This window comes from Marmota monax, unplaced genomic scaffold, assembly GCF_021218885.2.
Source record: "Marmota monax isolate L192 unplaced genomic scaffold, Marmota_monax_Labrador192_F-V1.1 WCK01_AAM20220418_F8-fsc00023, whole genome shotgun sequence".
NCBI classification, from domain to species: domain Eukaryota; kingdom Metazoa; phylum Chordata; class Mammalia; order Rodentia; family Sciuridae; genus Marmota; species Marmota monax.
In genome coordinates, this window is record NW_026692907.1 from 5343576 (window position 1) to 5481781 (window position 138206).

Here is a 138206-nt window from a genome sequence, read left to right on the forward strand (position 1 = left end):
GAGGAGTCAGTTAGAAGAGTTTCAGATGAAGGCAGGAGGGGGAAACATCACAGGGGAATAGGAGAGGATTTCAGTGACCATGTTGGGGGACAGTAGATGTAACTGAAGGTTAAGTAGGATCCCTGAATGCCACCAAGATCCTGGGTCAGGAGCAAAGTCACCAGAGAAATTTCAAGAAGGAGCTGCCTTGAGAAAGAAGATACCAGTTGCCTATATGTAAAATGGTCAGTCCACCAGGATGCCAGGGGCAGGGGAGGCAGACCAGCCTTGGGTGGGCAGCTTTCCCAGCCTAGGGTAGGAGAGCTCCTTGTGGTGGGGATTGTCCTGGGTACTCTAGGATGTTTAGCAGTACCCCTGGCCTTTACCAACCAGATGCCAGTAGAACAGCCCCAAGTTGTGACCATCATAAGCATCACTAGACATTGCTAAATCTCCCCCTGAGGGGCGATGTCACCCCCAGTTGAGAACACTGTGGTAGAGGAGGTCTGTGCCCCAGAATGACAGCTAAGGAAGGGAACTGAGTCCCACTCCCTGGGGGCTCTTGGGTCCTGTGTCAGGAATTTGGACCTTGAATGGGACAGGGATGTGGAACACTGGTGGAAAGAGTTGGGGTCCAGATGTACCATCCCATGCTGGTCCAAGGGTGTCCAAGTGTGATATCCGCCATGAGCCCCCAGTATCTCCAAAGCATACAAAACACCAGTTGTGGGTGACTTGTGGGAAAGGGACAAAGCAGTTTTCCAAATGGTTTTGAATAGGGAAGAAATGAGGCCAAGAGGACCCATGAGTCAGAGAGGTGGGAGGAGGAGACACACAGGGCAGGGGCTCAGGGTCAATATTGGCTTCTACCAAGCATTACCTAGACTTCTGAGGAAAGGGAAGCAGTGACCCTTGGTTGCCTTTCTAAAATCTTCACATGTAAATCAGACACACATTTCTTAGGCATACAAGTTAGGCATCACTTTCCCCCATCTTTAACAATTATGCAACAGGCTCATCCTGCTAATTACAGAATCTAGATCTCCCCAAGGATGTTGAGACAGCTGTACATCCTTGGGCAAGTTAATTAACTTCTCTGGGCCTCCATTTCTTCAACTGCAAACTGGAGTTTATGATTTTCATGCCATAGACTTGTTGTGAGGATTAAATAAATGAAATGCCTACCACATAGTAGATGTTTAATTGCTGTCTCTCCATCTGTCCATCTCTATTAATTTAGTTTAATTTATGTTTGGAAAAATAAGAGATCAGATGCAGGTATGGCATCATCAGTGAAGATGTGTGGCTATTATTGACATTATCATTCTAGAGGGGTCTCCTGGAGATATTTGTTTCAGAAAGGTAGATCTTAATTATTTGCATACAAAAAGTGGCAAGTCCACTGAATTACACATATTTCTCGGGCTCCAGGTGTTTAGCAATATATAGGAGAACCTCAGTGTAACTATGAGTATTTCCTACATTTTTTTTTCTGGTTGCTTATGTCTGAACTAATATACCAGTCTTGTTTCATTCTTGCAAAACAGATTGATCTGACATCAGAAGTTCCAAGAAACCTTCAGAAAGGCCAGGATTTCTGCAACTCCAGCTTGGGTTTTTTTCTGCTTCTATCTGAAAATAAAATCTCTTTGCTAATCTGATATTGGTTAAATATCAGCTTTCCTTAACCATGTGGATATTTTTTTTTCAAAAGGTTTAAAGGGCAGTGGCCTTTAGAGTCTGGGTCACTTTTAAAGTGTTTGGCTAATCAATAGCCTGGTTATTGGTTAATCCCATTTGAGTGGGAATTGAGGGAGTTCTGTTAGTTTTCCACATTGGATAGATGTCACAGGTCCTAGCCTGTAGACATCTTTGACTCCACCTTCCTGAACAGTTTTATTCCTTAGAGTTAATGTAAGCTGGTGGCTTCTGGATGAGATGTTTGCTACTGCTTTCCTCCTCTTGTATTTGGTGACTTGGCAGCTGGGGGTAACGACACAGGAGAAGGTGAACCAGTAAGTGGGCCTGATGTCTCTGCGAAATAGGGGTCACCAGCTGGGGAACAAGACACTTTGGAGTTTGCAACAGGCTGTGTTAGGCTGGAATGTGATCTTTTTTCCTGTTATTACTAATCCAGTGCAGAAGGATGGAGCAGGACAAAGGCCCTGCACTGTAAGTCAAATCAGCCCGTGCCTGAGTCATAGCTCTCATCCTCAGGAGCTGGGTAATCTAGAGCAAGCCACTTAATCTCTTTGATCCTCAGTCTCCCTATCTGTAAAATGAGAATAATAATGGCTCTTCTACTTGTGTTAAAGCAGTGATATAAATCCCTGCATTTAAAATGTACTCAGTATAGTAGGCACCTGATTAATGGTAGTTCTCTTAAGAAATGTCAGAGGGTGGGCTGGGGATGTGGCTCAACGCGCTCGCCTGGCATTCGCAGTGCGCTGGGTTCGATCCTCAGGACCACAAAAAAATAAAATAAAGATGTTGGGTCCACCAAAAACCGAAAGATAAGTATTAAAAAATTCTCTCTCTCTCTTTCTCTCTCTCTCTCTTTTAAAAAAAGAAAGAAATGTCAGATGGTTAACTTCTTTATCTATAAGAGAAGCATAAAAATACCTGCCTCAGTGTTGGGAAGGATAAAATTAGATAATGTATTCAATATTATTTTGGGGAATGTCAAGAGACAGTAGATTGCTCAGTTGTATCATTCTGAAAATGAGTTTACCTTTTGCTGGGGGTAACCGGCAGAGGTGATATTTCTATGTGCACATTAGCTGTTCTATTTCTTGGAGATTTCCAACCTGGCTTCGTGTTGTTTATATCTTAACATCAAATACTTTGCAGAGTGTATACCAGCCCTTTATTTCTTCTTTGGAATAGCTTTTAAGCAGTCCCTGACACCTAACCGTTGAAGATTTTAAATAGAGCTATTTTTATTCAAATTCTTATTAAATAATTCAATTTTGAATCATTATTGCTTTTAAATGTGAGAACAAGAGGGATTTCCTTTAAGTAACAGTTCAGAAAGGGGGAAAGCTTTTTTATAAGCAGTTAATTTGTAACTTGTATTTAAAGCAAATATAATTTTGAAAAAAAAATCAGAAAATTCATCTCTAATAATTAGAAGACAAAGGCAAGAGAACTGTGGAAAAGGAAATCTCTGCTGAGATACTCTTAATTATAAAAGCTTATCATTGTAATCCTTTTTGAAAATGAGCAAAGAGTCTTGATGTTTGATGAACTTATCAAACAAGACAGACCAGTGAAGAGGCAAATTTTAAGTCAAGGCAAAAGAGAACCAATTAAACACTTCACAAAGTGCTGAAGGAGGAAATCATGCAGTTTTTGTGTCTAATGCCAGTGTGTCTGATGTTGGTTTTGAAAATGGAAAACTTCCTGGTTATAGCTTTACTAGGCTCTGACTTGGGCACTGGGGACGTGTCATCTCAGCAAGTATTGAAACTTCTCAATTTCCTCAATTGTAAAATGGGACGAAAGTAAGAGCAAGAATTAAAAGCATGAGAAGTACTTAGAACAATGCCTCCTCTTTAGGAAGCTGTTTAGAAAGTTCTTGCCAGTGGTGCTGTGTGATTGTGATTGTTATTTGTTGGTATTTCTATTCTCTTGGCTGGCTGACAATAATCAGACAGAAGAAATTTATAATGTGCCAATTGGCATGGATGTTCCAGATAAGTTAGGGATTTCAAATCTATCTATTATTGATTATTTTTAGCAATAGTGCTCTCCCCCTACCGAATAAAATCTCACATGAATCCTAACATTGAAAAGAGGGCAAAGATATTTATATTTTTAATGGTGCACATTTTAATAAGCTCAGGCTTAGCGTTTGCTTACTATAATGTTTAAATAGAAATATAGTTTTGAGAACAATAATTTTTTGAATAAAAATAAATTCAAGGCCTCACACATGCTAGGCAAACATTCTATCATTGAACTACATCTCCAGACCTTTTTATTTTATTTAGTGCACTAAATTGCCCAGGCTGGTCTCATTCAATCCAGTCCTTGTAATCCTCCTGCCTCAGTCTTATGAGTAACTGTGATTACATACATGTGCTACTATATATGGTGAGAAAAAAAAAATTGAAAGCAATGGTGATGAAAGGAATTTGTAATCCTTAGCTGCAAAATCAATAGATGTCTACTATGTTTTTATGTGAATAATACCTTTTGGTAGGGTGTTGCTTCAAAATTTTGAAAGTTTGAAAATTTTAAAATTATTTTTTATTCTAATTTGTTACATATGACAGCATATTGAATTACAACTCATATTATACATATAGAGCACAATTTTTCATCTCTGGTTGTACACAAAGTAGAGTCACACCATTCATGTCTTCATACATGTACTTAGGGTAATGATGTCCATCTCATTCCACTGTCTTTCCTACTCCCCTGCCCCATCCCTTCCCCTTCCTCCCCTTTGCTCTATCTAGAGTTCATCTAATCCTTCCATGCTTCCCAACCAACCCCATTATGATCAGCATACTTATATCAGAGAAAACATTCAGCATTTGTTTTTTTGGGATTGGCTAACTTCACTTAGCATTATATTTTCCAACTCCACCCATTTACCTACAAATGCCATGATTTTATTTTCTTTTAATGCTGAATAGTATTCCATTGTGTATATATACACCACATTTTCTTTATCCATTCATCAACTGAAGGGCATTCAGATTGGTTCCACAGTTTAGCTATTGTGAATTGTGCTGCTATAAACATTGATGTGGCTGTGTCCCTATAGTATACTGTTTTTAAGTCCTTTGGGTATAGACCGAGGAGTGGGGTAGCTGGGTCAAAAGGTTAGTTCCATTCCCAGTTTTCCAAAGAATCTCCATAATGTTTTCCACATTGGCTGCACCAATTTGCAGTACCACCAGCAATATATGAGTGTGCCTTTTCCCTCACAACCTCGCCAACATTTATTGTTGTTTGTATACTTAATAGCTGTCATTCTGACTGGAGTGAGGTGAAATCTTACAGTAGTTTTGATTTGCATTTGTCTAATTGCTAGAGATGTTGAACATTTTTTTCATATATTTGTTGGTTGATTGTATATCATCTTCTGAGAAGTGTTTGTTTAGTTCCTTGGCCCATTTATTGATTGGGTTATTTGTTTTTTTTTTGTGTTAAGATTTTTAAGTTATTTATATATCCTAGAGATTAGTGCTCTATCTGATGTGCCTGTGGTAAAAATTTGCTCCCCAAACGTAGGCTCTCTATTCACCTCACTGATTGTTTCTTTTGCTGAGAAGCAGCTTTTTGATTTGAATCCACCCAAATTATTGATTCTTGATTTTAATTCTTGCACTATAAGAGCCTTATTAAGGAAGTTGGGACCTAATCCAATATGATGGAGATTTGGGCCTACTTTTTCTTCTAATAGGTGCGGTGTCTCTGTTTTAATTCCTAGGTCCTTGATCCACTTTGAGTTGAATTTTGTGCATGGTGAGAGATAGAGGTTTAATTTCATTTTGTTGCATATGGATTTCCAGTTTTCCCAGCACCATTTGTTGAAGAGGGTATCTTTTCTCCATTGTATGTTTTTGGCACCTTTGTCTAGTATGAGATAACTGTACTTATGTGGGTTTGTCTCCGTGTTCTCTATTCTGTACCACTGGTTTATAAGTGTATTTTGGTGCCAATACCATGCTGTTTTTGTTACTATTGTGCAATTCTTTTAATTTATTGAAATGTGTTTTGGGACTAAGAATGTGGTCTTAGTGATTATACCATATGCATTAAAAATGTGTTCTCTGGTTATTCAGTGTATGTGGTTCTAAATAAATTAAGTCAAATTGGTAATTAATGTTTCTCAAGTTTTCTTCTTCTATCACTTTCTGAGGGAGGGAGGGAGGTTGCAATATGGAATTATACTTGTGGATTTATTTATTTATTTTAGTTGTATTAGTTTTTGCCTCATATATTGAAACCTACATCTTGATAAATTAAAAGGATTTGCAAGTTTAAAAAACTTCTAAACAACACACACATTTAGGTTGTTATGTCTTTGTGATGACTTGCCCCTTTATCATTATGATTGGTTGTCATTATCTCTGGAAATTGCCCTGGTTCTTCAGTTTATTTTCTTATCAATTGTGTTTTCATGGCAAATCTTTGTCTAATATTTTGTTTCCACTTATATGACCATATTTAAAGTATGCTTTATATAGACATACAGAGATGAGACTTGCTTAATCTAGTCTAATAATCTCTGCTTTTTCAATTGACAGAAATTTGACCATTTACATTACATATAATTATTGACAGGCTTGAGTTTGAGGCTACTATCTTACTATTGGTTTTCTATTTGTCCATCTCTTTTCTGATTCTACTTTCTCTTTTTGGGTCAACTTATAGACTTAATATTTTTTCTAATTTCTAAATGGCTTAGTTAATTAATGGTTAACCATTAATCATTCTACTTTAATTTTTATTCTACTTTTGTTTTTACTCTGAGATTTATAACTTACATCTTTAACTGATCACAGCCTAAATTCAAGTAATACTATACTACTTCTAGTATTTTTTTCTACCTGAAAAAATTCTTTTGACATTGACTGTAGTGCACATCTTTTGGCAACAAATTCTTTGTTGTTCTGAAAAAGTCCTTATCTTGCCTGCATTTTGAAAGATATCCTTGCTTAGTATAAAAGTCTAAGTGAATAGTTTCCCTCCCATATCCACATTACTTTAAAGATGTCATTTCATTATCTTCGGTATTGCATAGTCTCAGAAGAATTCTGCTTTGTTCTTGTTTGTGTACTGTGGTTTTTCCTTCCTTTTTTCTTTTAAGATTTTTTTCTTTATCAATTTTTAGCAGTTTCCCTTACAATGTAACTTGATATGGTTCTGGGAGTTCATAGTTTGCATTAAACTTGGAATTTTTTTGCCTTATTAATTCAAATACGTTTTCTGGTCCATTTTTTCTCATGTCTCCATCTGACAGTCCAGTTGTGGGGATGAGATGCTTGATATGGATATGGTCCCACAGGTTACAGAGACTCTATTTTTCTTTGTTGTTGTTGGTAATCTTTTTTTCTCTCCTTGTTTCATTTTAGTTTCTATCACTGTGTCTTCAAGATTACTAATCTTTTTCCTGCAGTGTTTAATCTGTTGTTTAGCCTATCAAGTTTTCATTTTTGATGTTAAAATTTCTAGCTTCAAGCATTTCACTAGGTACTTTTTCAAATCTTGTACTTTCTCCCTCATCATGTTCAAAATTATCCTTAAGTGATCTAGGTTTGATTTTTAGCATTTTTAAAATTCTTGTTTGCTGAATTCATTATTTGTATTTCACAGATTTTTTTGCTATTAGGCAGGACTTAGCATGTAGCTCAATCCACTCATGTTACAGAGAAAGAAACTGAGCCTTGGAAGGAGAAGGAAAGATTTCAATAATATGACTATTTGGCTAGCACTTGAGGAATACTGGTCAACTTTATCATCATTATATCTTCTAAGATTGTTGTTCTTATTATTTTTCCAACTGAAGGTCAGAGAGGAAGAAAGCAATTTGATATGTCAGGCATGCATCTACCTACATGAAAGGCTACAGTCCCACCAACTAACCAATAAAAAAAAATTCAATGCTTCACAAATAATCACTCGTATTGATAAGAAAGATGCATACTGAATTTGGAGTTAAGATACCCAAAGATTTTTTCACAACATTTTCTACCCAACATTTCCACTGATGAAAACCAGAATTCTTTAGGGGATTAGAAGAAAAGTGAATGAGAACCCTAAACAGAAATCACAATAATCTAAGCATCACCTAAAGGTTTTTTGCTTTTTAAAAAATAGGTCATATAGGCAGTAGACCCTAAAGAAGTCTCAATTATGATCCTCTTTTTTATTTTAAGGCTTTTATGGGCATCAGAATGTGTTTTCCAAAGTGCCCTGGGTCAGGGCCATGTGGATGCTTTCAGTAGTTATCCATATGCCTGGAAATTACCATGCATCTAGGCAACAGGAATTTTTAATTAACATAAACAATTGGAGTACTGGCTCCCAGTCAAAAATCAGTGATGGAGATATGGAGACTTCTCTTCAGGGTGACTAATCCTTAGCTATACAGCAAGGGGCATTGGGTGTGGGCTGTGGAGTGTGGTCAACCTGAGATTAAGTTCTAACATCACCACTTAGTGGATACAGAACTTGGATAAGTTACTTAAACTCTGCAAGCTTCAACTTCTCTAGTTATAAATAGTGAGAAACATATTTCATAGAGTTCTTGTCAGGAGTTAGGAAAGTGCATGTGAGCACTTAGTATAGAGCCTATTACAGAGTATATCATCAGAATTTTTTTTTTGTTATTCTATTTCCCATTTGTCAGAAATTCTTCACAGTACATTTTGGAATGCTAGAAAAATGGATAGACTTTGGAGCCAAACAGCCTTGTTTGAATCCTGGCTTTGCCACTTACTACCCATAAAATTTAAGCAACACATTTAATCTCCTTATGAATTTGTTTTTACTCATCTACAGAATGGGTATAATAATGTCTATTTCACAGGGTGATTATAGAATTTTAATGAGATAATACATTAGTGATAAAATTTGGTTATTCATTTCCCACTGCATACCAGATGCTATGTTCAGGACTAGATATAATGGTGAGCAATATAGATATGATATCTGCCTTCCAGATCTATTAGTCTATGGGTAGGAATGAAGTATGTGAAGCTCTATGTACATGACACTTAGTAGGCAGGTCAAGGAAAGTTACCTGGAGGAAAGGTCAGGCAAGATAAATGAGGTACAATTAGAGTGGCCTGTGTAGAAAACATCCTTGTGCAAAATACTGCAGGAGAGCCTGCCATTGCCTGGAACTAAAAGTCTATATAGAATTTATATGTCTCTGGCTCACAGAGATACTTTTTGTCTTCACTCAATGAAAATGTTCATTTAATCATAAATATTCTAGGTGTGCGACGTAGTGAACTAAATAGGTAATATCCCTACACTCATGGAATTTAGCATAGTGATACAGTCAGTAAACATGTAAACAAATAAAAAAAATCATTTAAGATGGTGAAAAATACCATGAAGGAATCCAATGCACCCTTTGATAGAGAAAATAGAGTAAAGAGGCTGGTTAGGGGGTATCCTCTTGTGGAAGGGGCATTTACACTGAGATGTAAGGAAGGCAGAGAGAAGCTGAGCCGTGTGGCAGGAGGGGAGAGGGAGAGATCAGCATGTGCTCTGTCCCTGTGGTGGAAAGTGTCCGTGGTGCACACGAGCTGAAGGAAGAGACGGCATGAACACAAAGAATCATGCCACAAGAAGGTGGGCAGTGGGTGGACCCCAGAGTGCCTTGGGCCTCACCAGGGGGAGTCTGAATTTTAGTTTGTGTGTAGTAAAAAGTAAATCACCAAAAAATCTCTGGAGGGGCTGATCATGGAGGGATATCACCTGATTTCTCATTTAAAATAACCAGGTCATATCCTAGTTGCTGTGCAAAGAATAGGTTAAAATGAAATGGAAGGTCTTGACCCACAGAAAGCCACAGAATGATCTGGGTAAGAGCTAATGGTGCCTTAATAGAGCTTGCTGGCAGTGGAGACAGGCTTCTGGAATTTGAGACACACTTTGATAGCAAAATTGACAGAAATTTCCAAAGAATGGGATGAGAGGAAGCGAAAGGAAGACATTAAAATTAAAGACCACTGTTAAGTATCTGGCCTGAACACAGATACTTCATGGTGGTTCTACTAATGATGTTGGTGAAACTGAGAGAGGAGTTGGTTGAAGGAGAAAATGAAGAGTTGAGACCTGGAGACTTTTAAGTTTTTCATGCTGGAGAGGCAACTAGTAGAGATGTAAAATGGATGAAGACCTACTTTGAGAAGGCATTAGCACAGATGGTGTAGGAAACAAAGGAGTGGATCTTATCTCCTTCCAGGTGAGAAAAGAGAGAAGAAAGGCAAGAAAGACAATGCCCTAGGGAATTCTAGTTTTTAGGGAAATCAAAAAGAAATGGTCCCAAGGCAGAAAGAGAGCAAGGGAGATTGGTGCTGAAGAGGTCCAAGAAAGGGAAGTTTCCATGAAGAAAATAGTAGCTAACAAAGGGCAGATTAGATGAAGCTGGAAAACTCTCTACTGGGTTTAGCAACATGGAGGATGCCGAAGACTGAGCATTATCAAGGTCAAATTTAGAATACCTCCATTTCACAATGCAATTCCCATGTCAGTGAATGGACTTGGCTCAAGGTTACTAATTTGTGACAATGGCCTTTGAATATATGCACAACCACTTTATTAGGAAGACCCCCTGGCAATGATCAGGAGGCTTTCTGACCTTCCAGCTTGGGAGTGGTAGCTAATTAATATTTTGTTTTCTGAATTGCTGAGGTGGCCACATTATGGGGGTCAAGCATTTGACTTGCAGGTTGCATGATTTAGTCCTTTTCCCTAATATGACAACTTAGAGGAGAAGTGTCTCACTAGACCCCAGGGCACATTATTGATAAAGATGGAGAGGTTCTATAAGCATTTATGTATTTGAGAAGAATAGACAAGAACTAATATATGCTAGGCCTCTGCTAAGGCTTTATGATCTCATTCCATATCCCAAAGTCTCCCAAGTTATTAGCTCTGTTTCTTAACTATTAGAAAATTGAAGCTCAGTGAGTGGCAGAAAGTGGATTTGAGTGCATATTTGATAGACTATAAACCTCTTTCTGTTACATCCGTGTTTCTTCTACTGCGTTATGTGGCCTTACCCGATGTTGCATGAGAAAAGAAATAACCTGTGTTCAAAAAATTTGGGAAATTCTAGGTTAAGCAAAGTAAAATGAAGAACTTCTCAGGTCCTTTAATACAGTGTTAGGTATTTTAAATTTCCAGGAATAGGGTGTTGTGGGCAGCTTATCCAAATGAATTTGACCATGGAACTTTTCTTCACTTCCTCCTCTACCTGTGTGCATATTTCAAGAACTAGTTCTCCACAGAATACACATTGAGAAGTTTTGCGATAGCACTATATTGACTTGTGCTCTATCTACAGATGAAAAAACTAAGTCAGAATGTTAAAGTAACTTGTTTATGTAGCATAGCAAATTGGAAAAAAAATTAAAGGTTAATAGCAAATGCTTCCAAATCCTACTGCTCCACGTTAAATGTCTCACTAATTGAGTAGATTCTTGCTAGCTGGGAGATGCTTTAAAAATATTTGCCAATTTACTAGGCCACAGAATTATTAATGGCTCCTTAAGGGTATTAGTCCATTTTATGTTGCTGTAACAAAAAATACCTGGGGCTGGATACTTTATAAAGTAGAGATGTTTGTTTGACTCATAATTCTGGAGGTTCAAAAACATGGTTCTGGCAATTACTAGGCTCTGGTGAGGGTCACCTGGGTATACTATAGTATGGCAGATGGTATCATGGTGGGAGCATGTGGGAAAGAGAACATGTGGTGAGACAGGAAGCCTCAGGCTGTAGAGTAGCTAGGCTCACTCTTTCTATAGCAACCCATTCTTGGAGGAATAAACTCACTTCTACAAGCTCAACCACTCTCAGAGACTTGCTTTAATCTCTTCATGAAGGTGGTGTCTCCATATGTAATTACTTTCCACAGGCCCTACCTCTTGAAGATTCCACCACCTCAAAACCACCTCATTGGAGACCAAGCCTCTGACTCATGAACTGCACCAAGCCATTGCACGAAGTAATGAAAAGTGATACAATTCCTTTGGAAAGCCATTTGGCAATGTGTCATAGCTTTAAAAATCTGACATCTCAACCTCCAGGATTTATCTTCAGTAAATAATTTAGAATCCAATAAAATGGGGGGCTTAAAAATCTAATTGTTGAACCTTTGGGAATTGGAACAATGTAGAGCCATTGCTCTACGATTAAGTGGAAAAATCAGAATATAAAAGGCACTCAATATGCCTCAACTGTATTATAAAAATAAAGAGTGGGAGAAAATACAACAACTTGTTAATGGTGGTGGGATTTGAAGTAATTTTTTTCTTTTACAATCATTGTTGTTTTTCTTATTGTAAATGCATTCATGTCATAATCACCAAAAATATATATATTAAAAAACGAATTGGAATGACAAGAGGGACTCATTGGAATGATAAGGCTGAAAGTTAGAACCCTGTAGTGATTTAATGAGTGGTCCTGGTGCACCTTCTGTGCTCTGGCATTCAGTGATAGTATTACTGTGTGTGCCTCAGTCTAGACATCATGTCACAAAGCTTTTAAACCAACAGCAGCCCAGCTCTCTGCTCTGTCCAGGCTTTTGCTTTCAACCATTAATACTGTTTTCTCCCATGTTGATATCATAATGCAGTTTCCATGGGCTTACAATGACATTATCTTGACAATTCTGTAGTGAGATGCAGAATAATGCTGGAGTCCTTTTCTGTTCCCAAATCTTCACCCTATAACTTCTCAGAATTTTTTTCTCTCTCTCCATGTTTCTGCAATTCATTCTTTCATTACCAGGGCAACCTATTATAAAAATGATAGACCAAGGTTTGGGTAAACCAAACCTTGAGCTATTTGAATTTCTAGATTATTTAATTAGATTCTAACCAGGAGTCAGATTCAAATAAATCTCTCAACTCTGTCACTGCTTATTTCCCAGGAACTGGTTGTAGTTTTTTCTTCCTCTCCTTCTCTTCTTCTTTGTTTCTTTTTTCCCCACTTTCCAAAATATTTACTGAGCACCTTCTATGTACCTGCCGATGATGGATGGCAGGACTTCAGTAGAAAATACAGGTGGTACCTGCATCCATACATCTTAGAATTGGTAGAAGAGACAGGAATTATACCTAAATTGCGAGTGTGATAATTAATTTTTGAAAAGACATGCAGAAATTGACCAAATCATATGAAGGGAGGTAGCTAATAGTCTGGATATTGGGAAATGTTTCCCTAAGGAATTGAAATTTTTGATGAGTCCGAAAGAGACTTAGGAGTTAATCAGGTGAAGAAATAGATAGTTGAATTCACTCAGGATTGGGCTGTACAGGTAGGTGTAATGGAGGAAACACACCTAGTTAATATTTTAAAGTGACAAACCGTGGAATCCAAAATGAAACCAAAAGAAAAATAAAGATATAAAGTGTCTTAGTGACAGAAAGCATGGGTGTCAAGTTAATGGAGGCCCAGTGAGGTCCCAGGAAAGTGCAGAGAGAGTCCTTGAGTAGATTAAAAAAAGGAGGAGGAACAGCAGTGGAGGCCCAAGTAACTATTCACAGGTGATTCACAAATTAGTGATTTGGAGGAGAAGCTGTTTCAGAGAAGAGGAGGTCCAGAATATGATGATGGAAAGTTCTAGAGTGCAGAGAAGATCATAAGCAATAAGGAAAAGGAGGCACCAAGAGGGTGGAGTGCTCGTTAAAGGGATGGAGTCAAGAGATGACAGGAATCCAGGTGGAGAGGAAGTTTGTGAAGTTTCTGAAGTTGTTTTGAAGGGATGATAGGCCGATGTTACATTCTAACATCATTTGATGGATCAGAGTTTCTCTGAGCCTGTTCTGCAGAGCCCAGTGCAAATATAAACATGATGAAAAGTGCAAAGAATGTCTCAGTATTATTACGAGTTTTGATTCACAGACCCAGGTAGGTTCAAAACAATTTTCATAATAATGGTGGGACATTATTTGCCCTTTTCACTGTGTTTGTATCAGCATTGATGTGCAAAAGCAATGGTGGATAAAACCACTCTAGCTCTGGTAAAAAAAAAAAAAACAAAAAAACAAGGCAGAGGCACCATATCCATTGGGGGAAAAATTAAATTTTACTTAAGAAAGTCCTCTTTGAAGGAGTAAGAATTGTTCATTTTATGACTCCTCAGTCCTTGAGAAATGTTATCTAATATTCCATGGGAAAAATGGGAAGAATGCACAAATAATGCAGTGACGTATGAGGATTGTTTGAAGAAAAGCAATTTTGTTTATTTTTGGTATTTAACATGACTTGATTTCTCCTTTGATTAGATTTTCCTTTAGTGTAATCCCTCCCTCTGCTGATTTTCATCATTGTTTTTCATTTCCTCTTCTTGAAATATTTTGCTGAGGATGTTCTGTAGAGCAGGCTTTCTAGTTGTAAATTCTTTTAACTTTTGTTTATCATAGAAGGTTTCTATTTCATCATCAAATCTGAAGCTTAGTTTTGCTGGATATAAGATTCTTGGTTGGCACCCACTTTCTTTCCGAGCTTGGTATGTGTTGTTCCAAGATCTCTTGGCTCTGAGGGTCTAAGTTGAAAAAATCTGCTGAGATATGAATTGGTCTCCCCCTGTATGTGATATGATTCCTCTCTCTTGAAGCTTTTAAGATTCTATCCTCATTCTGTATGCTAGGCGTTTTCATTATAATGTGCCTTGGTGTAGATCTGTTGTAATTTTGTACATTTTGTGTCCTGTAAGCCTCTTATATTTAGTTTTCCAATTCATTCTTCATGCTTGGGAAATTTTCTGATATTAACTCATTGAAGAGATTGTGCATTCCTTTGGTTTGAAACTCTGTGCCTTCCTCTATCCCAATAGCTCTTATGTTTGGTCTTTTGATGCTGTCCCATAATTCTTGGATGTTCTGTTCACTGAATTGTGAGTCCAACAGCCACTTGTCTTAGTCTCTCTGGGCTTCTGTAACACATTGCTGGAGCCTGAGAGGCTTAAACAGAAAACATTTGTTTTTCACAAGAGAAGGGTGTGGGCAGATTCAGTACCTGGTGAGAGCCCACTTCCTGGTTCATAAATGTCCCGTCTCTTCACCATGTCCTCACGTGGCAGAAGGGGTGAAGGAGATCTTTAGGTTTTCTTCATTAGGGACACTCATCCCATTCACAAGGGATCCAATCTTTGAACTTAATCACTCACCTCGCAAAGCCCCCATTTCCAAATAACATCACAATCCTGATGGTGTTGTGTAGGCTTCCATGTATGCATTTTGGGGGGACACGTTTTGACTTGACATAGATAATTGCCACCAAATCATGGTTATTCAGGAAACGATTTTTTATATTTACACATATTTTCACGTGAACACAGGTAGCCTATCGCTTGAAAGTAAAAAGTAAAATTGTTGCCAACAACAAATAATTCTTCATGTGAAAAGGAACACAACTCAGTCAGCACTGTAAACTTGACAGGATCACTAGTGATATTAACAAGTTTTATTTTTCCTATTATATAGTAGAATGTGCAAATATTTATAAGGTATGCAAACTTGGTGAGTTACCATTTTCCAAATTTCCAATGCCTGATGTTAAAAATATTATGTATGGGCACAAGATCTGTTCACTATACTTAGACCAACAGATTTTATTATAAGAGAGCACAAAAGATTTTGTTGACAAGCTTTCAGATTCTGCATTGCGCCTAACATATAAGAAATTACCACTTGTCAAGTTTTGGTATAATAACAAAGGAGAATATCCACATATCCACAAATATCCATTTGAAAAAAAACCCTGTAAAACAGTCCTTCCTTTTCCAAATACATAACTGTGTTGGGCTGGATATTTTTCATAGACTTCAACCAAACAACACATAGCTATAGATCCAATAAAGGAGCCTCTTTGAAGAGACTTGCAAAAATGTAAAACAATGATACTCTTCTAATTATCATATATTTTAAAAATTACTTATGGTCACATGCAATGGGTTTTTATAGCTTCAAATACATTAACAACTATTTTAAAATACCTATTTTTATTTTGAATTCTGTGAATATCCATAGATCTAGCTCACTGAAATTTCTCTGGGGTCTTCAATAATCTGAGACCAAAATTGTGAGAACCAGGGTGAAGAGGAACATGATTTTCCTGCCGCTCCGTGGCTGTCTGCCTGTGGGTTTTAGCCCAGGGGTCATCTGCGGCATGAGTAGCAGCTCATGTGTAAGCAGCACGATTTGAAGCATTTTTTCCCTATGCTAGGGAGATAATTGTGCTATTGATCACAGCCGGGCTGCCCAGGTCCCAGGGGTGGTGGCAGTTCTGATGGTAAGGGATGACATTCCACCTTTGTCCAGCGGGCTGACCTTCAGCAGCAGCAACACTGTTGGGGAAGAGGCTCGGGCTTAGAGCCAGGCAAGCTAGGATTGCTCTCCCTGGCCCTGAGTGACCTGCGCAAGGTTTTTAATTTGTGAGGAGGCAGCATGGGGTAAGAGACAATCCCAGCCTTGGAGGCAAACCAGTTTTTAGCTTGTGGATATGTCAACCCAGGCAAGGTCCTCTCTCGCTTCTGATGACTGATTACCTTTTTGTCATCAAATGAAAAACCAACATGTTGAGGAGTGGGAAGTGGGTTTTGCCATTCAAACAACCAGTTCAAATTTTGCCAGTACCCCCTGGGCTATGACTGCTGGGGTTACTTAACTTTTAGGAACCTCAGATCTTATAATGAAATAGGGCTAATAATATTTATCTCTCAGGACAGTCACAGAGATGAAGTGACACAGTCCATGTAATGTCCCAGCATGTAATCTTAAAAGCAAAACCTTTAGTAAACATATGCATTTAAACATACTTTCAGTAACTATTAGGTAACATTATTTTTAATATAGTTTTATAGACGGGAGTGCTATAGCTCAGAGATGTTAAGTAACTTGTTCAAGTTTTCATAGCCAGTAAGTGGTTAAGATTCAAACTCGGTTCTCTGCCCCTGGATCCCATGTTCTAACCACTGAACTTTCTGCTATTTTGACTCTTCAAAAAATGTTAGTCTTCCTCGGTACTCATCTTGCTAAAGTGATAATAATTTGACCCACCTGTGATGGATATGGTATTAAAGAGACAATTTATACAAACCTTCCAGTACCACATCTGCATTATAGTGGCAGCACAATAAATGTTCATTTCCATGTTTTACTGGTAGGAAAATGGGCACACATTTTTCCTTTGCTTAAACTTTGCATCTTGGCATTGATATAGCGTCCTTCCTCACTCTAGGAGAGCAAGTCAGGCTGTGACCCCCAAAGCGGTTGCCTGCCAGCTGAGCAACTGGTCTGAGTGGACAGATTGCTTTCAATGCCAGGACAAAAAGGTAAGCCATCTATAACCATTCCGGGCCATTTCCTAGTTCATCTGTGCATTTGAAACTCAAATGGAGATAAGCAGTTGGGGATATGAGTCTGGTGTTCTGGGAAGAAACTGATCTTTGAAAGGAACAGGTATTTGGAAACCTCAGGCACCTAGATGGTGAAACTTGTTCCTGACTCTCCTGATTTTGTTTGTAAGGCATTACTGGGTGAAGCTGCAAAAGATGTATATATTATAACTTGTAGGTGAACAAATGTCCACTTGGAGCTGGGCACATTTATCTCCCATTGTCTCTCTGGGTCCTGGCCAATGTATTGCCCTTGAATGAAGTTTAGCTGGAGAGACTGATGATGGGTTAGTAAAATAAATTGCAACCTGCCCATGGGCAGCTGAGTAACAAGGGCAAGGGTACCCATGGGGACCAGAGATAAACAGGGAATATCATAGAGGGCATTCTTGAGGACTCTACTTTTATGGATTGAAAAGACTAATAGGCCCAAGGAACAGAAGTATGCCTATCTTGCCTGCCTAAATGATTTTGGTTGATCCAAAATGGTCCTCAAACCCAGTGGTATACAAAGGGAAGGGAGGCATTGAGTACCCTCTGTTCTGGCAGGAGGAGTATTAAAATTCTCACTTTGGGGTTGAGTGCAGTGGTGTATGCCTGTACTTGGGAGGCTGAGGCAGGAAGATCACAAATTTGAGGTCAGCTTCAGCAACTTAGCAGGACTCTGTCTCAAAATAAAACATAAAAAGAGCCAAAGGATCCTAAACCTCCCCTGTTTGAAGGATGTGGTCCCCCCAATTTTCACTCTGCCCTGACCACTTGTGTTATTTTTCTCAAGCCTGCTATAACCAATTGCCACAGACTTGCTGATTTAACAGAAATCAATTCTGTCCTGGTTCTGGAGGCCAGGAGTCTGGAATCCGGGCCTCAGCAGAGTTGTGCTACCTTTCAAAGCTCTGGAGACAATTTTGTGTCTCTTTCTCCACCAGCTTCTGGGGGCCATCAACATCCTTCAAATGGAGACTCCACTCTCTGCCTTTCTGGTCTCGATGTTGCCTCCTCCCTCTACCTTCCTCTTGTACAGACACTTTGATGATGTTTAGGGCTACCTGGATAACCCAAGGGAACCACATTTCCAAACCGTAAGATATCCTGCAAAGGCTTTTTCCAAACAAAACAACATTTAATGTGCTAGAAATAAGGACCTGGGGTCTTTATGGGGGCCATCACTCCACCTATTATGGATTCTACACTGCAGTTTTTCTCATGTGTCTCAGTTTAGATAGCAGACAGCATAAATGAATCACTTATAGTTTCAGTTCGAATTGAATTACTTCCTTAGTGACTCAAAGAGACATGTGTGTCTTTAAAGTAATCCTTGAGATAATTAAATTATGTTACTTATTGAAGTAAAAGACCACCTTAGTTTATTTTTATTAATGTTTCTTCCTCTCAAAATCACCCAAACGAAGATGTGCATTTCTGAAAAGAAACAGTATCTATTACCTTGTAAAGAAAATTATGTCTTAATGACACCAACCACAGGCAATAGCACACAGCAGTCCCTGAGGGGGTATTGGCACCAACCTTCCTGTAGCACCACATCTTCATTAGTTAAGAGCAACCTTAAAACCAGAGAACAGATGGAAATGAACCTGAAGGCTTACAGCCTCTTTCCAAGTGGGAACTACTGGAAGGATGACAAGGGCATTAATATTTGTCATTTATTCAATACTTTGTATGGACGAGGCACTGGACTAATATTTTGAGTAAATAAATTGTCTAGTTTGATACTCACAGCCAACTGGAGATGATAGACACCATCATCCGCTTTGTATAGATCATCCATGAAGAAAGTGGCAGAGCCTAGATTTAGACCTTGGTCAGTCTGACTCCAGAAACCCTGAGAGGTTGACCACACCACTCTACTGACTCCCAGACTATACTGGAAAGTCGTAAGTGACATTAGCAGTCATCTAATCCAGTTTCCTCTGGAGTGGCCCAACAGCTAGTTCCAGAATGATGATGATATTGAAAGCTGTTACTACTGAGTGTATACCAGGAACTAGGGAAAGTACTGTTTTTTTTTTTTTAACCTGTATTATCACTGACCTTGACAATACTCTCAGATGTGTGTCATTTTACAAATGAGAAAAATGAGGGTCAGAGACATTATGTAGTGGATCTGGTAGTGCCTGTAGAATCAGTGGCAGAACTAACTGGAACTTGAATATAGCTTAAAATGGAATTGTAATAACAATTAAACTCATGAAGCTGAGAAGATTAAATGAGATCATGGATGTCAAGTGCTTGGCCAATGGTAAGTGCTCAATCAATGGTAGATTCCTTCACCACTGTTGTCATGGTGGCTACTACATTGGTTAGAAATCTGATATACTTTTTAAAGAGACAGAGCTGGCTCTATGTTTGTGTGTGGATCAGTCCATTATTTGCACATTGATGGGCAAGAAAATGAGTAGAAAATGGAAACATCCTGATCATCTGAACTGATCATTAATTATAATCTCTTCTCACTATTATTAACCCAAAGGCAGAAAAGGCAGTGGGCAGATTTGATCTCCACCTTTCCCTACTTCCTCTGCCCCTTTGCCAACGAACAGTGAAATAGACTGGGGTGGGCATGCTATGGTTTAGTTGTGGTTTGAGTGTCTCCCAAGGCTTCATGTGTTGTATTGTGAAATATTAAGAGGGTGGAAACTTAATCCACCTGTGGTGTTGAGAGGTGGGACCCTTGGGAGGTGATTAGATTAGATAAGGTCATTTGACTGGAGCCCCCATGATTGAATTCTGGTGGCATTTTAAGAAGAAGAAACTAACCAGATGGGGATACACACACACACACACACACACACACTCCCTGACTCTCACCATGTGATGTTCTGCACCACCTGTGACTCTGCCGAGACAAAGGCCAGATGTGGCCCTGGACCTTGTATCTCTAGAATCATGAACCGGATTAAACCCCCTTTCTTCATAACACAATGCCACACAGACTCAGTAAGTTATCCGCAACAGAAAATGGACTAATACAGGCAAGAGGAGAGGTGAGCTGTACTCTCCACAACTCATCCACTGGAATCATCTAGAAAAGACTTCATGGATAATGATAGCAAGGTGGAAACTGCCTCTGCATGCTGAGCACCAGTGATAAACCAGGCACAGGGCTGGGTGCTTCCTCACACTGTGTCCCTGAGATCTCACAGTCCCTAAGGTGAGACGCCACAACTCTCATCTTACATACTAGAAAGCGGGAGCTCAGGAAAAGAAAGTGACTCGCTCATGGTCAGCTGGTAGGCAGATGTGGGATCTGAACCCAAGTCCATGGAATTCTGATGCCAGGGCTCTTTCAGCTGTAGGACACATGTGAAAGAATCATGAGTCATTGTCATCAGTGAGGTCATGGAAGTCGATCACCTCATCTTACAGGTTTGGAAACTGAGGCACAAAATACCAGGCACTGATACTTTAAACCAAAAGAAATAGAGTCAAGAATTCACAGTTCAGATCATTACTTTCTTAATTACATCTTAGCAGTCTTGATGGATGGGCCTATGGGCTGAGCCAAGGTCAGAGACAGAGAAAACAGAGGGCTGTAATTCCCTTACCTGACATGGTAGATACTCTCCATTCAGCATATTTTGTATTATTTTACATTTTATCTTCTCAACTAGACTCTAATCTTCTGGAAGCATATTTCTCTGAATATCCTAAGGTTCAGCTTTCTCCTTCTATACCACTACTTGACCCCAAGCACAGCATAAAAAGCATCACAAAACCCTAGAGCCCCAAGATTGTGGGCATTTTAATTCTTCCCATCCTTCCATCAACAAGTATTTGGACCTCTGCATTCCATGCTAGACTTAGGGACTCGGATGAAGTCTTCAGAGCTCTCTCGGTCTCTCTGGCTCTTGGAGGGGCTCTTTCTACTAGCCAAAGTGATCACGTGATGCCCATAATTCCCTTTCCCTCCAATAAAAAGAAGCCATTTTTTTTCAAGACACAAAATACCTGAAGCAAGCATTGCAAACAGGCAGCTGTGTGTCTCTGATGAGCCTGGCCTGGTTAATACTCATACATCCTGTGACTGAAGGGGTGAGATCATCTCCTCCTGAACCAATGAGATATATCCAGGGACAGCAGGGATGTATGAGCAGAATACTATGAAGGACAAGCAAAAATGTCTGCTAAATTTGTACCTGACCATAGGTCAAGTGCCAATCATAGGATGCCAAATAAGACATGGGCTTTCCTTCACTGCCTCCACCCACTTATGCAAATTGCTCCCAGACTGGTGGCAGAGACAGACCAATAAGCAGATGCTGCATTGCAACCTTATATGACAGCTGCCAGGAGGGAGGGAAGCATGTGGGCTTGCAGAATATATTGCTGAGTTCAAGAAGGCCTGCTAGGAGAGGTAAGCCAGGAATCCTGAAAGAGGACTGTTTATCAACTATTTGAAGAAGGGAACAGAGGTCCTTTGTAGCAAATAGGAGGACCTATGAAATATTCTTGTCCCAGTCTTGCATTCAATGCTCAGAGTACATGTCCAATATTCCAGCTGGTGATCGTGCCACCTCTGGTAGAGCATTACTATTGATGCACTTCATCCCTCAGAAGACAGCTTTGCAGACAGGTCTCATTCATTCGACAGTTCTGACTTATGTTGAGCTGAGCCTGCCTGCACAAATCTTGGTTGATTGATTGACAACAATGTGTTTGGTTCAAAATTTGATTTAGTACCGATATCGGAGCCTCTTGCAGCCCAACAAGTTTGGGGGAACCATATGCAGTGGTGATGTCTGGGATCAAGCCAGCTGTTACAATCCCACACCTTGTCTAAGACAAGAACAGTGTGGACAGGATTTCCAGTGCATGGAGACAGGTGAGTAGCTCTGGGATGGGGGGATAACAGCTGTGCCCGTCATATAAAATATGCAAAACACTTACCCAGGGAACTTGTTAAAATACAGGCTCCTAGCCCCTTCCCTAAAGGTTGTCATTTTGCTGATTTGGAATGGGGCCCAGGAATCTGCATTTTAGTCAAGCCAGCAGCCCAAGTAATTTTGATTCAAGTTTGTAGGAACACTAGTTGATTTCTTCAGAAAAGGTTCAATTCATTCATTCATCCACTCATTGAACAAGAATTTACAGGGTACATACTTTGTTCCATATTTTGTGAAATACCTGCTATTAATATAGACATGAGAAAAATCATTTACTTGAGTTTGAGGTGCTCCTATTCTGTTGGGGAGGGAGATCTCCAAGGAATCAATTGCCATTGTAATGGGTAAATGCACACAGTCATCTGGGACTCTCTAGCAGACAGTGTCCAAATCTGCTTTGGGGAATCAGGGAAGGCTTCAAAATGGTTTTGAGCTGAGACTTGGAAAACGAAATATAAGCTTTTAGGAGAAAGAAAATGCAAAGACACAGGGATTTAGGAAACCTTGATTGTTTTAGAACATTTGCATGTCAGAGCTTTGGAAAGTGAGACAGGTGATGGCCACTGAGGCACAAATAGTAACCAGAAGCCAGACTGTCGTGTTTGGAAGGGGAGGAATGGTTAGCCACTGCAGATACAGAGCAAGGGGATGATACGGCCAGATTGGCATTTTAGAGAGATTCCCCGGGGGGGTTGCAATGCAAAGGCTTAGTTGGAGAGGGAGGCACAGGCAGGCCAGAGCTGGGGGGCTGCAGGTGGGAGCTAGAGATGGGGGGAGAAGGGCAGAGGGGTACAGACAGAGGATGGAGCAGATGGGAGGGCTACTTCAGAGGTGGAAATGGCTTGGTGAATTCGAATGTGGGTCATAGGGAGGGGCTTTCAGGAGCATCTTCCCTCTCTCAGGTCGCTGCCTGAAACGCCACCTCGTGTGTAATGGAGACAGGGACTGCCTTGATGGCTCTGATGAGGACAACTGTGAAGATGTCAGGGCCACAGAAAATGACTGCAGCCAGTATGATCCGATTCCAGGCTCAGAGAGGGCAGCCCTGGGGTGAGTGCCTGCCTCCTGGCTGTTCAGGAGCAGGGAATGATTTCTCTCCCATCATGAGCGTTAGTTTGGGGGGGTTCCTCTGAAGTACAGCCTATGAGTGGTTCTCACTGTTCTCTGAGGTGCCCTGACTCTGTACATGACTATGCTGTTCCTTTGATTCTCCCAGAGGACCCTCCTTTCCTTCCACTCTCCCACTCTGCTCTCCCTCACCTCCTCCCAACACCAATTCCACTTCCAAGGCCCACTCAGGAAGTGACATCTTATGAAGCCTTCCCTAATGCAAGTGTCCTTTCCAAGAGCCCTGTTCATAATCTGCTTTGCACTGCAGTTGCGTGTGTAAACAGCTAATAGTGTGATATGATGCAAAGAAAACGGGTGAGACACAGAGGGGCTTGGACCCTCCACTTTGACATTGCTGGCTTCAACTCCCAAGTGACAGGACTTTATCTGTGGAGATTAAATCAGCCTTGATTCTAATTTCTCTCCATGCACCTTATGTTCAGGCTCAGTTTCTTGAACGTATCTTACTCCCTTTGAACCTTAATTTGGTTTCTTTTTTTTTTTCCTGAAATGTCCTCCCTATTCTCAACCTGGCCAATTCCTTACCTAGTGTCATAGACTAACTTATGCTCCACCTCCGCAATCCTGCGTGGAAACTTCAGCCTCCCAAGGGAGGGAGGGATTTGGAGCAGGGGTTTTAGGGAGGTGGTTAAGGTTATATGAGGCCATCAGGTGGGCCTCTGACCCAAGAAGACTGGTGTGCATATGCAAAACCAGAGCCAAGAAATGTGTGAGGACAGAGAAAGCTGTTGTCCCTAAACTAGGAAGTGGCCTTCACCAGAAGGCAAACAGGACACCTTGGTTCTGTACTTTCAGTCTCCAGAATTATGGGAAACTAAATTTCTGTTTTTTAAGCCACCCATCTGTGCTACTTTGTTAAGACAGACCAGTGGTACCAGTAAGCTTCACAGTGTGCCTGCTTGCCTAGGGTGGCTAAGTCTCCTCCGATTGCTCCAAAGTCTCCTCCGATTGCTCCTGTATATCCTGCTGTCCCACCACAAACCCAGAAGGGCTAGGGAGGTCTGTTGGGGTGTCTGTCTGCCCAGGCTGAGTGCTCTTTGTCATCTTTGCTTCCCCAGGTCCCAACTCAGGGCCTTCCTCATGGTGACATTTTGTATTGTCAGCACCTTGCCACTCTGTCTTTGCCCTGGGTCTTGTCCTCTAACTTGAATCTAAGCTCTGAGGGCAGAGGCTGCATGTGACTCATCTTTCACCTCCTCAGCCCTGTGTCAGAGCCTGTCTTCTAGAAGGCCCTCACTGAGTACTGGCTGCACTGAAACAAGTCACTATGACCAGCCAGATCCTTAGAGATAAGGAAATGGGAGGGGATGTAATGATTGTCACAAGTGACCCAGCCACGTTGCAGTCCATCTAAGGAGCGGTTTGAGTTCGGTGACAGGCAGCTGTCCCTTATCAGGGATTTCTTGCTGTAAGATATCAACTCACCTACTAGATGGTACTGAAGCCTGCAAGGGCTTATAACACATAAATATGAAAAGATGAGCAAATTCTGTCTTCTTTCAGATCAGTTATATTAGTTTCCTAGGGTGCCATACTAAATACCTCAGGCTGGGTGGCTTAAACCACAGAAATGGATTTTCTTATAGTTCTGGAGGCCAGAAGTCTGAGATCAAGATGTCAGCAGGGTTGATTTCTCCCAAGGCCTCTCTCCTGGACTCATTGATGGCCACTCCTCCTTTGTCTTCACCCAGTCTTATGGTCTGGGTCCTGATTTCATCTTCTTAAAAGGACACCACCTACACTGACTTAATTTTAACGTAATTATTTCTTTAAAGGCTCTGAACAGAGTTGAACATGAAATATCAAGGCACTTACTGAAAAATGTCCTCCAATCCTTTTTTTGGTAGTGGAGATTGAATCCATGCTTGGTCTACCAGTAAGCTACATCTCCAGTTTTTCTCTTAGTCTCACTAAGTTGCTTAGGGTCTCGCTAAATTGCTGAGGCTGGTCTTGAACTTGCGATTCTTTTGCCTCAGCCTCTTGAGTAGCTGGAATTACAGGCACGTGCCACCAAGCCAGCCTCATTCCCTCCTTATTGGCAAAAAGATCACTGACTATGACTCTTTTCTCCTGTGATAACAGGTAGGAACATTTCAAACACCTTTCCTAAATTCTTCTGTGCATCTCAAGATCTCAGCGACTTTCTTGGAATTTAAGCATTTCCTAGTTTCAGATTTTTAATTTACTGTTTAAATAAGCTTGAAGTAAAAACCTAGAGTCTTTATGCACCCTCCCCCTCACACCTGCACCTCACCCAATCACCCCCTGTCCCTTCGCAGCCTAGTGCTGAACTCTATTTAGTTTGGTGCAGGTTCTTCCAGAATAGATTTTAAAAAAATGCATTGGCACCATACACTGTTTGGAAAAAAGATCTATAGATCTATATGTGTTGTTCATTAAAGATGTAGGTAAACTTTACATAAATGTGATCACACTTTACATATTGTTATAACTTGCTGTGTTTCATCTAATAATACAGTTTGAAGGTCCCTCACCCATTATTTTCTGTCTCCCTTTCCTACGCAACATAGTGATTTAAAACAGGAGTCATCAAACTATGGCCTGAAGAGAAAATTCAGTCTGCTGTTTTTATAAATAAAGTTTTATTAGAACACAGCTTTCACTCTGCCATGGCAGAGTAAGGCAGCTGCAACACACACCTATGTCCTGCAAAGTCTAACATATTTACTGTCTGGCCCTATATAAATATACTTGCTACCTCTCCTTCTAGAACTACCAATTTTTTTGAATACTTCCTATTGAAAGAGATTCTTTTCCACTTCTCCTCTCATAAACAATGCCTCAATGAACATCCTTATACACATGCTTCTGTACATGTGTGATTATTTCTGCAGGGTAGGTTTCTGAAGGGCAGAATTGCTCTGACTATGCCTTTTCATTTTCACTGGGGCTTTTGCCACCAGCTTTTCCAAAGATATGTGGGTTTTCCTAATGCTTAGCCATTACAGTATAATCCTAGGGGTCACTGTTGCTGTGAATTTTTGTTTGGTTTGTTCAGAGGCTATATTTATAAGCTACAGGCAGAAATATGTTCAATCAGTAGTGAGATAGAAATTGCAGGGTGGAATAAAGGTAAGGAACTCAGATTTACTGTCAAAAACATCTTAGGAAAAAAAAATCCAGCTGTGACTACAGGCAAGTTTCTTAATTTCTTTGAGCTTCAATTTTTGCATTTGCAAAATTGTCATGAGGTTGAAAGTTAATGTATGCTAAATGTCTAGTTTAGTATGTATTCAATTCATCATAGCCATTATTACATCACTTCCACTAATAGAAGAAAGAAACAGGGAAAGGAAGAGAAAAAGGAAGTTAACATACATTGAATTTCTACCATATGTCAGGTGCTCTGTAATTATTCATTTATTCTTTGAGATAGGTTTTATTCACAGTTTATTCCTCGCTCCCTTCTGCCTTTGTTCCTTATTGAAGACGGCATAAGCAATCGTGATGAATGCAGAGGTAATTAATGCCATCAGAACAGAGAGGAGTTAACTGTGTCCAGAGCTTGCAAAAAGGTCATTTAGGGGAGGTGACATTGGGGTTGGATCTTGAAGGCTAAATAGGAGTTTGGGAGATGAAGACAGCAAAAAATTTTATTGTCTGTAACATGAGGGGCTTTGATTGTCTGGTCTTAGAACTCTTACCCAATTCAAAAAAAAAATTTTGTGTGTGTTAACAAAGTCACAATTGCAAGAAGTGGCAGAGCTGGGAATTACACAGGAGACTCCCTGGCTTTCGCACTGTGCACCATCGGATATCACATGCTACTTCAGAGACAATTACCTAAGGACTAGAGTCTCAGCCTTAGCACTATGCATTACATCCAATATTCCAAACCAACTTTTTTCAGCAGCAGGGCCTGTTTTTGAATAATGCTTATAATAAAAATAGCAATACTTATTCAGCACTTAATATATGCTAAGCACGGCTATGAGTGCCTTGCATGTTTTAACTCATATTTAACTCTATAAGGATATTAATAATTGCTTTTTACAAATGATTAATCTAAGGAACAGAGGGATTAAATGATTTGCCTGTGGTCACACAGCTAGATGTACTATGTTTTCTTAATAACTGTGTGCATTTCTAACTTACAATTAAGGGGTGCCTCCTTTATAAAGGAGCTGGTTCAGATGCTGAACAGAGTTGTCTGGATGCTTTGGTTAAAGGGAACCTTTGAGCCCAGGCCCAGCCCACTCAGCCTCCCAGTGATACCTAGCCTTCCTGTATATCCTTAAAGTACTTGGAGGAACCCTAGATCTCCACAGAACACAGTTGAGAAACAAGGTACTCAATTTACAGCTGCAACAGGTTCCAGAGGGTGATATGTTTTGTTAGCTTTGCCTTCCAAAATTCTTTTCCCAGTAGTTGTCTTTTCAATGCAGGTACAATATCCTGACTCAGAAAGAAGCTCAGAGTGTGTATGACGCCAGGTATTATGGTGGCCAGTGTGAGCTGGTATACAACGGGGAATGGAGAAAGCTGCAGTATGACCCCACCTGTGAGCGTCTCTATTATGGAGATGATGAGAAGTACTTTCGGAAACCGTACAACTTCCTGAAGTATCACTTTGAAGTAAGTCTGAACAGAGACCCTCAGGCCACTGTAAGGTAGGGCAGGGATAAAGAGGCTTGTTGGTGGAATTGCCTTGGTCTGGAAGCTTTTGTTTTCCGTAGAGTTTGTTGGTGGCTGAAGATTACCTCCAACACATGCTCAGTATGGAGGGTGCTGAGAGGCAAGGACAGGGCCCAGGAGAGGCCATAAATGTGGCCACCCATCCGTCCAGTCTTGGCTCTACTTCAAAGTTGACAAGCGAGATGTAGGCCCTTTTCTCTGGGCTGCCAGTCAGAAGACCTAGTTGCAAGTTAATGGCTGTGTTTGAGTATAGGTCCCTAAGACCTTGAGCAATAAACTCCTCCCTGGGCCCACTTTCCTCATCTGTAAAGCAGATGGTGGACATAGATGGACAGGGTCCTGAGCCTTATACTTCTGCTTTGCCAAGAGTAACTCACATTAATTATTTTCATGTGTTTTTTTTTGTATGTGATTTTGTTTGAAAAAAGAGCTCTTCTGTTCAAAAGTGCTTGCAACATGTCAATGATCCCTAAGACTATCCAACTCTAAAAACCTATGGTCTCTTGGTCCCTCAGAGTACAACGAAACTCATGACCAGCTCTGGAGCCTGCTCATGGTCATTCATTTTCTTACCCCTCATCTTTGGGTGAGATGCCCATACAACAAAACTTGCTGAATGCTTACAAGTGTCAAATCCCCTACTTTCACATAAATAACATAGTGGGATAGATATTATCATAGTTCCATTTTAGGTATAAAGAGAAAGATGTGAAAGAATGAAGTGTCCTGCACACAGCTGTGCTGCAGTAGGTGGCAGAGACCAGGTCTGTCTATGGAAACTCTAACAAGGGCTATTCATCATTGAGAAGATGGATATATACATATCATGTGTATGTACTCACATTCATTATATCCATAGAGACAGATGGCAGGATATCAGGGTTCTGCGCAATTATCTAGACACATCCTCCCCAACCCCAAGTTTTTCAAGAGAAAAGTATTGACAGAGATCTCACCAGGTTTGTGGGGTCTGTTTTGAAGAAGTCTGCTTCCCCAAGCACATGCCCACCTTTACATGAACCTTTATTCTTTACCAGGCCTATGGTTGAACTAAGATGGAAGACATAGACAATGCCAGTTTCCAATCTGGAGGAAGACCTAGGGTCTGTAGGTTAGGCAAGATGGACAAGGCCTTGCTGTGGTCACAAAGGATTCTCAAGTCCCAGTGGCTGGAAACTATAATGCCTTGGTGATACTTTCTGTCCATCCTCAGGTGGAGAGGAGACTCTGAGCATGGTAGATACCCAGGCACTCCCACCCATGGAGGCTCCACTTCAACAAATGCTCTCAGTTTTGCAGAACAAACTATACTCTGAAGGCTTCTATGGCTTAAGCAAGGTGTGAGACCTTGCCTCAGTTCAAGTCAGCAGAGCGGTGCAACCTGATCCTGTGCTTATAACAAAATTGGGGGCAGCACTATAGTTCACCGCTACCTACGAATATTATAATCAGCATGGCTTTCTTTGCCACTCTCCTCCAAGGACCATGCCCAAGATGGCTTTCTGTTTACCATTGCAGAGCCCTCCTCCAGGAGGGATGAGCCATCCACAAAGAAAGCCATGCTTAAAACACAATAGCATTTTATCAGAACCATCTTTGTGTGTGTGTGTGTATGTGTGTGTATGTGCATACACACAGTATCTAAGTAAATATTTCACTAAACACTAACATGGTTGTGTTTTCCATATTTTAGTGAGTATCCATTATGCCTAGGTTAGCCTTTTAAAAGAGTTATTTACAATAATCTGAAACTTTCAATATTTGACAAAGCAAAGAATGAAATATTAAGTATGAATTGAAAGATAGCTAAGATCGCTTTGTGTGCAAAAAGCTAATTTTTTTCTTTCAGGCCCTGGCAGATACTGGGATCTCCTCAGAGTTGTACGATGATGCCAATGACCTTTTTTCTAAAGTGAAAAATGACAGGTCTACGTCACATGGATTCAGCTTTGGCATCGGCGTGCCGAACACCCCTATAACAGTGGGTGTGGGTTTATCCGACTCAGAAGACTCTTCAGTCTTGAATAAGTTAAGCAAGTATAATGAGAAGGTATTAAAGCATAATGCCTGTGTCTCACAGTATTCCATAATCTACACTGAACACGTATTACCTTAATTGCATTAAAAAGTACAGTAGTAATTGAACCTTAATTTGCTTGTGTAATTGGAAATGTCTGATCAGTGGTAATCATGTTTGTTTTTCTTATTACACTTTTGCACACAGAATCATCACAAAGGGAATAAAATTGAACGATAGGACTAGAGCTCTTATCACTTCGCCCCCATCCTTTTTCATGGTTACCTGAAGCACGCAGGGAAATGCATAGAATGGTAATGTGATAAAGAGAAACAGCAAGAACTTCTAAATTTGACTTGGAAAAGCAAGCCTCACTTTATCCAAATAGATAAGAGAGCTGGCATGCTCAATAAATCTTTCATTTATCCATCAAACATTCACCACTAAGGACCTATTATCTGGAGGGGTCAAGCTGCTTCCTTTAGGAAAGGACATCCATCTAAGCTGAAATTCAAAGACTAGTACAAGTTGTCCAAAGGGAGGTACAAGTTGAAGAAGGACATTTAGATTAGTCAGCTTTCAATGAAATGCCTGAGATATAATTAACTTATAAAAGGAAAGGTTTATTTAGCTCACATTCTGGAGGTCCTGGTCCAAGATGGGGTGGACTCATGGCTTTGAGCCTCTGGTGGGGGTGCTGGATAGTAATGGTGGTTGGCACATAGTGAAGCAAACTACTCACATTATGAATTAGGAAGCGAAAAGGGAGAGAGGAAGGAATTCGAGTCCCATGATCCCCTTCAAGGTCACATCCCTCAATGAACTAAGGACTTTTCACTAGATTCCACTTCCTACAGGTCCCATCACTCCCCAACAGTGACCAATCCTTTAACACATGGATCTTTGGGGACACTTAATAGCCACATCAGAGCCATGTTTTAGGCCTGGGAATCAGCATATGCAAAGGCTCAGAGACAGAGAAAGCCTCACGAGAACTTGGATTCAAAGTGCTTCATCTGGCTGAAGCACAGGATGGGAAGGAATGTAGGGAGAGATGAGGATGGAGAGAGAATCAGGAGCCAGGGAACTATTTATTGAATTGATTAGAAGTTCACAATAAGCCTCAACAGCACTGATACCAGGACTGTGGATCTAGTTGGGATTCAGAAAGTTATCTTGGATGATGAAAATACACTCATAACAATTAACTTACTCAACAAACATAAACTGAGATATGGAGCATAAATTAGCTATTGATCCGAAGGGTAAAGGGTACTCTGAGGTCTGGCTATATAGCGTGTTAATATGGACTTTCTAAAAGCTAGCAGCCTTTTCAAATGTTCACTGTTGCTCTGAATCAAGGTTTGTAGTACCTGGAAGTGACGTCCAAATATGACCTTTTTCCTTGAAAACCAACCCACATCCTTCTGGTGCTATTTTTTATTAATTATATGAGGCTCCTGCTTTTCTTTATTGCTTAGTAGAACAAGAATACCATTAGACTGTACGCTCTCTGGTGGCAGGGGTTGACCTCATTCAAGGTTACATCCTCTGCATGGAGGGTAATGCATGCAACTATAGGCACAATAGGTATTTGTTTGATACATTAAAGGATATTTCACCACATTGGCAAAACCATTCTAAGAATAATTATCAATGGATACATGGAATTTTCCTATGAGACCCCCCACAGTTTAGTGCTTTGCTTAGAACTGGGGGAGGTGTGGATGTGACAATGGACTGAAGACAAGCTGGAGGTGGACAGCACATTGGAGAGGCCCCTGTAAGGACTAACCCAGGTGGGAGCTGATGAGAACTTGACCTGGGCAGGGGCAGAGGGATAAGAGATGAGGACTTGGAAGAAAAAGTCTGGCACACCCTGCTGTCCAATACATGCTTGTAAAATCTAATAGTAATTATATGTATTTATGTTCACATATTTTCCTTGGAAACTAAATACTAGCGTTTTGCATTATCTCATGGTAAATGCTCTCTGTTCGTTTGCCTCTTGAATGGTGGCTGCTGGCAGAAATACAGCTTCGTGAGAATCTTCACGAAGGTGCAGACTGCCCATTTTAAGATGAGGAGACAGAATATCATGCTGGATGAAGGAATGCTGCAGTCGTTAATGGAGCTTCCAGAGCAGTACAATTATGGCATGTACGCCAAGTTCATCAACGACTATGGCACCCACTACATCACATCTGGATCCATGGGTGGCACTTATGAATATATCCTGGTGCTCAACAAAGAAAAAATGGAATTGCTTGGTAAGTAAAGCAGAAACTGCATACACACCATGGCCAGTGCTTATGCCCGGGCGGGCTTTGCTGTTTTCTAAGCACCGACTCTGAAACCTGGATGATCTCATTGAGTGTTCTTGATAAATCTATCAGGTAACATAAGTCTTGTTATTCCCGGGAAAGTGAGATCCAGGAAGGTAGAATGACTAAACAGGATTTGAACTCATTCATCTAGACCTCCTAAATAATGTACTTCCCTTTACCTCCAAGTTACCTCTTTAAAAAAAAAATTGGAGATTTTTAAATTTACAGTGTGAAGACTTCCTTTATATATGGATTTTTAGTTACAGGAACTTCTATGCAGTGAGTCATTGACACTGTAAACCCAGTCACCCCGATTCCCTGTGGATCTCAACAGACCTTCAGCTCTTTCTCATCCATCTGTCTTCTCTGTCTCCACTCCTTCAGTGGTAGACGGGCTCTCATCTCTTACTTATAGCATCAGTTCCTGCGTGGTCTCTTGGGGCAGGCTCCTTGGTTCATTTTCAACAATCCTGCCATACAGATCTTTCTACTCATAGATTTATGGTACTACTTCCTTGCCTAATATCCTGAATGGCAAGAATAATGTCTGAGCACCTTGTGTGACATCAACAACCTTCACCATCTCACTCAACCTACTAGAACATTGCTTCTCCAGTGTGGGTCTCCAGCTAGCCACATAACATCACCTGGGAATCTGCTAGTTAGGTGGTTTCTCAGCCCCCATTCCAAACCTAACTAAATCAAACCAGAAACTCTGGAAGTGAGCTCAGGAATTTATTTTTACTAGCCTTCCAGATGATTCTGATGCTCATTACAGTTTGAGAACCACTAACCAACTCAATGAATGAATGAAGGTTAAGAGATCTATCAGAATTGCAAAGCCAAGTTCAAACTGCCATAGTTTCAAGACATTTCCTTGACTGTACCAGCCCAGGCTAGTCACTCCTTTTTTAAAAAAAAAAAACACACACACACATTCATATAAATTTCATACAGTTTATACTTTAAAAAACATTTTTCCAAATGTGATTTTTTTTCTTCCTCATCTAAATAGCAAGATCTGTGAAAGCAAGCCTTGTGTCTGGTGCTTTTCTCTCTCGCTAGTGCTCAATACAGGGCTACAAATACAGTAAGTGTGCAAAACAAGACAGGAATTCCTGGCTGGGTTATTCATTAATTCATCTATCTACCTATCTCTCTTTCAAAAAGCAATTCAACTCGTATGCACAAGGCCCTGGGTTCAATCCCCAGCACCACCAAATAAAAAAAAAAAAAAAAGGTAATTCAAGATACTCTGTTGAACATCCAATATTCCAGTGTTTGTTCTAGGGACAAAAAGGTCGTTTCTACCCTCAGTATTCAAACTGCAGGTTGCAATCCAATAGGAGGTCTCAAAATCAATGTATGGATCACACGCAAAATTTTGAATAACAAAAGATAGAATAGAAAATAACACAGTGGATTATAGGCACTGAAGTTAAATTATTGCTTCAGGAAACTTTTTCTAGTTAAATAGAGATAAGTATGCATGCATTGTATAATAATACAAAATAAACAGCTTACTATGGATCACTGTAAAAAAGAGAAAAACTGTATTCAAGTGAGTCCTTTTAGAATCATTAAAAAATTCGAGGGATGAGAAAGAATTAATGTTTGGTGAGCACTGCCTAGGTTCCAAGTACAACTACAGATATTCTCTTTTTACTTTTACAACAACACTTGGAGGTAGCTGTTACCCCAGTTTTAGCCATACAAGTGGGGAGGCTCCTCAGGGAAGCTAATTTAGTTTCCCATGGTGGTTTGGTATAGCCTTTCATTTGGGCTCCTGTCTTTAGGGTGGGATTACTAATTAATTGCCTTGGGTATGGAGTGGCCCCTCCTTCTTTAAAATCTGTGGGGGCAGAGATGGGCTTCCAACGTGGTTAATATTCAAAAGGAGCCCACCGACAAATTGTCCCAGGGATAATTACCTCAACTCTGTTTATAGAAAACCATATGTCGATAATAGCACAATTTGCTATTTGTGAAGAGCTGATTTTCTATAAATCTGGAAAGTTAGTGTTGCTTTTCTATAAATATGGAAATGTGCTAATCATCACCTCATCTGCTGGAGATCGCTAATAAATCAGAATGTCATTTACATATTAACCTACAAAAGAACAAAAACATCTACCTTCTCTCCCTTTGACAAATTGCACGGCCTACACCCTTTCTCTGGATTTGATGTTTGGTTAGTTTTTTCTCCGTCTCTCTCTCTCATACCCTCTTTCTCATTTCCTTTCTTTCCAGTCATCGGTCTCCCATTTCTCCCCCTTTTTTCCTCTGCCTTTCCTCTCTGTGACCATTTTTTTTCTCTTTCTCTATCTTTGATCTACATGACTTTAATTTATGTTCTATTAAGTGCTTGATCTAAGATACATCCTGGGTGGTACCTTCATGTCCTCAAATGGCTGAGCTTGGTATGGAACGATTGAAATGAAGCATACTGCTCTGCTCTGGGGGAATCTTTTGTCCTTGAGTTTGTCTCAGATCCTCTCTGGGTTTGTCCCAAAGGATGCCCAAGACTGTTTTTTTTTTTTTTCCTAATGTGTCCCTTAGATCAAAGGCTTCTCCCCCAAAGACGGCATGGGGCCATGCATCAAACAAATCAAGGGGAGTCGTGGATTTTGGGGAGGTGATGTTAGACTTCAATGAGTCCCAGAACTTTCTCATGAGCTACAAATGACAGCTTTCTACTTTCTGCAGGAATCTGTATGGTTTGGGGCTTGAACTTCTGGATTTGAGTGTTTTTTTGTTGTTTTTTTCCTCCTTCATGATCTTTCGAGCTTTCATTATTTGTCTTGGTATCAGGATGTGACAAAGACAGCCATGTATTCTCCATTCTGGCTTTTCTGGAATCTGGCCCAGTTGCAGAGCTGACAGTTCACCTTTGGCAGATGAAGGACTTCAGTGACACTGTTCTGTTTATTTTGTATGTTTCATGCCTCCTTTGCAAAGCCGTTCCCTCATCCTCTGATGCTCTTCCCTGTCTTGCTTACCTGACAAACTTCAGATCACCTTTCTGGACCTCATATGGACATCCTCATCTCTATGAAACCTGCCCTTACCTTCTTCCTCTGCCCCTTCTCCCATGGAAGGTTCACACACTCACTCACTCATTCAACCACATTCAGTGCCAGGTGAACAAGATCACTATGGTCCCTGTTTTTTGAAGCTCATCCTCCAGTGGAAGAAACTAATTTTCCTTCCTGCCTCTCATCATTGAGATCTGTCAACTTTAATTCTAAAGTGTACATGGACATCTGTCCTCCCCTCTCTATTAGTCCAAAGGAGCCATCTCTCTCATCCGGATATTGCAGGAATATCATGAGCTTTTCTTTTACTTATTTTCTTGCTTTTTTGGTCATTGCCATTGCATCTGTAGCACTGCCAACACCCCAAGCTTATTTTCACCTCAGTCTTTCTGAGGGCTGCACCTTTCTTGTAGTTGTCCTTTCCACCAAGGTGTGCTGAGCAGTATTCTTATGCAGATCTCAACTTGGTGCCAACTATTCAGAGAGGCCTTTCCTTACCACGTGACCATGACACACTGTTCCGTGGCCCTATCTTAATTCTCAGCATACCACTATTTATACACTCACTACTTTGCTCAGTTACTTATTTGTTTATTGCCAATCTCCTGTATGTGAAAATGTGCATCTCATGAGAGCAGAGATTTCATCTTTTTTGTGCTTTGATGAAAATTCATTTTCTAGCAAGGTGACTGGCACGTAGTGGGGCTAAATAACTCGTGTTGAGTGAACCCATCCATCAATATATACTTGCAAATTAGGATAACAGCCATGTATAAAATGTACAGGTTGTAGAAACAGAATAACTGCCCTGGTGGGAAGAGATAGTCAGCTTGGAATGGTCTGACAAAATGTCTTTGAAGAAGTGAAATCCAAGCCGAGGTGGGAGTCTAAGGATGAAGAGGAGACACCAAAGACAAGGGGAAGGTGTCTGGGCAGAGTAGACAGCCTGTGAAAGAGGAAGGAGTGTGGGATGATGGAGAATGAAAGAGGCCACCTGTGGCTAAGGGAGGAACAGCAGGAACTGAGGGTGGAAGAAACCTAGAGTGGCTCCAAGGGTCTTGCTGGCCATGGTAAGAAGAATGGAGCACATCTGCAGTGATGTGGGTGACCCCAGGGCAGTGCTATGGGCTAATCCATGTGTCAGCTAGTTATTCCACTGCTGGGCAGAACACAGACTAGAGGAGGTTGCAGTAGACACAGGAAGAATACTGAGAAGGTTCTTACTGATGTCCAGGTGAGGGATCCAGAATGAAGATGGGAGAACATAACAGAGCTGGGACACATTTGAAAGCAGAATTGAGAGAATCTGCACATGGACTGGGTATGGATTGGGGGAAATATAAATTGCTCTTTTCTGGAAATAATATTTCTACCACACACATGAGGTACACACACATGCACACACACACACACACACACACACACACACTGTGGTAAGAAGGCTTGCTGTCTTGCTGTCTTGTCTGGGGACACCATCCTCTGGTAGAGATGCCTGCAGGAACTGGAAATATGGGGATTCTTTTTTTTTTTTTTTTGTACTGGGGATTGAAACTCAGAGGCACTCAACCACTGAGCCAAATCCCCAGCCCTATTTTGTATTTTATTCAGAGACAGGGTCTTACTGAGTTGCTTAGCGCCTCATGATTGCTGAGGCTGGCTTTGAACTCACGATTCTCCTGCCTCAGTCTCCTGAACCGCTGGGATTACAGGTGTGCACCACCACGCCTGGTGACATATGGGGATTCTTGAATGAAGAGAGGACTGTGGCACCCCTAGGCAGTCACAGCACAGCCTTCTCACCCCAAACCCTGCATGTTCCTCTTCTGAATATGTTCTCTACCAGAGGCATCACCGACTTCCTGATAGATAGGTGCAAAAATATTTATGTGCCAGGCTCTACACTAAATGCCTTTTCTCTAGTCTTCCATCTTAATATTTTCAATGATCCTGGGAGAGAGGAGACGTGTCCTCATTTTTACAGGCGAAAGGTCATATCACTAGTCAATGGAAAATACTCAAGATACTCTAAGTTAAAGTCACCTTTCCCCACCTTGCATCGCAGCTGGCCTTAGATCTCACAGCGTGGGAATAACGTCGGCCTCCTCCCTTCCTCTTCCCACCTATCTCATTAGTCACCCTTTCAGTGTCCACCACCTGTCCCTTCCTCTCCTCTCCATTCTCTCTTCTACCACTGACAATGCTGCCCTGTTTTCTGTGTAGCTTCCCTCTCGCCAAGGGGCATGCAAAATGAGGAAAGCATCAATGGTGAGATGGATCTTGAATTCACGTCTTCTAGACTAAGTGGTCCACCTTGGACCTACTTTTTCTCTCTTTTTTGCTCATGTAGATAGGGCTTGGCACATTTGTTTCATCTCAGGTGCTCTTAGTCTCCCCAAAATGCAAAACGAACTAGAATGGTTCCTATTGATTAATTTAAGGAAATCTGACAGGATTCCTCTCCCAGGTCTGCTGTAATGAAAACCCTGCAGGGAATGGAAAATTCAACTGAGAGACTTCAAGACTCCAAAGGCTGTGATTCTATGATTTGTGGCCATATGCAAGGGTTTTGCAAAGACCTTACAGAAAACGGCTTGTGTGCATGCTCTGCTGTGAAGGAAACAATGGTGTGCTGGGGCCCCATCGTAGGCAGCAGGCAGTATGGGAGTGGAAGGGATTCTTTTCTCAGAGGTATGTTTTTCATCCAAGTTCTGCCATTTTTGAAGCCGATACCTCACATCTCTGTGTCAGTTTTCCCATCACTAATGTAGGGACAATTGTAACTACTGCAAAAGGTTATCATGAGAATTAACCAAGACAATGGTTACAAAAAGCACTGCTAAGTAAAACATGGTCCAAACCGTAGTTACTATGATGGATTACAATTTTTGATAGACTCAGTAGATATCAGAAGCAACTGACCACAGTTTGTGGAATTAAGAAACTAAACTTACCAGCCTTCAGAACCATGAGTGATGTGGTCTAAACTGACCTAAACTGTAGAGCCAGACACTTCTGGTTTTACCACTTAGTCACTGATTAATATTCTTAATCTCTATGAATTTCAGCTTCCTAAAGACCAAATAAGAATAATAACCAGGGTTTGAGAATAATTGCATGTTACATGCTAAGAATTTAATAGATATTTTTTCTTTAATGTAGGATATTAATATAGCATAGTGATTAAAAGCATGGGTACTGTCACTCACTGTGTGACACCAGGTAGATTATTTAATATTTTATATCTCAGCTTCCTCACTTGTGAGCTGGACATGTTTTCATTTATCTCATAGAGTAGTCATGAGGAATAAGTGGACTTATCCACAGAGAATATTCAGCGCACTGCCTGCACTCTAATGCGAGCTCGATAAATTTTACTTGCTGAAGTAGTTGCTAAATCAGATTGCCTGTTTCAAGTCCTGCTCCCACCATTGATCAGTCATGTGACCCACAGGCAAATTCATTAGCATTTCTGTGGCTCAGTTACCTTTCTGCTAAACGCAACAATACATGTTTCATACAGTTGTCATGAATATGAAAAGAAATGATCTATGTGAACATATGGCCCAGTGCCTGACATAGAGTAAAAGTCTGAAAATGTGACCTGTTATTACTGTAATATGTTGATATTTGTCTTAGTCCATTTTCTGTTGTAATAACAGAATACCTGAGACTTGGTAACTTATAAAAAACAGATTTATTTTGACTCAAGTTTCTGAAAGCTGGTAAGTCTAAGAACATGGCATGGTATCTTCTTAGCTTCTGGTGGGGGCCTCGTGCTGCATCATAACTTGGCAGAAAAGCAGAGAGGCAGTGGGTGAATTCAGAGTTGATGAAGCACTTTATAACATCCAGTCTAGCAAGAATGAACTCATTCCTATGAGAAAGGCACGAATCCTTCTTAATGACCTGTTCACTTCTTAAGAGAACTTCCTACCTCTCCCACTGTGATATTAGGAATTAAATTTTTGGGGGGTGGGAACCGGGAATTGAACTCAGGTGCACTCAACCACTGAGCCACACCTGCAACCCTATTTTGTATTTTATTTACAGACAGGGTCTCACTGAGTCGCTTAGCACCTCACTTTTGCTAAGGCTGGCTTTGAACTCACAATCCTCCTGCTTCAGTCTCCCAAGCCGCTGGGATTACAGGTATGCACCACCATTCCCAGCAGGAATTCAATTTTAATATGAGTTTTGGAGGGGACAAACCACATGCGATTCATGTCAGTGATATCTTCACCTATTAATATATGCTATTATTCCAACTTTCCAAGGGTTAATTGTGGAATATTAATTGTTCTCCCACCTGTAAATGGTAAATAAGGGGAAGATCTATCTCATTGGGTTCTGAAATGGGTCAGCCCTGAAATATGTTCAAACGGTAGGGACATCATTACCAGTATATCCTGCCCGCGGTGGTGGCCGATACTTTTGGCTTAGCAATCACGCCTCCTCCTCCACCTGCCCATTGTTTTGATCAAGATCATTCATTTCTGTCTTCAGAGCTTCATCCAGTTTTGGAGAGACCACACTTCCCATTTATCAAGGTCACATTGAATTCTCATCACTATCTTTCAAAGTGTTAACAATGCTGCCCAAATCAGTGCCTGCTCTCCATCATCCCTGACCCTGATAGATTCCAGATAACAGTGACCCTGGAAGACCCTTCCAGCAAGAGTGTAGATATCCAACCATCATTGATCATCCCCTGCCCGGCAGAGTGCTTGGGCCAGCTGGCCACCACTAACGCACAACAGAGAAAAAGCCACAGGGACAGAAGTGAACAACACCTCGCTGAAGTGAACGTCAATGATAGCTCTATCTCCTTTTCCTCTCTCTCCCCTCCTTCATCATTCATTTCTTTAGCCTTTCATTCAACAAACACATATTAAGCACACTTAGCATGGAGAGCACTGTCTAGATACCAATGTGATAAACACATGGTTCCTCTCACTGGGGGTTCTGAGATGGTAACAGGTTTCCCTTTGTTATAATCATCTGATTATAGTCAGGCATACTTGGCTTTGCGGACAGTCAAATTGGTTACCACCGCAGTTGAACTATCAATCGTTTTCTCATTCGATGTACTTAGAATCAACTGAAGTATTTGGTTTTAATAAAATGTATTTACATATAATAATTCCTAATATTTGTAAAGCAAATACACATTCACATCTGGCATTCAAATGGACCTTCATAATAGTTTTATGAGGAATGGTATTGTTTTTGCCCCAATTTTGTAGAGAGAAGGCAGAGAACTAAAGAGCTGAAGAGTCCAGGTGCTATCATGCATGCCCGTAATCCTAGCTACTGGGAGCCCGATGCATAAGGATTGCAAGTTTGAGGCCATCCTCAGTAACTCAGTGAGACCTGGTCTTAAAATAAAAAATAAAAAGGGGTCCCTGGGGAGATAGCTCAATGGTGGAGCTCCCAGGTTCAATGCCAGTACTAAAACAAAAATAATAAAACAACAATAACAGCTGACATGGTGGCGCACACATGTCATCCCAGCTGCTTGGGAGGCTGAGGCAGAAGGATCGCGAGTTCAAAGCCAGCCCTAGCGAAAATGAGGCACCAAGCAACTCAGTGAGACCCTGTCTCTAAATAAAATACAAAATAGGGCTAGGGATGTGGCTCAGTGATCATGTGCCCCTAAGTTTAATTCCCGGTACCCAAAAACAAAACCAAACAAACAAAAAACCCAAAGAGTTTCTTTTTAAATTTTTTTTGTAGTTGTTGATGGACCTTACTTATTTATTTATAAGTGGTGTTGAGAATTGAACCCAGTGCCACACACACACACACACACTAGGCAAGCACTCTACCACTGAGCCACAACCTTAGCCCCCCAAAGAGTTTTTAACAGGTCAATGTAAACACTCAATATTGAACCAAGGTCTTCTGGTTAAGGTTTTATGTATCCTCCACTTGTTACTTCCTTTGCCCTACATTTTGTCATTCATTCTGGTGCTAGCGAGCAGAGGCTGAGACTCTAGCAGGGGTGGAAAGACCACCAATAGTTACTGAGCATGTACCAGGTAGACATGGTATAGCATTTTGAAAGCACTATCTCACTTAATCAGGAGAGACCTGTGTAAAGGATACTATAATCTCCAACTTATAAGGGAATAACTTAGGTTCAGCAATGGTAAATAACTTGCCCAAGGTCACACAGCTGTACACCAGTGCATCAGGAGTCAACTCAGACACGGGTTATCTTAACCAACATGCTGCAATGCCTCAGGGATGTCTTAACCTAGGGTTTTTCAAACTGCAGGCCATAGACCAGCAGTAGGTCAAAGAAATTCACTAGGTCACGGCCAACATTAAATAATATTTGATAAAACATAATACATAATACAATATGATGGAATATGTCAGACGGCATGACTCAAAGTATAGCTAAGTATGGAGATTTATTTTTGATGAATCTGTGTGGATTTGGATCATGATGTAAAATGTATTTCTTGCTGGGCACAGTGGTGCATGCCTGTAATCCCAGTGGCTCAGGGGGGCTGAGGCAGGAGCATCACAAGTTCAAAGCCAGCTCCAGTGACTTAGTGAGGCTCTAAGCAACTGAACAAGACCCCATCTTAAAATAAATATAAAAAAGGATGGGGATGTGGCTCAGTGGTTAAGTAACTCAGGGTTTAATTCCTGATACCAAAAAAAAAAAAAAAAAGCATTTCTTATTTTTGGGGGTGGTAAGAAGATACTGAAAACACTGTGTTCACTCAGTGTGCTGTAGGGGCTGCACTGCACTGCAGGTGTGTACTTAATCATCTTAAATAAAGGAAAAGTCACCAGTGGCAATAAGAGAGGCCTTGGGAAGTGTATGAGTTTGTGTTCTGAAGAGAAACAGAATGAGAAGTTTATTTCTAGCTCTATCTATCCTCATGTAAATGAATGAATGAATGAATAAATGTGTATTATTAAAGGGGTTTATAGAAGGAATCTGCTTACACAATTATGGAATCTGACAAATCCCAAGATCTTTAGTCAGGAAGCTAGACACCCAGGAGAGTAAATGCTGAGTATCATGATTTCTGAGAACACAGGGATGAAACACAGATCCCTGCCCTCGAGAAATGTCCAGTTAGTTAAGAACATACAAAGCCTGAATAAAAACAGGTACAGTAGAAGTGTTATGGGGGCCGCTCCAGAAAGCACTCTAAGTCCGAATTTCAAATCATAAGAGAACTTTATTCTCCTGGCCAGGAACTGTCAGCTACCACCGAGACTCAAGCTCTGTGGGAGGACAGCAGCTTCCTGGTCCATCCAAGGAGAATATAAGCACAAAAACCACAACTCAGTGACTTGCTTATCGTCATGTAAGCTAGCCAATCACAGAAATTAAAACATTAATAAGTGGGACCTGTGGGCTCTAGGCAGGACTGGAGTTTTCCAGTCAGCAAGCAAGCGATAAACAGAAGCTAAAAAATAGCATTAGCTTTGCAGTTCAGTTGACCACAGTTCTGGGTTCAAGCAGGTGCTAGACAGTAACATCCTGAATTTGGGCAGGGGTCGGCAGGGTGAGAATCTACTTCAAAGGCATGTAGACCCCCAAGGGCATTCAAACCTAGGATGTAGCTCACTATGACCACCACTGCATCCTGAGAAGGGTATAGTTTGTGGGGTACAAAGTACAGAAAGCAATTTTTTATAAGAAAACAGCATTAGTTTCTATTTCCTAGAAATGGTTTATGCAGTTCTCTCTTCACAGGGACAGTAACAAACTAAGATGGAGTTTCTATAGTCACATCTTTTTACTCAAATGACTACAGTGACCCTATTCCCATAATCCCAGCAAGGTGGAAACTATTGCAAGTGACTAATGAGTCTCTACCAGAGCATTTGCTTTACACACTCAGTACTAGTAACTTATAGGATGCCTACTTAAAACTGCAGTTATCTTATGGCCTCCACACACATTTTCATCTGTCATTCTGCTAATATCTATAAACCCCACGTCCTTTATCCTATGCAAGGCCACAAGATCAAGTTGCTCTGTTAATCTAACCTTATCTATGTTAACCTACTTGCTTTTATTGATCAGTTCACACCATAACAGAAGCACAAAGCACAGTCCACCTTTTCTGCCTCTCCCATTTTATAAGCTCCAAAGATATTCAAATCTTTTCTTCCAAAATTAGCAGGAGTAGGTGCTGACCTGGGGATCAGTGAGTGGGGGGCTTTCTCAGTAGGGGGCATTACAAGGGAATGAGTACCCATGTTCACCCCAAGGCTTGCCCCTGGGCCCTGGTGTAAATGAGAGCAGTCCTATGGCTGGGTTATGTCAGGTAGTGATAGCAATGTTAGCAAGGAAATGGACTCAGTGTTGGCCTCTCAGAAGCCACAGAGAGGATAGCCAGCTACAGGAGCCACGCAAAGATGAGCCTGAGAACAGGAGGATCCCTGTCCTGGAAAGGCTGACCAGCACCTGGGTGAACGTGCTGCAAGCCTGCTCACAGATCCAGCCACCTCGCTCACTACTGGCCGTGCTGTATGAGCTATGTGCTGGTCCCTGGGCACACCACTCTGACATTCTCTTTAGGATTCTGCCCTTCTCCCCCTCCCTTCCTTGCCTGCCTAACACTTCCATCCCTAGGTCTCAGCCTAGCTTGGCAAGGATTCTTCCGGGCAGTCATTCTGTCTCCCTAGTTTTGGGTTGGTAGCCCGTCTTAGATGCTTCCATGTATTTGGGACTTTGCTTTCGTGTCACAGTATTGCAACCACCTGTTTCCAGGGTGTGTCCTGTTAATGCTGTATTCACGGTCCCACCCAGAAGCAGAGGCTGGCCCACAGCAGAGACCTGGGCCCTTTCTAACTAGGGTGGGTCAATCCTAAATAAGCTGCACGTTCTCTGAAGCTCTCCTTACACTCGACAGAGTCAGGAGTGGTATCCTAGAGGGTCTGAGATGAACTGGACAATGAAGGGAGTCAGGTCAGCAGAAACCTGATTGCCAAGGGTCCTGTATTCATGGCCCAGCAGTCTGGGATGGCCCAGCGGGTTGTTTGCTGTGTCTGCTATCCAACCAGTCACCCCGAACAGATTCTCACTGGATTCTAACAAGCTCCGGGCTTTATCCCTAGTTACCATGACAACCAGGCTTCACGGTGATGGATGGTATTGATTGACTGACAGACTCCTGGTGTCTTGGCTCTGTCCCCATTCCCCTTAAGTCATCTGCATACACATGGAACTGAGTGACACTCTGTGCCATCCTTCTGATTTTGCATTTCCACCTCTAATATCACTGAAAAATGGATTTGTACTTAAAGGAGAAAAGCTGCGATGATGCAAAAATTATTCCCAGAGCTATCCCTACTGCTCTGCCCCACAGGAAATATAATGTAGCATAGAGAACGTGGGCTCTGGACACGGAACTTGGTCCTATTCCACTTGATCCTATTTACTTACTGTATAATTTTTGGTAAGTGACTTTAACTATCTAATTTTAAACTATCGGGATTTTCTCCCCTCTAAAATGAGAATAATTCCTATTATGGAATGGCATGTGAATCTTAAATAACATGGAGAATTCCTACCTGGCACTTAATAGGAACTTGGCAAATTGGGGTGTGTCCTTCTTCCTTTTCACTCATCAGCTTATATTATAGTCACATTGATGAAGGAAACTTGTCCTCAGAGACTCTCCTGCCTCCCTCTTTCTCTAACCTTCCAGATTAGACTCAGGAGCCAGAGCCTCAGCATAGCCTGCAGCACTTCCGGAAACAGTAACAGCCCTTGACCATTATTGCTAGACCGCCTTGAGCACTTCACCCTCCCAATAATGCTGGGAGACAGACAGTATTAAAATCCCCACCTCACAGGTAGGAAGACAAGCACAGAGAGATCAAACAATTGCCCAGATAGTAACTGGGCAGGGGTGGAATTCCAGCTCAGGCAGTTTCTGTTTCAGAGCCTGGCCTTCAGTGTGCTGCCTCTTGGCCTGGCTCCAACCAGCCAGAAGAGCTGAACCTCTGAAGACAAGCCCACATTGGAGAGACAAAGGCCTAGGACTGCAGCCCTGACACTGCCACTGGGAGGGAGCACAGCTGCCTTCCTCTGAGCTTCCTTGTGTAACGAGTGAGTCAGGGAATGAAGGGCTCAGCAAGCCTCCTTTTGGGACTACCATGGCTCTCATGGTACATGAAGAACGTTTTCCTGCAGAGTGCCCCTAGCATGGTCAAATTGAATGGTCCTAGAGTTTGGGTATAGTCTACTTTACTTCAAAGACATGGTTCTTGAGAAAGTCACCTAACAGTGAAACCTAAAATTCCTTGCACACCTAGTTGTGCCAGACATTACTTTTAGGCATTCATGTATAGCAATCTTGATCATTCCCCATTTCCAAGACTGGGAAAATGAGGTAAAATAAGTCAGTCACATTACCAGCTAATGGTAGAATTCCGTCCCCAGAGGGCACATTCTTTAACCACTACAGCCATGGCCTTTTCTGTTAAGTCTGTAACATGTTAGTCCTCTTTGCTCAGAAGGTTGCTGAAATGAGATAAAGCAGATGGAAGTGTTTTTAGAAAATATCAACTCTTCATCAAGCGTAAGATATTACAAAGCTGTGGCTCAAATCTTCAATTAAAGAAAGGTCTGTGACTCCCCATTTTAGAGGTATTGTCTAGAGAGGTTGAACGCTGTGATCCGTAGTACTCCCAGGGGCTGGGGACAGGCCAGGCTCTGCAGTGAACCATATGAACCCAAGGGATGACTTAGGGGCTTATATCTAGTTAAGTAGGAATAAAAGGCCAAGATGTGGAAGATTATTAGGGTGTGTTAAATACAGTGCTGGAAGGAAGGAGAAGGGTGTTGTAGGGACCCTTGGGGGTGTAAGAAAAGGCTCTCTGGAGCTGAATAGAAGAAACTCAGAGACCAGGAGACTTTCGAGCCAGAGATAATAGTACATGCAAAGGCTGAGAGGTCCTTAGACCATTCTCGGGTCGTTGGGAAGAAACACGAGTTTCAATGGATAAATGAAACCTAAGAGGGCAGGGTAGTTAGCCAGCACTTCCCAACCAGCCCAGCCACAGACTCCCCGGTCACCTTCCCAATGTGATGGCAGGAAATAGAATACATAATGCTCTTTTCTCTTCTGAGGCTGTCTTTGGGGGCAACCAACGTAACAAAGCAACATTGCACATAGATCAGAGCAACCTGAATGGTATTTGCTTCTTGCAAAGAGATAAATAATGCATTGCACCTGCTGTTTTCCACCTGATGCTTCTAATCTGAGAATGACAGAGGCTTTCTGTGTTCCGGCATCTCAGAAGTCAAGCTGGGGTTCTGCCTCAGAGCCGTATCGATGTAGCAGTTCCACGGAGGCATAAAGACAGCTTTCAGACCTGTACCACAGCCAAGGCCAAGAGGAAGCAAGCTGTAAAAATGGTGGCCAGAGACCTGTCCTTTTGGGCTCTTTGGGATGGAGTGGGAAGGACCATAGGGCTCTCTATATTTCCTTGGGGATCGTGACATTTGATCTTGCCTCTTTTCTACTCTGGAGTTTAGGTCATATTGACTTTTCTGAGCAGAATCTTGCTGCTATCACGGTCCTCCACATGGTCTCCCTCTGATCTCAACATCCTACCTTTGTTTGGCTAATCTCTGTCTGTGCTGGGTGTCCCCAGCATATCCTGCCTCTGGCCCCCAAGGCAGCCTTCCCTGGCCCTGCCACCCTGGATCCAGGTCCTTTTCTAAGCATAATAACTGCCTCTTTACATGTGCATTTCCCACGCTTGGACTCCAGCCTCCTTGACATTCCTTAGTCCCCTATATTTCCAGGACATCTTGTGCACAGTAAAAACTATTAGGTACTTATCAAGGCTGTCTCCAATGTTCCTAAAACTGTCTCGAGTGTTTGAAAGTTCCAGAATCTCAGGGTTAGAGGAGAGCTTAAACGACTACTGATCTTTTGTACACTTCATATCTTTTGGCTGTACCCCTGACTGACAGGTAGGCAGGCAGGCAGTCCCCTTTGCTTGGTCCCCTGCAGTCATGGGGAGTCACTGCCTCCTGAGACACCTCCTCTCTGCCTGGGCTCTCACAGTCAGAATGCTCTCTCTCACACTGAACTTAACACCAGTTTCCTGGAGCCTCTGTCCTTTTGGTGCCAGTTTTTGCCCTTGAAGCCTTTTAAATTTCTTTTCCTCACAACAGTACTCCAGAGAGTCTAATCCAGTCCTACTGGTCTCTTAAAGAGAGAGCTTTCTTCACTCCTTCGGGTAAACATTCCCAGTCCCTTCAAAGATTCCCAAAGGAATGTGGCTTTGAATTTCTTCACCCTCAGGCTGCTCCTTCTCTTTTTATTCTCTATTTCCTTATTATCTTTATTTTACTGTGTTAAGAAAACATAACATGGGCTGGGGATACGGCTCAGTTGGTAGAATGCTTGCCTCGCATGCACAAGGCCATGGGTTCAATCCCCAGCACCAAAAAACAAACAAACAAAAAAACAAACAAAGAAAACATAACAGGGCATCTACCCTCTTTACAAAAATTTAAGCATCCAATACAACGTCATTAACTCTAAGGGACAGTGCTGTACAGATCTCTTGAGATTACTCGTCGTGCAAAACTATCCATCAGCAACTCAGCTTGTTTTGCCATCCCTCAGCTTCTGGCAATTGTATGGTCCTCTTTAATTCTAGAGTTTGACCATTTCAGATGCCTCAGATAAGTAGAATCGTGCAGTCTCTGTCTTTCTGTGCTGGCTGAATTCACTTAACAGTGTCCTCAAGGTTCAGCCATACTGCCATACATTGCAGGATTTCCTTCTTTTTAAAGGCTGCATAGTATTTCTTATAGGAAACTCTGTTTTCCTGCTTCCTTTTAAAAGTGTGACTTCCCAGCAGTTTACCCCAGCTCTGGGTTTCTCTTACTGGTGGAGACGAGTGAGAGATTATCCCCACCTTTATTTCACTGCTTATAGTTTCCACCTGACTTCCTCACCCAGCTGAGCTGGGGGTAATCTAAAACTCCAAGGCCTTTTCTCCTATTCTTGCACTAAGCTCCGCCCATCCCACCTTGTGCTTCTGCACTTGGTATTTTGTCCCTAGGGGAGGACATGACAGCTTTCTCCACCAAGTTGCATTTTGCTCTGCATGTTGTGGGTAGCCACCTAGTCACCTGAGGGGTTTTGGGATCCTGATCGTCTGCCTGAATTCCTAATTCTTATTCTGAGCTGATGTGATAAGCCTGGCTGTTCTTTCCACATCCATATAATTGACAAAGGCTTTTACAGCTTAGGTAACTGCCAGCACCTTGGGGCAAGCCACCAGAAGCTATCCGTGGACCATGACACTTAAAATATGGTCCTAGATTCACTGCAATAGAAATAATCTGAGATACTAGTTGAAAATACAGATTTCTGATTTTCCAGAAATATAGCATCTGAACTGATGGAGGTGGGCCCAGGAACCTGTATTTTTAATCAACATACCATATGATCTCAGTGTGTGGCACGTTTGGGAACAATCAGCTCCAGAGTTCACTGCCTTGTAAGGCACAGAACAAATTCTAGTCTGATCCACTTCAAGGCTAACATCTATAGCCCAGCCTGCTGGGATGGGAGTGAGCACTGGTAGAGTGTTGCCTGGTTCTACAGATAAGGTCAGTCTATGGGGGACACCCAAGCTCTACACGACAGCTCCTGATCTTTCTCTGCTCTGTCCTCTATGCTCCCATGAATCTTTGCTTTTGTCTCTTTGGTTCTGTGTCCTGGCTTCCAATGCCAGTTTCAGCTCCTGGACTGCAGCGTAGGTCTGACCTCCTCTGCAGACAACTGATTCCAGAGTCTCCCTAGCTTCTGCTGAGAGGTGCCTCTCTGACCCTACTGTACTGAAACAAGCAACTCTTGGGAATACAAGAGTTAAACTTCAGTTAGTGCATCGCCCCAGACTACCTCGCTTTGAAGGCAGGATCTTAATTATTCAGATTCACTTCCTATTCACATTAGTTTTATTCCAAGATATCTATGATGCCCAACATGTAACGTGCTGGGGGAGGGAGGTACGCAGTAGGTGTTCACTAAACCTTTCCTTCAGGAGAATTATTTGGTTTGATGCAATGGCTGGGAGAGTGAGAATACTGTGGGTTTGGGGCAAGGATGATATGAATGTGCATTTTAGCAGTCCTGTTTTCAGCTGTGTGGCCTTAGCCAAGATAATTAACCTTTCTGAACCTCCAGTGTCTCAAATATAAATGAGAAGTGTGGGCTTTAGCTCTGAGGGGGCTTTAGTTCTCAGGCTCTATGATTCCTTATAAGTCATAGATCTCCTCTTACTGGCTGGTACCAAATTCAGGGTCCTCCCTCAGAAGGCACTCCTTTGCAGTCAAGTCTTGCAGCTCAAATCAGGCTGGAGTTCTCTTCCCCCCCCAGGGCACGTGGCAGGCTCTGGGCAGATCCTGCATGAGCATAATCACTCCACAGGCCTGCGCCAGCCCCCCGCTAATCACCAGGCTGTCACTCTAACTCAGCAGCACTCCGCCACTCACCTAAGTAGTCACTCTGGCTTCTGCCCATGAGCTCCTTTCATCCACTTTTGTTGATCACTGTTGAAGCATTTTTTAATCAAAACAATTAAATATGCTAAATCTTCCTCAATTAGTTATGCATTAAAAATTAAAAGTACTCGAATGGAAATGGCAGAAGGAGCCCTCTGCTTGGTGCTGAGTGTTGGTGCTTGGGGCACGGCTCCCCCCAGGCACTTTCAGCTATGGAAACCGATACTCACACAGTGACGGAGGCTGAAGCTGACACAGGCCGGGGAGGACAGCCCCTTCTCCCCATAAATGGGAAACTGAGGCCCAGTGAGATCTGGGCCCTTTCCCAAGCTCACAGAGGGTGTCAGTGGCTGGGATCTGAATTTCTAATATTTCTTCCACTGGAAACCCTTACCAAAGGGCTCATGGCTTTCATTTATTCACAAGTCTTTTGTTTTTCCATTCATCTGTCATTTATTCTGAATACTTACACCATGGCAGGTACTGTGCTGCTACACTCATGAGAAAATGGGGAAGAAGATACAAGTCCTTGACCTCAGAGAAGCTGTCATTTAATGAGAGATACAGGCAAATAAAGTTTGATTCTCAATACCCCCTTGAAAATATTGAATCTAAGTCTCAATTGCAAAGCCTAATTCCTTTGTTCTCACCAGACTAGTAATCCGACAAAGGGTAATTATTTCATTTTTGCTTTAAAAGGAATTATATTGGGCTGGAGATGTGGCTCAAGTGGTAGCGCGCTTGCCTGGCATGCGTGCGGCCCGGGTTCGATCCTCAGCACCGCATACAAATAAAGATGTTATGTCTGCCGAAAACTAAAAAAAAAAATATTAAAAAAATTATCTCTCTCTCTCTTAAAAAAAAGGAATTATATTTTGAAATGCAAACTCTAATTTACAGTTTTCAGAAGACCCCTTTAGCTACAGATAAAGTTGACCTCTGAACCTGGTCCACATCTTGCTTCTGTCTACTTACCTAACTCTGTCTTTTCAGGCTAGCTCAGGCTTGGGAACCAGCTCTATTCATTGATGAATTCTGTTCTTTGTGTAATCGGGGCGCATGGCCTTACTGCTTTAAAGAGTACTTTCCTCATCTGTAAAAGCAAGTTCCTCCGTGGGTCCTTTAGGGGAAGACAAAGTCAAAGGCAGCTGATGTGGGACCGACAGTCCTTGTGGGGTTAAAGGGAAGGCAGGTAGATGTACCTATCCATCTTCTAGCAGGGAACTGACCCCTCTGTGGTACCCAGAGGACCTAGACAAAAAGAATTGTGGTGACTGTGGGCATGAGGGTGCCAAGGACATTGATAGCTGTAAAGAAAGTGGGGATCATTCTGATCCAAAGATGCTTCATGGAATAAATGATATTTGAATGGGAGCTTTAGTAGACTTTGGAAAGACCTTGAAGGAGGAGAAAGGAAGACATTCATATGGAGGGCCAACCTGGGCACAATGGTGAGCAGCACAGGGCCACGTGGAGATGGATGTGTTAGAATCAATGCCTCCAGGAGGCTCAGTAGACAATGGATAAAGGAAGAAGAATTAACATCTTCTAAGCAACAAGTTTTAACAATATATATCCCTTCTCATTTCAAGAAATATCTGGATTGGAACCATACAGAAGAGAAATCTGAAATTGGTTCAAGAATGGGCACTTCAACCCAGATCTCTCAGACTCCAAAGCTGAAGTTAGCTTTTGCCAGTGTGAGCTGGCTGTACTGTCTCAAATGTCTGTTAGTATCTCAGCATTTTGTGTTTTTCTGTCTCCTTATTGCAGGTACTACCAGCAAAGACATTGAGACATGCATTGGAGGTGGCCTCGGCTTGGAATATGATGATTTTATCAAAATTGAAGAAAGTTTATCTGGAAAATATTGTGAAAGATCTGGAACTGGCAAAACTGGCAAGTGTTTAGCAATGAGTCTCCCTAAAAGAGAAGCCAGCCTTTCCTTGAAACCATCAAGGAATGAAAGTGATTGGTTTCATTTTAGTCAATAGTCACAGTGCAAATGCTAAACACCCCACCCCATGCATGTAGGGCTCTATTTTGAATCCCCACGCCCTGTAACCACCTAGGAAATATCTGAGTTTGTATGGAGCAATCCCTCCACCCCCATCCTCAGATTTCTAGTACTAGACAAAGATCCATCCAAGCAAGAGCTGGGATGAAGGGAATGTGTCGGCAGAATTTGACGAATGGTCTGTTGGAATGAAGACTCATCAGATAACAGTCCTGAGGGAAGAAATGAGGCTGTAGGGAGAAGGGGAATGTGATTACCAGGTCCAAGCTCACAAGAATATTTGGTGGCATTTCCTTAACAAATTAATATGGCAATTCCTGTATTCATTGACTCATTCATTCATCAAACATGCATTGAATATTTTTTTTTTCATATGAGAGGCAGAGGACTCAGGGATTAGGAAACATTTTATAGAGCAGTCGGGAAGCACATCCTAAACCAGTTCACAGTCGATCCTTAGCGCTAGGTTGCTCCTGCCTCAGGGCCTTCAGTCACAGTCCCTCCACTCCCTGCTGTCCTGCCTTGACCTTTCCTTTCTCTTGGCCAACACTTTCTCACCTTCCTAGACAACTCACCTTCCCCCTGACCCCCCTCATCCCCGACTGAATATTTGACCACTTTCTGATGGCCCCCACTGAGCCCTATGGTGAAAACTGTCATGGCATTTGTGATATCTGATTGAATCTTTTTGGCACATAGGAAGACCCAAAACAACTTTATTTTTTGGGGGGTGGGGTGGGGGAGGGCAGGTACCAGGGATTGAACTCAGGGGAACTTGACCACCAAGCCACATCCCCAGCCCTATTTCGTATTTTATTTAGACACAGGGTCTCACTGAGTTGCTTAGGGCCTCACTTTTGCTGAGGCTGGCTTTGAACGCAAAATCCTCCTGCCTCAGCCTCCAGAGCCACTGGGATTACAGGTGTATGACACCATGCCCAGCCTGAGTCAAATTTGAAATAGGAATGGATGGATGAGTGGATAAATGGCCACCCATTTCCCCATCCCCTTTATCTTCCCTGTTGGGCGTGGCTAGCTCCTCAGTGTCTGTTCTACTCCAGAGGATGAGTCTGTTTCCATGTCTTGGTCCTTCCTTTGCCTTGTCCTGCTAGTTAGTTAAGCCGAGCAGAAGATGGGAAACAGCTCTGTGGAGAGAACATCAACATTATTCTCGATCTCATTAGTGGAGCTTGGCAGCCGGTTTTCTGGCTTTTGGGAGAAATGAGCTAATGCAGTTATCCCCTTGGTAGGAGAAAAAGACAAGAGGGCCACGGCTGTGGAAGACGTCATTTCTCGGGTGCGAGGTGGCAGTTCTGGCTGGGGCGGTGGCTTGACACAAAACAGCAGCGCCATTACATACCGTTCCTGGGGGAGATCATTAAAGTATAATCCTGTTGTTATCGATTTTGAGGTAAGTCTTTTCGCAGCTGAAGAAGCCCTACGTCCATGAGGAATGAAAGTGAAGCAGACCAGATCATTTCATATTTCTTATTATGAGCCCATCAAAGAACAAGATTAAATGTAACGGCACACTGACTAGAGGGAGGGTGTGGCTTGAGACCAGGCCCAGGAAGAACCGGGGTCCAAAACTGACTGGCTCCTCGGGGGCCAGGTTTATACCAGTGGTTTGGAAGGTCAGCAGGGTTAGGGCCCATTAAACAAATAAAACCTTGTTTAATTACAAAAATTATATATGTCATGTAAGAGCTTGGCAGGTTTTTTTTTCTCTAAAGGGCCAGATAGTATGTATTTAGGCTTCATGTACAGTCTTTGACACACAGTGGGACTGGTGGATGCTTCCTTTCTCTTCTTCTTCTTTAGCACTCTTTAAAAAATGTAAGTGCCATTTTTAGCTCAAAGACCTTACAAAAAAACAACCTGTGGGTTCAACTTGGACTCAGGCTGTAATTTGCTGTCCCTGTTCTAAATGATCTCATCTCCTCATCAGTGAACAGATCCTTGGGCATAGGTGTGATTCTCCCCATTAAGAAGATGGGGAAACCAAGGCTTGGGGAAATTGAGTGAGTGTTTAAAGGACACAGATTTCACTAGGGGCAGTGCCTGGACTTCAGAACTGTGGATTTCGTATCCAGTTCTCACTTCCTTCTGTCCTAACAGATAAATAAACAGTGGAGGTGATTGTGATCTAAAGAGAAAATGTGGCAATGTCTAGTACATCTGATTGTTACAGCTGGTAGGGGACAAGGTCAGCACCACTGGAATCAGAGCCATGGACGCTGGCAGACACCCTACAAGACACAGAATAGCCCCCCGCCCCGTCCCCTAAAGAAATCCTGAGTTGGAAGGAATGTCAATAGTAACAAAGTTGAGAAAACCTGGCTTAAACCACTAACCTCACAAAGGGAGTCAAACTACCAAATCTGCCAAGGAAGCGGCATATTCTAGCAGTTGTCCAGCTATGCAGGGTAGTCTAGTTTTTTTTTTTTTTTAAGTTTGTGTTTCAGTCTTTTAAGCAAAGTATTGTTTTCCCAACCATATTTTCTTGCTCTCCTTGCCCTTTTATTTATGGGCATTTACAATCCCAGGTATGGACGTACCTCTTCTCCTAAAACAGATCCTAACTGTTAAACCTAAAAACCTATCGTACCACCCTGCTTTCTATGAAGAAAGAGGTCAGATGGATTAACCTTGCTTTCATTTCTTTGCCAATAAGGGACCACTTTCACGCACCTGTAATTCACATAGGGTCTGAAAATTGCTATCATCAAGCTATTAGTGATTTGGGCAAAAACTGTAAAATTGATATCAGGAGAAATACATAAACTTTCATGGTCAAAAGGTGAGCTTTGTGTTTGCCCTGAGCAAAACTTCCAAAACGAAAACTGAGGTCCATAATTTGGAGGCTGAACATTGTCTTTGAGAAAAAAAAGAGCTTGGTATTTGAAAGGAAGGGAAAAGAGAGTCTAAATCAGGCTTGGCCACCTTTTTATTTTTAATTTTTGGTACTAGGGATTGAACCTGGGGGTACTTAACCACTGAGCAACATCCCAAGCCCTTTTTATATATTTTATTTAGAGACAGGGTCTTGCTGGGTTGCTCAGGGCCTCACCAAGTAGCTGAGGCTGGCTCTGAACTTGCTATCCCCCTGCCTCAGTCTCCTGAGCAGCTGGGATTACAGGTATGTGCCTTCGTGCCCAGCATAGCCACCTTTTCCATGTGTGAACTTGGGTTAGCTCTCTCACTCTGTGAGCCCAGTTTCCTTTTGATAACATGGGAGTAATATGATACATTTCAAAGTTAGAGAGACAGGAGCAGGAATTTAGCAAATGCCGGTAGACGAAGCAGAGGCTGAGTAGCCAGCACAGGAGCTCCTAGCTTCCTGACGATCAGGACCAGCACCACTTGAGCCTGTTGGGCTGACTGTCACACCCAGGATCTCCAGAACCCACACTGCTCCCCAAGAAGTGTGAATTTGACACATTAAGCCACTGGCAGGTTTCAGAGCAGGGAAATGACACAGTTGGTGCTGCTTCAAAAAGAGAATGTTCCCAGGGAAAGGAAGGACAAACCGGAGGAGAGAGAGGGCAGAGGGGAGGTCTCGTGAGGGGTTGGGGGGACTTGTTGTCCAGCGTGGAGACAGGGTCTTACTGGCATGTCCTCTGAGCTGGCAGTGATTACTCCCAGCAGGTGCTCCGGTGAGTGAATGCAGGAGTCGTATCTTGTACGCTTTATGCTCTGTACACCACGTTGCTGCGTTGTGTGTGCTGTGTGTCATTTATAGTGTGTGGCCACCTGCTCTGAATCTCTTTGTTCCCCTGTAAATGGGGATCAGATCATTGCCGATGTCTTTTTGGAGTTCACATTCTAAGACTCTTCTCCACCTCTGTTCTTTTGGGAAAATCCCACCAGCCCTCCCCAGGGTGGCTTCCTGCCCATTTCCTGAGGTCCTGAAAAGGGGAGGCCTGAGCTGGGGACTTAGTGCTGAGCCCCGCTGCATGGCCAATGGGACATTGCGATGGTCCTGGCCTTCCCCGGTACTGAGGGTCATCTTTAACCAGAGCCACAGGGCAGCCCATTTTGCACCGGTGTCCTAACTGTGGGGCCAAATTCTCTGAACTTCCAGTAAGTGATCCTCTCCCCTTGGCCAGGGGCCCAGCCAGTCCGGACATCACCTGCCTGGTGACCTGGGCCTCAGGCCCTGACCACACGCCAAGGTCTTTTTGTCCATATTTCCAGGAACCAGCCTGGGCTACTGCAAGCACCCTCTGTTGACTGCTTCCAGAGCGGTACCCCACTGTGACGCCCACTTTGACCCGCTCAGGACTCCAGCCAAGCACTTTCCCTGTTGGGTTCCCTCTCCCACTTTTTTTTTTTAAACTATCGTCACATCTAACTAATGAAATGGTACTTTAATATTAGTTAAATTATAAACAATTAATCATTGATATTAATTTAAAATATTAATTTCATTTAATATAAAATGGGATTTTATATTATTCTTCCTCCTTATAATAGAGACTCTTACACTCATTTCTTCTTTAGATTATAAAAGTTCTAGGAAATAGGTGCAATGCCTGTTTTATGTTCAGAGGAGCAGACTCAAGAGAGAGGTGGTGAGGAGTCCTCAGCCGGCACCTGGAAAGGGAGGGTGGTTTTTCAGCCTTCCCTGTGTGACAGAGCTTTCCATGTGTCACCTCCCACCACTCACAGGGAACCTGGAGGGTGGGATGGCTGTTCTCACTTTACCAAGGGGGGAGGGAGGCTCAGTGTGATGCATGCCAAAGATCCCACAGCTGGAAACAGCACGGCCTGGATCTGAAGCCGGGTTTTCTGGCTCCAGATTCAGTGCTTTTTCAACCACGTCTACTGCGTCTGAGCCAAAGGCAATTTTGCCACCAGGGGACATTTGGTAATGCCCATGAGACAGTTTTGATCATGACTGCAAGGATGTTGCTGGCATCTAGTGCAGAGACCAGGGATGCTACTAAATACCCTGCAATACACAGGACAGCTCACTTCCACCAATAAGGAACTCTCCAACTGAATGCAGGAGTAGTGCCCAGCCTGAGAAACCCTGGAGTCCTGCCCGGAGTGGGTAGCCTCAAATGCCCTCGAATGGTCCCTACCCACCTGCTACTACGCTTACCTCATTAGGGGATTGCTCAGCAATAGTAACACAACTACCTTTATTGAGACCTATATTGAAGGGTGATGGTAAAAACCAAAAATATGCCCCAAAACACAGACAAATGCATTATATGCTTCCTCATTCCTGAAAGTGCTGGAGGGGGCAGATGCGTTGGCACAAGTGATGTCTAGGGTCCCTTTAACTCTGGGACTGGGAGAGCACAGGTTTCAGAGGAAGCAAGCCCATGTTCGGAGAGGCTCTTGCACTTCACAGCTGTGTGATCCTGAGTCACTCACTTGAACATTCTGAGCCTCCATTTCCTTATCTGCCAGCTGGAGTGTTTAGTGCCAATTCATGGTGTGGCAGGATCAAGTTAGGTATCCGCCTTTGCGCCCAGCATGCAGCGGGCCTACCCAAAGCGTGGCAGCTGGTTTGGGGGCTCCTGGATTCCAGGAAGAGGCCCTTGTTCTGTCTGTGCCTGCAGATGCAGCCCATCTATGAGGTGCTGCGCCATGCAAACCTGGGGCCGCTGGAGACCAAACGCCGGAACCTGCGCCAGGCCTTGGACCAGTACCTTTTGGAATTCAACGCCTGCCGCTGTGGGCCCTGCTACAACAATGGGGAGCCCATCCTGGAGGGCACCAGCTGCCGATGTCAGTGTGGCCTGGGTCGCCAGGGCCCTGCCTGTGAGCGGATGGAGCTAGAGGGTAAGAGCCTTGCATCCCACTTGGTGTTGGCCTGGCCCAGCTCCAAGAGGCCAGTGCAGAAGGGACCTTAGGGTTCCTGGCCCCTCCTTTCTTTCTTTTTTTTTTATTGATTTTTTAAAAATATAAATGACAGCGGAATGCATTACAATTCTCACTACATGTATACAGCACGATTTTTCATATCTCTGGTTATTTAAAGTATGTTGACATCAATTCGTGTCTTCTTACATGTACTTTGGATGATGACGTCCATCACATTCCACATCATTTCAAACCCCATGTCCCCTCCCTTCCCCTCCAACCCCTCTACCCTATCTAGAGTTTATCTAACCCTCCATGCTCCCCCTCCCTACACCACTATGAGTCAGCCTCCTTGTATCAGAGAAAACATTTGGCATTTGGTTTTTTGGGATTGGCTAACTTCACTTAGCATTGTCTTCTCTAACTCCATCCATTCACCTGCAAATCTGGCCCCTCCTTTCTATGTCCTCTCTGTGTCAGCCAACCTGGGAACCCACACACTATTGTCCCATTCCTGACCCCATGTTTAATGTGCCTTCTCCCTGCCATCAAGACTCTCTGTTGTCTCAACCTTCTGGAAGCTGGAAGTGCAGACTTCAGGTGCTTTGCCAGACTGGTTCTGGACTCTGAGCAGCCTGTGCTCTGTGCCTCTCTCCTGGCTTCCAGTGTTGTTGGCAATCTTTGGGTCCCTTGATTTGTAGATGCGTCACTCCAAATTCTGCCTCCATCTTTACATAACATTCTTCCTTTTGTGTCTGTTTTCTTATAAGCATACAAGTCGTTGGATTAGTGCCTACCCCAATCCAGTATGACCTCATCCTCACTTGATTTCACCTGCAAAGACCCTATTTCCAAACAAGGTTACGTTCACAAGGAATGGGGATTTGGACTTGAACATGTCTTCTTTAGGAACACAATTCAACCCCTACAAGGGACAAGTGTTGTCACTGCACTCCTAAACTAGCCTGGAGTCAAGACCCAAACCGAGATCGGGGCAAGTAGGTTTCAATGTATAGGCTGCAGCATGAACCAGTGGACACCAGGAAGAGTTAAAACTTCGTGCTGGGAAGATGAAGCGTGAGGACCCGGATATGAATCCCAGCTATTGCACTATTTTCTGACACTTAACTTTCCAATCTACATTCCTTTGAGCTCCAAGAATCTCAATGCATGTCCCACTACCTAAGCTTCCAACTTTCCAGGAACACAAAACTGTTTCTCTATGGTGCACAGAATGATAGCAAAACACACGGGCTGCCAAAGCAATGTAGAAATCAATCTCATTTGGCTGCTGTAAGGAAGAGCATGTAAAGGAAGTCTGTGGGTAAATCTAAGATACTCTGGTCCATAAAACAAATTGTTGAAGCACAGGGTGGAATGGGGTGGTGGTGAGGTGTGTGGCTCCACAGCCACCTGAAGAAAATGGACCAAGCATTCAATACCAACAGATGTCCCCAAAGCAAAGGGCTAGGTTAATAGAAGTAAAGAGCTGGAATGAGGTGCTTCTTTGATATCCCAGGAGCTTTGCTCTTGGTGCCTGCTTTATCAGACATTGGCCAAGCAAAGTCTTCTTTGGCAACTAAGGGAATCTGGAAGATTCAAACCTGTGTCCTAGGAGGAAGAGCATGGAGAAGATTCAGGAGGGAAAAGTCCCCCTGCAAATGACCATGTGGGAAGGGAGGAGACTTGTTTTGTGTGGCTACAGATATGAAGTTGTAGGATTAATGAAGAGAAATTAGAGCAAAGGGATTTTGGTTTAAATGAGGATCAATTTTCTTCCAGACACACTGTGCTATGTGTGTAGTAAGAGAGAGAGAAGGCTGTCCACTTGTCAGAAAGTTCTAGAAGGGATTCATTCATCCAGTGGATGGTAGGGTGAGATGGTCTCAGGGTCTCTTCCACTCCTGAAATCTCCGAGTCAAGTCATACATATGGAATTAGCATGATGCTTGTGACCTGGGTAGGGTTGGGGACAGAGGAAGCATTTGAAGCCCCAGTCTTTCTATATCTGTTCCTGTCACATGCAGTAGGTTTCAGGTACTTCATTAACTTTTTTCCAAGCAGGGTATGGATGTCAGGTGGCCTTGGGACTATTGAGCTGAACTTTCAGCCTGACAGAGAATACATTGGCAAGGGAATCTAAGGCTGGGGAGTCCGTCAACCACCATGGAGACCCATTAGAGTCCCTAGGAGTCTTCCCAGCAAAACATTGCCTCTGGGAACAAAGTCACAGAGATGGGAGAAACAGAGACAGAGAATTCTGCTGTGGCTGCCCCATCAGGGAGCATGATTACAGAGCTGGAAGGGACATGGAGATAATCTAACCCAATGATACTCACACTGGGATCTGAGGAGGCTTGGGGTCCTCAGGGCTGCCCCAGAGGAGGCGGGTGAGCCTGATAAACACCCCAGCTTCAAACAGAACAGTTCTCCTTTCATCTGACTTGAATGTTGGGGTCCGTGGAAGATTTCATTTAGGAAAAAAAGTAGTGATGAAAAAATAATAATGAAAAGAATAGATTAGTCCATCCTTCTCGTGTTATAGAATTGAAACAGCCTTGGAGAAGAAATGGGGTTGCCCAAAGGCATAGAGACGCTGTTAGGAAATCAACCCCCTGGACTGGATCCTAGGTGCTGGATTTTCAGACATTCCACAGTCAGTGCATGTATTCTGATGTCCTATGCAGAGAATCTGTTGCCCACCGTGTCCCCATTATCAGAGTCTGTGGGGAGTTGATTTGGAAAACTTCATAGGAAAGCCCAGCCATCTGCTCAGGAGAGGTATCTAGCCAAACTTTTGCTCTGAATTCCCAGCTGGGCAGTATCCCTGCTCGCCACACCCTCCAGTGTCTTGCTGTCCTCCTTCCAGAGGAGCTTGCCTCCGGCCTCCCTCCGCTATCCATCTTCCATGGAATCGCAGATTCCAATTTTATGAGATGGGTTCCCAGTGGCCTCTTCTCACTCTGCCCCCGAGTTTCAAATTAAGTGTGAGGCAGTGAGCACAGAGGTCTTGGTGGGCTACCCCAAGGCATTTCCCCACCGAGGGACTGCACACTACTCCAGGGTGACAGGATGGCCCTCCCTCTGTACATTTCAGCCAGTGGCTTCCTCCAGGCTAACCTCTTCCTCTCCTGGGAAATTCTCTCTGCAGGAGCCAAAGCTGATGGTCGCTGGAGCTGCTGGAGCTCCTGGTCTGCGTGCAGAGGAGGCACCCAGGAAAGGAGGAGAGAGTGCAACAACCCTGCACCCCAGAACGGAGGTGCCTCATGCCCAGGGCGGGAAGTGCAGACCCGGGCCTGCTGAGCTGGGGGACATGGGCTGGATGCTGCAGAGGGGGCCACTGGCACTGGCTACTGGATCCAATTTTCTTTCAGCTGAGAGAAAATGCAGATCAACACAGATCCGTTTTCTTTGATCATTCATGGCATCGTGGGCTTTTCTAGCATGAACCCACAAATTTTTCCGGCCCCCACCCACTACCCAGTTCTAAAGCTGCTTGTCTGTTGTAGATATTTGCGACAGCAGCACCTCCCCTTTGCAGTATGGTTTTTCTGTCCTTGTCTATTCAGGTCGCTGTAACAATAAAAGGGGTGGCTTATAAACAACAGAGATTTCTTTCTCACAGTTCTGGATGCCGGAAGTCTAAGATCAAGTTGTCAGCAGATCCAGTGTCTGGGGCTGGCCCACTTTCTGGTTTAGCCATGACCATCTTTTTGCTGTGTGCTTCCACATGGCGGAGGGGACTACCGATTCTCTAGGGCCTCTTTCAGGAGAATTCCACCTTCATGATCCAATCAATCACCCTCCCACCAAAGTCCAACATCCTAATAAGACCAACACCTTTGGGGTTTGGACTCCAATGTATAAACTTGAGGGGACACAGACATTCTGACCAGAGCACATATACTCAGTCCCATATCTCCTGTAACTATTTATAATCTTTTTTTTCCCCCAAGAGATGGTAAACTTGAGGGAGGAAGCAGGTTTGTTTTGTATAGCACTGTATTCCCAGAAGCCAGGGCTGGGCCTTGAATACAGCAGGGAACTAGTCAGCAAACGAATGGATCCAAGGGCCATTTCAGAGATGAGATCTGTACTGCCCAATCTTCCAGTCAATCTCATTTGGAGAGTCCAACCAGGGACCATCAACTAGTCTTCCCTGACCTATCCCCGGGAGAGTCGATCACACCAGCCCCTCTTAGTGTCCCACAGCACTCTAGCCATGCCTCAGGTAGAGGGCACGCTGTGTGACACTGAATTTTCTGTTTTTCTATTAGTTTTCTGTACCAGATTTTGTGTCACTTGTGTTAGTCAGCTTGTTATTGCTGTCACCAAAATACCAGACAAAAATAACTTGAAGGGGGAAAGGTTTATTTTGGTTCACGGTTTCAGAGGTTCAGTCCATGGTTGGCCAGCTCTGAGGTGCAATCATCACGGTGGAATGGTGTAGCCGAGGAAAGCTGCTGGACGCATGGTAGCTGGTGGGAAGGGGAGCAGGGAGAGAGGGAGAGGGAGAGGGAGAGGGAGAGGGAGAGGGAGAGGGAGAGGGAGAGGGAGAGAGAGAGAGAGAGAGAGAGAGAGAGAGAGAGAGAGAGAGAGAGAGAAGGGAGAGGAGGAGGAGGATGGGGAGGAGGAGGAGGATGGGGAGGAGGAGGAGGAGGAGGAGGAGGAGGAGGAGGAGGAGGAGGAGGAGGAGGAGGAAAAGCAGCCAAGCACAACATAAACCTAGGGCATGCTTCCAGGGACCTACTCTTGCCAACTAGGTCCCACCTCCCAGTAATTCTTTTGGCCATCAATGGATTGATGTACTGATGAGGTCAAAGCCCTTATGATCTGATCATTGCCTAAAAGTGCCACCTTTGAAGTTTTTTGCATTGTGGACCATGCTTTCAACACACAAACTTTAGAGGAACATTCCAGATCTAAGCTATTATACCCCTGAAGGCCAAATCTACATTCCTAATGTAGAGTAGGTTCTTAGGTACTAGGTGTGTAGACTGGCATATGTATTGGTGCTTCATAGCTTTCTATAGTCCACAATCTTATTAGGGTAGTAATAGATTTATTTACAGTTGTCCCTTGGAAGCTATAGAGGATCAGTTCCAGGACCTCCCATAGATACCAAAAATCTATGGATGCTCAAGTCTCTTATATAAAATGTCAAAGTATTTGCATATAAGCTGGGCATATCCTTCTGTATACTTTAAATCATCTCTGGATTACTTGTAACACCTACTACATTATAAATACTGTGTTCATAGTTGTTACACCGTATTGTTTAGAGAATAATAGCAGGCAAAAATGTCTGTACATGTTTAGTCAGACACAACCATCACAGTCCTGACCCATTCTCCTTCCCAGGTTGGTTGAAACCACAGATGAGGAACTCTTGAATATGGAGGACCGACTGCATACATGAAGCAAGTAGAGTTTAGAGCCCACAGGGAATTAACTACTGAGTTAATACCCAAATATGTGGCACATAACATAAATGCTGCAGGTGGCCAGGAGGGAGACAGACTTATCTGTCCCCTGGTGTGTAAGTTATGGATGGCAGGAGTTTAACCCAGACCTTGAAGGATATTTGAATTCAGTAATTAGGGAGGTGATCTTTGAGTTAGAAATTTAGCACAAGACAAAGTTTGACAGGGAGACAGAATATTGTGTGTGTGTTTGCATGTCCGTGTGTGTTTGTGTGTGTGAGAATAGAAAAGATAGTTCAAGAAAATAAAACAAAGTACATAAAACACTTATCACAATGCCTGTCACACAGCAAATTATCATCACCATTATTAATTAAAGAATATGGTTTAGAAGTTATTTCTAAATAAACTTAGATCTTCTATCTGAAAGGAGGAAAAAGAAAGACGAATTCCTTACTGATTTTCATTCTGTCATTAATTTACTTTTTTATCCTCACAATTAATTTACATTAATAATTAATTTATATTCATTATTTACCAGGGAGTGGCAGTTACATGCTGGAAAGTGACTGGGGCCCAGATATGCCAGGCCAAGTGGGTAATTTACAGAGGACATTCAATCTTGATCTAGAAACAGTGGTTTCAACCTGGGCTGCACAGTAGAACCTATTGAGGAGTTTTATAAATTCTGATGTCCAGAAGCTGCACCCCAGACTAATTAAATCCAAATCACTGGAGGTGGCAACCAGACATCAGGAGTTTTAAAAGCTCCCCCAGGCAATTCCAAGTGCAGCCAAGGTTGAAAACACATAAGAGTGGAGAAGGCCTCATATGGGGTGTGTGATGAGCAGAATTGCAGGAACAGAAATGTTCATTTGGCAACTCCGGAGGAAGAGGCAGGAGGCTCACAAGTTTGAGGCCAGCTCTGGGTGCTTAGCAAGACCCTGTCTCAAAAAAAAAAAAAAAAAAATCAAAAGGAATCAAAAGGACTGGAGACATAGCTTAGAGGTAAAGCACCCTGGGTTCCATCCCTAGTGCAGAAAAATGATTTTTTAAAAAAATTGTGCTATTTTATCTAGTCTTATCAAAAACCTCTTACAGTTTGTCCTGTGAGATCTATTTTACAGCTAAGGAAACTGGATGGCAGCACGGTTGGGTCAAGCATCACAGGGCTGGAGGGCTGTGGATTGGCCGTGTTCTATGGAGCCCACGCTTCACCCAGCCCTTCTCTCTCTGCTGTGTGTTGGCTGCCTGTGGAGGGATCTGAAGGATCACCCGGGCTGCATGATAAAGGGGAGAAATGAGAGGCAAGGAGGCTCCTGAGGAGACCAGGGTAGTAATCTGGGTGCATTTGGAGAAATTTTGGGTTTAAGCAACTATCTGGATCAAGTGTGAGCCCAAACCACTAGCTGGGCAATGCCATCTGCCTGTCCTCTGAGTCCAAGAACCGAGGCCAGCCTCTGTCCCACTGCTCTGAGGAGGCCTATCCCCAGAAGTTCTAGAAATTAAAATACAGCAGCTGTGGCTGTTTCAAAGGTAGCAGCCCTTTACCAGATCGGTGCCTTCCCTTCTTCAGGAATTCTTTGCTCCCACAAAGCAAAAAGCATAAAATGCTCTCAGCACATTCTTCCTCGGTCCTTTAAGGAGCTCTGTAATCTCAGGGTTTATAGGTAGTGGGTGTAAACACAAGGTTTAAAGATATAATCTTCAGCTTGACAAGGTGTCTTTTGAAAAGTAAATTAATGACAGAGAGAAAAGCAATAAGAAGAGCTTTCTTCTTTTTTTTTTCCTTGAGAGAGAGGAAGATCTAAAGAGCTCAGCACTCAATGAATCTCTTCTGAACGATGTGCCTTTAGGGTGAGGGAAATGGACAGAGAGAAAAGGAAGGCTTCAAAAGCCACGCTGCAGCAATGAGCCGTGGCAGGGCGACTCTATGGAGAGGAAGGGGTGGGATGGGGATTAGCAGAGGGCACTTCTCTCTCACAAAGAAAATTTACACCGCTGCCCCTCCACTGTTGAATCGGGCAACTGACCTTCAGGTGACCTCTAATGCCAGCCCCATGCCAGGTGCTGGAGGTTCAGAGAAGTCATATATGGTCCCAGACCAGGAATGATGCAGAGCCTGGTGGAAGAGATCTGTGAACCATGGTGATGGTTCCCCGGACAGCAAGAAGCCCAGGGGGCTGTGGGAGATAGCCCAGCCAGGGGAGCAGAAAGAGTCTGGAGGAGGGGCGGGCACCCTGCAGAGTCTTGGAATCCAACAAGAGTCAGAAAGGCAGCACAAGCCACTGGGGCACAATGTAGGGGAAATGGCCCCGTGCAAAGTCCTCACCATGACATAGGCTGGGGCAGTTTCTGCACATGCTCCTTGGGTACTGGTGCTGGTCCTCATCAGGCTGGGGATGACACTATTTTAGTCAACTTTTTCACTGCTGTGACTAAGGGACCTGACCTGGGCAATTGTAGAGGAGGAAAAGTTTATTTGGGGGCTCCCGGTTTCAGAGGTCTCAATCCATAGACAGCAGTCTCCATTCCTCAGGGCTCAAGGTGAGGCAGGACATCATGGCGGAAGAGTGTGGCAGAAGGAAGCAGGTCACATGATAATCAGGAAGCAGAGAGAGACGCTCCACTCTCCAGACACAAATATATACCACATAGCCACGCCCCCAGTGAACCACTTCCTCCAGCCACACCCCACCTGCCTCCAGTTACCACTCAGACCCATGGGGATTAAGTCACTGATTAGGTAAAGGCTGTGACCCTGGCATTTCTCCTCCAAACCTGCTTGCATTGTCTCACACATGAGCTTTTGGGGGACACCTCATCTAAACCACAACAGTCACTTGGCCTTTCCAGCCAGTGCTAGGTCTGAGGGAGACCCCCATAGCTACTTCCCAGACCCCTCTCCATTTACCTTGGGGTGCTTTTTGGGTATAGTCAGAGGGAGGGGTTCAATACCCCATAACTATTGTTATAAAGGCACAGCATTTCAAATTGGATTCACAACTTTCTGATCTGAGGCCAATGTACCACTCACTCCACCTTTCTCTCTTAGGCTCCATATGCCCACTATATAAGGAAATTACTGCCCCTCATGTGATGGACAAAGCCCTCTATGACAGTCCCACTTCTCCTCTGACTTCATTTCCTCCCATCCAGTCCTTCTTTTGGTCATGCTGTCCCCACCATGCAGGCCTTTTGGCTGTGCCTCACACAAGCCAGGCCCTGCCCTACCTCAGAGCCTTTGAACCTGTTGTCCCTCTGCTTGAAATACTTGCTCCCTACATGACCTTCCTCATTCTATTCAAGTCTCTGTTCAAATATCACCTCTCCACAGACCTTCTCTGTCTGCCCTATGTAAAAGGCTCACCCTGACCTAGTTTTCTTGCACAACAACCATCACTACCTGAGATTATAGATTTCTTTTTCTGGGTGTATATTATGGACTATATGTTTGTGTCCCCCACAAGTTCATATGTTGAAATCCTAACTCAGATGGGATGGGTACTAGCAGATGTGACCTCTGGGAGGTGATTAGGTCATGGTGAGATAGTCCCCTTATAAGAAGAGACATGGCAGAACCCATTTCCTCACTGCGATCTGCCACATGAGGACACAACAGGAAAATGGCCATCTGCTATCAGGAAAAGCAACATTGACAGACACGGATTGGCCACCACCTGGAGCTTGGACTTCCACCCTCCAGAACTGTGTTGTTCAAGCCACCTGGTGTATATATATATATTAATATAGAAACCCCAACTGAGTAGTATGCCTGCTTCCATACACAACACAAGCCTTTCCATGACGTCATCCCAGAACTGACTTGTCCTTAGCAGGGTCTTGGTAAATATCTGTAGAATGAAGAACTATTTCCAGTTGAACGTCCCATATAGCTCAGGCCCTTTGTCCCCTCCAGGGCTTGTGCATGTTACTCCCTGAAGCACCTCTCATCCCCACCCCTGGCTCCCCCCTTTCCAGCTTCTTACCTGTTCTCTTCAGGACACAGGTAGCTGTGCTTTTGCCCAGAAAGACAACCCTGACACTTTGCATGACTTCCCATCTTATCGGGTGCCACACCCACTTGTGGCTGTTTTCCATGCACTAGCTTGTTTGTCTGTCTCCCCCGCAGTGACTTCCCAAAGGGAAGGCGGGGGCTCCTGTTTACCTTTGGAGCCCCTGCACCTAACATAGTGCTAGGTATGTTTGAGCTTTCTTGTTGGTGTTATTCCTCTCTCTCTCTCTCTCCATTCAATACTGGGCTTTGTGTCTTGCATGCAGGAACTTGTAAGAGAGAACATTCTGGAAAGCCACTCACCGGGATTCTTGGATCCTGCAAACTTATTAGTGCATCGGAGGACAGCAGAGCCCAGTTTCTATACAAAGTCAATAGAGAGTCTACCAGTGCCTCCCCAGTGAAGAGAAGTCCATCAAATCAAGTTAAAATTCCTTATTCATGGCCTTGGGATTTCCCCCAACCCCCTGGGAGAGATAAAGGAAAATATGTTTCCCTTCTATATTAACAGTTTAAAATGTGAGATAAATCCTCCCATCCTAACCTGTTTTTAACAAATAGATTTTGCTGTCCTGTGGCATGATACATCCCTGACAGATCTATTTATCCATTCTATTTCTTTAGAGATAGCAGCTAAGAAGTTTTATCTATGATTTGTCTCCCTCCCCCATTCCCATTTTCCTAACCAAGCGTGTGGAGCAAGCAGCTGATGGATGGATGGTGTTTGGGATAAAAGGGGCCAGAATCAGATAGTTTTCAGGATGTGAACAAACTGGCTTATTAACGAGGAGTCATCGGGCAGGAGGTGGTGGGGGAAGGGGGAGTGGATACCAGACAACGGCCAATGATGGATGAAGGAACACCTGGGGGTGCAAGGTGTAGACTCGAGATAACTGGTGGGTGCAGCCCATCGCGATAATGGGAGTGCCCGCTCCGCTGTGGCCTCCTGAGCAGAGGTGAATGTCACACCAGCTGCTTGAGTCCTTTGATGATCCTCTGAGAATTTCTCACTGCAAATGTGATCACGGTTTCTTCTCCCTTTTCTTGCTGTGAAATGCATCTACATGCTCAAGGCTACAAGATCAAGGCTGCTAAAAAAGAGGCGGAAGTTAGTGAGGGTCATCTTGTTTAAGGCACAAGAATGGGGAGCAGTTGAGCATCTGCTGGGTGTCAGACACCCTGGGGTAACGGCCGTTCTTTAGTGCATGTCACATCATTTAGCCCTTACGATTGTGCCACATGGCTGAGTGACTATTTTCCAATGAGGATAAAAGGCACAGAGAAGATAAGTGATGTGATTAAAGTCACACAGGAATTTGTGGCATTAGGTCTCAACCCTCTGTCTGCCACAAAGACCTCCAAACCCTCGTGGCTTCTCTGCCACAGGGATGTCAGAGCAGAGGCCTTTCTCATCCCTTCTATGCAAGCGGGCAGGTGGGCACCAGCCCTGTGGGTGAAGCCAGATCTGTATCTGTCGTTGGGGGCGATGTGAACATGGCAAACAGCAGCAGCCCTGGGACTGAGCTCTGTTGCTTATGAGCTGTGTGGTCTTGGGCAAATCACTCAGTCTCTCCGAGGCTCTGTCTCATCACCTGTCAAAGGCAGATAATAAATTCTTCCTCTTGCAGGCATTGAGAGGATTAAGCTGGATTAAGTATGTGAAAGTTCTTTGTAACTGGTAATGCCCTCTGCAAATATTAGTTATTATGCTGTTACATTTTCCCTTAATAACCCAGAGCTCGGGATAGAAAAGCCCTCCATGTCCTTTATTAAGATATTTCCCAGGAGCTAAGCTATTTTATGTCTTTTTGTTCTCGCATGTTGTAGTGGGTGTTGCACTGAAATTTCTTTAAAGCTTTTTAAATGACTTTTTTTTTTTTTTTTGGTACTGGGGATTGAACTCAGGGCACTCAACCACTAAGCCACATCCCCAGCCCTATTTTGTATTGTATTTAGAGACAGGGTCTCACTGAGCTGCTTAGTATCTCGTCATTGCTGAGGCTGGCTTTGAACTTGCAATCCTCCTGACTCAATCTCCCTAGCCGCTGGGATTACAGGCATGCACCACCAAGGCTGGGCTTTTAAGTGACTTTTTTTTTTAAACCCAACAATCTGTAGTTCTTGTTGGTGTTTTGAGAATCTCTGGAAGTGACCATGAAAATGACACAGCTAGTTATAACTGAATGGGTCCAAGGTGTCTTCTGAAATACAGGCATCCAGATGATGATCAGAACATGCTAAGAGGTTGCTAATTCCATCATCCCCATCTTACAGGTGAGGAAATGAAGGTGCAGACAGGTACAGAACCTGCTTACAGTCAAAAATAGGGAATCCCAGAGCCTGGCCTCCATTGTAGCACCCTGGCTTCAGAGAACAAGTCTAAACACTTCTCTGCTTACCCTCTGTCTATGCTGTCTCCAGTTCTGCCTGAGCAGTAACATCACACCATCTTCACAAACAGGCCCTGGAGTGTCTGAATGCCTCAGTTTTGGAGTCTGGCTTAATGCTGAGGCAAGATGACTCAAAGAGAAAAATACTGCATAGAAAAATCTGATTTTATGATAACAATTAATAAACAAGAATCTCAAAGACCTAAGGTGTATAGTTTCAATGTGTTGCTATTAGATTTCAGGTGCATGGTCCAGGTTTCAAACTAGTCCTGGAGATGAGAGACCTGAGGTTGAGGCAAAAGGTTGGAAGAAGAGTTTTTTTTTTTTTTTTAAAGGTTATTCTTTCCTGTCTCTGCCACATATAGGGCAGAACCTTGAACCTTGGTTTCCTCCACAGTCTCTGGACGTGTTTCTCAGGTGTGCTCCACTGATGATTAGAGCTTCCAGTGCTCTTTCTTTCTAAAGTTCCTTGGAGATTCGTAGTTCTCCCTGAGGGTGTTACCACCACGACCCCCAAACATGCACTGTCAGCCCCTTCCTGATGTCAGTGATAATTCTTCCTCTTATATTTCACTTTTCTTTTGCAATGTTGCCTATAAAGCCAGCTGAAGGTATGTCCCCTTCACCACTGTGTAGGTTGCCCCTATCTTTGGGGTTGCTATGTCCCAAGTCTCATGATGCCACCATCATATGCCACCAACTCACTCAAGTTTCTTACCAGCAAGGGGAGGTTCTTCCCTTGGCCCCAATTCATCCCCTTTCATTAGTTCATTAATTCATGCAACAGTTACTTATTGATCACCCACTAGTGCCCAACATTGTGCCTGGTCCTCAGGATATATTAGTATAGTGTTCCTACCTCTAAGGGTATTATATTTGTGAAGGAATAAGAGATCACCAAGGAGTAAGTTATAACACAATGTCTGCAAAGTCTAGAAACATTGGTGGATAGACATGATGTTATTAATAGTATCTGCAATCTGTAAAACAAAATACATCTATGCTTCCGATTATCTGTGCACTGTGATGAGGGTCGATGAGGGAAGTACAGGATAAAGTATGAACAGAGAGAATAAACATCTCTTCTGTGCTGTCAGCTTGCTGTTACTATAACAAAATACTCGAGATAATAAAAAACATGGAAGGTTTATTTTGGCTTATGACTTCAGCTTTTGTTCCATGGTCAAAGAGCTCCATTGCTTTGGGGCTTGTGGTAAGGCAACACATCACAGCAGGGAGCATGTGTTGGACAGAGCTGCTCACCTTCTCACCTTATGATGGTCGGGAAGTAAAAAAAACAAAGAAGAGAAGAGACAGACCACGGTCCCACAATCTCCTTCAAGGCCCTGAAACCTCCCTCCAGGCCCCATGACATTTTTTGTTTTTACCTTCCAGCAGCACCCTACTGAAGAACAGGGTTTGAATACATGGTCAACCCTTGGTCTTTGGTGTGGTGTTGCTGAAGAATATTCCAGATTCACACTATATCATCTCCTAAACTAATGGAAAGAGTGAAGGCCAAAAGAAGAGAAAATCTGAGACCTGAAGGATGAATCAGGAAGGCAGGCAAATGTGGGACTGCTGTGTGCAAGATCCTATGGTCAGTGTATTTCTCCATCAGCTCCTTCACAGGTACACCAGGGTGAGCGACAGTGGCCATGATTCTCCAAAAGTACAGTTTGCATTTATTTAGTTTAATCCTTGTGTTATATTTCAGTCTCCTCCTAAATGTGAAGACCCCAAGGGGGACCAGCTCAGCATCTTCAAAAGTATGAGGCACACTCTCTACCAAGGGCTTTCCCGTAAGTCCTGGGGAGGGGGCCAGCATCATCCAAAGACAGAGAGGGCACTTCCCTGCATCTGGATTCTCTGCCAGCAGGAGCTTTTTCCTGGCCTCTATATCCCACCTTGATTTCCATAGACGGTTCATTCTTAGATAGGATCTGGTTTCTGTTTGAAGCTTCCTCTATCTGCCATCTGACAACTGTATTAATAACTACCCCATCAAACTCAGATAAAAATTAAATGAGATAATGTAGGTTAAAAGACTTCATAAACTGAGAAGCACTCTATAATTGGCAGCTATTATTATTATTACTATTGTTAAACTAATTACAATAGTTATTATTCCCACAGATGTTATGTTATTAGTCCAAGGTCACACGGGAAGCCTCCCACCCTACGGTAAGTGCTCAGAGGAGCTCGCAGCATTTCAAAGGTTCATTCTTTTGGATGCAGAAATCTCCCACACCAGGTATCTCATGCTTTCAGGACATCTGCCAAGCCACAGCACTGGGGCTCTGCTGCTTGGACAGCCCAGCTCCTTCACAGGTACACCAGGGTGATCGACAGTGGCCAGGATTCTCCAAAAGTACAGTTTACATTTATTTAGTTTAATTCTCGCATTATGTTTCAGTCTCCTCCTAAATGTATTTGTTTGCAAAAAGAGCCATGGGGGGAAGTTTAGCCCACAAATAAGAATATAATTATTACACAGTTTAGCAGCACCTGGGCGTCACCCGGGTATTCACTGGTGCTTGGCAATTCAATTGTCTCTCCTTCAAGACCATATTTAATAGGATAAACAATTTCTGCTAAATGCAATAAACGTGAACCTGGGCTGTCATCTCCATAATCAACTCAAATTTCCCATTAGAAGCAGTGGCTGTGATTGAGATTCAGAATTTAATTTGGCAGCGCTTGCCTGGATGTGCTGGTGTCGGCTTCATGGGAGCCTCCTGTCAACCCAAGACAACTGCTCTTCTCTGTCTCTGGGGAGTCTTAAAAGAAGATAGATTATAACTCAAGAAAATTATACGGCCTCCGTATAATGAAAGAGATAAAACATTATTGGATTAGCCTGTTGAAATAACAGCAGACAGCAAGGCAATAATATTCAGCCAAACAAGGGGCCAGACCCGTCAGCTCCGTTGCAGGGAACACGGGCTGGCGGGAAGGCAGACACTCGTGGTACTTGGTGCAACAACCCCTGGGTGGCAAAAAGCAGCTCCTGCCCAGGGTTGTTCTATTGATCCCCTTCCAGGTAGCTGGTTGGACCAGATTGGTGGGTGGCAGGGACCAAAGCTTTGGTGTCATAGATGTGTTAATGTCTTGACCCAAAGCAGACTTTGGTCCAGACTTGGCTAAAATCTAATTGGTCAAAAATAAATAGGATGATTTCTATTGCATAAAGCCCTATTTAAGTGTGATCCATTTTGTTGTTGTAAAACAACATTATACCCCCAACTTATAAGAAGAACAGGAACACTGAAATGTAAATGTTGATCACCAAATCAAGATTATCATGGCTACTATGTGCCTTTGTGTCTCTAATGAAACCTAATGTTAAAAATTAGATCTGTTGACTCAGAAAATGAAAAATAAAATTATGTATAAACTGCATAAAAAAGAAATGAATAGGATGAATCAATCCACCTTTAACTGCGTTGTCTCCCCATCAATTTTACTTCAACAAATACACCTGAAATTCTTCAAGCAGACAGGAAGTGCCCAAGAGCAAAGAAAATCTGACGTGATGCTTTAACAGGATAGTGATTGAGAGAAATAGAGTTTAAATGCCCACTTGACAAACTTAAAAAACAAAGATATTGGGTGTTTGGTAGCCTAGAGAGCAACAGTTCGCTTACTCTTCTCTTTAGCACCCCCTTTTCCCCCGCAAAGGTATTTGCACAAAAGCCAAGTAGAAGGTTCAGACAATGTCGTGGGGGAGGGTGGAGGAGGGGCCACACTGTACCTGGTCCAACAGACATCAGCTTGACATGTTTCCTCCTCCAGCTGCCATGATGGTCTTCTCTTTTAACTCTCTTGTGGAGTGGTCAATTTCCCTGACCCCTGGCTTTAGCTCAGGATCTTTTCTGGGCACCCAATATGTTCTTCCTTCAATAATCCCAATTCAACTCTGGCCCATAGTTCCTGCTTCCAAAGTGTACAGCCACACCCTTGATGTGGTCAGCATCAAAGTGGCCGAGGAATCAAGATCCACCCTCCTCAGAAGGCAGCTGGTGGAGATTGGTCAATAACACACACACTCTCTCTCTTCCTCCTTACACACACACACAGTACTTTCTACTGCGGTGTGTGTGTGTGTGTGTGTGTGTATATATATATATATTTCACAGAAAGTTCTTTTAGCCAGATGCTCATTCGCTGAGAAGTAGGTAAGCATCATGCTGAAGAGTTTAAGCTTTAGAATAGAAGTTTGCAGCCCTGCTCGGCTGCTTTCTAACTATGGAAACTTGGAGAGAAGTCACTGAACTGTTCTAAGCCTCAGTTTCCCCAGCTGCCTAATACTAACATCTGCCTTATGAGGATGGACTAAATCAATCCCTGAGTCAGTGGCTGGCACATAGTAGTCAAACAATAAATACCAGCTGCTGTTATTATTATTGGACAAGACTGTGGATCTGTCAAGGTAAGAACAACTTAACAGCCATTCACCGATTAATTGTTAGGCACCTACTATGTGCCAATCACGGCTAGATGGTGGGGCTTCATGGTGAACAACTCCCTACACAGTTCCTGCCTGGTGAGTGAAATAAAATGATAGAGTAGGCAAAGTGAGATTTCAAGGAGGCTTTACTTCTTCAGGGAGCAGTGACTTTGGTTTAAATTCACTCTTTATTCAAATCAATAAATACATTTTACAAATCAACTTTGTACCGTAAGGCCTGGGTGGCCCTGCTTTCTGCCCTCAATCAGGCCTGGTGGGAGCTGGTGTGGGGTGAGTGCTTGCATCTTGAGGTCCAGAGCACACCCAATGGGAAGCCCACAGCTGGGCCACCTGCGGAAGCACTCCCTCCCCTAACACCTGAGTGTTTCCCCAGCTGGGCCTGAGCAGGGCCTGCCCCCGTTTTGAGGAAGTGGATTGTTACACTGTCTTTGTCTGGTTTTATGTCCTCCAGAGCACGGAGACCACTGGGACCAGCAACTCCACTTCCCATCAATGGGGATGTCTGTAAGAAAGAAGGTCAACTGACATTAATTAGTTCTTAAAACATTCTGGTGCACTATGGGGTGTGGTAGGGAGGAGAAGCCAAATGCCTTTAGGAAGCAGAGACTCTGGTCTCGCCCTCCAGTGGACAGCCTTTATCTCTGGCTGCTGTATGTGACGTGCTCCCTCTCACCACAGGCATCCTCGCAGGCTGTCCTCCTGGGCCCTTGCCTCCTCTGTTCACCTGACCCCTATTCAGCCTTCAGATCTCAACACTGTGCATTTCCCCCAGGAAGCCATTCCCAACCCCTAACTCTTCACCAAGTCCCCATATTTCAAGCTCTTGAAGCATTTCACAGCAGTGATTGCAATAGAAACTTTAAATGCATTCATGGTACAATTCAAATGATGTTGACCTTCCCTCTCATGGTGCAATCGCTGCATGTCACCCATGAGCCTCAGCACCTAGGCAGATGCCCAGGAGATTCTGGGTGAGCACTTGTTGAGTGCATCCTTGATTGAATGGTTTCTAGCTCAGACACTGCTCAGCTGTGGGCTGCTGGGCCATTTATTTCTTCTCAACCTGTAAAACGGGAGCTCTGTTATCTGCTGTGAGCCTGGTGTGTTAAATGAGGTAACAGCCAACACGGGTGCTCTCTACTCTTCAACACTTGCCTTCTATGCAAGGACTTTTGGGTTGTTGATGAAACTGGTGAATGATCAATAACTGCTATCATGGTGTAACACAGGTCTGCTTTGCCACTAATTTGAAGTGTAATTCTGGGTAAATTTCGTTATATCTCTGGGCCTCTCCCTATGCAAAATGAAAAAGTAGGAGTGGGGATTTTCCTAGGTCCTCCAATCAACAGAAATCCTGTGTGATATGGATGTGTGCTCAATGGGCAGATCATTGCTTGGGACCTGGTTGAGTTGGGAAGAAAGAGAGCAAGGACTTCCTGAGCATTTCCCTAGGGAGGTGGTGGGTTGGGGACAGGGAGGCTCTCATATCAAAATCTATGGGGCCAGCCCCACCGATGCTGAACCTAGGTCCTCACATTTCCTGTAGGATCAGTAACCCACTGACTCTTAGTTTCTTCATCAATAAAATGGGCATATCAATTGTTTTGACTTCATGGTTGGCTGCAAGGTTAAAAGATTTGATGTATTCAATATACAAAGGAAACTTGTACCCTGAAACAAAGAAACCAGTGTTTGTGTTTCTGAGACACTGTATCAGGCACCATTCTAAGTGCTATCAGGCCTCATCATAAAGTCAAGATGACTCTGTGAGGTATTTAATGCAATCATATTTCTTTTATAGATGAAGAAACTGAGGCACAGAGTAGACAAGTATCTTGTTCAAGGTCACAGTTATTAAATGATAGAGATGAAATCTGAACCCAAACTAAAGGGTCTCAGCAAAGTGCCTAGTGCACAGTAGATGCTCAATAAATGTTTCTTCTTTTCCTTGGATGTGCCATGTCTATTCTTCAGGGTATCATCAAAAAGGTAAAATAAAGAAAATTTTTTTTTTAAGTGGGAGAGGAGTAAGAGGTTGAGAACTTTTAGATAATCAACGGTGAAAGAATTTGAGAGACAGAGGAATTTCACTTGTTAATTCAATATGTGTCACTGAGCAGTAACTGTAATAGGCCATGGAGACACAGACAGATGGGCTCTTACCCCTACTCATGGAGGCAGGGAGATCACAAACAGCACATGCCCCCAACACCGAGTGTAAGAGCTATGATGGATGTGTCCAAAACCCTGTGGGCACCACAGAAGGAACTAATTCTACTTGGGGCATTAGAGGGATATTTGCCAAGGAGGAATATCTGTACTGGATTTTGAAGGTTGACTAGGAGTTCACTAAGTAGGAAAAGAGGATAAGCACTCCTGAAGACGCCAAGTCTAACTTATGAATGCCATGCCACATAAATCCTGTAAGCATGAAGAACTCTCAGTTGTGAAAATCAATGAAACACAAAAGGAGTCAGTGTGGATCTCAAGGTTCACGGTGTCCAGGCCCCTGCTCCTCATCCCCAGCTGACTTGTTGTTTGGAACTGTTCTCTAGAATTCCCCAAAGTTCCCCTTTTCCAACTTACTCTCAAAGACTCCTTACCTTCTCCAGAGGTGACCTCACAGGCGGGGCCTTGGAAACCCAGAGGGCAGATGCAGTCACAGCGTGAACCTGAGGAGACCAGGTGGAGAGAGTATGAAAAATACCATGTGGAGCAGAGCTCCCCAGCTCAGCCTCCCACGTGGCAACTCCATTAGGTGAACACAGGGCGAGCACTGACTTGAATGGTTTGCATCAGGCAGGTTCCAATGCAAGAATACCTGCTCCTTCCTGGAGGGCCCTTTGGTCATAAAGGATGTGTGGAGTCACCATGGGGAGGTACATGGGGTTGGTGAGGAAAAGTACTCCTTAGCTGACATTTGACCCATGCCTATAAGGCTTCAGGATCAGAAGTCCTCATGGAGACACAATCATCATTTGCCACAAGGAATCACCAGCCTCTGCTTGAGTACCCCTACAGATGGGGAACTCACTACCCTTACCTGGCTCACCCTGTCTTTAGCCAGTTCTGAGACTTTGGAAGTGCCTCCTCATGTTAATCTGTAATCTGTCCCCTTGGAGTTTCTCTCATCTGCTCCCACAGAATCCCGTTACAGGATTGTCCTTCAAAGGTCAGGCCCTTGGAACATGCCACTCTCTGGCACCTCCACTCTACAGTCTCAGGTTAGGATGCTTCTACGTTCTAATTCTGTGCAAAGCAAGGAGGATTTCAGCAACCCCAGATCAAAACCTGGAGCTGATGAGCTGATCCACTTCCTGTGGAACTGACTCTCATGGGAGGTCAAATGTCAGCTCATGTCAGATGTGCTGTGGCAGGACTCCCAGGCTGGACCCCCTCACTACATCTGCTTTGCCCATATCCTTTCTGTCTGAGAAGTAGAAACATCCAGTTAGGCAATGGGAACAACTGGAATCTTCCTCCTGGAGAGCACTTCTCAGTCCCCTCTGCAGGGCTAGTTCCTTCCACCTGCACTAGGCCCTGACTCCAGTTGGCTCCCTGGTCTGGGGCTGGCTCCTCATGTCCTGTTTGGAGTGCTGAACTGGACTCTTGCTCAGAGTCTGACCAGCCCATCACCACAGGAGCAGAAGTTCCCAGCCCACCTTTCCTTCCCAGTTTGCCTCGCCCCTTGTAGCCACCCCAGACGTGACGCTTGAAGTCCATGGCCAATTTCTGCTGGGCCATCTTTGCTGCTGCCTTCCAATCTTCTTGCCATGTATTGATCAGAACATGCACAGAGGCTTCCTCCCATTCAGCCCAGGCCTTCTTCCTTGACAAGAAGAGGTTCTCTGAGTCTTTAGCCGTTCTTTGCTTTTGGCTTCAGCTAAATGCTATTGTCACCCACTGTGGCCCTGAAGGCTGGGACCTAGGTATGTTGATGGTCAGAGGAGTAGCTCCTGGTGGTCTGCATTCTAACTTCTTCTGAAACAGACTTGGGCAAATGGACCCAAAGCCAGCTTCCTTCAGATGATGGCTTCTAGCAGGGACCCTGGTGACCTGGAAGAAGTACCTTTCAGGACAGGAACTCCATTCCCTTGGCAGGGAGCACAGTGGCAGGAGCTGACTTCCCTCTGGAACTCCTCCAGAGCCTGCTTCATGTTCTGCCTCACTGTGCTGGAATAGGCAAAATCCGTGGCTGTCACCAGCTCATACAGAGGCTCTGCCTGGGAAGAAGGAAAGCATTTATTTGGAGAGAAGGCATTCATCACATTGAGGCCCAAAGCAAGTCTACCCAGGAATGGGCAGAGGGTCAGGGCAGGGAGATTGCCAGTGGACTCCTGCGGAACTGGACCGATGCTACAGCACCTGAATGGAGGCCCAATCCCTCTCTGCCTCCATGTCACCCAATACGTGCATGTGAACTCATTCAGATTCTGGCCAACAAACACTGATACCTGCTAGGTGCTAGACACTGAACATTGAATAACATAATCTCCACTCTCTAGGAACTCAGAATCCAAACATACTAATCAGTGATTACAGATGGTCTGTGACTTAGAATTTTTCAATGAAAGTGACTCATATTCAGTACAAACGGTACTTTTAATTTTGACCATTTCCTGGACTGGCCATCTGCCATACAAAACTCCCTTGTAATCCTGGACAGTGGTGACAGCAGTTCTGAGCCCATCTCCCAGACAGCCCTGAGGTCAGGAGGAGAACCTCTGACACTTTGCATCGCACTGTGTGGCCAGGCTAGGATGCTCGGCAGGTTAGGGATGTGAGATGCATTTGTGACCTAGGATTCTTGTAATTTATGAAGGGTTTATCTGGACATCGCCTCATGGTAAGTTGAGGAGCATCTGTACTGTGTGGTGGTTACAGCCACCTCACAGGAAATGGGTGGCGAGGCGCAGGTGAGACAGGAAGGACGGCATGTTCATCTGTCTTTGGTGAGGAGGTGACTTTCTAGCATGTTTTTAAGAGTATTTTAGAATTATTGTCCCCACATCACTCTCCCTTCAAACCTATCAGAATCATTTCCGTCATGTCAGAGCCACAATCAGGAAGCCTCTCCTGAGCTCTAAAGCTCACCGAGCACCTTCCTTCCACTAAACACTTGGGATACTCATCTGGTACAAATTCTGTCTTTGAGTAACTTTTTAAAAATTTTGTACCAGATATTGAACCCAAGGATGCTTAACTACTAAGCCACATCCTCAGGGAGACCCCGGGGTCTCATGAAGTTGTTTAGGGTCTCTTTATGTTGCTGAAGCTGGCTTTGAACTTGCATTCCTCCTGCCTCAGCCTCCTGAGCTGCTGGGATTACAGGTGTGTGCCACTGCGCCAAGCTTGACTACTTCTTTATTGTCATTAATTTTTTTTTTCTTTCATGTCAGAAGCCTCTTGATTTCTGCCATGACTAGACTGTAAGCTTGTGGAGTTTAGAGCCAGGCACTGCTCAGCTCTGTGTCTTGAGGATGCACTCTGCAGCTCAGTAAGGAAAATGCATGAGGGGGGTGGGATGCCTCCGTAGGGTGATGGATCTCAAGGTAATGGTTGTAGGCAAGGAGGAGCACACACGGCTGTCAGAGACAGAGTGGCAGAAACAGGAGATGCTGGTCCCTTGATGGACTTCATAGTGAGCACGAGGGAGAAGCCACAGATGGATATGGTGCCACAGTTGAGACCATGATGAGAGGAACATTCCAGAGAGGTAGTGTAAAATGTTCAGTTCCAGGCTGGGGGTGTCGTTTTGTGGCAGAACGCTTTCCTAGCATGTGTAAGACTCTAGGCCATTCCCACTAGAGTGTGTGCACACACAGACGCACACAGAGTTCAACTCCACTTGGCTGAAGTGTCAGCTCCTATCCAGAGCCAGGCTCCTCTCCAGATTTTGTTTGTGATCCTGCCCCAAACCAGCCCTGGAGAGCTTAGGGTCTGTCTAAATGCAGGCAATCATGCTTAATAGAAGCCTCCAGTGGGAAGAAAATTGCTTCCATTTCTTAATGCATCCGATGCTGACCTTCGCTCCAGTGGGCAAAGCAAGCCCCTCGGTGGTCCCATTGTCTCACTGCTTTGTGGTCAATGAATTGATCCAGAAGCTGCTTGCAGAGTGGTCCAGCCTGCTGGCCGCACATGTTGGGGGCTAGGAGGGAGGAAGGGGGAGCTTGTTTTACACCCGTGAAGAGCTCCTCCAACAATCTGCCTTTGCTTCCAAGCACCGTGGAAGACCACCTTCACCTCCGTGGTATCTCCCTGCAAACTCTGAGACTGCTTCCAGGGAATGAGGCGAGTCAGCAGCCAAACCCCAGTCAGTCTTCCACATACACTATGCTCCAGCGGCCATGTGGGGGTTGACAAACAAACCCATGCCATCCTCACATGGCAGTAATTATTAGCCTCGTTTTCAGACAAGGGTAGGTAAATTGATCGAAGTCACACAACTCATAAAATGGCATCACGAGGATGCTAATCCAAAGCCTGTGTTTTTCCTGCTTGTTTGGGATGACAATTGATTTAAAAAAAGGCTTAGTTATTCCCCCCAGGGTTCTTATAAAATTTTCAGACTCCAGTGGTTTGCTTTGGAACTCATCAGCAACTCTGCAGAATTCCCCATCTCCTTTTTAAACTCGTATGGTAGTGTGTCCATTCTTTGATTCACTGTTTCTTTTTGCTTTTTTCCCTTCTCTCCTCCTTCCTTTCTCTCTCCCTTTCCCTCCTTTCCTCATCCTCTTTCCTCTGCACCTCTCAATTCGAAATATTCAATTGGTCCTTGGGTCCTTGACATATCTAGCCTTGCAAACATTTTATTTATCCCATTGCTGGAGGGAGATGATGTCAGTAACTGCTCAACTCCATGCAGTTCTTTCTCTAGAGTGGACTGTGGCTCTCTTATGCATAACAAATGGCTGTTACCATAGCTAGCATCTCTAAACTGCTCAGGGTAATACTTGACACACACTAGCCAACAATCTTCACAACCACCTTGGGAGTGGGTAGTCTTCTATTTCCCCATTGTCCAGATAAAAAAGCAGAGGCACAGAAAGTTAAGTAGTTGATGGAGGGCACATAGCCAGTAAGTGGCAGGAAGGAATTGAACTGTTAAAATATCCTGCTCTGTTTCCTGTAGTGATTCTATGTCGACAGGCGGATGACAGATATTTACACCCAATCGGTGCACGAGTGCAATTGTATAGCCCACTTTTTTTTTTCCGCTTACTATAATATGAACGTTTCCCCACATGATTCAGTAGGCTTTGATAAAATAAATGCCTTTTCATGACTTCAGAGCTTCCTGCTGTATGAATCACAATGTATTCAGCTCTTCCATGGTTTAGCCTTTGAGATGTTTCCTTTTTTCTTTTCCCTTTTGCTACTACAAATAACCAAACCTGACATGTCTTTCTACTGACATCTTCATCGACTTTTCCAATTAGTTCTTTGGTAGATTCTTGCATTTGGGGTTACTGGATCTAAAGCTATAAAGGTTTTTTTTTTTTTTAATATTTTGGAGGTATCTGTTTCTATTCTTTTCCTAAAGAGTTGGACCAGATTATATTCCCACCCTGTCACTCCCATTGGCTTTGAATATAGACTTTTAACCTTTGTCAACTTGATAGGTTAAAAAATAATTTATTGTACTTGTTACTTTAGGTTTTGTATTTATTAAAGAGGTTAGCTTTTGCGTATCAGCCAACTGGGGTTTCATTTCCTTTGAGATGTTTCTTTCTCAAAAACTGTATCATTTCTCACATATTAAGAATTCCACTTATGGCAAAATATGCATTATTATTATTATTATTATTATGCTGTCTGCCACTTAATTATACTCAATTGTACTCATAGTTTCCTGGTTTGAAATTCAGAATTTATTTTGAGGGGTGAGATCTATCAGTTCAAATCTGATATCATTTTACCAGGCAAGTGCTAGTGTATCGTATTTTAAATTTTCTCTTGATTGGAGTAATTTGCTTTTAGAAATCTATAAGTGATTTTTCTTTAGAAAGATATGATGGTCATTTTAACCGATTACTGAGTATTTCAGCTTCTTTCCCTTCTAGGCATCTGGTGGGGCTACGGTTCTTCAGAGGCAGGTTTGCACACAATAGGGCTGCCTCCTTAAAGCCAGGTTTGCAATGTGAGTTGTTCTGACCGGTGAAAGGCAGGTAGACGAGTGTCGCTTCCAAGCAGAAGCTTTCAGAGTAGAGGGAGGTGACTTCTTGCTCTCCCCTAACCGTGCTGTGGTGATCATGGGATCACATGACAAGATAATCCCCTCATTTTGATCCCTGAGTGACCACCTGGAGCAGAGTCTTTCAACCAACACTTCTTGGAGATGACATGGATGAGAAATAAGCTTCTATTGGATTAAACAACTATGATTTGGGGGTTATTTCTCTGCAGAAAGATCTAGGCTATCCTGATCTCCATATGAGCACTGTTTACTACCATATTTTTTTTCCCTTCTATCCTGGGTGTGCCAATGCTCCTGTGTATCAGCCTGGGTCCCAGCCCACAACCTAGGTTCCCTGACTACTGCAGAAATGTGCATGGATGATAGACCTTGTGAGTAGGATTGCCAGTTAAATATAGAATTATCAGTTATATTTGAACGTCAGATAAACAACAAATAATTCTGGGGGGATATGTATATTCCATGCAATCTTTGGGAAATGCTTACACTAAAATAAATTTATTCCTAGTCTATCCAAAATTCCAATTTAACTGGATAATCCTGAACTTTCCATTTGCTAGATTTGGCAATCCCTTTCTGGGACTCTTTCATTATCTCAAAATGTCTTTGAAATTCTTTACCCATTAAAGACCATTTCACCGGGTAACAAAATTTTCCTTTAAGACCTAATAGTTGGTGCTCTCTTCTCTTCAGGCATTTTCTGCTGCAAATACTTCCAGGACCATTTGACTTTGACTCCTGTCGATTATATTTGTTCCTAAAAGTAAAGCATCCCTCCAGGATGGGTTTCAGGATCGTTTTGTTTTCGGTACTTTCACTTAGTTTTCAGTGAGCTGTTCATTTTGTATTATCAGCTCAGGGAAATTTCTCCTATTACGTGCCTGATTAATGTGTCCTCACATTTAATCTTGTCTCTTTCTCAGGCAGGAGTCTTTGTGTTTTCAGTTTCCACTTCTGTACTCCATCCATCATATTTCTTTTCTGTCATTGTTTTAATCTCTTTGTCTTTTGTTTCTGCATTATAAGAACATTTTTTATAGCACTTCCACATCACTGACTCAATTTTCTGCAGTGTCAATTCTGTTCTTTATAGTTTCCAATGTAGGTTTTAATTCTGCTATTGTGCTTCTGGTTCCTACATTCAGCCACTTTCCTTTTATCTGATTAGTGTCTAAACATCTCAGTTTCTATTTTTATTTCATAAATTCTTCATTTTCTTGAATTTTATTATCATCACAAAGCAACACATTTAAAAATTTCTTTCTGTTTTTCCACCTTACAGACATACGCTCATTTTCTGCATCTTGAACGTAATTTCGAAACTTTGTGTTCAAAATCTCTTTATATGTCCGTATGTCTTAACTCTTCTTTGAATGAGGCATCACCTCTCCCTGCCGGAAGTTTACCAGCAAATAGCGTGAATGGGTGCTTCTGTGGGCTCCTTCCCTGTTATCTACTGAAATCCTGTTTCAGATCTTAATCTTAAGGACTCATGAATGTCCTCAAGTCTTAGCCAATGCTCATGTGCTTAGGAAATGCTTATCTAGTGAGCTCTGCTGTCCTGAAAATCAATCATCACCCCAGCTGCCTGGTCAGCAGGCTCTGCAGAGAAGAGTTATCTTGAGATACTGTGAAACCATCCCCAGTTTTCTCTTTCCAGAAAGAGTGCATGAAAGAGGTCACAGCTGGGGGTATGTTTGCAGCATGGGTTAGGAGGTATGGGGTAGGGGCACAGAAACACTCTACCTCCTTGCCTTCCCCTCTGCCTCAATGCTCCTGGAAAACATCTCTGACCTCCCCACCCCCACTCCTGCCCCACCACACTGCACACTTGACAGTTGATGCTCTGATGTGCACGCAGCTAATGTTCAACCTTGCTGAGTGGCCAGGGCCTTCTTTGTGTGTTCAATTTTTTTTTTTTAAATTTAGATAAGATATTTCAGTTAAAACAAACAAACAAACAAAACAACAACAAAACCAGGAACTTATTTTCCCATAAATTCTCTGTTCTTTTCCATGCCCAGCTGTGATGCCAACCAATGTCACCATGGCATCAGTCAAGCCTAGATTTTTCTGGAGCTGCCTGTAACCCATGGCTGACTTCATCCTTCCTGTGATCACCAGCAACTATGTCCTCAGGGTCACTGCTGAGCAAGTGCAGAGGAGAGGATGTGAATGGCAGCCTTTTTGTTCTGGAGAAAAACCCTGCATTTGACATACAAATGAAGATACTGGGGAAAAGTGCCAAGGTCTGGGACTGCAGAGTATCTTGTCAGAGCTCCAGCCTCTCAGTCCCCCTCCTTGACTCAAAAGGGACTCTCCAGGGGTTGGACAATGGCCCATCATACAGACACACTGTGGGTACCATGCAGAAGTCCCCACAGGTGAGTACGTACCTGTGCTGATGTGTGTGACAGTGTTTTTCTAACAAATGTCTTTCCAGTTTAAGGTTGTCAGACTCCTCTTGTTTGGAGTGACAGTTGGTTAGGATCATTATTTTTTTTTTCCCACTAAGCCCACATTATATACCATGTGTTCTCTAGCTGGTAGAAAACAATTCAAGTCTCCTCTCTGAACCTAGCAGAGCTTCTTGAGCAACTGAGGATGGATATACCTTCTCTTGATTTGATCAGTCATGAAAGTAGATAAACATACTTAGTTGGTAGACCATTGCAAATTAGAGGAAATAACACCCTTACAGCCCCTGGCTGAATGTCATGTACCCAGCAGGTACTCTGAATATGTTAGTTACTATCATGATGCCTCATCCTTTCCTGTAAGCTAGTTGTCCATGCGTGCATCTTACTGTTCATCCTAGACTGTATTTTCCATCTTGGTATCTTGGGTTTTCCTCCAGCACCTTCCTCACTTCCTGAACTATCACAGTGGAACTTAGCCACTGTTTGTTGGTTGAATGGATAAATGTTTAAATAAACAAATGACTGAATGAGTGATTCCTTGATGAAATGGAAAGAACATTAATTTAAGAAGGGTAGAATCAGAAGCTGGTTGCTAATTTCCTTTAGCAACTTAGGGACCCGAGGAGGGAGCCAGGGGTCTCTAGGTGGTACCAAGTCATGTGTTCTAATCTTTTCTTTCTGGATATCATTTCTGCTGTCAAGGATGTGCCTTAAGAGTTAGAGCCTGCATAGATCTCATCTCTGCATTCTATGCCCTGGCTCATGGTGGGCCCTCCGAAGCTGTGTTCTGATAGAGGCAAGGGTGAGTAGAGTGGCTGTGTGTACCTTGATTTTTGTGATGGCTGGGTTGTACTGCACGGCGTCTCCCCACTCCTGCATCAGGTCGGCTGTCGGCAACTCCTTGTAGGCCAGGGTGGTGATGTGCTCACTTGCTCCTCCTCGTACAAGGACCACCAAGTCCTCCACCATGGTGTTCCTCTTGTTTCTATCTGGAATGAATGGATAGGAAGGGCTGGAAATTCATCAGAGGATCCACTGTCACACCTTGAATTCACTGCTGCCCATTGAACAATTCGGGTACCATAATTTCTCTGGCTTGCTTGGGAGACGTGGGAGAACAAGACACATCCCTGCCTGCAAGGGAGGCATTGTGTATGGAGCAAAAGGAAAGCTCACCCAGTCACAGATCACACAAGCTGGGGGCAGGACAAGGAAGGGACATTTACCTTGAGCATCTTAAATGCCAATTACTAAGTTAGTGTATGGAAGATAGCTAGGTAGAGAGATGGATGATAGAAGGCAATAGGTAGGTAAATAGAAGGATGTAAGGTAGGGAGGTAGGCAGATAAAAGGCAAATAGATAGATTAATAGATTGGGAAATGGTTGATAGATGATAGATAGCAAGCAGGCAGGCAGATATATCTTCCTCTAGGAAGTCCACCCTGATACCCTACACTGGATTCAGCCATGTCATTACTACTTTTGTTGATTGCTTACCTCTTAAGAGCACTGTAAAGATAGAGATTTAATCTAATTCATTTTTGCATGTTTAGCTGGCAAAAGTAGCTTGCAACACAGTAAGAGCTTGGTGCATTTTTGTTGGGTAGATTCCTGTTGAAAGTGAAATTTTTGCTGCCTTCAAAAGCCAGTGCTTGGCTTAAAAGGAGACTGGCACCAGGAGCTCCAGGGAGGGGGAAGTGATTATAAGCTTGGAAGTCCCATGCCCCTGCCTCTCACCTTTGATTTCATTCAGAATCCTGTTGCATTTATTTTCTGATATACCCAGTTTCACGTCGACTTTTTTGATGGTTACACCAAATTTGAAATTTTCTTTGGCACAGTCATGGACATCATTAAGAGAAAAATCTGAAGGAAGCAAGGAAAGAGGTCTATGGTCTAAGAGGTAATTCACTCTGTCCCTTCCCCTGTGATGACTCTAGAGGCCTAACCGTTCCCAGATGTCACAGGGACTTGGGTCACCACCATGATGATGGAAAATACAGGCAGCTACTGGTAGCAGAGCAGAGGCTTTATAAAGATCCTCAACTTTCGGGTTCAGCCTCCTCCTAAGACAGGATTTTTGCTGCCTTCAAACTCAGTCATCTCTAAGAATTTGACTCCTTATCATGCCAGTAGGTAGTGATTCAGTGAGTACAGAGGTTGCTGCAGCCTGGCCACCTTCACTAACCCATGCTTCTTTAATGTTTAATAAAATAGGAAAAACTTGTTACTAGTAAATTGAAGAAATGCATATACAATGTCTGGTATTGTACTTCGCAAAGAAAAAGGGACATTCTCCCTATGTTTCTTCATATTTGGACTCTTGCCTACTTCTCCCTAATTCTCCCCCAGGCATCCTCTCCTAGTCTTGCTGAAATCTCAGATACGACTTGAAGGCAATTTCAGTAGCCCTGTGAGGCTGGTACAGAGAGACAAGAGCAACTTTAACCACTAGGATTTCCAGAGATATGGGTCCAAAGCATATTCCTGAAACAGGAATCCCCTGCAACATTAGCAGGTGTTACAAGAAAGAGTGCTTCTGTGGTCATGTACATGTGACCTCATAGAGAGGTGATTTCAATGCAGGACACTGGTGACACTCCACAAGTGAGAGTCACCAGTCATACATTGTCCTACAGTTTTGGAACCACTGATATGGAGGAAGGTGCTCCTGATCTTGGCAAGACTGAGGGTTTCACCGTGGGATTGAATACAGGATTGGAAAGCAAGACTCAAAATGGAGACATTCCCAGTTGGAAAGATGTCAGATATCTGCCTAGAAGGTGGATTATAGGGGCGGGATGGGGGTTGGATACTAATTGGGAGACTATAATGATAATCCGAGAACTTGTTACTGAAAGTGTGATCTGTGGACCAGCAGCAAGCATCAGAATCATCTTCAAGCTTGTTAAAAACGCAAAATTTCAGATCTCACTCCAAAGCTACAGAATCAGAACCAACTTCTCATAAGATTTGTCCATAATTCACATGCCCATTACATTTTGAATGTGAAGCCCTATCCTCAGAGTGAGTTCACAGTAGTAATAGTAAAAACGGGATTGGAGGTAAAGCTGAGAGAACTTACTAATAGATTGGAAGGAAAGAAAAATAATTGAGGTTGACTCTAGGCTTGAGCCACTGGTTAGATGATGGGATCATCTCTGAGATGTGGAAAAACATATTGGGTGGGGGGAATATTCCAAGTTTTCTTTGGAGCATGTTAAGTTTGTGATGGTTGTTAGATATTCAAGTGGAGTTACCAAGGAGGCATTTCAACGTAAAATAAGCTGTTGGGTACAGGTAAAATTTATATACTTATCCAGGATAAATATATAAATTAGGAGCTATTTGCATGTTAAAGGTATTTAGAGCCATGAGACTGGATGTGACCAGACAGAGAGAGTAGGTATATAAAAGATTGACATTAACAAGTCCAAAGAGGAGGAGAAAGCTGTAAATGTGACAGTGTCAGTGTAGTCCAATAGGCAGAAGGAAAACTGGAAGACCAACTTCTAATCTTCCCCCAACCACCGGTATGAGAGTCTTCCCATCAACCTGTCACTCATGTGCCCCGTCAGGCAAGCCACAGTCCCTCAGGCGGTGTACCTGCTCTCTCCATGGCCTCTTGGTTCAGAATGAGCGTGTATTCATAAATGCCCCCAAGCCCAGCCTCTGTGATGTAGTGGGTCCCAAAATCGCGGAAGAGGTCTCTGTATTCCCCATAGCTGTACTCCAGGGGCAGGAGCTTGACTCGCTGAAGGAATTCATGATGGAGCATGAGGTTTCTGGATTTCAGCTTGTAATGTGCTCCTTCAAGGTCAGCGCGTGCGTGCAGAAACTTACTTTTCTAAATGAAATACCAACATGGGAAAACCAGACCTTTAAAATTAGGAATCTGGAACGAGAAGATGAACTTTACAAATACCAGCCGGTGTTCTTAGCCCAGGGTCACCAGTCTTATGATTCCTTTAGGATATTTGAGAGAAGACGGACTCTTTGACAAGTTTTGCAATTCTCATGAATATCCTGATGTCCTTTCCAGCTTGGGAAAGCTTGCTCTAAACCCCTCTCCTGACTGCAGCACCTTGGGACTGTGAAGGGTAACCAGAAGCAGGTGCAGCAGAGCACAGCTGGGGCACACGGGCTGCTCTGAAGGGAGCAGGGTTTGCTAATTTGCCAAAAAAAAAAAAAAATCTATTTGCTTACGTCTTTTAAAGTGTGTGAAGAAAAGCCACCCAAGAAGGTAAAAATGATAGGGCTGGGATGTAACTCAGTGGCAAAGCATTTGCCTCGCAGTCGCAAAGCCCTGGGTTTGATCCCCAGTTCCAAAAAAAGATAAAAAAAATTAAAAAAAAAAAACCCAAACAACACGACAGAAAGTAAAAATGGTGTTTTAGGAAGGATAGATATGGTAGTGTGTGGCAGGAGTTGGCAAACTTCAGCCTGCATCAAATCTGCTGTGTGTTTCTGTAAATAAATCTTATTAGAACACAGCCATTCCCGTGAATTTATGTACTGGCTGTAGCTGCACAACAGCAGCGTAGAGTAGCTGCAACAGAGACCCTAGTGTCCTGAAAAATCTGAAATACTTCCTTTCTGGTCCTTTAGAGAAAAAGTTTGGTGTCATTTAGGTATGGGAAAAAATGAAAGTTAGAGATACCAGAAAAAGTATAAGCCTCTGGGAGGTATTCCTACCACCTGGGGTGAGAGGTCCCTCTCCTGGGGTGTAGGCAGAGGAAATGGCCAAGGGTAGAAGATATCTGTGAGGCCCATTCTGCTCCAATCCTGAAACCCTCAGCTCTGTGAGCCCTGAAGCCCTGCCTGTGGCTATCCCCCTTCCTGGCTTGATCTCACCCCTGCCAGGGGCTCAGGACTCATCCTTCTCCCTTTCCCCCACCTACCAAGCAATCAATAGGTACTCTGCTCATGACTTTCCCGAAGCTTTTTAAGTTGTGTCTCCTCTTTATGTGTTTATAAAAGTTGTCAGAATGAAAATGGAACAGATTGTGTGTCAACCTTAACAAAAAATAAATAAATAAAACTGAGAGTTATTAAAGAAGTGTCCTCATGCATGGTTGCCTAATAGTAGTAAACTATCCCAAAGACCCTGCCAGAATCACAACTTTGTGCAAAGGCTACATACAGCCTGACACAGAAAACATACTCCATCAAGGACATTTGACCTGCCATGGTCTCTTCCACTTTGGATTGGTGCCTCCTATGTTATGGATCCTTGAGGTCAAAGATTTTTGTTTTAAAATATCATATGTAATCCTGCTCATGATGGCTTGAAAATGCTTCCCCCAATCTCAACCTCCATGAAAGCCCATCTAGCATGGGATGACACTCGTACTCCATTGCGGTTGGCCTCTTCTACTTGACCTTGAGCACCACAGGCAAGAGAAATTTATCACATATTTTATGGAGCACTGGGAGAGAGGAGTTAGAAGGCTCTTATGTCATGTGGGAGTCATACATCTTTGAGGAGATGGAAATGCTAATTGCCCTGAATTGATCATTACACATTGTATATTTGTACCAAATTATCACACTCTACCCCATAAATATGTGCAATTAAAAAAATTACAAAATATAGTTTTAAATGAGGAAAAAACCATGTGACAAATGTCTCTAGGTCCCAAGTCTCTAATGCAGTGCCTCATTCAATGTCAGCATCTTCTAACTGGCAGTTTGAACAGGGAGGTGAGTGGGGAGGAAGAGGAGAGAGGCCGGGGGACAATGAAAGCCACCCACTGCTCCCCTCCTGGCGAGGCAAGTTCCTTTCAGTCAGTCCCATCCTTCATTGCTACAGTTTAGTCTTGAACACCTACTAAGTGCCATTTGACAGTCTCTGTCTTGAAGCAGTGCACATCCCAGAACATGAGGACAGAGAAGCCAAGACATTCACAGTCTAACTAGTAGTGACTATCCACTTCCTCCTGGTTAGTATTTCAGCAGCAAGGACTCAGCCCCTCACCATTTTTTTTTCTCTCATATGAATCACTCTGGTCTTTCAGTTTTGATCTCTCCCCAACCCCCACTCTGATTCCTTTCCTATCGTATCATGCCCAGGTTGAAAATTCTCAGTGGCTAGGGATAAAAATGCACCTTCCTCTCCCTGGAACTCAAGATTCTGATTCAACTCTGCCCTCACCTGCTTCTCCAACATTCTATTCACTGCTGCCCCTCCCTTTACTATTTTTCTATCATCACTGGATTTGCCCTTTACCTTTGGGCAACAGGGCATAGATGACAGGGATAGAAGCAGCATTGGAAATACCTCTCTGCAGCACACGCATATGAAGGCGCGAACTGGGAGACAGGAAGACTGGTTAGTGGAGCAGAGCAGGAGATGGAAGGACCTGGGCTGATTCAGATGTAGTAGGAGTTAGGGTTAAAAAAAAAAGTAACAGAGAGTGGTGCTGAAGGACTGGTTACCAACAGATATGGGAAGGAAGCAGAAGGGGGAGCCAAATATGATTCTGCAGTTCTTAGCTTTTAACAGTGCCAGGGGGCAATGCCACTAACATAGGCTGAAAACTCAGTAGGTAGAGATGACCTTGGAGCGTGGGCAAGGCAGCCAGGTGAGGGGCTCAGGAGAGTGGATGGGGCAGTGCCGGAGTTCACAGAGAGGGTGGAGCAGGGATGAAGGCTCATGGCTTGTCCCCGCAGAGGAGCAAGTGAGCAGCAGATCACCCAGGGCGACAGCAGGGTGAGGAGGGAGTGAAGTAAAGAATAGGCAGGGATGCTGAACCCAGAACGGAAACTGATAAGGAGCAGGAAGAAGGCAGGAGAAAGAGGAAAGAAATGGTGCCATCAGTGTCACCACAAGGCCCCGAGAAGTTAGAGAAGAAGTCTTGGGTGATATTAGAGAGATGGATTTCAATCTGAGTGTCTGTGACAGAAGTCAAATTGGAGTGGGTTAAAAAGTCTCTGGAGGTATTTTGGTCTGGCAAAGCTATATCCTAAGATTTCTGAAAACCAGAGGAAAAACCTTATTGAAAACCAATAAAACTATCTCATTCCAGTCCAAGTGGCAATTATCAAGAATATAACATGAACAATAAATGTTGGTGAGGCTCTGGGGGAAAAATACACTCATACATTGCTGGTGGGATTACAAATTGGTGCAACCAATATGGAAAGCAGTATGGAGTTTCCTCAGAAAACTTGGAATGGAACCACCATTTGACCCAATTATTCCACTCGTCAGTTTATACCCCAAAGACTTAAAATGAGTGTACTATAGTGATGCAGCCACATCAATGTATACAGCAGCTCCATTCCCAATAGGTAAGCAATGGAACCAACCTAGGTGTCCTTCAACAGATGAATGGATAAAGAAACTGTGGTATGTGTACACATTGGAATATTACTTAGTCATAAAGAAGAATGGAATTATGGCATTTGCCAGTACATGGGTGAAACTGAAGACTGTCAGGCTAAGTGAAATAAGCCAATCCCCCCAAACCAAAGGCTGAATGTTTTCTCTGACATATGGATGCTAACACACAATAAATTGGGGGCAGGGGAAGAATAGAAGCTCATTGGATTAGACAAAAGGGGAATGAAAGGAAGAGAGGGAAGATAAGAATAGAAAAGGCAGTAGAAGGAATTGGGCATAACTGTCCTGTGTTCATATATGAATAAATGAGCATTGTAACTCCACACCATGTGCAACCACAAAAAATGGGATCCTAATTAGAATAAGTTATTCTCCAGTTATGTATAATATGTCAAAATATACTCTACTGTCATGTATATCTAAAAAGAACAAATAAAACAAAATAAAGAGATAAAAATTTTAAGAGCCATAAAAAAGGAATTACAGAAAGCTTTTATTGACCCTTCTAAAAAATTAATGTCACACCAAACTATTTGCTTACAAAATGAATTTCAAGACAACAGAAATTCCATTGATTGTGAGGACTGGGAGTAATGAGGAATGCAGGCACATCTGTGGGCATGAAATTTCAAAGGAACACATGTAAGTTTAAAAGCAACAAATGGATACTTACCGTATGAGAAAATCGTTTGATTCTGCTAATATAATGTTTGCCTTGATTGCTTTTCTCATTAATGTCAAGTTCAACTATTTTAGGTATTTTAAAACCAAAGCTGAAAGAAGATTTTGCAGTAAATTTCTCTGTGACATTGTGCTCAAAATCTGAGTATGATTCATATTCAGTTAGTGCAAATTCATATTTCCCTTGAGTCTAAAAGAAGAGAAAAGAAAACATTTTTTTTTTTCAAATTTCCTTTTACTCAAATCAGTTCAGTACATCCCATCAGATAGCCCCTGTATCCCTACAGTGTGCTAGAGCTGGAATAATTGCTCTGGATTCAGAAAAATCAGGGAAAATTTGAGTTTCCGCTCTCGGGGCTCTTGATTCAGCAGGAGAGACCTATTCCGTAGTAGGGTTCATACACAGGAGTTAGTGCTTGATTTGGATTTTGAGTGGCAGAAGTGTGGGGGACTATTCTGGGCTGTGGATTTGGCTTGAGCGTGGTGTTGGGAAGGTTTCAGGAACTGCAATGATGCTCAGGCCATTGAATCAGAAAATGCAAGAATGAGGGATGTGGACAGGTGTTGTGAGAGAATGTGCTGGTGTCACAGTGTTGAAGCTTTTGTGTTACTCATGGCAAGCCTGAGGGCTTGATGCAGAGAAGAGCCAACAGAGAAAGCAATGGAGCTGGGCATGGTGGCCCACGCCTGTAATCGCAGCATCTCAGGAGGCTGAGGCAGGAGGATCTTGAGTTCAAAGCCAACCTCAGAAACTGTGAGGCGCTAAGCAACTCAGTGAGACTTTGTCTCTAAATAAAATACAAAATAGGGCTGGGGATATGGCTCAGTGGTCGAGTGCCCCTGAGTTCAATCCCTGGTACACACCCCCCCCCCCCAATAAAAAAAATGTATGTATGGGAGCCTCAGGAAGCTCCTGATGGGATAGCATGGAGACAGTATGTCCTGCCTGGCCTGGGACCTGAGCCTGTATAACGAGTGGCTACGCCAAGGGCTCCCTCTTAAAAATGGAGGATGTGGGGCAGACTGGGCACCTTGATGGAGGGTGTGTTTGGCTCTAGGCTATTTTCTTCTTTTTTGGCCAATAAGTTTTAGGAGCTGGGGGAAAAGGAAGAAGAGAAGCAGCCGAGAGGGAGTAGCCTAACCTCCAGAATTGTGTAGATTTAGAAATGAAGATCGCCATGAGATCCTCTAGCCAAACCCTCTGAGCAAACAGGCCCAGAGTGGGGAAGGAGCTTAGTGTAAGGTAAGCCTGGGACCAAGCGTGCTCTCGTCTGACGGCCGACAGCAAGTGTGTGCGTCACTGTAACACAGTCTATTCTAAACCCCACTCCGTGAGCTGAGCTTCAAGATGGGCACAGATGAATTGTAAGCACATGCTTGGATTGTGTAGCATTTTATAACTTGAAATGTTTAGACTAACCCCTGTTTTAATAGGCAAGCACTTGTTGGTCACAGTGGGAGTAACAAGAGTCAACAGGGACCTACCATTAAACCAGGAGCTGGGCTAAACCCATACATACATTCTTGGACTCCTCTCCTTTTTGCACACAGAGCCTTTATGACTTCCACGTTAAAGATAGGAAAATGGGGGCTCCAAGAACCTAGGACTACAGGGTGGCCAGCGGATGAGGCACCAAGCCTGTGTGACTCCAGATTCTGAGCTATGCCTCTGCCTTCGGGGGAGCCATTGGTAGGCTGCTGCTATCTCCACTGTGTACACATGCCAGTCATCCTCAGTGCAGTGCCCTGAGGTGGGGATCACCCACTTCACACAAGAAGAAACTGAATTCAAAGACAGAGTGATATGTCCCAGGCCACACAGCTAGAGGTTGCCGGGTCCTGATCCAGTGCTCCTTCACTGTCCTGCGGGCTGTCCCTTACCTGGGGGGTGAAGCTTTCCACGTTGTAGGGCTTCCTAAAGTTGGTGTTCAGAATATAATGTGGGGTGCATCCACCAGCGTAATACCTGTGATCAAGAACTGGGCCCTCCAAACTGTTGGTGAACAAATTTATCCTGTAAGAAAGGCAGAGAAGGGTTGGGAAGGTTAGATTTCAGGTTGAGACAGCTTAACAGGCAGACCCTCCCTGATAACCCTTAGGAACTGAGATCTGATTTTTGTTTAGAGAGAGGAATTCCATTAAGGGTCCCTGTTCCCTGTCCCATCATGCATCAATTACAACGATGTGTGTGATAAGAAGGCCTCATCCTTCCACCTACAGATTCAGCAACTACAAAAGGTGGCAAGAAGGTTTGGTGAGTACCAGACCCGTTTGGCCCTATGTGACCTGGCTCTTCTGACCTCACCTGAGGATCGGGCCAACTTAGAGATCCCCAGAATCTTGGGAAACACACTGATTACAGGCACATCCTGGGAATCCATTCCCTCACTAACCACTTAGGAGGCTCTCCGCTAGCCTGGCCAAGGCTGAGGCCTATGGAGAAAACCTACCAGGCAAATTGTCAGTGGGACTTGAGGGGAAGGGTTATAAAGTGCCTGACACGGTCACATCATGTGTGTGAAGAAAAGGTTCATCCCTGCCTTGAAGCAGCCATAGCAGTTTCCTTGTACAGCATTGCTAAGCTGGTCCTCCCGTGGCCCATGTCTGTCCATGGGATGTACTTCTGCAGCCACTCAGAAATGTCCCCAGAGAGCAGCCACAGGCACCCATTTACAATAGCCTTTTATTTTTTCTTCCAGAAAGGAAAGCATGAAACTGTTGGTTTCAGCCCCTTATTTCTCTGTTTTCCAGATTTCCATTCAATTTGGGGCCTTCCTATCTACAGAGTAAAAAGACAATCACTTACCCACTGGCCAGACTGCCAATCGCCCAATATTGTTCCATTTTGTGCTGACATTTTTTATAAATCCTTCTACAATTTGCCTCATCTGACTGGTCTCCACAGTCATTGTCCCCATTGCAAAGAAGTCTGCGGTTGACACACCTCCCTGGGATGGAGAAAGAGGATTGCCGTGATCATGTGGCAGCTGAGTGATAAGTGCTACCAGCTTCCAGACACAGGGTTGGGACTTTCATGTCTGTTTTGATGAGTTCTCATGTATCAGGGCAGATTGGTAACGAATTATAATATAATATAACATAATATAATAAAATAATATAACTAATGAGTTATTCCTTTCTTGCCACCACCTTCCCCAAAGAGGTCAGAGTTGTCTTTGAAAAGCACTGAGGGAATTTGCTTGGAACCACTCTATAAGGGGAAAGTGGAAGCAGGGAAAGAGCCTGAGAAGCAGAGGCCAAGTGTCCAGATGGGAAGCCCACTGAGCAGACTGGCCTCCTTCCCATGAGACTGGGAAGAGGTCTTGCAAACATCCACCTGCTCTCCTTAACTTCCCCTGCCTCAGTTTCCTCTCCTGTGAAATGGAGAAGTCATCCTACCTATCCCATAAGGTTGTTCAGTCTTTCTTTCCTTCTTTATAAATGAAATAGTAAATGAAACAGTGTTGGCTCAGGTGGGTACGGAGAAAGTGGTAGTATTACTACTGCTAGTGTTTTTTTGTGGGCAAAGTCCACACTGCTACTGAATATTTACCGCAGGATTAGAACCCTTACCCATCCAATCATGAATTCCTTCCTCCTATCTATCTATAATACCTTCAGCACCATATGCCATTTGGACTGTGAAAAATTACCTCACTTTTGCTTCTTTTAAATTTTTTTCCCCCACTGACCTAACTTCCTTTCTTATTTGTATATCGTTGTGAGATAAAGCACATAAGATAGATAGGTGGCCTTGTTTCCTTAGATGTATGAGGTCATTTTTAAACAATGTTCTTGGGATGTTAAAGGCAGAAAAATAACAATCTGGTCTTCAAATCTTTCTTACAATCATTTAAACTAAAGCCTGCACGAATAACCATTATGACTCTGGCCAGAATCATGGAACACTGGCCATAATGAGTCCATAGATACACTGTAAAAAAGTCTACCAGATTTATTAGATGGAATTTTGCATTTGCAATAAGCCCTCGAAATTGCTCTAAGAATCCCTATCTCTTTTTTTTGAAAGATCTTGAAGCACAATCCACTTGGGTACAGTGAATATAGAGAGTTGCAACTCCCATCTAGATAATTTAGGTCAAACAGCCCTTATTTTTGCCAGAGACCTATATTTATTTGAATGAATTAAATTAGTTAAGTTGGAATGACAAGTGTTTACTTAATTCTGCAGTGGATTAATACTCATTTGTAGCTTCCTTCTTTTTGTCCATCTGTCCTGCTTATTTTCTTTCCTTCTTTATAATAATCAAGAATTTTTTTTTACTGATCATATCATGTTGGAGATTATTTTGGACTTGGTGATGCAGAAATATAAGTGACTGGGCCAATCTTTCCAAAGATGCTTTTCAGAGAAAAGTAATGCTGATCACTCAACTTAATTGTTTCAGGTTTGGCCACATTGTGCCCAACCTCAGGGCTCTGGGAGAGCTAGCAGAGCTGACAGTCTATAAATTTTATGTCCAATATGTCCCTGGATGCTTATAAAAGACTGGTAAGGTATTAGCATCTCCCTTGATTTTCTATTGACGGAACCCAAGTGCAAAAATGTTAAGTGACCTCTCTTAGATCACAAAGTCAAAATAAGACCCATCCAGGATTTCTCATTCTAGCACTCATACTTTTGAGTTCAGTGAATATAAATAGAAGTCCCCAATTTCTAACTGCAGCTCTAGCTCTTCTTACCTGCTGTATGATCTTGGGCAAGTCACCTCTTTGAGTCTCAATTTTATAGGTTGTAAAATTGGGATAATAATGACATCTACATTATAGGAATTTTTTTTTTTTCAAGAAATAATCCATGTAGGGCTGGGGATGTGGCTCAAGCGGTAGCGCGCTCGCCTGGCATGCGTGCGGCCCGGGTTCGATCCTCAGCACCACATACTAACAAAGATGTTGTGTCCGCCGAAAAACTAAAAGATAAATATTAAAAAATTCTCTCTCTCTCTCCCTCTCTCTTAAAAAAAAAAGAAATAATCCATGTAAAAGGAGACTGGATATTGGAGGACAAAGAGTCCTCCTGTCCTGTTCCATGACGCTGGTCATGAGCACTACTCATAGCCTGTCCCTCCATCTCATGAGCCTTCGTCTCCTTCTCCAGATTTCCCCACCTGCCCCCATGCCCTTTTGTACCAGTCTGTGCACACACAAAGCCCTCGCATCGCACTTGACTTCTGCATGGTCTGCTGGTAACACAGTCTTCAACTTCCTTGTCAGAGAAGTCGCACGGCTCCCCATGGAACTGAGCGGGCTGGAGGAGGTAGGCATGCCTGTACTGTAGCAAAAAAGAGCAGGACTCAGGGACCTCAGAAGATGAGGGAGGCTGTATGCAGAGGGGTCCCCAGCCAGGAGGTGGGCTCATCTCCTCACTGCTCTCCCTGCCCTTGCACATCCCCCACTGTATATCCCTAAGGATGTCTTCACCTGAGTCTTCCTCCAACTGGACTTCGAACTCTCTAAGGGTGGGTGCCTTGCCTTGAATCTGTTTCTGCAGTGATCTCTCAAGATTTGCTGAATTAGAAAAGGCATAGGCTTTAGAAACAAAAGTTAGTAAGTGGATTCACGAATCTAGTTCAATAACAAAACATAAACTCAGTTTAATTACTTAAGTGGGTTAACGTATACTCATTTATTCCTTAAGGCATCAATATGTTATAAATGAAAAGTTACCGGCTTTGCAGTCCCAACTGGCTGGAACTTTCTAGTTGTGGTATCAGCCAAGTAACTTAATCTGTGTGGATCTCAATTTACTCATCTGTAAGCTGGGAATAATAAATTACCTAAATGTACAGTTATGGAGTTTAAACTTAATGTATAGTTTTGATCTCATTATGTTTGTCTTTTATTATTAATGTTTTTTTTCTTTTACTATTAATGATAGCAGCCAATTTTGCTATATGTCTACCTTCTTATTCATTCATTCAAAAAATATTGATTGACCTATTTGTTTAAAAGGGTAGATGTCATTTTCCTTGCTTGCTGGTTGGTTGGTTTTTAATCATAACGATGTCCTCTGACCTGCCTTTGGCACCATGATGATGGTGGTGATCGGCCCCTAACAGTGACAACACGGTGTAATGGGAATATGACGGGGGAATACCAAGTGCTTTCTATGCTCACGTGGAATCCCCAGTGCAAACTCAGAGGATGGTGGAGGGCTTCTAGAATAAGTGACATCCAGGCTGAAACGTGATTCTTTCCTGCAAACTCCAGGAGGAGTATCAGGCAGACACGGAGAGTGGATGTGAGGATGGAGAACAACCCGGATGAGGGAATAGCTGGACCAAAGCCAAGAGACAAAACAAACGAACAAGAGACAAAGCAGAGCCAAACATCCATTGTGACTGGGGAGAAGAGAGCAAGAGGGAGAGGGGGAGAGCTGGAGGGACACAAGGCAGGGGCAGGTAAATCATCTTACCAGCCTCGTAATATGGACTTAAAAGAGGAAGAGAGTTATCAGATTTGGCTGGTTTCCAAATGTTGGTTGGAATCAAGATTGTGTACAAAAGAGGGGTAAACCAGGAGAGCAGCTTGTTTTAGCGAGCTTTTTTTTTTTTTTTTTTAACTGCTGTGACTAAAAGATTTGACAAGAACAGTTAGAGGAGAAAAAGGTCTCAGTCCATAGATGGCCAACTCCATTCTTTGAAGTTTAAGGTGAGACTGAACATCATGGCAGAAGAGTGTGGTGGAGGGAAGCAGCTCAAGATATCACACCATGAAGCAGAGAGAGAGACTAAACTCAGCACTTACAAAATATAAACCCTAAAGTTATGTCTCCCAATGATCCACTTCCTTCAGCTACACCCTACCTGGCTACAGTTGCCATTCAGTTAATCCCTATCCGGGGAACAATTCACAGATGGGGTTAAGGTTCTCATAACCCCATCATTTCATCTGCAAACTTTCTTGCATTGTTTCACCCGTGAGTTTTGGGGGAAGACCTCATATCCAAACCATAACATAGCACCTCTCTCCTCTCTGCACAATGACATTAATAAGGCTTAATTGTTCCTTATATGGCATCTGAACTTGTGGCTATGGAAATCCAAAAAAATAAATATGGACAATCATTCACCCATGCTCCATTGGATTTCCAGAGGGTTGTCCTTCCTAGAAGGCAGAGCCTGTCAGGACAGAGATAAGTCTTGCAAAGAAGTCTGTGAGAGAAAAAAAAAATTCTCAACAAGTCAGATCCAGAAAAGGAATATGCCTGAACACAAGAACGGCCATTTGTGACAATCCCACAGCTAACAGTATGCTAAGTGGGAGAAAGCTAGAAGCATTTCTTCTAAGACTAGAACAATACAAGATGTCCAATTTCACCATTCCTATTCAACATAGTACTAGAAGTCATAGCCAGAGCAGTGAGACAAAAGAAAAAAATAAAAGTTGGAAAGGAGGAAGTCAAATGATCTGTTTGCAGATGATATGATGTTATATCTAGAAAAACCTGAAGTCTCTACCAAAACACTGTCGGAACTGATAAACTCAGTAAAGTTATAGGATACAGGTCAACATACAAAAAAACAGCAGCGTTTGTATCCTCTAATAAATAAATTTAAAAGCAATCATTTCCACTATCCACAAAATATAAAATACCTAGTAATAAATTTAAACAAGGAAGTAAAATATATCTATAATAAATATTATAAAAAGACACAAAATTGAAAATTACAAGAGGACACAAAACATCCCATGTTCCTGGATTGGAAGAATTAATACTGATAAAATGTCCATGCTATCCAAAGTGACCTACAGATTCAGTGCAATCCCAATCAAAATGCCCATGATGTTCTTTAAAGAACTAGAAAAACATTACATAATGTATGTAGCATCACAAAAGACCCCAGATAACCAAAGTAACCCTGAGTGAAAAGAATAAAAGCTAGAAGCCTTGCAATACCTGACTTCAAAACACACCATAAAGCTATAGTAACAAGACAGCATGGGTGTGGCATAAACAGACACATATACCAACAGAGCAGAGAATCTGGAAATGAGTCCACATACTCATAGTCAACTGAAGGCACCAAACGTGTGCACCAGAGAAAGATCTTTTTAGCAAAATGGTGCCAGGGCAACTGGATATACATCTGCAGAAGAATGATGAGAGACTCCCCTCTCTCACCATATACAACAATCCACTCACAAAGGATCAAAGACCTAAAAGTAGGACCTTACATGATGACATTACTAGAAAACACACAGGGGAAACACTTGAAGGCACTGGTATAAATAAAGAATTCTTTAAAAATAAGACTTCAAAAGCACAGATAACCAAACCAAAACTAGACAAATGGGATTATAATCAAACTCAGAAGCTTCTTCACAGCAATGGAAAAAAATCAAGAGTGTTAAAAGAGACAAAGTACAGAACAGAAGAAAATACTTGCAACTTGTTCATCTGACAAGGGGTTAATATCCAGAATATGTAAGGAACTAAAATAACTCAACAACAAAAAAGACCCAAAGACTTCAAAATGTGCAAATAATCTGTATAGGTATTTTTCAAATGGTGATACGCAGATGGCAAGGGTTCAGAAAAAGAGGAACTCTTAGACACTGTTGGTGGGGATGTAAATTAGTATGGCCATTATGGAAAATAACATGAACGTTCCTCAAAAATTACCATCTGATCCAGCAATCCCAATACTTCATATATAGCTAAAGAAAAGGAAATCATTATATCAAAGAGATACTTGCACACCCACATTTATTGCATTGCTATAGCCAAGATAAGGAATCAACCAATAGGTCTGTCAACAGATGAATGGATTTTCAAAAATGTGGTGAAATCACAATGGAATATTATTAAGCCATCAAAAGGATGGAGTCCTGCCATTTGCAGCAACATAGAAGGAACTGGAGGACATTAGGTTAGGTGAAATAAGCCAGGCACAGAAGGATAGATACATGTTCTCACTCATGTGTGGAAGCTAAAAATAGAGGGTAGAATAAAGACTGGAGAGTGTAGAGGAGAGGGGAATAAGAGAGGATGGATTGTGGTACAAAACACAGAGGGAGGAAGGAGTTTTATGGTCCTGTTGCACAATAGGTGATTGTCATCTACAACAATTACTTCTACAGTTCAAAAAAATCTGTGGGAGAAGTGTCTGAATATTCCCAACACATCAACACATAGAAATGATTATGTCTGAGGAGACGGAAATGCTAATTACCCTGATTTGATTATCATACATGCATCAAGTTATGATACTCCATAAAAGTACAAATATTAAATGTCAATTCGCAAATAAGCATAAAATAAAACCATGCTCACAGAAAGCCAAGTGGGTCAGAGGAGGGTGGAAATGATGGAAGGAGTACACCTCGAGACCAGGCTGAGAGGTTTTGTCAAGCCCCGCAGCTGGTGACCCTGCAGCTAGGAATGAGGTCTGGCCAGGGGAGTCTGCAGCAAATTTGGAATGTGGAGCTCTGGCTGGCTGGCTCATGCGGAGTCTTCCTAGTTTATGCAGCCGATGAAGCAATTATCCAGATAATTGGATCAATGTTGATAACTTCAACAAGAAAACCTACTCTGGGAACAGAATGATCCTGCCTGGCTCTCCCCATTGATCCAATTAACTGCGTAATTTTCTCAGGCCTACTTCCACAGCCTCTTTAGAGTGCTATCCATGTCAGGCTTGGTTTCCCAATGAGCCAGGGACACAGTGACATTCTCTCCACTCTGAAACAATCTCAGAGCTGGGATCCTCTGTCCATCCTCCTAGGACAAGGGAGGCTGAAAGGCAAACACCGCAGGGAATGTGGTTTCAAGGGAGAACCATAGACAAGGATCCAGTGACCTGAATTAAAGGTTTGTGTTGACTACTAGGGAACCCCAACAAGTCACTTACTGATGAACCTCTGTCTAACTGTCAGTCTAACCAAAAGGATAACAACCATCCCTGCTCCCTTGCAAAGATGTCACAAAACAGAATGAGCTCCAACAAATATTTAGGAAGCAGCTATTTGCAGACACTGGAATGCCCACTTGGGGCACAGAATGGAATATGTCTTTACAAGTTTACTGCTTAGTGAAAGTAAATAATGAATACCATAGTGTGAAAAGTGCCAGGACACAGGGTAACAGGACTTACTGATGCTTGGAAAGGTTGCTCTGTCTAACTGGAGGTGAGACTGAGGAGCAGTCATGGAAGCCTTCTCTGAAGAGGCGGCCCTGAGAAGAATTTCAAATGATGAGCAGGTGCTTGCCAGTGAAGGACATGAGGGGTGCCACTCTTGGCTGGAAAAGCAGCATGAAAGAAGCACAGAGAGTGGGGTGGTAGCAGGAATGCCCATGTTCCAGGGGGGATACTGCAGGAGATACAGGACAGGTTAGGTTAACACTAGTTGGGTCCTGATCCTCAGGGCTACGGTGTAGACTTGGAATGGTTTTCAGACTTAGCTTTTCCTGGCTGTACCATGAAAGATGGATGGAGAGAGCAGGTTGGAGACAGGAAGTCTAACCAAGAATCTGCAAGGATAGATGTGCTTGGAAAATATCAAAGGACCAAAGAAAGGTTCTGATTGCTTTCACTTTTCAAAGGGAAAAGTCCTGTGGACTCAATCAGCCAATGTTCCTGAGGGCCTATTATGTACCAGGCACCGAGTGCGGTTCCTCGGCCAGTTTTGTGGAGGACGAGGGCTCCAGGAAGCTTAACTCTCCCCATGGCTTGGGTTCTTACCCTTTTCTTCTGACAGGGGTCACAGGCAGTCCAAGAGGACCAGCTGGACAGTTCACAATCAATAGGCATCAGGGGGACATCCACACTCCGCGTCTGTCTGCTCTTAGCAAGGCTCCTGTTGACTGTACTTGACTCAAAGGGACACAACCTTTCACCTCTAAAAAAGTCATTATAAAAGAACAGCATTAAGTATAGAAGGGAATTCATACACCTCCAGCCATTTGTCCATCCACTCAGTAAATATATATTTGTTCACATGTGCAAGGCTATTAGTTGATTATCCAGTATAGGCTAATTCATCCAATAAATATTTATTGAACATGCAGTAAATTCCTGACATTATGGCTAGCTGTGGACAAAAGAGTACTGAACTTGAATCAAAAGACAGTCCATTAAGCACTTGGGTGATCTCAGGCTGGATTTTCAACTGGTATAACCTTTACTTTTCTCATCTATATGATGGGGTTAATCATGTCTATCTCATAATGTTATTTCTTGGAATAAAAATGATAGTGTATGGGAGAGCACTTTACAAACTCCAAAGTACCCAGAAGATAGCTAGATGTGATCCTCAGCAATTCACTCTCCATCTCTAAGCCTCTGTTTTATTCTCCTGAAAATGAGAGGTTTGCACTAGAAGGTCTTTGAGGTGCCAATTCATGTCTAAGAAATATTTGTAGAGGACAAATAATATTCAGGGTATTGTGCTATGAGGGATACAGAGAAATAGGACACAGACTCTGCCTTCTGGAACTCAGTTTGTCCTAGAGTAAGACACATGTCACATGTCTTAGCTCTGTGGAGCTTTACCCTATAGGCAAGGTTTCAGAGCATGCAGTCCCTATGGCTAGAGCCATGCTTGAGGACCTGTGCAGGCTTGGTGGGGGTAGAGAGAGCTGGGTTGCAGCCGGGAGGCGGGTGAGGATGCCAGTGGGTGGTGTGAACCTGAGCTGCAGCAGCAGCCGGGGAGAGAGGGTGGGCTGGACAGGTATCAGGTGGAATGGGTAGAGAGTACTGGATCATTGGACGGGGCAGAGGAGTTGAGACAGGAAAGAGCTTAGGCTGATGCTGGTTTCCAGGGTGAGTGTGTAGGCAGAGGGGTAAAGCAGGAGAAAAGGAGAAGTTCAGGGGAATATGGCAGAGGTGTATGGAATTCCAGATTCTCAAGGCACATTACCACAGACACATTCAGCACACGGTTCCTCTGTGGGGTGGGAACTCAGGAGGGGAGATCTGTGCCCGAGGACACATCTGATCATGAGGAGCTGTGAAACAGGATGAGATTGCTCTTGAGAGACAATCCAACAAGGACAAGCCTTGAGGGTCACTGTACAAGGCAGACCAGGGGGGACTGGCTGTCACAGTCAAGGTCCTCGGGAGCCTGTGGAGGTGAGTCAGGGGATGAAGGGGCAGATGAGAGACAGTATGTCTGCAGAGCCGTCAAACGACAGAAGACCTAAAGGACATCGCAAGATAAGGCCTAAAGCTTTTGTTGAGTTCCTGGGACAAACCGGGACAAGGGTGAATGAACACGCCTGTTATTACTCTGCATGAGCCTCCAATGGCCCCATCTGTAATAATGGGTGCCTTAGGATTTTTTCTTCCCAAGTGAAAGACAGTATTACATCATAAGATTCTTCCTAATTTGTGTTCCTTTTCAAACCTGAAAAGAAGACGACAGGAAAAAACCAAAACAACAAAGATGTGCTAGGCAGTCAAGACATGTGTGTCACATGCCGGGCCAGGCGTTTCACACAGGCTTTCTCACTCGATCCTCACAGCAATGCTAGAAGGCAGCTACAGAACACCAGCACCTGGGCATATGTGGGAAATGGCCCTGAGGGACGGTGGCAGGCTGGTATACAGTGTTGCTGGATTGTGAGCAGTGGTCTGTTGGGCTCCAGCACATGAGCTATGCCAATTGCCCCATGCTGTCTGGAAGGAAAGGGGCCCAGCGTCCACTCCAGCCATCCCCTCCAGCCATCCCCTCCAACCTCTCATTCCCATGTCCAAGATTGAGTCATTAGGGAGAGGATCACACTTCCACTATCTCATACACAGGTGTCACTCCAGACAAGGTCATTAACAATACATTCTCACTTGGCAAAAGCCCTAAAAAGAGGGTAATATTAAGTACAGTGAAATCCATCTCCATGACTGCCCCAGAGACCAGCAAAAATCAATTGCCTAGTAAAGTTGGATCTTTAACAAAAGGTCAAAGACTACTGGAAACCACAGGTGGATACTTTAAAATGGTTACTGGAGGCTGGATGCTGCACAGCCAGTGGGGGGTCTCAGAATGGGCTCCTATCTACTAATTTGCCCACGTTTGACAAAACAATATTGTCTGTGATTTGGCTTCTCTTAAGTATGTATTTGACAGCTCTGCAGGGTACCCTCTTCCTATTTCAACTACAAAACAGTTACATTGTGGTTTTTTGCAACAACCAAACTAACTCTGAGCCACAGTCAAGACTGAGTGAGTAAGGAATGTACACACTAGCTATTAAAAGTCACAATTATTTTCCTCCCTGAGATTTGAAAGCCTGTTAATGGGCAAGCTGATCACTTACAGAAGGAACTGGGTAAGGAGTTGTTATAAGCACCAGATCTCTCATGTTTGCACCCAATTTTCATTATGGAGTGGCAATATAATGAAGTAATCAGCAGCATAAATAGTATGTTTGTGAATTACATTAGATAAGATGCATGTGGTTTGTTAGTGCTACAAAATGCAAATCCGAAAGAAAAGACAGCATTCAATTGTGTCTTTAATTCCTGGGAATAGCATGAAACCCCATAAAGGAGGGGTCCAGTTGGGACCTTAGTAAGATTACACTTGCCTTTCACCCTTATGAATGTCTATGGAAACAAGCCGGAAGGACATTTTAACCAACTGGTTTGACTTAGGTCATTCAAAATCCTCTGTATATACATAACTCTGAAAATTTAAACACGCATATAGAAGTACAAACAATAGAATGAAAACCACCCAGGTACTCACATTCAGATTTACAGCTGCTAACTTTTTGGCACACTGGCTTTAAGTCTTTTGTTTTAACATGTAAATCCCTATAAATTGGATACGTGTGTTTTATGCTAGCTCTGGTTCTTTTTCTCTCCTCTTTGGAGAGGGCCATTATGAAAATTTGGTGTGGATCCTTTCAGTGTCTTAAATATTTCCACAAATATCCACTCTATATTAATATTGCTTTGGTTTGCTCACCTCATATTGTGCATGGGATTCTGCAACTTGCTTCTGCCCATCCATGATGCCTTTGTGAGGCCTCTCTAGGGTGCTCCATAAGATCTATTTCATTTCTTTTATCTGGGCATTCTATCTTGGGACATCTATGGCTTTTAGTTTATTCTTTTTTCTTTTTGAGGATCATTTATATTTTCTCAGTGCTTTTGCAAATGCAAGAAATGCTACGATAAACACCCTTGAAAAATATCTTGAACATGTGCTCCTTACGTAAGAGCTGGCAAGGGTCTTCCTTTTCTCAGGGTGCATGGAATGCCATTGCCAGCATTATGACATATCTCACTGGGCCCAGGTCTCCCTCTCTCTTTCTAACAGGTATCTCTGATCAAAATAAAGATGGATCCATCAAGTAGAGCGGGATTAGGTCAGCAGTAAATTTCAAGTCATCAGCTTATATGGAGGGGGTGCATCAATATCTTTTGGCTTTCTGTAGAAATGCCCTGACACAACAACTTTCTTGTCACACACAATTTGTTAGGCTGCTGGATCCCCTTTGCAAACAACATCCTTCCTCTCTGCTAGAAGTGGGCAGCTTCTGGGTGGCAGGTTTTCAATTTCTTTTCTCTCTCTCCTTTGCTGTTATAGACACAAAATTTAAAGCAACATCTCAAGGCAACAAATGTATGGCCCAGAAATAGAGAGCTGACATGAGAGTCCAGCAAGTCTGCTACACCAGGCAGGTGGAGAGGGAAAGTACACGAGTAAGCAGTAGAAAAATGCAGAGAGCAGATGGGGGCTCTGGAAACTGATGCCCCTGAAACTGGATTTGAATCCATTTTCCACTATGTCGTTAGGAAGTAACCCTGGAACAGCTAATGCCTCTCTCTAGGCCTCAGTTTTCTTCTCTGTAAAACTGTGGACAATAGCACCTCCCTGGAGCAGCTGTGGGGATGAGAGGTCATGTGTGAAATTGCCTGGCACAGTGGCCATCAGCAATAATCAATGGGTCTTATGACCATGTGACCTGGTTACAAAGGTAAATAAAAATGAAAATTTTTCTTAGTTAAAATGAAGGAGATTTCTTAGCTAAAATGAAGGAGCATTATCTGCTCCAGAACTAAATACCTTTTTTTTTTTTTCTGCTTTGGTGTCTGAAATTCAAATACACACTGGTTCCAGGACTGCAGGGTTGGAGCCACAGGTAAAGGTGAGAACCTTAAACCTGGGTCCAGGTAAGGGGTCATTGCATAGGGGTGAACCCCTCCTCCTCTGAAGTCAGTCTGTTCTTCCACACAGAGCGAATAAGAAATAACACCCCTGGTGACACCGCTGTGAGGTTCAGTAAGTCTCCCAGCATGCACTGTCCCCTCAGACCTCCATTCCCTACCTTAGAGGGAACCTCCCTAATTATAACTCTGATGGCTTTGCCCTTCACTAAGTTCCCCACTGCCTACACCATAGGTTCAAGCTTCTTAGCTGGCACTCAGTGTCCCCCAACTCTGCCTGCTGTCAGACCCCTGCTTATTCCTACGTCATTCCTCCCCTGTTGCTCCCAGCTTGCTCTATGCTCATAGCTACTGAAATACACTTGGATGCTTGGAACAAGCGAGGCTCTCTCACACCTCCATGCCTCTGCTTATACTGTTCCTCTGCCTGGCATACCCTTCCCCTTTCCCAGACCCCATGCCCAGTAGAGCTGGTCACTCCCTCTCTTGTTTCCTGTGTGGTCCTCTACCACCTCGTGCAGCAGGACAGGGAGTGAGTGCTCACATATTCGTATTCTTCAAGGGGACACAAGTTTGTTGTGTCTTGTTCCTCTTCATATCCTTGGAGCCCTAGAAGGGGCTGTGCACAGGGCCCGATGCTGTAGGTAAGGTTATGGTGGTTTCTCAAGGAGCCCTGCTCCAGATACAATCCCTTGGGTCCTGCAGGCTTCTCTGTTCATGCTAGCCAAGCTGTGAGCCTTGATCATTCCAACAGTCTATTTGAGTGTGCAATGGGTGGTGAAGGCTCACAGTCCTGGTCTCAGGTGTGGTGCCTAACGGGGCTGAGCAGGCAGCAGAGCTCATCCAGAGGGAGTGTCCAACAGGGGAACTTGGCACTCCTCTCACTAAATGAGGGCGCATGCTCAGGTCGCAGCTTTGGAATAAGTAAAAGGAATGGCATTAACAGATCTCTGTCTGTAGGAGTGCTCACGAGGAGGCCTGGGGTCCTGAGTGCTTCAGTATCTCATAACAGGGGCTTCTCCTGAACTAGGAGGGTCCTCAAATTGCCAAACCATGGGTCCTCTTTCACGGGAGCCCAAGTTTGAGCTCCTGAATTCTACTAATGAAATAAATCAGTTAGCATTTAACAGCTGGAAATGTCTGGAATGTGTAAGAGAGAGCAAGAGAGGTGGGGGGTGGGGACCTGAGAACCCAAAGACTGGGTCTGTAAACAGGTCCAGTGGGTCACTCTCATATGTTAAAATCATTCAGATGAATTCACTCCCTTTTATACATACAGCAAACCTTTTTTGCCTAAAGAGTCAGACCAAAGCTTTGTTCAGAATATAGAACAAGTACCCTATTCTTCTTAGCATGACAAAATACATTTAAACATGTCACTTTCTCAACAGGAACCTTTGTTGAAGCCAGTTACTTGGTTCCACAATAATCTGAAGGGAATCATTGATACTATTTTATGAGAAGCATGCAAATTGCTTCAAGGGATGCTCCTCAGCCCAGAGACATGCGGCAAAAAAGAGTCGCTCAGCATTATGAGGCTGTGTGTCCCCTGCTCTGGGTTCTGGCATTCATAATCATCACTTACCTGGAGCCAGGCAAACCGAGAGCACCCAGGGCAACACAGAGAAGAGACATCTCTGCCAGTGCCCCCCAGGCCCAGGCCTCTGTCTTCCTTTTCTCCATGTGACAGGAGATCCAGAAAGGCTCCCAGATGCATGGAAAGCCACACAGTGAATGGCACTGTCAACTTTTGTCCCCACAGAGCAAACAGCTCAGCAGAGTAAACAGGGCTACCAGTGCCTGGAAACTCCAGACTTTGCACAGATAGAAACTCTCCTGTGACACTCACACCAGGCAAAGGATGCAAAACTCCACTGACCAGCAATTTGGCTTTTATTCCTGTGTGACCAGGTTTGGGTAAGCTGCAGGGGAGACAGCTATTAGTGAGCTAGTAAGAATCATGGCTCTCGGTTCAAACTGCCACTTGCTAGCTTACTAACCAAGTTCCTTTACTTCTGTGGCTCTGATTCTTCAACTGCTAAATGTTGAGGATTAAATAAATTAGTGGATGGAAAGGGCTTAGAACAGGCCCATGTTGAGCATCCAGACATGAGCTACTCTTCCCAAGTAGACACAGGATTTGGAGTTAGATGGGCCCAGGTTTGAATCCTAGTTTCACCTCTTTTCAGCTGTGTGATTCTGAGTCAGGCTTTAGAGGCCGTCCATCTGAGTTCAAATTCTTTCTGTTTGATCCATTAGCCATGTGACCCAGGGTAAATTACTAATCTTCTCTGGGCCCAAGTTTATTCATCTACAAAACAGGAATAATAATAGTACTCATTTCACAGCGTTGTAATAAAGATTAAATAAATCTAGATATTCAAAAAACCATGAACAATGTCTGACACATACTATGTACTTTCTCTATAAGTTAGCTGACACTTTATTGATTGATTCTGTTTCCTCATATAAAAATTGGAAGAGCGATGCCTACCAATCTCTCAGAGTTGGAGAATCAGATGAGATAAAGTAAATATGAAAATGTTGCAGAAAATACGTTTTGTAGGAATGCTAATCATAAGAGGATAATTATCCAAATATCTGTTACTGTTGTTATGTACTTTATGCAGAATTTCATTATATTTGGGGAGAAATAGGTGGCTTCCTGCCCTTGTGGGGAAGAGGAGTAGATAATTAATATACGTAGGTTTAACATTCTTCTGATATTTGCAGGGACTTTAAAGAGCACAAATGATAGTAGACAGCTCTGCTTTTCACTGTCACCTCTCCCACATCAGTGGACTCTCGCTTTCCTTCCTCTGAGACCAAGCATGCTAAGCAGGTGTCCCTCATAGACCCTGAATCAAGCTGGTTTTGTCTGAGCCTGGCTGAGTGCTTCTGCCTCATCTTGTTGTTGTTCTGGGTAGTTTCATATCTGAGACCCAGCTGGCACAGAGGGTCAGCCCTGATTTGGGTGTGGACAAGATACCACCTGCCCACGGGGAGGGCCATGAGACTGTGGCAGGAGAGAAGCATGGTGCAAACTCAGAGGTGACTGCCAAGGTCTACAGTTCTCCAATGAGCTCTCTGAGAGTTCAGTAGATTAGACAATGGGAAATGGAGGGAGAGGGGATAAGAAAAGGAAAGACGGTGGAATGAATCTGACATAATTTTCCTACATACAGAGATGGAAACATCACAGGGAATCCCACCATCACGTACATCCACAGTAATGGGATCCTAACTAGAATATGATATAGTCCATGCTTATATAATTGTACCAAAATGGATTCTACTGTCACATATCACTAAAAAGAACCAATGAATAAATTTTTTAAAAAGTACCTTTCTGACTCTCCAGGATCAACAAAGTCAAGTATAGACAGCACTGACCCGCATTGACAAAAGCAGCCTGCCCCCAGAAAGGGCTGAATCTGCCTGAGGGTTGACCATCCTGCTGCTGTTGGTACTGCAGGTGTCGGTGACAAACCCTAGAGGGAAGAGGTGACATACAAGGTGTGGGCTACAGAAAGGATCTGATGCCCTTCAACAATTTACGTAATTTCTCCAAGATTGTGTTTTCTCATCTGCACAATGTGGGGGGGAGTCATAATTCATTCACACCCACTTCATAAGGTTGTTTTGAAGTCTGAATGTATAAAATACAAGGCTCTGCACCTCATTTCTGACGTGAGTTGGGGTACTCTCAAGTACTAGGCCTCTTCCCCCGTGGCCCAGCCCTGCAGTGTCTGCCAGAGCAGGTGGGTTGGGTAAGGACATGCTCAGAGGAAGAGCAGGGAGGGAGAGGAGAAGCCAGAGAAGACAACAGTCCCCTCACATTGACTGTGCCCCAAACACAGAACTTAGTCCTGCTGCAGAACCTCCCCCCCCCCCACCGCGCAATGTGCCAAGTTGTCATTGGCTCAAGCACAAGGCACTGACTCACCATGTCCCAAAGGATGGCGCTGACCTGAACTTTGACATCATTGATTGTGGTAGTTAATCATTTGTAAACAAGCAGAAAATTGAGTTTCAAGAAATATCCCTGTTCCCTCCATGTCGGCCTGCACTGAAGAGAAGCCGAATCCTTAAAAGAGGCGCCTCCCATTGGGCCTCCTCACGCTGAGCTCCTTAAGCAGGATTTGTCCTCAAAGAGGGCAACTGCATGGATAAAATGTGTTTTCCTACCTTGACTTTTGCACGTGTTTCTTCTGCTCAGAAGACATGCCACCCGGCTCAATGCCACTCTTCATGTAGGGTTTATACCAAACGTCACTTGCACAAGAAATCTTTCCCAATTGACTCCTCTGGAGTTCTTTTGTTCCAGGCTCCAAAAGGTCTCCTGGAATTTTAACCTCCCAGGGCTCCTAATGGCTTCAGGTATTGTTCACCTGAGATGATGCCAGGGGATGGTGGCCTCAGGCTGCAGGGATCATAATGCACTTATTTTTCATTGACAAGTTTAGCCACTTACCAGCCTTCCCATTCATCATCTTGTTTGATATTGACAATAAGCCAAGAGACTAAAGATCATCTTCCATGTCTCTGGGATGGGCGTCTACCTCTGGTCCATAGCTGGTCATCAGCAAATTTATGCTAGATACAGTTTTTTTTTTCTGACCCCCAAACTCTGCTTTTTTCAAATTCTGAGGCTTCCCCCTGCTCTTAGAGGGGGCCAGGTTTTGCTCGGCTCTTATAGAGTGCTGGCCCTGACTTAGTCTAACACAAAGATGACTCCACGGCCTTCCTCTGATTTAGCATCTCTTACAAAGGCCATAGCTTTTATCACTGATGGTGAGGGAGATTTAAAAAGGGACCATCTGTCTTGAAGCCTTTAAACTCTGTATAGAATTTCAAAGTGCTAACTCTATCATTTGTTGTTTTCCAACCTTGGATAACTGACTTTCCAGCCTCCACCCAGTTCCAGAGCCAAGGCCACATGCCAGGTTTTTGCTGTGTACTCCTCTACCTCTAGAACCCACTTCTGCACGTGTTAGATTTTGCAAAGTAACAAATAATCACAAAATGTAATAGCTTAAAGCAATAATCATTTATCAGCCTATAATTCTTGGGGTCATCAAGCAGATTTAGGGTAAGCTGGATAGGTCTGCTGCTTTTGCTTGGGTTCCCTAGGCGGGTAGGTGGGCAGGGACTGGGGGATCGGGGAATGTCAGCCTTACTCACCTGCATGGTGACTCACTGTGTCCTCCAGAGGCGCTGGTGCAAGCTGTTGAGTGAAGTCATGAGGTGACTGGGCCACATGTCTCCAAACAGACAAGCTCAGGTGGACCTCATGGTTCCCAGGGTAGCAAGAAAGGACAACCCCCACCCGCCAGTGCACCCCACTTTCCCAGCCCCAGCCTGCATTGTTTCCAAATGTTCCATTGGCCAATGTAATAGCCACACCCCTCCTGAAGAGATGAAGTAGCTCATACCTGATGACAGGAGGAAAGGCAGAGTCACATTAAGTCCCCAGGGCTGTGCACATAGGCTGGAAGGACTCTATGGGCACTGTGTAATGTATCACAGTCACATGTCACTATCATGCTGAAGCAGCTAAAAGTCATTCTGGCTTCTCCATTTCTCCTCCTTCTTTCTGTCCTGGTGATTTGGAAACATGTGTCTTATGTTACAGGCAGTTTACATCCCTGAGTCACCCCGTGGAGGAGAGCCCCTGTTGATCCACAAAAGACATGTGAGTAAGAATTAAATGTTTTTTGTGCTCTGTCATTGATATTTTATGGTTTATGTGTTACTGCAACCACAGCTACTATTCTGACTAACATACCATTAATGAACTTTTACGTTGCAGGCAAAATTTGGTGTATGTGTGCTTTTTTCTGACAAAAAAGTCAATAGCTGTCCTCAAATGCTCAAAAGCATGCGGCATTTGAATAAAATGAAAAAGAAAACAAAACATTACCTCAAGAGCTGTCATGTTTCCAGCTCACAAAATCATCTGTTTTCCCTTTGAAGGAAGTGTAGAACAGTCTTAGGTTGTTTGGGAAATAAGAAAGACCAAGATTAGCATTTTATTTCTCCTATTTATCAGTTTATATCATGGATAAACTCCTTCATCTCTCTGAGCAATCGTTTCCTTAGTTGCTGTTCCATGCTTGTTGAAATAATGCCTCAGTGATCTTTTATTGAGCATCTTCTAGATGCTAGGTACAGTGCTGGGTGACTGTGGTCAGAGCAGTGTGTGATAGACCTTCCCTGTGAGTGCTGATAACCCAGTGAGGGGGCCACATAGTACTAATCCATGGTGGTACAGTGTGCTGAGTACAGTCATGGAGGTCTGCACAGTACCGTGGGGTGACCACCAAGTGTGAGTGTGAGTGTAAGTGTGTGTTCCAGAAGTGGGCTGATATGGGTTAAGGAGGAGTTAGTAATGCAAAGGGGGTGCTTGTAGCACTCCATGGAGAGAAGGCAGAGCCCCAGAGGTGAGAAGTCACACAGGGTCTGTAGGGAACCACAGCCATTCAGGGGTGCTAGAGCAGTGCCCATTATGTCTCGTGGAAGGAAATGCCATCAAGAGGCAGGCAGGACCTGATAGGCAGAGCTAATGATATGGATTTTATCCTAAGTGCTGGTATTAGCAGGAGCAGGAAGGAGCACTTTGCCAGAGAGATTATTCTTGCTACAGTGTAGACAATGGATTGGGGGAAGGCAAATTGGAGCAGAGAGACTTGTTAGGAGGCTGTTATAACAGTCTGCAGAGAGAACATGAGAGTCTGAATTGGGCAGTATTAGCAGGGACCGATGCAGAGTGCGAGGACAGCGTCCACCTTGTGCTGTCTGTAAGGGCTTTGGAAACTCTGCAGCTCTGCACAGAGGTGGGGTTATTACAAGGAGGTTATGGTTCTGTGTTCAGGAAGGTGTATTAAGTCCCCAGGGCTGAGCCTGGCAGCTGTGCTGAGCAGTGCCACTCTGGACCACACACATCTCCTCCTTTATCACCCACAGACCTGTGGATGAGGGCACAGGTGAGCTCCTGTCTTCCGGGCTCACCTTCCCCGAACCCAGAGCACAGGCTCTACCCCCTCCTGTTGCTCCAGGAGTCTTACTTCGTGCCTGGGAACCCCTGATTTTGGCAATGTTCACTGGAGGTTTTCTCTTGAGGAGTAGGGCCCCTGACTTAAGAGCTCCCAGCAGATGCCCAGCCGGGATAACTACATCCCTCGTGGTGGTCATGCATATTGGAACCCCGTACCCCTGGTGTGAAAATAATCACCACTGTGTTCAGAACTGTCCCAGAAAGAAATGCGGTGGGTGGGGCAACTTGATCATGGAGGAAAGTATCGGGGAAAATGAGATCCAAATGAAAAGGAAATGGCTCTATTTCTGTTAGGAAAATATGAAGTCAGGGGAGAAGGAAAAATAGTGCCAGTTAAATATTAGAAAGAGTCTCAGTCTTTGTGACCAAGAGACTAGCTGCATGTGGACCCCACATCCCCTTCCTGAGGCTTCAGTACATTTCCCAGCTCCCCCCACCCCACAACCTGCTTGCAATTGTATGTGCACCTGTGACTAAAGTCTGTCAATGGAATATAGGAAGAAGTGATGTGTATCATTTATTTATGGCCACTTAAAAATCTCAGAAGTGCAATACTACCACCCCTCTTTTCTCATCTGCTCCCTTGATGTAAACACCCAAATTGATCTCAGAAGCTGGAGTTGAAGAGGGCAGAACCTCTGGTCACCTAGGTTCTAGCATGACTGCATGGAGCAGAAATGTCCCCATCCTCGGCTGATCAGACTACTTATGAGTAAGAGAGAAAGTCCTGCTGTATCAAGCCACCAACGGTCAGTGTTTTTCTGCTCCTCTGGCGAGCATAATACAAACTCACATGGCCTCCTGCCATTCCCTGCACCCCTACCGGACAGCATGGCACACATTCACTGCAGCCATCTCAGTAGCCAGCGTCCACGAGGCAGTTCTGGTGGGGGTGGAAAGGTGGTGTCTATTTAGCAGAGGAAGCTCACTGTCAATCAAGGATGTTGTCTGTACTGTATTGCCAGGTATGGGAATGATGTTACAGAGGTCTCTACATATAAAGAACAGATATGTAATTCCGTGTAGACTGACAGAGTTTCCTTCTATTGTGCATGATCTTTGAAGTGCAGATAAGAATTTCTCCCTGGCTATACATATGGAGGAACAGAGCCATGGCTTAATATAGTTTGACTGTGTCCCCTAAAAGTTCACATGTTAAGAGCATGGTCCTCACCATGTTGGGGGTGAGAGTTAGAATGTTTAAGAGGTGGAGGCTTGTGGAAGATTGTTAGGTCATAGGAATCTGCCCACTAAAGGGACCAATGCTGCTCTCAAGAAGAGGGTTAGTTTTTTTGTTTTTTTTTTTTTAGAGCAGGCTCATATAAAGTAAAGCTGCCCCACATACTTGGTCTCTTTTGCAAACAACCAGTGCCTTTTTTGTGTCTCCACCATGTTGTGACACAGCCTGAGGGCCATTAGAGCCCTTGCCAGAATACCAGCATCATACTGTTTGGACTGCCTGGCCACCAGACTTTAAGTCAAATAAACCTCATTATTTCATAAATTATGTAGCCTATAGCATTTTGTTATAGAACTATAAACAGAGTAATAAAGATATATTTGGAGCACTGTATAAAACATAGTTTAAAAAAAACTCAGGAAGCATACCAAGAGCATTTGATCAGTATGACAATGATTTTGAGTCTGAGCCTATATAATAGCTGGTAGATGCAAGAGGTTAATGGTGTATTCCAAGGTGAGGGGTTGTCCAGAGTGCTGAGAGGAGAGCACTGGGCAGGTTAGTCTCTGACACTCGGACATGCTTACCAACACAACTTGCAAGACTGGAGAGAGAGCTCTTATGGTTTAATTTGACTTGATGCTAGTGATTTAGAGCCAGGAGTAGACACGCTGCTTAGTTTCTGTTTATTAGCCACAGTATTAGGCAGAAAGGACTGAACAGTACATATGAGAAGAGATAAAGAAGAAACTAGAAGAAAACAGGTGGACCATGACAGTGATGAAAATCATGCTTTCAGTGGAGTCCCCCACAATTGGCTGTGGAGTAACGGAATCTCCAGGCTTGACACGTGCTTGGGTCTGTGAGATGGATGGTTCATAGGACAATCACCAGTTCTTATTGTCCATATACAATTATTACATGATTAACACTGGAGGCATGATATACTATATTTTCTATTAAACACTTTTATGGTTCTCAAAAATCTTTGAATATTTAACTGACCTCATGATGCCTATTGACATTGGCATAATGATGATAATACATCTCAAATTCAACTGAGAGTGATACATTTTAGTAAATTTTTATACATATATAGGCAATTGGATTTTTTTAAAAAATAAAATATTAGAAATACTCATTTTCTACTTTGAATATATCTAGGTATGCTAGAAATGTGAGAGGAGAAAAATGGAATTCTACCTGGCAATATGCCGTAAAACTACAACTGGAGGAATTGACGTGGTTGCATTGATTTTGTGGATTAACTGTTGCAAAAGGTGAAGTTCAAGCCACTTTGTTCCTCTGTCCATTAACTTATTGTAAGATCTAGTTCAAACTCCTTTGCCCAGAAAATGAACAATTTCTCAATCTGTATGCTTCTGATAATCTGAACTTCATACCAACATGAACTTTGCACCAATTCGTTTATACATTCAACAAATATTTTCCAATGTCCACTGTGTGCTGGACCAGACCTCTTGCAAAGTCGATGATTCAGCAGTAAATGTTTCCCTTAGTTCCCAGACTTCATGGAGTTCCCAGTTTCATAGAGGAAATAAACTGAAGTAATGGCACATAGCTACAATTATGACTTGGATAACTATAAATAGAGAACTTTCCTTATTTTATGGGGGTAGTGTCTGGAGTAGGGGAATCTGGGAAAGTTTTCACATGCTTGTGAAGCTCCAAACCAAGGAGTTTGGAGCTTCCAGGGTCAATATTTCCATTACGGTAGGATTTACTGATGTTACATAGTGTCACACAGGGGTTCTGTTATCTGGTATTGCCCTAAGAAATTACCCTAAAGCTCACTGGTTGAAAACATCAGCTTTGATATTATTACTCACAACTCTGTAGGTCAGGCTGGTCATAGCTGAAATGGTCATATATGTTCTGTGCTGGGGCTGGGATGTCCCAAATGGTCTTTCCACACACGGGTGTGTTGACTCAGTTTAGAAGTTAACAGCTGCTAAGAGCCGGTTTGGGCAGGTTGACTGGGGTCTTGGTTTTCTCTAAGGAAACACTCCAACAAGGTCTCTCCACATGGCCTGTCCCATGGGAGAGCTGGACATCTTACATAAAAGCTTAGGGATCCCAAGAGTATAAAATCAGAAGCTGCTAAATCTCTTAGGCTCCAGCCAGGAATGATGTGCCTCACTTCGCTCACATTCTACTGGTCCAAGCAGGTCACAGGGTGAGTCCAAGGCAATGTGGGAGGAAGCTTCCCAGAGGTAGGGCTCTTTGAAAGTCATCTCGAAAACCAGTCACCACATTCAGGAAGTGGCATTGTGTTATGAGGAATTTCTTTTTCTTTCTGTCCTCCTCTGTGATCTCTGAACATCCTTTCCTAACTGAGTTGGAAAAAGAAATCCTGGGAGGAGAATTCACAGCTTTTAAATTTCAGCCTTGGCCTGCAAATCCCACAGGTGTCCGTGAAGATAGCTGGCATCCTCTAAATACTCCATAATTTCCCAAACAGTGACAATGACCATCACAGCATAAGGATAATAATTGCCCATTTTAAGAAGGGCCCACCACCACAAATGGGTGTAATTGTGCGCTCTCCATGGTACTTGCCTGGGCCTTCCTATTTTTCCCAAGCTGCAGCTCTGACCCAATTGCAGAATCAAATTTTGCAGAACTTTGGGAAAATCAAAAGTACCTGGCTCCTGGGCTCCCTCCCTGCTCCTGAGTTCTCAGCAGGTGAGTCTCTGTTTGCCAGGAAGTGTGTTAGCGCGAGGGAGGCAGCGGCCAAGCCTCAGCCACCCCTGCCTTGCCAGGCTTCTTGTCAATACCTGTTGACATTTTCCTGAGTAATTGTTCCAGGCACCTCAGTATATTTCTTCATATCACGAGATAGATTACGGGGGCTCTATTGATTTTGTGGTTTCATGTGTGAAAGATCTAATCTTAATCCCCGGTTGTTCATTTTCCTTAACCTTTTAATAACATGATAGGGAGGCAACCCGCCAGAATGGAAATTGTTTCTGGGGCATGTTGTCATAAATATATGCTGCACACTGTTTTATTTTATGGGGGCAGCCATATTTTTGAAATAATAATAATAATAATATAATTTGTATGGTGTATTGCCGTTTACAAAGCACTTTCCCATATCAACTCATTTAATCCTGATGGCTGTCCTGATAGGTTGGACTTATTTTATTCATTTTGATTTATTTATTCTCTGAGTCTTTCTACAACATGAATTATTATTATGAACTGCTGTGTTGCAGATGAGAAACAGCACTGCCCAAGGTCACACAGCTCTTAAACACAGGGTTTAGACTCAGGGAGTTAGTATTCTAGTGCAGGTGCTGCCAGCTGTCACTGTATAACCTTGGACATGGGATGTAGACTCTCTGTGGTTCATATATATATATATATATATATATATATATATATATATATATATATATATATATATATATATATATATAGTTGTAGATGGACATATACTTTTGTCTTGTTTATTTATTTTTATGTGGTGCTGAGGTTCGAACCCAGTGCGTCACACATATGAGGCAGGCACTCTACTGAGCCACACCCCAGCCCCTGTGGTTCACTTCCTTTTATACAAAACAGAGATGATGTTCTCTTTCTGGGATTTTGGAGGGCTTAAGGAGAATGTGTGTAAACCACCTCCACAGTACCTAGCACCCAGGAGAGAATCCATAAAAACTAGCTCTTATAATTAAAATAATATTATTGGACAAAGGTGAGGTTTGAGTCCAGTATATCAAACCTCAGTTCTCCACTCTGTTTGATGAAAAGAAGCTAGAGTCTTCTCTGTTTCTTTCCTTAAAACCCCAGAGGATGACAATGAACTCAGGGCTCTTGAGGCAGCCCCTGGGAGGCCCTGTGGATGCTGAGGTGAAGCCCAAGGCCATGTGGGGGAGGGATACCCCAAAGTCCTCCTCTCGAGAGCAGCTTCCAGCCCCAGCCATGGAGCCAGGCTGATGGTGCCTGTGTCCTGCATTATGATAGACAGATGTTCCCACCAGAGCTTAGAGAAGCCACATTGGGAGAAGTCGCATAGTCTCGCTATTTGCTAGATCAGAGGCTTTGAGAAAATCACTTCCTTCACCCTGGCTTCAGCTTTCTCATTTTAATATTTGTAATATTTGTTCCACAGTCTAAATTTAACTAGAGACCAAACTCTAGGTTCAGCCCCCTTTCCAGTCCCTGCAATGAGGTGGAGAAGGAGGAGGGGGCAGGAGATGGAGCACAAAAGAAAAGGTGCTTGCGTTGGGAAGTCCTGGCCTGGGTGCCTGCTACCTTACTTCTAAGACTCACATTCAAGGCTTTTGCTTCCCAGCCTGGAGGCCCATTGCCATCCAATCCGCAGCTTTGTCTCTAAGCTCTTGGATACTACAGAAGCAAGGGTATCCCTAGCATCCAAGGCAACCTGCGTCCCCCTTCCTTCTCTCCCCTTTTTCTTTATCATTCCCATGACAAAATAGATTATTTTCTAGTTTAAATCCTGGGTCCTAAATGTCTTGATTTGTGCAACTCCGTATATGCTATTGTTTGGATGGACTTTTTACTTGAAGGTTCTCCATCTGGTTATTTCACTTTTCTAAGAACCATCACAAAAATCACCTCCTTTGAGAAGCCTTCCCTCACTGTACCAAGAAGCAGGCTGCATTCTCTTTGGGCCCCACAACACTCTCACCAGGACAGTATATATGCTTGTGTCCTGTGTTGCAATTCCTTGGCAACCTGTCCCTCCTTCTCCCTCTCCCTGGGCATTGCTCCAAAGGAGAGACCCATGTTCTTCCTCATCTTGATACCCCAGCGCCTGTAAGAGTGGCCTTCTGTTGTATGTCACCCTGCTGGTAAGCTTTGTAACCCTGTCGACACAGCTTCATTTTTCACTGATTTATTCCTAGACTCAGAATATTTTCGAACATTGAAAAAGACACAACCTTGTATCATCCAACCTCCTCATTTTGCTTATAAATGGAGGCTCAGAGAGATAAAGTGATTTACCTCAGGTTGCCCAGCCATGCAGAAGCAGAGTTGCAAGTCAACCTTGGAATCTCTCATTAGGCCCAAGAGCTTTCTCTCAGTCCTCCATGTTCAGTCAACTATATGTGCAGCTCACTTACTAAGTTCCAGATGCCCTACTATGTGCAGGGCAATGGAACTGATATGACATGGTTCATGCTCCAAGGTATTTACAGTCCATCAGGGAAGCAGAGACCTTTGTGCACATCATTCAAACCACCTATGAGGATTTCTGCTACAGACCACTGGTGCCCTGGCCAGCTCATGAGGGTGAGTGGTCACAGGCACCACTGCCACTCTTTCAGGAATTCTGCCTGTTCTCTTATGCCCCTGGCCTTAAACCCTCTGTTCTGCATGCCCACTCTGACAGCTGCTTCTGTCCACATCCTGGCCCCTGCTTGCCCCTATTTTGTTGTTTCTCTGACTCTTTCTCTTGATATTTGGTACCCAGCCTCTTTCATGACCCCAAGGCTCCTCTCAGGCTATCTGTGTCTGTCTGAATAGATTCCCTGCTCCAGTTTCCAGCCATACCCCACCCCACTGCCTCCTTCCTCAACTCCTTCTGCAAAGTCCCAGCCCCCATAACAAAATTAACTTGAAGTGACACAATTACAAAGATACTTCCATGGACCAACTTTCTGAGTGCCTCCGGCAAGTTGGTTTTCTTTTAGGGGAGAATGAATCTGCTAAACACATTTTTCTTGAGATGATGGTTTTCAGTGCAACAAAACTATGGCACCATTTGCAAAGATCCAATCCTTGCTATACCTAAAATGCCATCAGCACCAAGCACGGATGGCTTTGTCGACTGTTATTCTTTAAGTAAGCTCATGTGGAGTTTGATAAAACCTCTTCCTCATGGTCCATAAACCAGATGTTTCCTCTGAGATAACATGGTATTATTAGTACCAAATTTCATCCATTGATGCAACAGACACTAGCTAAGCTCTCTCTATCCTCTGCTCAGGTAAATCTGTATTGGGCTGGGGACTGAGCTGGGTAGACAATGGCCCAGAAGCTTCCCACAAGCCAGGGGGACCACAGGTGGAAATGGGAGGATAGATATGTCATCACTTCATTTTGTCCAGGAAGCATGGATAGTGATAGAGCAAGGAATTTGGAATCTGTGAGTCAGGGTTCAAGTTCTGGCTACACCATTTATCTTGAGAGTTTACTGACCTTGAACTTCAATGTCTACTTTTATACAATGGGAGAGGGAATATACATATCATAAGTCTCTTGTAGGTTCTCATAAGAAAAAGAGACATGAATGCCAATATGCTAACCCCCTCATCCCATACACCATCTGTATTGGTGGTGATAGAAAGAAGGGACCTGATAAAAAGGGGGCAATTGCATGGTGGAGATAATTCATGAGCCAACTAAGGGACTGGCTGGTCACAAGCAGACAACTGGGTCTGGAATGGCTCAGCAAGAAGCTAGCAGGTGGTGTATGGAGACTGAGGACTGATTTGAAGCAGAACTCTAGCTTGCCAAGATAGGGAGATGATCTATTTTCCTGTGGAAGGTGGGGGTTGGCTCAAGAAAGCTCTTCAGAAACCCCTGACCAACCTTCTGGCACCTTGAGGAGGACTCTGGTCATGACATGTTGGAATTAAATGCTGATGACTAGGGTTGGGTTCTTAAGGCCAGGATCCCAAAGGAAGGCTGTAGATTCAGGAACGACACATTCTGAGTTGGCCATCTCCAGACTCCACCTGCTTCTGGGGTAGGATCCCTAACAACAGGAGTGGACTTAACAAAACTTCTAGATATATGTATTTTATAGACTTTTCAGTTTTAATTTTTTAAATATATTTGTAAATGAAGGATGCATATTAAAGAAAGTGCTGTTGTTCTTTTATAAGTTGAATTATAAGCAACACGTTCCATAGACTGTGTCCTTTGATAATGGTGTGGCTTTTGGAGGCAAGGGGTGGGTGGCAATGATGGTGCTGTGGCACTGATGGGAGGAAAGGCAGAGTGGAAGAGGCTGAGGGGAGGAACTCTGGCCATCTTCCTCCTCCAACTCACAGAATGCTCTGGCTCTCTCCCATGCCTTGGGTTTCCAGAACCCAGTTTTGTCTAGACTTGGCTGTGCAGGGAGAAATGGTCTAGTTTTCTCCAACCATTTCCACACATCTTTTGAAGACCATGTGGAGTGCAGGGTGTGTGGTCCTTTTTGATGGCCTCTTTGTCCCTGTTTAAAGATGATAGTAATTCAAACCTTGTCCAAAGATCAAGGTTCTCTGAGAAGAGGATTGATGGGTTTTTCCCCCAACTACATTCATTCAGATGCTTTGAAACTTGAATAAATCATTTATGCATTTGTCAGGTTGTTTTTTTTTTTTTTTTTTGATCTCCAATCCTCTTCTATTTCTCCAGTATCTACTGTCCACTGTCAACAAAGGGGTCCTAGTTCAATGGATACTTTTGGTCTTGTTCCTAATCGAGGAGCTCACCTGGTGTGATGAGGAAGACCCCAAGTTGTAGAATCAAGGTCAGGAAGTGAATCTCAGCCTCCCAGCTGTTACTTCTGTGAACTGGTACTTCTGGCCAAGCCTCAGGGTCATCATTTGTAAAATGTGAACAATTGAAACAGACATTATTACCGTATATACATGTACGATTCTACTATTGGTGTGACTCAGTACCACGTACAGCCAGAGGAATGAGAAGTTATGCTCCATTTGTGGATAATGTGTCAAAATACATTCTACTGTCATGTAAAACTAATTAGAACAACTGAAAAAACATTAGTTTAAGCCTCTCAGGGTTATCGTGAGAACAAAGTAAAATACTCTAGGTAAACAGCCTTCCACATGGGCCTGGCAGGGGTGAAGCGCTCAACAGCATTTCCAGCTGCTAGGACGTCTGTGTAGCACAGAACACCCCTGGCTAATAGTTCCTTTCTTCTTAAAATAGTTACTTTTCTCTGATTAGAAAAAGGTGATAGATACAGAGAATCCAGAAGACAACACACACACAAAAATTCAACACAGAGAATAAAGTGGAAGTCCTATGTAATCTTGCTACCTGGATTTCAGGTTTTTTTTTTCCCCTATGCATATATATGAATATATTTACAAAACCAAATGAGGTCCACAATGCATACATGATTTTACACTCTGCCACACCGAATGATTACTAAAAGAGTAACATAGGAAATACTAGGATAAAATACAGGTTCTACAACATTATTTTCATGGCTGCATAAGCCATCCATAAACTTACACTGATTGACAGGAAAGAACGGGTAGAAGACATGGTCCCTGTCTTTAAGGAGTGTGCCAGTGACCATGAAGCCACAGTATCCTAATCAATGAATATAACATTTAGCCAGTTTCATGTAACTAAAAATTGAGATTTCTGTTTTTTCTCTATTATACATAAGTGAAGGTCATCTTAATCCATATTTGTTTACTACTACAAAAATTCACACCTTTTAAATTTCAGTTGTGTGAGTGACATACCATGTTGAAGATTATGCATGCCTTTTAAAGTACTTAGATTAAAAAATTTTTGAGCATTTGATTCAAACACTCCAAGTACATGAGTGAACCTATTTCCTTATATCCTCACCAACACAGATAATCACCTTTTTACTTACTGCTAATCTGATAGGTAAAAAAAATTAGGTTTGAACTTGGATTTCTTTGATTGTATATATTTGTGCATTTATTTTTTATTTTTATTTTTTTTAATAATTTATTTTTTTATTGGTTGTTCAAAACATTATAAAGCTATTGACATATCATATTTCATACAATAGATTCAAGTTGGTTATGAAGTCCCAATTTTACCCCAAATACAGATTGCAGAATCACATCGGTTACACATCCACATTTTTACATAATGCCCTATTAGTAACTGTTGTATTCTGCTACCTTTACTATCCTCTACTATCCCCCCTCCCTCCCCCTCCCATCTTCTCTCACTATCCCATCCACTGTAATTCATTTCTCTCCCTGTTTATTTTCCCATTCCCCTCACAACCTCTTATATGTAATTTTGTATAACAATGAGTGTCTCCCTCCATTACCATGCAATTTCCCTTTCTCTCCCTTTCCATCCCACCTCATGTATCTGTTTAATGTTAATCTTTTCTTCCTGCTCTTCCTCCCTGCTCTGTTCTTAGTTGCTCTCATTATATCAAAGAAGACATTTGGTATTTGTTTTTTAGGGATTGGCTAGCTTCACTAAGCATGATCTGCTCTAGTGCCATCCATTTCCCTGCAAATTCTATGATTTTGTCATTTTTTAGTGCTGCGTAGTACTCCATGGTGTATAAATGCCACATTTTTTTTATCCATTCATCTATTGAAGGGCATCTGGGTTGGTTCCACAGTCTAGCAATTGTGAATTGTGCTGCTATGAACATCGATGTAGCAGTATCCCTGTAGTACGCTCTTTTAAGGTCTTCAGGGAATAGTCCAAGAAGGGCAATAGCTGGGTCAAATGGTGGTTCCATTCCCAGCTTTCCCAGGAATCTCCATACTGCTTTCCAGATTGGCCGCACCAGATTGCAGTCCCACCAGCAATGTACAAGTGTACCCTTTTCCCCACATCCTCGCCAGCACTTGTTGTTGTTTGACTTCATAATGGCTGCCAATCTTACTGGAGTGAAATGGTATCTTAGGGTGGTTTTGATTTGCATTTCTCTGACTGCTAGAGATGGTGAGATTTTTTCATGTACTTGTTGATTGATTGTATGTCCTCCTCTGAGAAGTGTCTGTTCAGGTCTTTGGCCCATTTGTTGATTGGGTTATTTGTTTTCTTATTGTTTAATTTTTTGAGTTCTTTGTATACTCTGGATATTAGGGCTGTATCTGAAGTGTGAGGAGTAAAAATTTGTTCCCATGATGTAGGCTCCCTATTTACCTCTTTTATTGTTTCTCTTGCTGAGAGAAAACTTTTCAGTTTAAGTAAGTCCCATTTGTTGATTCTTGTTATCAACTTTTGTGCTATGGGTGTCCTATTAAGGAATTTGGAGCCCGACCCTACAATATGTAGATCGGAGCCAACTTTTTCTTCTATCAGACGCAGAGTCTCTGATTTGATATCTAGGTCTTTGATCCACTTTGAGTTAACTTTTGTGCATGGCGAGAGGAGGGGATTCAGTTTCATTTTGTTGCATATGGATTTCCAGTTTTCCCAGCACCATTTGTTGAAGATGCTATCCTCCCTCCATTGCATGCTTTTAGCTCCTTTATCAAATATAAGATAGTTGTAGCTTTGTGGATTAGTCTCTGTGTCCTCTATTCTGTACCATTGGTCCACCCTCCTGTTTTGGTACCAGTACCATGCTGTTTTTGTTACTATTGCTCTGTAATATAGTTTTAAGTCTGGTATCGCTATACCGCCTGATTCGCACTTCCTGCTTAGAATTGCTTTTGCTATTCTGGGTCTTTTATTTTTCCATATGAATTTCATGATTGCTTTATCCATTTCTACAAGAAATGCTGTTGGGATTTTGATTGGCATTGCATTAAACCTATAGAGAACTTTTGGTAATATCGCCATTTTGATGATGTTAGTTCTGCCTATCCATGAACAGGGTACATTTTTCCACCTTCTAAGATCTTCTTCTATCTCTCTCTTTAGGGTTTTGTAGTTTTCATTGTATAAATCTTTCACCTCTTTTGTTAGGTTGATTCCCAAGTATTTTATTTTTTTTGAGGATATTGTGAATGGAGTGTTTTTCCTCATTTCCGTTTCAGAGGTTTTGTCGCTGATATACAGAAATGCCTTTGATTTATGCGTGTTGATTTTATATCCTGCCACTTTGCTGAATTCATTTATTAGTTCTAGTAGTTTTTTTGTAGATCCTTTTGGGTCTTCTAGGTATAGAATCATGTCATCTGCAAATAGTGATAATTTAAGTTCTTCCTTTCCTATTTTTATGCCTTTAATTTCTTTCGTCTGTCTAATTGCTCTGGCCAGTGTTTCGAGAACTATATTGAATAGAAGTGGTGATAGAGGGCATCCCTGTCTTGTTCCAGATTTTAGGGAGAATGCCTTCAATTTTTCTCCATTGAGAATGATGCTAGCCTGAGGCTTAGCATAGATAGCTTTTACAATGTTGAGGTAAGTTCCTGTTATCCCTAGTTTTTCTAATGTTTTCAACATAAAGGGATGCTGTACTTTGTCGAATGCTTTTTCTGCGTCTATTGAGATGATCATATGGTTCTTATTTTTAAGTCTATTGATGTGGTGAATAACATTTATTGATTTCCGTATATTGAACCATCCTTGCATCCCAGGGATGAATCCTACTTGATCATGGTGCACAATTTTTTTGATGTGCCTTTGTATCCGATTCGCCAGAATTTTATTGAGGATTTTTGCATCTAGGTTCATCAGAGATATTGGTCTGTAGTTTTCTTTCTTTGAGGTGTCTTTGTCTGGTTTTGGAATCAGGGTGATGTTGGCCTCATAAAATGAATTTGGCAGAGCTCCTTCTTTTTCTATTTCCTGAAATAACTTGAAAAGTATTGGTATTAATTCTTCCTTAAAGGTTTTGTAAAACTCCGCTGTATACCCATCCGGTCCTGGGCTTTTCTTGGTTGGAAGTCTTTTGATTGCTTCTTCTATTTCATCTATTGTTATTGGTCTGTTTAAGTTGTGAGTATCCTCCTGACTCAGTCTGGGCAAATCATATGACTTAAGGAATTTATCGATGTCTTCACTATCTTCTATTTTATTGGAATATAGGTTTTCAAAATAATTTCTAATTGTCTTCTGTATTTCTGTAGCGTCTGTTGTGATATTGCCTTTTTCATCCCCTATGTTAGTAATTTGAGTTCTCTCTCTTCTTCTCTTCGTTAGCATGGCTAAGGGTCTGTCGATCTTATTTATTTTTTCAAAGAACCAACTTTTAGTTTTGTTAATTTTTTCAATAGTTTCTTTTGTTTCAATTTCGTTGATTTCCGCTCTGATTTTAATTATTTCTTGCCTTCTGCTACATTTGCTGTTCTTTTGCTCTTCCTTTTCTAGGGCTTTGAGATGAAGTGTGAGCTCATTTGTTGGTTTTTCCTTTTTTTGAGGAATGACCTCCAAGCGATGAATTTCCCTCTTAAAACTGTTTTCATTGTGTCCCATAGATTCCGATATGTTGTGTCTGTATTTTCATTTATCTCTAAGAATTTTTTGATTTCTTCCTTTATGTCTTCTGTAACCCATTGATCATTCAGTAACATATTGTTCATTTTCCATGTGATGTAGGATTTTTCCTTCCTTCATTTATCATTGATTTCCAGTTTCATTCCATTATGATCAGATAAAATGCATGGTATTATCTCCACCCCTGTATATTTACTGAGGGTTGCCCTATGGCATAATATATGGTCTATTTTTGAGAAGGATCCATGTGCTGCTGAGAAAAAAGTATATCCACTTGATGATGGTTGATATATTCTATATATGTCAGTTAAGTCTAGGTTGTTGATTGTGATATTGAGTTCTATAGTTTCTTTATTCAGCTTTTGTTTGCAGGATCTGTCCAATTGTGAGAGAGGTGTGTTGAAGTCACCCATAATTATTGTGTTGTGGTCTATTTGATTCTTGAACTTGAGGAGAATTTGTTTTATGAACGTCGCAGCACCATTATTTGGTGCATAAATATTGATAATTGTTATGTCTTGTTGGTGAATGGTTCCTTTTAACAGTATATAATGTCCTTCCTTATCCCTTTTGATTAATTTAGTCTTGAAGTCAATTTTGTTCGATATGAGGATGGCCACCCCTGCTTGCTTACGAGGACCGTGTGCATGGTATATTTTTTCCCAACCTTTCACCTTCAGCCTGTGTATGTCTTTTCCAATCAGATGTGTCTCCTGGAGGCAGCATATTGTTGGATTTGTTTTTTTAATCCATGTTACCAGCCTATGTCGCTTTATTGGAGAGTTTAAGCCATTAACGTTTAGAGTTACTATTGATATATGGCTTGTACTTCCAGCCATGTTTGATTATTTATCTTCTTCTTCTTCTTCTTTTTTTTTTTTTAATTTAGTTTGTTTCTCCATGGTTAGCTTTCCCCCGCCCTCTGTCTTTATAGAGGCACTTCCCACTGATGGTTTTGGTTATTGTTTTTCATTTCTTCCTCATGTAGTGTTTTGCTCAAGATGCTTTGCAATGCTGGTTTTCTGGCTGCAAATTCTTTTAGCTTTTGTTTATCATGAAAGATTTTTATTTCGTTGTCGTACCTGAAGCTTAATTTTGCTGGATACAGAATTCTTGGTTGGCATCCACTGTCTTTCAGTGTTTGAAATACGTTGTTCCAGGATCTTCTCGCTTTCAGCGTCTGTGATGAAAAATCCGTTGTTAACCTTATTGGTTTACCCCTGAATGTAATCTGCCTCCTTTCTCTTGTAGCTTTTAATATTTTCTCTTTGTTCTGTATATTGGATATCTTCATAACAATGTGTCTTGGCGTTGGTCTACTGTGATTTTGTGTGCTCGGTATCCTGTATGCATCTACAATTTGTATATCCGTTTCCTTTTTTATTTCTGGAAAGTTTTCTGTAATTATTTCATTCAGTAGGCTACTCATTCCCTTGGTTTGAATCTCTGTACCTTCTTCTATCCCGATGACTCGTAGGTTTGGTTTCTTTATGTTATCCCATATCTCTTGGATGTTTTTCTCGTGGTTTTTAACCAGCCTTTCTGAGTTGGCTAGGCTCTTTTCAAGATGATATATTTTGTCTTCATTATCTGATGTTCTGGCTTCTACTTGTCCACTCTGTTGGTGATACTCTCAATTGAGTTTTTAATTTGGTTTATTGTTTCCTTCATTTCTAGAATTATTGTTTTTTTTTTATAATCTCTATCTCCTGATAAAGATGCTTAACTTCTTCTTTTATCTGTCTATGTAATTCATTTTCAAAGTGTTCTTTCACTGTTTGGATTTGCTGTCTCGTATCTTCTTTAAGGTTCCATTCCATCTGTCTAAGGTATTCCTTGAGTTCTTTATATGACCATTTTTCTGCTGACTCTAGGTCCTCCTGAATATTTAGGCTGTCCTTCATTGTTTGTACTCCTTTTCTTCCTTGCTTTTTTATGCTGCTCATGTTGCTTCTTGTTCTGTTTGACTGCTGAGTTACTGTTTACTCTTATAGATTTATTTGATGCTTGGGAGGAAAGATATTAGAAGGGAAGGGAAGAAGTCACTAAAGAGAGTGAGAGTAGGCAGGTAGAATTCAAGGAAGGGGGAATAAGAAAATTGAAAAGAAATGAAAAGACAAAAGGAACAAGAATAACAAAGATTAGATAATAAAGAAAGAAAGAAAAGATGAGAAAAAAATTTAACAAAAATAATAATGATAATAAAAAAATGAAAATTAAAATTAAAAAAAAATAATAATAATAAAATAAAAAATTTTAAAAAAATAGAAACATTGAAAAAAAGTAAAAGAACATCAACAAATAAAAATTGAAAATGAAAGAAAAAGAAGGAAAAAAAGAAAAAAAAAGAAAAAGAAAAAAAAATGATAATAATAATAATAATAATAATAATAAATGCAGTCCTAGAGTTCTATTAACTTCTCTTCCAGTAGGTGGAGCTGTGCCCACTGGGCCAAGCTTCTCCTCTCAATAGGTGGGAACCATTCACTGTGCAGCAGCTCTTTCTCCTAGACTGGGCGGGTCTCCAATCCTGAGTGTCTAGGGCCTTGTCTTGTGTTTCCTCAAGCCAGGCCGTGCTCACCTGTGGCGCTCACCACAATACTGGCTACACGCCAGGTCTGCTGCTCCTGGGAGCCCTGTTTTCATGAACACCTGGGCTCACTCTCCCTGTTTGCCTCCCTCAGACCCTAAGTTTGTAGAGCTTGGGGCTGAGATCCCCCAGCGAATTTGCTTGCCCTCCTGTAGCCACGCCCCCGGTAGCTGGTGCAAGAGCCCTCAGTTGTCAGCACTGGTGGGAGCGGTAGCCGGGAGTTCTGCGCCGTGAGTCCCGCGCCACTCCTGATTCCCTGGGTCTGGTTATTGCGTTCACAGGAGAGCTGGGAGTGGCCCTTAAGGTTTCCCCGCTGTGTGGAGAGAGATGGCTAGGGGATTACACACCTGTTGCGCTGGTTTCAATGCAGTTATCTCCTCCGCCCGTGACGCCATTTCTCTGCCATGGTGGTTTCCCATGCAAATGGTGACCGTTCGTTCCCTTTGCCGGATGACCAATGCAATGGGTGGGTCCTGACTGTCTCTCCCAATCCCTGTTCAGTCCTGTGGCCACTGCCTATGAAGGCTCGGTTGGCTTTTACCTCTGTAAGTTCCTAAGGGCCGACCAATTATTTCAGTGGGATCGTTAGTGCTGAGTCACACGAAGCAGGCGAACCGGAGCTTAATTGCCTCCGATTCGGGCTCTGTGTGTGTGTTCTGAGGGGCCCAGCCTGTACACCCCAGATCCACGTCAGCTCAGCATTGCCTAGTGATCCTGAGCAAACAGCATTTAGACAGTTTACGGCTCCCTATGCCCGCGCAGTTGAAGATGTCAGAGACTTGATCTCTCTGCGCCTGCCACCATGTTAGATCTCCTCAGTAATATTCATGTTGCCCTTAGAGCTTCCTGGTATAAGCAAGTTCTTGGGATTATACAAACTGCTGCTTCTGTTTCCAGTCCAGATTTCTAGGAATGAAACCCTGCCGCCGTCGCCTCCGTCTCTGGGCTGTGCTCACGGGCGCTGCGCTCGTGTGCGACCGTAGCAGAGCCGCCCTGGCCTCTGCAGCTCTTCAGCCCGGTGCCCGGCCCCTGGGGCCCAAGCGGCGGCTGCCGCCGTGGCTCTCCATCCCCCTCCTCCGGAGCACGGGTCCCCTGGCAGGGGGGTGCAGAATGACCCCAGAGCAGGCTCTGCCCGAAGGTGCAGCAGCGAACAGGAGACCCAGGCACTCGAGGCCGCGGTCCAGCCTTCGGAGGACAGGGCTCGGCACGCAGCCCAGCTCCAACCTCTAGGTGCGGCTGCTGGACAATGTATACGGAGCCATCAAGACAGCAAGCAGAAAGCAAATGGCGGCTCCCGCGGAGTGGATTTTCGGCACAGAAACCACAGCCCCGCCAACAATCCCAATCCACAAACTCTCCCTGTATAAAAAATATTCAAAAAAAAAAAAAAAAGAAAAAAAAAAGGCGGGGCGCACTGAGCTTTCTTTGCCTCGGGTACTTACAATCCACTGCTGATTACACATTCAGCTTCTCTGCCCGAAGCGAAGCGAAAGAGGAAGCAGATGGGAGCAAAGAGCCCGCGGCTCTCGATTTACGTAGAGGTCTTAACTCTGTTCCAGCCTCTTTGCGGCCCGAGAGAGGGAGAGCTGCTGCTGAGTGTTCTGCCCTTAGCTGCTGGACAGCTATATTTGTGCATTTAAAAATGCTTTGCGGTCATTGAAAACATTGAAATGTAAAGTGTACAGGAAGGTAAAAATTTCAAAGAGTATGATAAGGTGCAAATGAGAAGCTTATTTTTCCCAACTAAGGCTCCTGAACCCCACCTCCAGGGCTGAGCTCTCTCTCCAAGGTTAGGGTTAGGGTAACATTACTGCTTGTGATAGGGTTTTATGTTGCCAGCTATAGAACAATGCCTGGCATGTAGCAGACCCTCAACAGATAATTAATAAATGAATACGCAACTTGCTGAATATCACTGTTTTAGTCAGTTTTTTTTTTTTTTTTTTTGCTGCTATGACCAAAGCACCTGGCAATAATTAGAGAAGGAAAGTTTTATTTTGGGGCTCAGGGTTTCAGAGGTCCCAGTCCATGGATGGTTGACTCCATTGCTCTAGGCTTGAGTTGAGGCATCATGGTGCTGGAAGGGTGTGGCAGAGGAATACAGTTCAGAATAGGGCACCAGGAAGTGGGGCAGGGGGGTGGGTGGGGGAGAGATAGAGATAGAGACTAAGTAGGGGGGGGGGATAGAGATAGAGATAGAGACAAAATCTCTACCCCAAAGACACACCCCCAAAGACCCACCTCCTCCAGCCACACCCTACCTGCCTACAGTTACCACCCAGTTAATTCCCGGCAGAGGATTTATACACTGATCAGGTTAAGCCTCTCATAACCCAATCCTTTCACAGCCAAGCTTTCTTGCATCATCTCACCCATGAGCTTTCAGGGACATCTCATCCAAATTACAACAGTCATCATATACATTTTCTACAAATATATAAACATCTACACGCATACTTTCTACAGCACTAAAAGTGGGAACTTACCAAACCCCCTTTTCTTAGATATCTTTTGCATTGTTTCATTCCAGCCTATTTACTGCCTTCATTTCAGAAAATGTTAGATAATAACCATAATTTAATTAATGTGGTCCCTATCGATGGAACACTGAATTGCTTTCTGTTTCTTGCTACTTTTTTATGAGTCTTTTGTAATTTTTCTTCAGGAATTGTTTGTTCATATCCTTTTCCAATTTCTCTATGAAGTTGTTTCTCTAAGCTTTTAGTTTTCTGTATATTCAGGAGAACACAACTCTGTTCATAATGGGTACTGTAAATATTCCAAGGCCTTTTCATATTACTTATGGTAACTTTGGCTACGAAGTTTTATGAAGTTAAATCTACCCAAATTTTTATAAATATATATTTGCTTGCATTTGGTGTGAGCCTCAGACACCAGCATGACAGATTATACTTTTCTAGCTCCATATGAATAGTCATTAATATTTTTCACACATATTTCCTGTTTACGTATATTTAATTTCTATGTAATTTAATTAGCTATATGGTGTGAGGGATTCCAAAATATCTTAGTAGTGGGTACTATTGCAATTCCATTCCACGTAAATCCTAGTTGATCCACGCTGACTTGAATGCATTCATTCCCACACTCATTTCTTAGGCTTATTTTTGTGCCTTAGATTGTTTTAGTAAGCTTTTTAGTCTCCGTCCTCTGTCCCAAATTTTAGATTATTTTGGATTTACTTTGAAAGAAGTTGATCCTCATGACATTAAATTTTTTTCTTGAGTATTCTCACATGTTCTTCTCTCTTTTTTAAAATATTTATTCTCAAGCTTTAGGTGGATACAATATCTTTATTTTACATTTATGTAGTGCTGAGAATCGAACCCGGTGCCTTGTGCTTGCTAGGCGAGCACTCTACCACTGAGTCACAACCCCAGCCCCTCACATGTTCTTCTCTTATAGATAGGGATTAGAATGTGATTGAGTATGAAATATAATTGAAGTTATAAAATTGAGATTATGATTGGAATTGTGTTAAGTTGTAAATTGATTAGGTAGAACTGATATGATTATAATGTTGGACCTTCCTCCCTCAATCTCTTCAGTTATTTTATGCACTTTGACAAGGTATTTATTTATTTATTTATTTAATCTAGAGCATTAAATTTGTTCCATTTTCAGTATCAAATTTATTCTTGGTATATTATTTTTGTTGTTATTATGAGCAAAATCCTTTTTCACGGTAAGTTTTTCAAAGGGTTATTTATAGAAACATAGAAAATATTGATTTATATATATATTTTAAACTAACCACCTTAATTAATTCTCTGATTAGTTCTTATAGCTTCAGATAGATTTTTCCTGTTGGAAAATATTATCTGCAAACATTGGCAGTATTCTCATTTTACATTGTGAAAGCTATCAGAATCAAGATGGAGTCACTTGTAACAAGGCCTAACAACAACCACCAGACACACACACACACACACACACACAAACACACACACACACTCTCTACATATAGGCATATCATTATATACATACATATATATTTATTAATATATTAAAGCCAGGAGCTCATGAAGGAGGGATTCTCATGCACATATGCTTGATAATATGAACTATCACAAAAGATTGTCAGAACTACAGCTTTCCATAAAGGCCACTGCAAGCTTCCACACAAAATATTTCTGCAAGGACATCTGCCCCGTAACTGTTGGTTCAGTCTTGGGCTTGTTATTGATCCTTGAACACCTTCTTATTAATTTTTGTGGCCAAGGATTATTGTCTCTATATAACTTACAACCTCCCCCTTCTTCCTTTAAAAGTTTCCCTGTGCTTCTCCTTTGAACACACACAGGGCTTCCTGACACATGGGTTCCCCACGGCAATGTCCCGTGCTTACTCCCAAGTGGATCTCACTATTCCTTGGAGACTCTGCTTGTTATGCAGGCTGGCAACGTTTAAACTTCTGCTGATTTCTCCAGCTTGTGTTACTTCACTGCATCGCCTCACATTTTAGATCAACATTCAGTGGTAGAGGTGGTATCTGACCCCATTGACCTCTAATTTTAAGGGGGATAGACTCCAGTTTCGCTGCTAAGTTTCAGCAAGCTGCTGGCTTGAGATAGATGTTCTTTATCATGTGAAGGGAATAGTACCATCATTCTAGTTTCCATTTTTTTCCCCTTGAACAAGTTAATGAATTTATCAGATGTCGTTTTGGCATCCACTAAGATGACAGAGTCTCTCTTGGTCTATTAATTGCATTCCAAGAATCAACTTTATTGAGTCATGGTTTACAGCTGTGTTTGATTTGCTAATATTTAATTTAGGAATTTCTGATTATCCATTAGAGGGATTAAGCTATAATTTATATTACTTTTTTAGATGTCTTTTGTTATCCGAGCTTTGAAATACAAATTGAGAAATTGGCTTCTCTGTGTGACTCAACAGCTGAAATAGTGCGTTCTTTTCTGGGTTCACTTTTAGCCACTCCGGGCACACCACACACTCTCTGGCCCTGCTAGTGCTGCTAATGCTTGCCCCTGTATGGACATCACTGTATAAGAACTCCTGCTCACTTTTTCAGGCCCAGCTCCACCCACCCTACACAGTAAGACCACACACCTGCATTTGCCCCACTGTAGCCTGCCCCACCCCCACTTGAATCTGAATTTCTTGAAGCAGGAGCCTCATATATGCATTTTTAAAAAGCTTCTGAATCACTAGGGCTTATCACAGGACCTGGTACCTATCATATGCTTAATATGTCTTGGTAAGATGAATAAATCCATGACAGGGTTTTGCTTTAAACTCTGCCAGTGAAAAATTCAAAGATGTATATGTTACACTTCCTTGTCTTTCTTTGACGATAAAAGAGAGGTAATAATCACTCACCGCCATTCTACACACTTTGAGTGTTACTATGCTGAGTTAATAGACATGAAAGGATAAAAAGTAAAGTGAGAGAATTAAATAAATAACACATAATAGCTATCAGACTTTCTTTGACTGGAGCAACAGGCAATGTGCATTGAGCATTTACTATGTTCCAGGTATGAAATCATCAAATTTATTTCTTCCAACAGCATTCAGTTTTTGCCTGTGAAATGAACTGAATCTTAGAGACCTAGGTGACTTGTTTCGTGTAAATTTAAACAGCTGGCAATTTATGGAACCAGATTCTAAACCAAGACTTTCCAAATTCAAAGTCCACCATCTGGAAACTCTTCCTATTGACTCGCCAGTAAAGACAGTGTGTGCACCACTTCGATGAGAAAAGAGATGAATGAGAAGCAGAGGGAGAAGACTTGGCCAGATACATATTAGGTTTTGCAATAGGAAAAAAGAAAACTATACCGTATTTAGCTAACTTGATTTTTGCATCGTTTGTCTTTCTTCTGATAAAAATGGGGCGCATCTTGAGAAATTCTTCCTCTATTTTTAGTTTGCGCTATCATGGGGCTTCACCCTAAAGGGATAAGCATGGGCTGATTGGTGGCTGACTGCTGCTCTTGTTCTTTCTGTGGAGCCCCGAGAGGTCACAAGACAGGAGAGAGGAAACAGCTTTCCTTTAATAGCTAACTTCCTTGATTCTTAAGTGCATGACCCTTGGCTGTAGGTGAGTGACTTTGACCTATACTCTGAAATGAGATAGTCTTCAGGGTTCTTACACTCTCCACCCCAAATCTGGGAGCAGCAGAGGGGCTCAAAGTACAGTATAGAGAAAGACAGCTTGGCATTTTACTTTTGACAACGTGCCAGCTCTGAGACCTGTTTATTCCATCTCCAGCCAAGGTTGCCTGTTCCCCACTCCAGGCTGTGACCCCAGAGTGAGTGACAGAAGTGGCAAGAGGTGGTTCGGAAGATTAAAGACCCAAGTCACCAGAGGCTGCCATCTCGCAAGAATATTTAGACATTTTCCACTTGGCAGTCATTAATATTCTTCAGCAAAGAAGGAACAGAAAGCCTGTTCAAAAGGCTCCTTCTTTAGATCTCTGTACCTTGGAAGATAAAGTGAATGTGAGGGTTTTGTTTTGAAATTAAATATTCATTGGATTGGGTTAGAGCTATTACTGTTCCTGAGAATAAAACTGGATTTTCCCTTTGTTTTAAAATAACTATAGTCATTTTTAGTTAAGAATCAATTTTTGTACTGCATCCGTCAGGGTAATGTATGGTGTGATTTTTCTAATATAATAGACAGAGCTTGGAATTGAATATAGAAGGGCTCAAAGTATTTTAGAGCGGGTGCCTGAGCAATTTGACATGGCAGAATCCCTGTCAGCAAGAAGCCACGTGCAATAGAGCTTGGGATTCAAACCCTGGGATGACGGTAGCCTCTGGGTACATTTTTTTGCCCTGTTAATACAGAGCTATGTCGTAGCATCTCTGAATTTCAGTTTCCTAACCTGTTAAATGTGGAGCACATGTCCCTCCTCTGAAGGTTTGCATATGGATTTAGAGAAGACAACTAGGATATGCATAGCATGGATGAAGCAGGAGTACACAGTTGACGATTCGTATTTTAACATAATAGTAAGATCTGGTCACTGAATGGCTTGAAAGTCATTTACATCTGTTTTTTTTTTTCTTCCCCCCTCTCTCCCTCTAATCTTTCAGGCACCATTGCTCACATTTCCCTTGAATTTAAACATCTTTTTAAAAACTTTCAAAGCTTTGAAGGTTGATTTCGTTGAAACCTGTTTTTATTCTAGGCGTTTTCCCTGCTGTCACTCTTGAGTAAAACAAAAAACATTCACTGTCAAAACAACAAGGGTTTGCTCTCAAGCACAGAATGAAAGCAGATAGGTCTGCCTGACTTATTTTGGCATACGCCTAGCAGTTAAATAGGACACCTTTTAATTTGTCACTTTCAAGATCCATGTATGCTGGCAGAGTAAACCACTCTTTACTGAGTAAACCAGTGCTTGGTATGAACTAGTTGGACAAAAAGATTTCTTCTTTATCCCTCTCGCACGTGTGTCTCTCCTAAAGTGTCAATTAAAGAAGTAACTGTGTATTTAGCCACTTAAGATAGTAACAACTAATGGATTTTTATTTTTACTTAAACCTGGAGGAGCTTAGAAACCTAACATATTACTGAGATCAGTAATATTACTGAAGAAAGACAGGAGGTCAATGTTTTTCAACAAACCTATATGGACCTATTTAAAACAGTGAATTTCCAATTAC

The 138206-nt window shown here is 42.9% G+C and overlaps 2 protein-coding genes across 2 annotated transcripts; one reads left to right on the forward strand and one right to left on the reverse strand.

Annotated features, from left to right (window-relative positions):
* Positions 1 to 1799: 1799 nt before the first annotated feature.
* C8a (complement C8 alpha chain) lies at positions 1800 to 61107 on the forward strand. The gene is made up of 11 exons (XM_046451004.2): positions 1800 to 1994; positions 16927 to 17020; positions 21782 to 21926; positions 22890 to 23037; positions 27525 to 27714; positions 29624 to 29824; positions 31821 to 32061; positions 51442 to 51567; positions 52936 to 53096; positions 57259 to 57481; positions 60654 to 61107. Exons 1-11 carry the CDS (start codon positions 1918 to 1920, stop codon positions 60803 to 60805), a joined length of 1758 nt encoding a protein of 585 aa, XP_046306960.1. The 5' UTR covers positions 1800 to 1917; the 3' UTR covers positions 60806 to 61107.
* Positions 61108 to 73908: 12801 nt separating this feature from the next.
* C8b (complement C8 beta chain) lies at positions 73909 to 109337 on the reverse strand. Its single transcript, XM_046451015.2, has 12 exons — positions 109168 to 109337; positions 103152 to 103308; positions 97597 to 97738; positions 95252 to 95393; positions 94327 to 94459; positions 92438 to 92635; positions 88026 to 88266; positions 86157 to 86285; positions 85244 to 85407; positions 77871 to 78024; positions 76405 to 76473; positions 73909 to 74303 (listed from the first exon to the last, which is right to left on the reverse strand). Exons 1-12 carry the CDS (start codon positions 109263 to 109265, stop codon positions 74152 to 74154), a joined length of 1779 nt encoding a protein of 592 aa, XP_046306971.1. The 5' UTR covers positions 109266 to 109337; the 3' UTR covers positions 73909 to 74151.
* Between the last annotated feature and the right edge of the window lie 28869 nt (positions 109338 to 138206).

Bases quoted from the DNA above. Each gene is read 5' to 3' on its own strand.
- C8a (XM_046451004.2), top strand. From the start codon at position 1,918: ATGTTTGCTACTGCTTTCCTCCTCTTGTATTTGGTGACTTGGCAGCTG. The intron at 51,568-52,935 runs GCAAGTGTTTAG...TCCCCTTGGTAG, and splicing joins ATCTGGAACTGGCAAAACTG to GAGAAAAAGACAAGAGGGCC. The intron at 57,482-60,653 runs GTAAGAGCCTTG...TTCTCTCTGCAG, and splicing joins TGAGCGGATGGAGCTAGAGG to GAGCCAAAGCTGATGGTCGC.
- C8b (XM_046451015.2), bottom strand. From the start codon at position 109,265: ATGGAGAAAAGGAAGACAGAGGCCTGGGCCTGGGGGGCACTGGCAGAG. The intron at 88,267-92,437 runs GTAAGTATCCAT...TATTTCATTTAG, and splicing joins TCAAACGATTTTCTCATACG to AAAAGTAAGTTTCTGCACGC. The intron at 76,474-77,870 runs GTACTTCTTCCA...TGGTCTCCTCAG, and splicing joins TGGAGTTCCTGTCCTGAAAG to GTTCACGCTGTGACTGCATC.